This window comes from Oncorhynchus keta, chromosome 6 (assembly GCF_023373465.1).
Source record: "Oncorhynchus keta strain PuntledgeMale-10-30-2019 chromosome 6, Oket_V2, whole genome shotgun sequence".
Taxonomy (NCBI): Eukaryota; Metazoa; Chordata; class Actinopteri; order Salmoniformes; family Salmonidae; genus Oncorhynchus; species Oncorhynchus keta.
Genome location: NC_068426.1, coordinates 21,557,895 through 21,700,436, shown reverse-complemented (window position 1 = coordinate 21,700,436; position 142,542 = coordinate 21,557,895). Strand labels below are relative to the sequence as shown.

The 142,542-nt window shown below is 43.2% G+C and overlaps 4 protein-coding genes across 7 annotated transcripts; 1 reads left to right on the top strand and 3 right to left on the bottom strand.

The window, feature by feature from the left end:
- The first annotated feature begins 34,783 nt into the window (after window positions 1–34,783).
- LOC118384849 (alpha-1A adrenergic receptor-like) lies at window positions 34,784–38,611 on the top strand. The gene is made up of 2 exons (XM_035771549.2): window positions 34,784–35,844; window positions 37,607–38,611. The coding sequence occupies exons 1-2, from the start codon at window positions 34,911–34,913 to the stop codon at window positions 38,137–38,139; spliced, it is 1,467 nt and encodes a 488-aa protein (XP_035627442.1). The 5' UTR covers window positions 34,784–34,910; the 3' UTR covers window positions 38,140–38,611.
- An 11,764-nt stretch (window positions 38,612–50,375) lies between these two features.
- On the bottom strand, window positions 50,376–74,102 carry LOC118385233 (dihydropyrimidinase-related protein 2). Of its 3 annotated transcripts, none has more exons than XM_052521106.1 (15): window positions 73,940–74,102; window positions 73,149–73,553; window positions 62,200–62,288; window positions 61,112–61,296; window positions 60,126–60,290; window positions 59,661–59,722; window positions 58,783–58,863; window positions 58,610–58,678; window positions 58,372–58,492; window positions 58,051–58,207; window positions 57,544–57,685; window positions 57,172–57,342; window positions 55,795–55,974; window positions 55,392–55,566; window positions 50,376–54,982 (listed from the first exon to the last, which is right to left on the bottom strand). In XM_052521106.1, exons 2-15 carry the CDS (start codon window positions 73,404–73,406, stop codon window positions 54,891–54,893), a joined length of 1,947 nt encoding a protein of 648 aa, XP_052377066.1. In that variant the 5' UTR covers window positions 73,407–73,553; window positions 73,940–74,102; the 3' UTR covers window positions 50,376–54,890. The 3 variants fall into 3 exon arrangements, with proteins under 3 accessions (XP_052377066.1, XP_052377065.1, XP_052377067.1); XM_052521105.1 differs by having other exon boundaries at window positions 73,149–73,558; window positions 73,940–74,095; XM_052521107.1 differs by lacking the exons at window positions 73,149–73,553; window positions 73,940–74,102 and adding an exon at window positions 70,936–71,084.
- Window positions 74,103–83,019: 8,917 nt separating this feature from the next.
- On the bottom strand, window positions 83,020–96,943 carry LOC118385232 (BCL2/adenovirus E1B 19 kDa protein-interacting protein 3-like). Of its 2 annotated transcripts, XR_004825981.2 has the most exons (7): window positions 96,691–96,943; window positions 88,281–88,527; window positions 86,613–86,700; window positions 86,053–86,156; window positions 85,670–85,819; window positions 84,374–84,962; window positions 83,020–84,239 (listed from the first exon to the last, which is right to left on the bottom strand). XR_004825981.2 is itself a non-coding variant. In XM_035772196.2 (6 exons), the coding sequence occupies exons 1-6, from the start codon at window positions 96,758–96,760 to the stop codon at window positions 84,914–84,916; spliced, it is 708 nt and encodes a 235-aa protein (XP_035628089.1). In that variant the 5' UTR covers window positions 96,761–96,943; the 3' UTR covers window positions 83,020–84,913. The 2 variants fall into 2 exon arrangements, 1 of the variants encoding a protein (XP_035628089.1); XM_035772196.2 differs by having other exon boundaries at window positions 83,020–84,962.
- A 383-nt stretch (window positions 96,944–97,326) lies between these two features.
- On the bottom strand, window positions 97,327–116,027 carry LOC118385230 (serine/threonine-protein phosphatase 2A 55 kDa regulatory subunit B alpha isoform-like). Its single transcript, XM_035772195.2, has 10 exons — window positions 115,758–116,027; window positions 104,133–104,210; window positions 101,737–101,834; window positions 101,405–101,570; window positions 101,182–101,294; window positions 100,877–101,054; window positions 100,591–100,755; window positions 100,213–100,382; window positions 99,014–99,105; window positions 97,327–98,913 (listed from the first exon to the last, which is right to left on the bottom strand). The coding sequence occupies exons 1-10, from the start codon at window positions 115,762–115,764 to the stop codon at window positions 98,634–98,636; spliced, it is 1,347 nt and encodes a 448-aa protein (XP_035628088.2). The 5' UTR covers window positions 115,765–116,027; the 3' UTR covers window positions 97,327–98,633.
- Between the last annotated feature and the right edge of the window lie 26,515 nt (window positions 116,028–142,542).

Genomic DNA, 142,542 nt, shown 5'->3' with positions numbered 1-142,542 from the left:
CATAAATGACCAGCAGGGTCAAATACTAATAATCACAGTGATTGTAGAGGGTGCAACAGGTCAGCACCTCAGGAGCAAATGTCAGTTGGCTTTTCATAGCCGATCATTCAGAGTATCTCTACCGCTCCTGCTGTCTCTAGAAAGTCGAAAACAGCAGGTCTGGGACAAGGTAGCACGTCCGGTGAACAGGTCACAGTTCCATAGCCGCGGGCAGAACAGTTGAAACTGGAGCAGCAGCACAACCAGGTGGACTGGGGCTCAGGTCCTCTGAGAGAGAGAGAAAGAGAGAGAAGGAAAAAAAGAGAGAGAATTAGAGAGAGCACACTTAAATTCACACAGGACACCGGATAACACAGGAGAAATACTCCAGATATAACAGACTGACCCTAGCCCCCCGACACATAAACTACTGCAGCATAAATACTGGAGGTTGAGACAGGAGGGTTCGGGAGACACTGTGGTCCCATCCGACGATACCCCTGGACAGGGCCAAACCCCACCCACTTTGCCAAGGCACAGTACCCACACCACACCACAAGAGGGATATCTTCAACCACCAATTTACTATCCTGAGACATGGCCGAGTATAGCCCATGGCGATCACGAAGATCTCCCCCACGGCACGAACCCAAGGGGGGGCGACAACCCGAACAGGAAGATCACGTCAGTGACTCACTCAAGTGACGCACCCCTCCTAGGGACGGCCCATGTAGTAGGGTTTGAGGCAGAGAATCACAGTGGAGAGAGGGGATCCGGCCAGGCAGAGACAGCAAGGGCGATTCGTTGCTCCAGTGCTTTTCCGTTCACCTTCACACTCCTGACCCAGACTACACTCAATCATAGGGTTTACTGAAGAGATGAGCTTTTTCAAAATAATTTGAGAGGAATGGGAGATTTGATACAGGCTGATAGTTTTTTATATTTTCTGGGTCAAGGTTTGGCTTGTTCAAGAGAGGCAATATTACTGCCATTTGTAGTGAGTTTAGTACACCTACAGTGGATAGAGAGCCGTTTATTATGTTCAAAATAGAAGGGCCAAGCACAGGAAGCAGCTCTTTCAGTAGTTTAGTTGGAATAGGGTCCAGTATGCAGCTTGGTTTAGAGGTCATGATTATTTTCGTAAATTTGTCAAGAGATATAGTAATAAAAAACATGAGTGTCTCCCTTGATCCTATGTCTTGGCAGTGTTGTGCAGACTCAGGACAACTGAGCTTTGGAGGAATATTCAGATTTAAAGAGGAGTCCGTCATTTGCTTTGTAATGATCATGATCTTTTCATCAAAGAAGTTCATGAATTTCTCACTGCTGAAGTGAAAGCCATCCCCTCTTGGGGAATGCTGCTTTTTGGTTAACTTTGCAACAGTATAAAAAATACATTTTGGTTTGTTCTTATTTTCCTCAATTAAGTTGGAAAAATAGGATGATCGAGCAGCAGTGAGGGCTATTCGATACTGCACGGTACAGTCTTCCCAAGCTAGTCGAAAGACTTCCAGTTTGGTGTAGCGCCATTTCCATTCCAATTTTCTGGAAGTTTGCTTCAGAGCTCGGGTATTTTCTGTATACCAGGGAGCTAGTTTCTCATGACAAATGTTTTTAGGGGTGCGACTCCATCTATGGTATTACACAAGGTTAAATTGAGTTCCTCAGTTAGGTGGTTAACTGATTTTTCTACTCTGACGTCCTTGGTAGGTGGAGGGAGTCTGGAAGGGCATCTGGGAATCTTTGGGTTGTCTGGGAATTTATAGCACAGCTTTTGATGTTCCTTGGTTGGGGTCTGAGCAGATTATTTGTTACGATTGCAAACGTAATAAAATGGTGGTCCGAGAGGACAAACCTAGGTCCAGAGTATGACTGTGGCAGTGAGTAGGTCCGGAGACATGTTGGACAAAACCTACTGAGTCGATGATTGCTCCGAAAGCCTGTGGACTTTTCCATGTGAATATTAAAGTCACCAAAAAATGTTATCATACACATATAAAGACATTTCAAATGTCATATTATGTCTATATACGGTGTTGTAATGATGTGCAAATAGTTCAATTACAAAAGGGGAAATAAATAAACATAAATATAGGTTGTATTTACAATGGTGTTTGTTCTTCACTGGTTGCCCAGTTTTCTTGTGGCAACAGGTCACAAATCTTGCTGCTGTGATTGTACACTGCAGTATTTCACCCAATAGATATCGGAGTTAATCAAAGTTGGATTTGTTTTCAAATTCTTTGTGGATCTGATTCCAAGAACACAGGATGAGATGTTACTATCCTTTGTGCAAGCACTTCCAAGAGTTAATGAACAGTGAGCGTGGTGAAATTTGGGGAGCGCATCGTCAGTAGTGTACCTTTGGTTCCTAGGGTGTTTCGGCCTTTCACACTATACACCCTCCCCAAAGGCGGCCAGCGACAGGGTGATCAATCCTACGCTTGCGTCCCATTCCCAATTAGTCATAGGAGTTGCCTTGTTGTTGATAGCCAACATCCCATGGGACTATGCATGGCAGGGGCGTCCTCCTCCCTGAGTCAAGCATTGTTGACAGCATACCTCCTGGCCCTCTCACTTCGGGGCCCAGCTGGGGTCTTTCCTCTTCATCCAGAGCCACTGACTGCTGCCTTCTGCCGCCTCTGATACAGCTTTGATTGCCGAACGCTGGCTCTGGCCCTTAATTCACAGGTCTCTAAGCAGTCTGGTTGTAGATGTTGCCACAAAACCTCTGCAGCCCACCTCCACTGGTCGGACTTCTGTGTTCCAGCCATGATGCCGTGCTTCGGCAGCTAGATCAGCATAGCGCAGATGTTTTCACTCATAAGCCTCATCTACTGAGTTTTCCCAGGGTACTGTGAGCTCAATGATGAAGACCTTATTGAGTGAACGGGACCAGAGCACCATGTCAGGTCTTAGGGTGGTGGTTGCGATCTCCGGAGGAAACACAAGTTGCCGGCCAATGTCAGCTAGCATTTTCCAGTCGCTGGCCAAGCGCAGCTGGTCTCGCTCTAATGGTGTAGAGCCGCTCTTCGGTGGTTTAGCCCCTTCGCGGACAAAGTTTGTCCGTAAGGAGGGTGATGCTGCTGTGGGTGGTAGGGAGTTGGTGGCAGCTCGCTTGTCCTCCAGGGCGGACGCAAGGTTTTTAAGGACTTGGTTGTGACGCCAAGTGTAGCGTCCTTGGGTGAGGCTTGTTTTACAGCCTGTGAGAATGTGCCTGAGGTTGGCTGGCATGGAACAGAGGGCACAGTCCGGATCTTCACCATACCATTGGTGAAGATTAACTGGTGTTGGAAGGACGTCATATGTAGCTCTGATGGAAAAGCTCAACCGCCTCGCTTCCATGGCCCACAGATCCTTCCAGCTGTGTAACCTGAGGGAAATATGTGTCTCTAATCTGGTCATACATTTGGCAGGAGGTTAGGACGTGCAGCTCTGTTTCCACCTCATTTTGTGGGCAGTGAGCACATAGCCTGTCTTCTCTTGAGAGCCAGGTCTGCCTTCGGGCGGCCTTTCTCAATAGCAAGGCTTTTCTGTACATAGTCAAATATGTCACAGTGGACAGGTATTCTGCCAGTGTGTACACTCTGTTTAGGGCCAAATAGCATTGTAGTTTGCTCCGTTTTTTTTGTAAATTCTTTCCAATGTCTCTCTCTTCCACACACATGAAGTGCACACACATACACACACATTCACACACACGTAGCCTACGCACATACAATTTTTAGAAATAAGTTTATACCAATTTTTCTCTTTCTGGCACGTTTAGAGTGTGGTTTAAAAGTGTCATTTGTAGGTCTACTTTGTATTGAATGTTGCTTTCCTGCATGGGCCTAAACGCAACCTATCAAATAAACAAACAATGAAAGATATGTGAAATTAGATTAAAAGAAAACGTGTAATGAACTACATTACTCTAATTATTTATTTATATCCACAGAAAATGTATGCTAAGATTTTCTGAAAATTATATTTCAATTGGAAAATCAACTGCAGGCTTTCTTTTTGCCTGACAGTAAATGAAGCATGGTGCAAATCTATGACAGCATATTCCCAATTATTGTTGATTGATATTTCCCATACTATTACAAATATTTAGCAAAAAATATATATTTAAATGTGATTAAGGTCAGTATTTGTTTGTGCTCTATTTATTCCAGAGCCTAGGCCGTTCATCAAAAATATAATGCGTCAATTGAATCCACAAGAGGGCGCACTTTGACAAATAATAATCTCAGTGAAACACCTGTTATAACACCTGTTATAAAAACAGTTATAGCAAGGTTATAGCAAATATGCTAACGAACCAATTGCAGTTTAAAACCTTGAAGACAAAGGACATTATACAAGACTAACAGTGGTGCAATCTAGCAAGACAAGTACAGAGTACAAGTACAGAGAAGTACCAAGCACACATGATGATCAAGAAATACCACACATAAAGGAAAGTGTATCATTTTAATCTCAAATTAAAGATACAAAAAAGCACATAATACCAATAATACTGTAGGCCACATAAAGCCATTGGATAGTTTTTTGTATAAATATGTAACGTAAACTGGATAGTCTCTCTTCCAGTTGAACACATCCATGGAGAGCATTACAAACAGATAGTCATGACAGAAATATATAACAGGCCCTGCATATTTTAAATAATCTTTCATAATTTATACAGTGATAGGATACTCTTATATTTCAAGCCACAGTTGCATTACGCAAGTGTGTCATGCGATAAAACAAAGACAGAATAAAGTTAAACCACTTGGTGATGCTGTTTCTCAGTCTGGGAGAAATTGAGGTAAACAAAACCTTCTCATGCAGCTTTAGTAAGGTTGGTGTCTTGGCGTTTATTGCTATAGTCATTAATTGTACCGCACAGATGGAAAGGAAATCCCAGAAGATTGAATTGGTGACAGCAGCACCAGAGATGTCTGTGTGTCTGTGTGAGATTGTAGTGCAGAAGAACTACACCAGGATGATGGCCTGGTGTAGGATCTGTTAGGGCCCAAGGAGTGGGAAGGGGTGGTGGGGTGTGTTGGGGATAGTGGTATATACACTGAGTGTACAAAACATTAAGAACACCTTCCTAATATTGAGTTGCACCCTCTTTTGCCCTCGGGGCATGGCTTCTACAACGTGTGAAGCGTTCCACAGGGATGCTGGCCCATGTTGACTCCAATGCTTCCCACAGTTGTGCCATGTTGGCTGGATGTCCTTTGGGTGGTGGACCATTCTTGATTCACACGGGAAACTGTTGAGTGTGAAAACCCCAGCAGCATTGCAGTTCTTGACACACTCAAACCGGTGCGCCTGGCACCTACTAACATACCTCGTTCAATGGCACTTAAATATTTTGTCTTGCCCAATCACCCTCTGAATGTCACATACTCACAATCCATATCTCAATTGGCTCAACGCTTTAAAATCCTTCTTTAACCTGTCTACTGCCCTTTATCTAAACTGATTGAAGTGGATTTACCGAATTACATCAATAAGGGATCATAGGTTCACCTGGTCAGTCTGTGTCTTGGAAAGAGCAGTGTTTGTACACTCGGTGTATACAGGGTTAGATGGTGGTGCAATTTCCTTTCCCCCCCATTTCCATTTTCCCTTTTTTGTAAACAAATGCGCAGTGCTTCTGAAAGGCATCAATACGCAAAAAAAGCATATAGTCTGCAGGAAAACAACTCAAAGAAGAACACGGGTGGAAAAAGTAACCAATAGTCATACTTGAGTAAAAGTAAAGATACCCTAATTGAAAATGAAGTCAAATTCTACTTGAGTAAAAGTCAACAAGTATTTGTTTCTAAATATACTTAAGTATCAAAAGTAAATGTAATTGCTGAAACATATTAAAGTATATAAAGTAAAATTATAAACAAATTCAAATTCCTTATATTAAAGCAAACAAGACGGCACCATTTTCTTGTTTTTAAATTGACGGAGAGCCAAGAGCTCCAACACTGACATCATTTACAAACGAAGCATGTGTTTAGTGAGTCCGCCAGATCAAAGGCAGTAGGGATGACCAGGGACTTTCTCTTGATAAGTGTGTGAATTAGACCATTTTCCTGTCCCGCTAATAAGCATTCAAAATGTAACAAGTACTTTTGGGTATCAGGGAAAATGTATGGAGTAAAAAGTACATCATTGTCTTTAGGAATGTAGTGAAGTAAATGTAAAAGTTGTAAAAAAAAATATGAATAGTAAAGTACAAATACCACAAAAAATGACTTAAGTAGTACATTCAAGTATTTTTAGTTTAATATTTTACACCACTGAAGAAGAAGAATATTTGGGGTAGTGTCTGAAAACTGGATTTAATAGTTTATTTTTGCACTGCTCGGTCATGTAAAGGTAAGCCTTTTGAAGTAGAACTGTCTACGACTGGATAGACTGGATTTATCTTCCAAAGTAGAACATGTGCTGCTAAACAGGTCCAGTAATTTGAGCGTGAGTTCATCTGAATGTATTCACAATGAATACGATCAGACCTCATCTTATTAATTCATTCAATTATAAGAGGTCTAAATGTGTGATAGGCACAGCACAACCGTCATGTTGTTGTTGACATTCATGCTTACATTCAACAGTTGACTTATAAATCAGACTGTGATACCAATTCTTCGTATACAGTCTGAAACAAAGCACTGCAAAAACAAAATGTATGCCAAAAGAAAAAACATTGACTACAAGCCAGAATGTTGAATAAAACTACATTTGAACTTACTCTACCGGTTGTCTGTGAGGTTGACCTTTCAGTGGGTCAGAATTTGAGACAAAATATCAACAGGTATTATTTACCTGACTTTTTATAGCGTCTGTACTGTCGTTGAAATTTCTATCAAGTGGCTCAAAACCATGTAAACACCTGGAACGTTGCGATTGCCTTGCAGCATTGCGTTGTAGAGGCAGTTGCAGTTAGTTCTGTGTGGTGCATACGTTGGATTCCCCCCCCCCCCAAAATGGGATTACATAAACAGTTTGACTGTAGAATTTATTTAAAAAGTAAGTAGCATAGCCTATTATTTATTCGATGACATCTAAGAATTAATTGTGAGAGCCTACAATATCATTTTCCTCCAAAATACATAGTTTTGGAGCGAAATGCAATAGTCAAGATAGTAGAGAGTAGGCTCTTTCAACAATGAGATCAATGTTGAGGAAGGTGTAACGCTCGTCTTCTTCCTCTGAGGAGGAGTAGGAAAGATCGGACCAATGCGCAGCGTGGTAAGTGTCCATAAAGTTACTTTATTACATGAACACCAGAAAACAAAATAGCGAGAGAATGAAACGAAACAGTCCTGTACGGTGACAAACACTAAACAGAAACTCAAAGGAGAAATCAGGCTATATAAGTATGGTTCTCACTCAGGGACAACGAATGACAGCTGCCTCTGATTGAGAACCATACCAGGCTAAACACAGAAATCCCAAATTATAGAAAAAATAACATAGACTGCCCACCCCAACTCACGCCCTGACCAAACTAAAACAAAGACAAAACAAAGGAACTAAGGTCAGAACGTGACAGAAGGTGGGCCCAGCCCTTCTGAAAGCACAGGTCTGTGTGGGTCCAGATATGGTTGAAGTCCCGAAAGCAAGCCGGGAAGTCTCATACAAGAGCGTCGACTGTTTGGAGAGGAATTCTGAGGTTACTTTCGTCTGGACTGAAGCTAGTTCGATCACCTGCTCCAGATGGTTGGAGCCAGGATCTCCCGGATGGATACCAACTACCGGGAGTCCATCAGCCCAGTTGAACGCCTGTCGATTTGTCTCCGGTAAGCTAAAGTACATTTTGAAAGTGTTTAATACCATAACTGATTGATATTAGATATATTTTAGAGGGCCCTAGGTGACATCAGATGTACTTTTACAGAATGTTCATTAGGACTTTAACTTTTCCCAAAGTTGGTTTAAAATATTTTTAATTTAATGATGCAATGTTACCAAATGAAAAGAAAGTTGAGGTGCCTTCTGCCCTGATGAAGGTAGGCTAGTCTTCTCCAGACCCCTTGTTGTTCAAGACAGTTACAGTCATTCATTACATTCTTGTTGGAATCATGTACACTCTTAGAAAATATGGGTTCCATAAGTGTCGTTCTGCTTTCCCCGTAGGATAAGCCTTTTTGGTTCCAGGTATAGGTTATACATGGAACCCAATAGGGTTCTACTTGGAACCAAAAGGGTTCCACCAGGAACCAAAAAGGGTTCTTCAAAGGGAGAATGTAACGGCTGTTGGAAGGAGAGGACCAAGATGCAGCGTGGTGCGTGTCCATGTTAGATTTATTCGATAAGCTGAACACTGAAACACAAAGTAAACAAAAGAACAACCGAAACAGTCATGTCTGGTAGAGACACAGAGACAGAAAACAACTACCTACAACTCAAGTGGGAAAAACAGGCTGCCTAAGTATGGTTCTCAATCAGAGACAACGATTGCCAGCTAGCTGCCTCTGATTGGGAACCATACCAGGCCAAACACATAGAAATGGAAAACATAGAACACAAAACATAGAATGCCCACCCCAACTCACGCCCTGACCAAACTAAAACAGAGACATGAAAAAGGGACTAAGGTCAGGAAGTGACAGAGAACCCTTTTATGTTCTAGATAGTACCTTTCTTTCTAAGAGTAGAGTTGGCCTGGGCTCCATTTTATTGATTAGTCATAGACTGACTTGTACTGTTTCAAGGCATTGTTAATGATGGTTGATGAGTATTACAATATAATTAGTAGGGCATAATAAACAGTAATGAGGTAGCTATATGAGTAGATATAACATGTGGGTGGAATTCAAGATACATATATTATTGATAATTATTTTTGAATTATATTTCAGGCTCTTGGTGACAGGGGACTCCTACAGGACCATCGGATTCAGCTTCGGAGCTGGACGGTCCACGGTGGCAGGCTTTGTCCCCTCTGTGGCACAAACCATTTGCAACTGTCTGGTTGGTGAAAAACATACCTGTCCCCAAGGAGGAAGACTAGAGGGCCATAGCTGCCGAGTTCCTGGAGAGGTGGAATTTCCCCAAATGTCTTGGCTCCACTTTTTATTTGATTTATTTCACCTTTATTTAACCAGGTGGGCCAGTTCTCATTTACAACTGCGACCTGGCCAAGATAAAGCAAAGCAGTGCAACAAAAACAACCACACAGAGTTGCACATGGGATTAACAAACATACAGTCAATAATAATAGAAAAATCTATTTACAGTGTGTACAAATGGAGTAAGGAGGTAAGGCAATAAATAGGCCATAGAAGCGAAGTAATTACAATTTAGCAAATTTACACTGGAGTGATAGATGAGCAGATGATGATGTGCAAGTATAAATACTGGGGTGCAAAAGAGCAAAAAAATAACAATATGGAGATGAGGCAGTTGGGTGGGCTATTTACAGATGGGCTGTGTACAGTTGCAGTGATTGGTAAGCTGCTCAAAGTTAGTGAGGGAGATTTAAGTGTCCATCTTCAGTGATTTTTGCAATTCGTTCCAGTGATTGGCAGCAGAGAACTGGAAGGAAAGGCGGCCAAAGGAGGTGTTGGCTTTGGGGAGAACTAGTGAAATATACCTGCTGGAGCGCATGCTACTGGTGGGTGTTGCTATGGTGACCAGTGAGCTGAGATAAGGTGGGGTTTTACCTAGCAGAGACTTATAGATGACCTGGAGCCAGTGGGTCTGGCAAAAAAAATGTAGCGAGGGCCAGCCAACGAGAGCATAAAGGATGCAGTGGAAGGTTTTATATGGAGCTTTGGTGACATAATGGACGGCACTGTGATAGACTACATCCAGTTTGCTGAGTAGAGTGTTGGAGGCTATTTTGTAAATGACATCACCAAAGTCAAGGATCGGTAGGATAGTCAGTTTTACGAGGGTATGTTTGGCAGCATGAGTGAAGGAGGCTTTGTTGCCGATTCAAGATTTAAATTTAAACCAGACTAGGTATTTGTAGTTGTCAACATATTCTAAGTCAGAACCGTCCAGAGTAGCGATGCTAGTCGGGTGGGCAGTTGCAGGCAGCAATCGGATGAAGAGCATGCATTTAGTTTTACTAGCACTTAAGAGCAGTTGGAGGCCACGGAAATAGTGTTGTATGGCATTGAAACACGTTTGGAGGTTTGTTAACACGGTGTCCAAAGAAGGGCCAGATGTATACAGAATGCTGTCATCTAGAGGTGGATCAGAGAAACACCAGCAGCAAGAACGACATCATTGATATATACAGAGAAAATAGTCGGACCGAGAATTGAACCCTGTGGCACCCCCATAGGGACTGCCAGAGGTCCGGACAACAAGTTGCTGCGGGGGTGTTACGTCCTGGCCATAGAGAGGCTTTTTATTCTCTATTTTGGTTAGGCCAGGGTGTATGTCTATGTCCTTTTTCTATGTTTTGTATTTCTATGCCTTGGCCTGGTATGGTTCTCAATCAGGGACAGCTGTCTATCATTGTCTCTGATTGAGAACCATACTGAGGTCCCCTTTCCCCCCACCTGTTTTGTGGGAAGTTAACTTTGTAGTTGTTCAGGGCACATAGCCCAAAGCTTCACGGTTGGTTTTTTGTTCTGCGTTTTGTCGGTGTCATTTTTAAATAAAGTTAAAATGTACGCTTACCATGCTGCACCTTGGAGCTGTTGGCTGGAGTAGTCATAGCCAGGTGGAAAGCATTTTATTTTTATTTTATTTTATTTCACCTTTATTTAACCAGGTAGGCAAGGTTTACAATTAAGACCTGTTCAAGATAAAGCAAAGCAGTTCGACACATACAACGACACAGAGTTACACATGGAGTAAAACAAACATACAGTAGAAACAAGTCTATATACGATGTGAGCAAATGAGGTGAGATAAGGGTTGGAAAGGTGGAACGCATGGCCCGCTATAGAAAAATGCTTATTGAAATTTTCCATTATCATAGATTAATCGGTGGTGACAGTGTTTCCTAGCCTCAGTACAGTGGGCAGCTAGGAGGAGGTGCTCTTATTCTCCATGGATAATTTGTGTGAGATTGAGGGCATCTAGCTTAGATTGTAGGATGGCTGAGGTATTAAGCATATCCCAGTTTAGGTCACATAACAGTACGAACTCTGAAGATAGATGGGGGGAAATCAATTCACATATGGTGTCCAGGGCACAGCTGGGAGCTGAGGGGGTCTATAACAAGTGGAAACGGTGAGAGACTTATTTCTGGAAAGGTGGATTCTTAAAGGTAGAAGTTCGAACTGTTTGGGCACAGACCTGGATAGCATGACAGAACTCTGCAGAATCTCTGTAGTAGATTGCAACTCTGCCCCCTTTGGCAGTTCTATCTTGATGGAAAATGTTGTAGTTGGTGCCCGGTGGAGAATGTATCAAAGAGTGCTTGGTCGTGTTCTCCACAACTTCCCGCGGAGGTCATTCCAGGAGCCGCTCCGGATGGAGACGGGCACGCCAAGTGGTCACCTACCTGATGTCAGGGCAGGTGCCAACAACGCCCCCAGACAGGCACTCCAGGTGAGGGAGAAGCTGACCACCTACTTCTCATTGCCAGCAGGTGAAGTCCCATGCCAGTATGCCGTGGAGTGAAACAGCTCTTTTAAGAGCCCCCTAACCCCAAGGTTATTTTAAGAACCATCCACCGTTGTCCATAAAATAGCATTTTTCCCCAGATTATTGTATGTCTCATTGTCTCTCTTCATTTGGAAGTTATATTTAATTGAAATTTGGGAGTAAAGACCACACCTTAACCCCTTCCCTCTCCCATTAACGTCAGTATTATACACACCTGGCATGGTACACCAGGTGAGCAGGAGCACTAATTAAGGTTATACGACATACAGTTAGTATGATAACAAAGGGAAAGGGTAACCTAGGTAACCTAGGGTCCATACAAATAGTACAGTTTACCACCATGTTCACTGGCCTGACAAAATACAGGTGGAAAAAAAAATAATTAGGAAGAGAATGTTTTTACTTTCATCTTGTCTTAGATCTGCAAAGGTGTAGGGAAGAAATCATCAGATTAACTCTAAATTAGTAAATACAGAAATTAAATAACTGACTATGAAAACATTAGCATTTTATAAGTATTCAAGTACAGGAGAGAACATGACAGGTATGTGTGTTGTAAAACAATTACACCAAATAAAACATATTTTGAAAGAGGTGTGTGTGTGTATGCACATGTAAAAATACAAAAATGAATGTGTAGCCTGTAATCTGTAAGAGAAAAACAAGAGCATGTATTTTTGGCACAACTGCGGACAGATACAGGCTACTCATAACGCCTAGACATAGTAGGAGAACTTCAGACATGGCCATAAAGAGGGAGAGGGCAGGGCACTGGAGATATGGAGACCTGGGGTACAGAGAGCAGTGGAGTGTGTGTGTGTCTCTGTCTGAAAAAAAGAAAATAATGTGTAACCATAACACAGCTGACATGATGACTCCTTGCTGTCCCCAGTCCACCTGACTGTGCTGCTGCTCCAGTTTCAACTGTTCTGCCTTATTATTATTCGACCATGCTGGTCATTTATGAACATTTGAACATCTTGGCCATGTTCTGTTATAATCTCCACCCAGCACAGCCAGAAGAGGACTGGCCACCCCACATTGCCTGGTTCCTCTCTAGGTTTCTTCCTAGGTTTTGGCCTTTCGAGGGAGTTTTTCCTAGCCACTGTGCTTCTACACCTGCATTGCTTGCTGTTTGGGGTTTTAGGCTGGGTTTCTGTACAGCACTTTGAGATATCAGCTGATGTACGAAGGGCTATATAAATACATTTGATTTGATTTAATTTGATTTAAACAAACAAATGGCCCCTGGATGTCACGGACCAGTCGATGGAACATAACACAAAAAGTTTCAACACCCTGGCTTTCAAGTGGTTTTAAATGAAAAAAATATATTCACCTTTAGTCTTGTAAGAGACCAACAAGAGCATCTGTGAATTCTCCAGTGTATGAGTTTCAAATCTGTCAATTCAAAAATCTATGTTACACTAATAATGAATGCTATCCTAAGACTTTAGAAACAAATGACTGTATAAATTGACTGAATTTAAACAGAACTGACGTGTATACACCAAGTCACTTGGCTCTGTCATAACCTCACATGGCCTCTCCTATCATTGCTATGCAGACGACACACAATTAATCTTCTCCTTTCCCCCTTCTGATGACCAGGTGGCGAATCGCATCTCTGCATGTCTGGCAGACATATCAGTGTGGATGACGGATCACCACCTCAAGCTGAACCTCGGCAAGACGGAGCTGCTCTTCCTCCCGGGGAAGGACTGCCCGTTCCATGATCTCGCCATCACGGTTGACAACTCCATTGTGTCCTCCTCCCAGAGCGCTAAGAACCTTGGCGTGATCCTGGACAACACCCTGTCGTTCTCAACTAACATCAAGGCGGTGGCCCGTTCCTGTAGGTTCATGCTCTACAACATCCGCAGAGTACGACCCTGTCTCACACAGGAAGCGGCGCAGGTCCTAATCCAGGCACTTGTCATCTCCCGTCTGGATTACTGCAACTCGCTGTTGGCTGGGCTCCCTGCCTGTGCCATTAAACCCCTACAACTCATCCAGAACGCCGCAGCCCGTCTGGTGTTCAACCTTCCCAAGTTCTCTCACGTCACCCCGCTCCTCCGCTCTCTCCACTGGCTTCCAGTTGAAGCTCGCATCCGCAACAAGACCATGGTGCTTGCCTACGGAGCTGTGAGGGGAACGGCACCTCAGTACCTCCAGGCTCTGATCAGGCCCTACACCCAAACAAGGGCACTGCGTTCATCCACCTCTGGCCTGCTCGCCTCCCTACCACTGAGGAAGTACAGTTCCCGCTCAGCCCAGTCAAAACTGTTCGCTACTCTGGCCCCCAATGGTGGAACAAACTCCTCACGACGCCCCCAATGGTGGACAGCGGGAGTCAATCACCACCTTCCGGAGACACCTGAAACCCCACCTCTTTAAAGAATACCTAGGATAGGATAAGTAATCCTTCTCACCCCCCTAAAAGATTTAGATGCACTATTGTAAAGTGGCTGTTCCACTGGATGTCATAAGGTGAATGCACCAATTTGTAAGTCGCTCTGGATAAGAGCGTCTGCTAAATGACTTAAATGTAAATGTAAATGTAAATGTGTGAAAGGAAAGCTACAATGAAGGAGGTCAAAACAACAACCAGACTCTCCTCTTCCTGTCCTTCCTGTCCTTCCTGTGAGCTGGTCGGCCCCGGCAACTCCTCTCCTCTTCCTGTCCTTCCTGTGAGCTGGTCGGCCCCGGCAACTCCTCTCCTCTTCCTGTCCTTCCTGTGAGCTGGTCGGCCCCGGCAACTCCTCTCCTCTTCCTGTCCTTCCTGTGAGCTGGTCGGCCCCGGCAACTCCTCTCCTCTTCCTGTCCTTCCTGTGAGCTGGTCGGCCCCGGCAACTCCTCTCCTCTTCCTGTCCTTCCTGTGAGCTGGTCGGCCCCGGCAACTCCTCTCCTCTTCCTGTCCTTCCTGTGAGCTGGTCGGCCAAATTGACTCCATCTCTGGAAGGGAGGAGTAAAACAACACAAAACAACGCATTCCATAATATAACACCATAGAAGGTGAGATTTATGATAACTAAATACTGCTTGTATAGTGTAGTTAGTGGCATAAATATTGCGTGGTAAAAGTAGTAATTCTTGCTGTTTACTCATGGAATTTGTATTTCAGATCAAAATATGAATATACACTGCTCCAAAAAATAAAGGGAACACTTAAACAACACAATGTAACTCCAAGTCAATCACACTTCTGTGAAATCAAACTGTCCACTTAGGAAGCAACACTGATTGACAATACATTTCACATGCTGTTGTGCAAATGGAATAGACAACAGGTGGAAATTATAGGCAATTAGCAAGACACCCCCAATAAAGGGGTGGTTCTGCAGATGGTGACCACAGACCACTTCTCAGTTCCTATGCTTTCTGGCTGATGTTTTGGTCACTTTTGAATGCTGGCGGTGCTTTCACTCTAGTGGTAGCATGAGACGGAGTCTACAACCCACACAAGTGGCTCAGGTAGTGCAGCTCATCCAGGATGGAACATCAATGCGAGCTGTGGCAAGAAGGTTCGCTGTGTCTGTCAGCGTAGTGTCCAGAGCATGGAGGCGCTACCAGGAGACAGGCCAGTACATCAGGAGACGTGGAGGAGGCCGTAGGAGGGCAACAACCCAGCAGCAGGACCGCTACCTCCGCTTTTGTGCAAGGAGGAGCACTGACAGAGCCCTGCAAAATGACCTCCAGCAGGCCACAAATGTGCATATGTCTGCTCAAATGGTCAGAAACAGACTCCATTGAGGGTGGAATGAGGCCCCGACGTCCACAGGTGGGGGTTGTGCTTACAGCCCAACACCGTGCAGGACGTTTGGCATTTGCCAGAGAACACCAAGATTGGCAAATTCGCCACTGGCGCCCTGTGCTCTTCACAGATGAAAGTAGGTTCACACTGAGCACATGTGACAGTCTGGAGACGCCGTGGAGAATGTTCTGCTGCCTGCAACATCCTCCAGCATGACCGGTTTGGCGGTGGGTCAGTCATGGTGTGGGGTGGCACTTCTTTGGGGGCCGCACAGCCCTCCATGTGCTCGCCAGAGGTAGCCTGACTGCCATTAGGTACCGAGATGAGATTCTCAGACCCCTTGTGAGACCATATGCTGGTGATGCGGTTGGCCCTGGGTTCCTCCTAATGCAAGACAATGCTAGACCTCATGTGGCTGGAGTGTGTCAGCAGTTCCTGCAAGAGGAAGGCATTGATGCTATGGACTGGCCCGCCCGTTCCCCAGACCTGAATCCAATTGAGCACATCAAAATCAAATCAAATCAAATCAAATTTATTTATATAGCCCTTCGTACATCAGCTGATATCTCAAAGTGCTGTACAGAAACCCAGCCTAAAACCCCAAACAGCAAACAATGCAGGTGTAAAAGCACGGTGGCTAGGAAAAACTCCCTAGAAAGGCCAAAACCTAGGAAGAAACCTAGAGAGGAACCGGGCTATGTGGGGTGGCCAGTCCTCTTCTGGCTGTGCCGGGTAGAGATTATAACAGAACATGACCAAGATGTTCAAATGTTCATAAATGACCAGCATGGTCGAATAATAATAAGGCAGAACAGTTGAAACTGGAGCAGCAGCACAGTCAGGTGGACTGGGGACAGCAAGGAGCCATCATGTCAGGTAGTCCTGGGGCACGGTCCTAGGGCTCAGGTCCTCTGAGAGAGAGAAAGAAAGAGAGAATTAGAGAGAGCATATGTGGGGTGGCCAGTCCTCTTCTGGCTGTGCCGGGTGGAGATTATAACAGAACGTGGCCAAGATGTTCAAATGTTCATAAATGACCAGCATGGTTGAATAATAGTAAGGCAGAACAGTTGAAACTGGAGCAGGAGCATGGCCAGGTGGACTGGGGACAGCAAGGAGTCCTCATGTCAGGTAGTCCTGGGACATGGTCCTAGGGCCCAGGCCAGTTGAAACTGGAGCAGCAGCATGGCCAGGTGGACTGGGGACAGCAAGGAGTCATCATGTCAGGTAGTCCTGGGGCATGGTCCTAGGGCTCAGGTCCTCCGAGAGAGAGAAAGAAAGAGAGAAGGAGAGAATTAGAGAACGCACACTTAGATTCACACAGGACACCGAATAGGACAGGAGAAGTACTCCAGATATAACAAACTGACCCTAGCCCCCGACACATAAACTACTGCAGCATAAATACTGGAGGCTGAGACAGGAGGGGTCAGGAGACACTGTGGCCCCATCCGAGGACACCCCGGACAGGGCCAAACAGGAAGGATATAACCCCACCCACTTTGCCAAAGCACAGCCCCCACACCACTAGAGGGATATCTTCAACCACCAACTTACCATCCTGAGACAAGGCCGAGTATAGCCCACAAAGATCTCCGCCACGGTACAACCCAAGGGGGGGGCAACCAGACAGGCCGACCACAACAGTGAATCAACCCACCCAGGTGACGCACCCCCCAGGGACGGCACGAGAGAGCCCCAGCAAGCCAGTGACTCAGCCCCCAGACAGTCCAGGAGTTGGTGGATGCTTTAGTCCAGGTCTGTGAGGAGATCCCTCAGGAGACCATCCGCCACCTCATCAGGAGCATGCCCAGGCGTTGTAGGAAGGTCATACAGGCACGTGGAGGCCACACACACTACTGAGCCTCATTTTGACCTGTGTTAAGGACATTACATCAAAGTTGGATCAGCCTGTAGTGTGGTTTTCCACTTTAATTTTGAGTGTGACTCCAAATCCAGACCTCCATGGTTTAATAAATAAGATTTCCATTGATCATTTTTGTGTGATTTTGTTGTAAGCACATTCAACTATGTAAAGAAATATGTATTTAATAAGAATATTTCATTCATTCAGATCTCGGATGTGTTATTTTAGTGTTCCCTTTTTTTGAGCAGTGTATTTAGACAGCAAACTGTTGTTTTAGGATATTTTCTAATCCAGAAACAACAGCTATATATTTGCCCCATATTAATCCTTTGATCTGAAATACCAATTAGCCTACATGAGTATACTGTAAAAAATGACCTACTTTACTTCTGTCGCAATAATATGACACTACCTGTATTGTGGAGAAGAAAAAACGTACAATTGAACTCAGCTTCAAAAGCAGCTGATACATTTTAACCTTGACTGCTGCTTTTCTTTGCTGAGGCAGCCTCTTCAGTGTTGGCACCAGGCTCATGGAACAGAGGGTCTCTTCATCCTCCTTCCTGTGAGCATCAGGTTGGGCTGCATCCCTCTCGACGGCTTGGAGGAGCCTCTGCTGAAATGACTTGAGGGAATCTGGGGGCTGGTAACTCAGATGACGCCTGGTGTGACGTTGTTCCTCTTCGTTTCTCTCCATGTTTTCCTTGTTTGTCTCCTCGTTTGTCTCCACGGCCACATCCTGTTCAACAAGGTCCTCAGTGGTCACTTCCGTGAGGTTCATAATCATCTCAGGTGGTCCTAGATCCAGAGGTGCTTTCTCCATTTCATCATCTTCCATGGCTGCACCGGTGGTGGTCATACTTGTGGATGATGTAGAGGGTCTTTATGTACCGGTGGTGGTCATACTTGTGGATGATGTAGAGGGTCTTTATTCACCGGTGGTGGTCATACTTGTGGATGATGTAGAGGGTCTTTATGCACCGGTGGTGGTCATACTTGTGGATGATGTAGAGGGTCTTTATGCACCGGTGGTGGTCATACTTGTGGATGACGTAATAAACTACGTAGCAGAGGGTCTGGCTGTAAATTTGCTACTCGTTGCCCCAGGCTCAATACATGGATCCAGAAAAGAAAGAATGTGGCAGAAGAGGCTGCTGGCCTGAAGCTGTTGACCCAGACCTCTTCTTCTCTTTCTCTGCCCTTCTCTCTCTCTCTGATACCTGTCCCTGAGTCCTCTCCACTTCCTCCTACAGTCTTCTTCTACATAGACATGAACATGATAAGCCAAACCTTTACCTAGCATAAATACCGTTATTAGATAGCTATCATGGACATGTCACCTACTGTACAGACACACAACACACACAAGTTTGCGAACAGAATTAGAGTAAAATCTGTTTTTTTAAGAGATCACATTTTCCAAAAACAATCCCTCCCCCCAAAATTTTTTTTAAAAAAATCTACTCCGAATTAAGATTTAAAGATGTCTGCTGAAAGAATGTGGTGTCCGCTATGACATGACATCTTGAGTTTGAAAAAAGGTCTTTTTGGTTATTGAACTACAGTAGGTGAAGTGGATTTGCATCCTGTAACGGAATTACGGTAAAATAATTACGTCATAGCTCCCTAATACTGTATGTACTATACAGCAATGCATAATTATGGATATGATGTCAAGTGTCAGTTGTGCAGAGGGCGGAGTCAGGCGCAGGACACAGAAATGAGTAAAATAACGTACATTACTCTAAAAAAACAATCAGCCAATAAATCCACTCAGGGATAGCAAACGCTAACAAAAGACTGGCACAAAACCAGCAACAATCATGCACAAAACAGAAGGAGAACCAGAGGGTTAAATAGGGAAATAATACTAACGTAATGGGAACCAGGTGTGTACAACAAAGACATAACAAATGGAAAACGAAACGTGGATCGGTGGCAGCTAGAAAGCCGGTGACGACGACCGCCGAACGAGGAGAGGCACCAACTTGGGCGGAAGTCGTGACATATGAATACTAATCTCTTCATGATGATGTATCCTGAATATGTACACAAAGGTAGAACTGGTATTATTTTACACACTGGCTATTATTGTAATGAGTTCCACCCCAAGCAAGACCACATTTGTTTGGTCCTGATCAGATCAATTCTGAACTAATCATGGACGTCTGTGTTTCACAAGTTTGGACATCACAGTACAGCACAGTAGAGCACAGTACAGTGCAGCAGAGTAGAGTTTAGTTAAGTAGAGTACAGTACAGTAAAGTAGATATTTACAGTACTGTAAAAAACAGTACATTATACTGTACTCTAGTGAGCGCTACTGTACTCTACTTTTCTTTACCGTACTGTTCTCTACTGTGCTCTACTGTACTCTACTGTGCTCTACTGTACCGTACTGTGCTGTCCAAACTTGTGAAACATAGAGGTTTATGATTGGTTCGGATTTGGTCCGGCCAGGGTGGACTGACCAATTTAAGCTACTTTTCAATGTCAATGGACGTCTCCTTGTTCCAGTAAATGGAAAGACAGGTGGTTGGTGCCATGGTAGGTGCCATGGTAGGTGTCATGGTAGGAGTCAGTAAGAGCTGGGAGAGGTTACATGAACTAGAGAGAAAGGAGAGAAAAAGAAAGCGGCAGAGAGAGTGAGAGTGAGAGGGAGGGGTTGTCCAGACCGTTTTCATTCTTGCTTTTACCACCAGATGACAGAGAGAGAAAAACAACACTGTTGAGCTGAACATAACAGTACGCCATTGGAATGGAGGACAGTAGCAGGTGACCCAACCGTGGTTTGTGACTACTATGATTTCCCAATGAAGCGATTTCTTGTAACAGAATTACGAGTTTTAATCACTTAATAATTCATAAACAAAACTTGATTTCAGTAAGAACAATGTAACTAATTGGTAGGTTTACCTTTACTTGTTACTTCTGTGAACTTTCATTATCCTCCCTCCTTATGAGGGAGATAAATTAGAAAATATCTTAAAAGATGTAGGTTTTTGGTAAGGGAATTGCAAGGCACAAGTTAATGTTTCTTAAACTGACAGAAGGCAAATCAATTTTCTTAAACTAAATATAAGTTTTGATATTAGTTGGCAGGGTTCTTTACATTATTCTATTTAAATGTATGTCTAATACCTTTTAATGCTGATAGATGTTGTATAAGACCCGTTTTCCATCTATTTGATCAGAAATTGAATCCTTTGCTTATTCCAAATTTTTAGGATGGAAAATGGTTGACAAATGTTTATACGCTGTAATTTCCTCCCAAAATATAGACTATTAGATTTACTTTGACACCCAATTTGACATAAACATCACAGTGGTGCTCATGGATCCTTTTAGAATGAAATGACCATAGCCACAGTGGGACTAATTCAACCGATGCTCTGGCTAGCTAGCTAAATAAACATTACCTGCAATGTTCCAAGACGCAAAATAATAAGTGACATCAACGTAATACTCTTTCTCCTAATAAATGCTAATTTCGAGGTAGTCATTGATCAACTTTACAAATAGCTACAATATTTTGTTTATTTGTTTTCTAGCTACAGAACTTCATCAAGTCCTATGTCAGCTACTTTGTTTTTCTTTCTTGGCTGTAGTGTTTGTTGCGTGTTCCAGTGAGGGTGTGCACTTCGTTATTTATCTCCGGTAATGGTCTACGGTATTCGGTGTCTTAATTGTTATCTTTTATTTACATATTAGGGTACCTGAGGATTGAACAGGGACGTTGTTTGATATGATTGGAAGAAGTTTATTGGTAACTTCCGGGATTCATTTGTATGCATTTTGAACGAGGGAAACCGGTGGATTACTGAGTCTTGCTTTTTTGGGATATAAAGAAGGACTTTATCGAACAAAAGGACAATTTGTTATGTAGCTGGGACCCTTGTGATTGCAACCAGATGAAGATCTTCAAAGGTAAGTGATTAATTTTAACGCTATTTCTGACTTTCGTGACGCCTCTGCTAGGTTGGAAAATGTATGTAATATTTTGTGTGCGGGGCACTGCATGGTGTGCTTTCGCCGTAAAGCTGACAAAGCAGCTGGATTAACAAGAAGTGAAGCTTTTAAATGATGATTGACACTTGTATTTTCATGACTGTTTAATATTACAAAATCTGTCATTTGAATTTGTCGCTCTGCAATTTCACCGTATGTTCCGTAAGAAGTTAAGCCATTTTGCCCCAACTTTGGAAGTATGCTTGGGGTCGTTGTCCATTTGAAGACCCATTTGCGACCAAGCTGTAACTTCCTGACTGATGTCTTGAGATGTTGCTTCAATATATCCACATAAGTTTCCCTACCTCATTATGCCATCTATTTTGTGAAGTGCACCAGTCCCTCCTGCTGAAAAGCACCCCCACAACATGATGCTGCCACCCCCCTGCTTCACGATTGGGAAGGTGTTCTACGGCTTGCAATCCTCCCCCTTTTTCCTCCAAACATAACAATGGTCATTATGGTCAAACAGTTCTATTTTTGTTTCATCAGACCAGAGGACATTTCTCTAAAAAGTACAATCTTTGTCCCTATGTGCAGTTGCAATCCGTAGTCTGGCTTTTTTATGGTTGTTTTGGAGCAATGGCTTCTTCCTTGCTGAACGGCCTTTCAGGTTATGTCGATATAGGACTCAGTTTACTGTGGATATAGATACGTTGTACCTGTTTCCTCCAGCATCTTCACAAGGTCCTTTGCTGTTGTTCTGTGATTATTTGCACTTTTCGCACCAAAGTACATTCATCTCTAGGAGACAGAACAAGTCTCTTTCCTGAGCAGTGTGACGGCTGTGTGGTCCCATGGTGTTTATACTTGCGTACTATTGTTTGTACAGATGAACATGGTACATTCAGGTGTTTGGAAATTGCTCCCAAGGATGAACCAGACTTGTAGAGGTCTACAATTTGTTTCTGAGGTCTTGGCTGATTTCTTTAGATTTTCCCATAATGTCAAGCAAAGAGGCACTGAGTTTGAAGGTAGGCCCTGAAAGACATACACAGGTACACCTCCCATTGTCTCAAATTTAGTCAATTAGCCTATCAGAAGCTTCTAAAGCCATGACAACATTTTATGGACTTTTCCAAGCTGTTTAAAGGCACAGTCAATTTAGTGTATGTAAACTTCTGACCCACTGGAATTGTGATACAGGGAAATAATCTGTCTGCAAACTATTGTTGGAAAAATTACTTTTGCCATGCACAAAATAGATGTCCTAATCAATTTGCCAAAACAATTGTTTGTTAACAAGAAATTTGTGGAGTGGTTGAAAAATGAGTTTTAATGACTCCAACCTAGTGTGTGTAAACCTCCGACTAAATATCTTGGAATGACCTAGTCAAAGCCCAGACCTCAATCCATTTGAGAATCTGTGGTATGACTTAAAGATTGATGTACACCAGAGGAACCTGTCCAACTTGAAGGAGCTGGAGCAGTTTTGCCTTGAACAATGGGCAAATATCCCAGTGGCTAGATGTGCCAAGTTTATAGAGACATATCCCAAGAGACTTGCAACTGTAATTACTGCAAAGCTGGCTCTACAAAAAATAGACTTTGGGGGGTGGGGGGTGAATAGTTATGCACAGTCAATTTTCTTTTTTTGTGTCTTATTTCTTGTTTGTTTTACAAGAAAAAAATTTAAATCTTAAAAGTGGTTGGAATGTCGTTTAAATCAAATGATACAAACCCCTCCAAAAATCTATTTTGACTCCAGGTTGTAAGGCAACATAATATAAAAAATGGCAAGGGGGGTGAATACTTTCACAAGCCACTATATACAGGGCGGTACCGGTAAGGAGCCTAAGTGCGGGGGCACCAGTTAGTTGAGGTAATATGTACATGTAGGTACTTATTAAAGTGACTGTGCATAGATGATAACAACAGAGAGTAGCAGCAGTGTAAAAGAGGGGGAAGGGGATGTGGGGGGCAATGCAAATAAATGTATTAAAAAAAAGAACTTCACAGATCTTCATTTTAAAAGGGTTTGAACACTGTTTCCCATGCTTGTTCAATGAACAATGAACAATTAATGAACATGCACCTGTGGAACGGTCGTTAAGACACTAAAAGATTACAGACGGTAGGCAATTAAGGTCACAGTTATGAAAACTTAGGACACTAAAGAGACCTTTCTACTGATTGTGAAAAACCCCAAAATAAAGATACCCAGGTTCCCTGCTCATCTATGTGAATGTGCCTTAGTCATGCTACAAGGAGGCATGAGGACTGCAGATGTGGCCAGGGAAATAAATTGCAATGTCCGTACTGTGAGACGCCGAAGACAGCGCTACAGGGAGACAGTACAAACAGCTGATCGTCCTCGCAATGGCAGACCATGTGTAACAACACCTGCATAGTATCGGTACATCCAAACATCACACCTGTGTGACAGGTACAGGATGGCAACAACTGCCCGAGTTACACCAGGAACGCACAATCCCTCCATCACTGCTCGGACTGTCCGCAATAGGCTGAGAGAGGCTAGACTGAGGGCTTGTAGGCCTGATGTAAGGCAGGTCCTCACCAGACATCACCGGCAACAACGACGCCTATGGGCACAAACCCCACCGTCGCTGGACCAGACAGGACTGGCAAAAGGTTGTCTTCACTGACGAGTCACGGTTTTGTCTCACCAGGGGTGATGGTCAGATTTGCATTTATCGTAGAAAGAATGTTACAGGGAAGACATCCTCCTCCCTCATGTGGTACCCTTCTTGCAGGCTCATCCTGACATGACCCTCCAGAATGACAATGCCACCAGCCATACTGCTCGTTCTGTGAGTGATTTCCTGCAAGACAGGAATGTCAGTGTTCTACCATGGCCAGCAAAGAGCCTGGATCTCTCTCCCATTGAGCACGTCTGGGACCTGTTGGATTGGAGGGTGAGGGCTAGGACCATTCCCCCCAGAAATATCCGGGAACTTGCAGGAACCTTGGTGGAAGAGTGGGGTAACATCTCACAGCAAGACCTGGCAAATCTGGTGCAGTCCATGAGGAGGAGATGCACTGCAGCACTTAATGCAGCTGGTGGCCACACCAGATACTGACTGTTACTTTTGATTTTGACCCCCCTTTGTTCATGGACACATTACATTTATGTTAGTCACATGTCTGTAGAACTTGTTCAGTTTATGTCTCAGTTGTTGAATCTTGTTATGTTCATACAAATATTTACACATGTTAAGTTTTCTGAAAATAAACACAGTTTACAGTGAGAGGACGTTTCTTTTTTTGCTGAGTTTATTCTGAGTAGCCATGCTTAGGTGTTCAGGAGTCTTGTGGCTTGGGGTAGAAGCTATTTAGAAGCCACTTGGACCAAGACATGGCGTTCCTGTACCACTTTCCATGCGGTAGCAGAGAGAACAGTCTATGACCAGGGTGGCTGGAGTCTTTGACAATTTTTAGGGCCTTCCTCTGACACCTCCTCGTATAGAGGTCCTGGATGGCAGGAAGCTTGGCCCCAGTGATGTACTGGGCTGTTCGCACTACCCTCTGTAGTGCCTTGCGGTCGGAGGCCGAGCAGTTGCCATACCAAGCAGTGATGCAACCAGTCAGGATTCTCTCGATGGTGCAGCTGTAGAACCTTTTGAGTATCTGTGGGCCCATGACAAATCTTTTCAGTCTCCTGAGGGGGAATAGGTTTTGTCGTGCCTTCTTCACAACTATCTTGGTGTGCTTGGACCATGTTAGTTTGTTGGTGATGTGGACACCAAGGAACTTGAAGCTCTCAACAATCATCTCCCTTGTCTTGATCACATTGAGGGAGAGGTTGTTGTCCTGGTAAACAGCCAGGTCTTTGATCTCCTCCCTATAGGCTGTCTCGTTGTTGTGGGTGATCAGGCCTACCGCTGTTGTGTCATCAGCAAACTTAATGATGGTGTTGGTGTCGTGCCTGGCCGTGCAGTCATCAGTGAACATGGAGTACAGGAGGGGACTGAGCACGCACCCCTGAAGGGCTCCTGTGTTGAGGATCAGCATGGCGACTGTGTTGTTACCTACTCTTACCACCTGCAGGCGGCCCGTCTGGAAGTCCAGTTGCAGAGGGAGCTGTTTAGTCCCATGGTCCTTAGCTTATTGATGAGCTTTGATGGCACTATGGTGTTGAACACTGAGCTGTAGTCAATGAACAGCATTCTCATGTAAGCGTTCCTTTTGTCCAGGTGGGAAAGGGCAGTGTGGAGTGCAATAGAGATTTTATAATCTGTGGATCTGTTGGGACGGTATGCAAATTGGAGTGGGTCTAAGGATTCTGGGATAATGGTGTTGATGTGAGTAATGACCAGCCTTTCAAAGCACTTCATGGCTACAGACATGTGTTCTTGGACACAGGCACTCACGCCGCCAAACTTACCCTAGTAAAACTGACTATCCTACCGATCCTCGACTTCGGCGATGTCATCTACAAAATTGCTTCCAACACTCTACTCAGCAAACTGGATGCAGTTTATCACAGTGCCATCCGTTTTGTCACTAAAGCACCTTATACCACTGTGACTTGTATGCTCTAGTCGGCTGGCCCTCGCTACATATTCGTCGCCAGACCCACTGGCTCCAGGTCATCTACAAGTCCATGCTAGGTAAAGCTCCGCCTTATCTCAGTTCACTGGTCACGATGGCAACACCCATCCGTAGCACGCGCTCCAGCAGGTGTATCTCACTGATCATCCCTAAAGCCAACACCTCATTTGGCCGCCTTTCGTTCCAGTTCTCTGCTGCCTGTGACTGGAACAAATTGCAAAAATCGCTGAAGTTGGAGACTTTTATCTCCCTCACCAACTTCAAACATCTGCTATCTGAGCAGCTAACCGATCACTGCAGCTGTACATAGTCTATTGGTAAATAGCCCACCCATTTTCACCTACCTCATCCCCATACTGTTTTTATTTATTTACTTTTCTGCTCTTTTGCACACCAATATCTCTACCTGTGCATGACCATCTGATCATTTATCACTCCAGTGTTAATCTGCAAAGTTGTAATTATTCGCCTACCTCCTGAAGCCTTTTGCACACAATGTATATAGACTCCCCTTTTTTTCTACTGTGTTATTGACTTGTTAATTGTTTACTCCATGTGTAACTCTGTGTTGTCTGTTCACACTGCTATGCTTTATCTTGGCCAGGACGCAGTTGCAAATGAGAACTTGTTCTCAACTAGCCTACCTGGTTAAATAAAGGTGAAATAAAAATATTTTTTAAAATATGGTGGTCTGCTTATAAAACATGTTGATATTACAGACTCAGACAGGGAGAGGTTGAAAATGTCAGTGAAGACACTTGCCAGTTGGTCAGCACATGTTCACACACGTCCTGGTAATCCATCTGAATGTTGACCTGTTTAAAGGTCTTGCTCACATTGGCTGCGGAGAGCCGGGACAGAGTCTCCCGGAACAGCTGGTGCTCTCATTCATGTTTCAGTGTTATTTGCCTCGAAGTGAGCATAGAAGTAGAAGTAGTTTAGCTCATCTGGAGGCTCGAGTGTCACTGGGCAGCTCTCGGCTGTGCTTCCCTTTATAGTCTCCTGCCACATCCGAAGAGCATCAGAGTTTGTGTAGTACGATACGATCTTAGTCCTGTATTGACGCTTTGCCCGTTTGATGGTTCATCGGAGAGCCTAGCGGGATTTCTTATAAGCTTACTGGTTAGAGTCCTGATCCTTGAAAGCGGCAGCTCTAGCCTTTAGCTCAGCGCGGATGTTGCGTGTAATCCGTGGCTTCTGGTTGGGGTATGTACGTACAGTCATTGTGGGGATGACGTCATCGATGCACTTATTGATGAAGCCAATGACTGATATATAGGGTTCAAATATAGGGTTAAACTGAGCATGCGCATTTGTGTGTGCGCGAGAATGAGTGGTTGACATAGTGAGTACGTCGATTAGTGAGGAAGGAGATGCATGTCTGACAAGACAAGATGCTGATGGCAGAATGAATAAGGTGAATGCAAATTAAATCACAAATTGCTTCCAAGATGCTCAGGAGGATAACATAAAAAGAAGTGATGTTTTACTTTTTCTTATTATATTTTCCTTTCCTGGCATCTCACCACAGCACAACCCTCAGGCCATAATGGCTCAACATATTGCATACTTTGAGATAGATTTTTTGGGGTCTTTTGTTTATGAAAGTCATCATGTCTCTGTTTCCTATTAGATGCATTCACAGTACCTGTGGATACCCAGACTTCTTCCTGGGTTTTAGCAGTAACTGTGGAACAATATAGATGCATTCGCAGTACCTGTGCATACCCAGACTTCTTCCTGGATTTTAGCAGTAACTGTGGAACAATTAGACACACTAATCTCCCAGCACCCAGCCTTCACCCCACTATGAATAATTTAACATTTATCCACCTGGAGCTGATAAGAGGACATTGCATTTCCCTCCACTGATCGACAATAAGAGAAGAGGCTGTCTGCATTCCCCTGGCAATGGGGATTCAGTTTTACCCAATTGTAATCAGACTAAAATGTCTGAAGTTGTGCTATGTTAGGAAACCTCAGTTGTGAGAAACTGCCTCCAGTTTAGCAGTATCAATGGGTAATCAACGCCTGCTGAGATGACTCTACCACCAGAGGCTTCTCATGGGGCTTTGATTCTGATTGAATCTAGGTAGACATTTCCAAGGCCTTCTCCAGTGAGTCAAACAGTCTGTTATATAAAATAGATGGATTGGCCAACAATTATCATCCTTCAATATGTGCCTAATTGTTACTGTAAGCAACATACAGTATGTCGGCTCAGTTTGGAGTGCAAGGCTAAGGGTAACTACACTAACCTGTGGGAAAAGGAGACTGTGCTTTTAATATTCTCAGCACAGCATCTGCCTCTGCATCCATCAGACAAACAGCACAGTGGTGGGCCAAATTACACTTCTATTATTGCTTTTCATTACCCTGTTCTCTCACTCTCTCTCTCTTGCTCTCTGGCCAATTTCATTGTAAGAACTTGAAGTTTAAAATAATTGAATCTAAAAGGTTGCTGTCATTTCACAAAAAAATGTATGAATACATAAATGGAAAAAAAACCTAAATGCCAGGAAGTAAATGTTTATCAGTAGAGGCACACAAGTGGCAGAATGATTACGGACATGTGGTGATACAGAAATAACAGGGTGAACATGTTTGTATTCCTTCTGCTCAGCTAAAAACACATGAAGTAAATTCAAGCCATTAAAGCATGCATAAATGAAATACCAGTTTTGTAATGCCTCAGCATTGTATCCTTTTAACCACACACAAACATTTTAGTATAATGCTTCATGCAGAACAAGGAACACAGAGCATTCACCCCGAATAATCAAAGCTGATTTGCCTTCGCATTGCCTTCGGTGGAGATGAGGGTAGGAGGAATAGACAGCAAGCCTTGAACCTCAGCATGACCTCTATCCAGGAGAGCGAAATTAAGAGAGAGAAACTCCTTCTGTATAATGATCAGACATTCACAGAGCTTTTCTCCTGATCTATGATGACTCACAGGGGTTATGGAGACGATCGGGGTCTTGACCAGGTCTCAAACTTTGCAACATGAAACAAACTTCATCTGTAGATGACAAAGTCGTGTGTGACATCATCTTGCTCCCTTTTCTTATTTTGTTCGATCATTCCTATGGCCGGTTATGCCATATAATAGGTCCACGGTCAAACAGAGAAAGTCCAGCTAAATTCCAAAATCATAAGAACATACAAATAATTTAACGTGTACATTCCTCCAACCCAACCAATAATTCAATTGGTTCAGACAGGGTCATTTTGATTCCTTGGGGGAGAGAGAAAATCAGTCCCACTTTTGTTTATCAATTTCTCTCCAGGGCAATAATGCCAATAGTTTACTTTATCCATCGTATACGGGGTTATACACACAAACACAATCATTCAATTCGGAGGCTTGCACCTCATAGTGATTTGCCATCAAGGACACAGTGGTACAGTAGGAGAATGCCATTTTGCCCATCCTGCTTCGAGAAATGAAATAAGATATGAAAGGAGAAATTATAAATTGTTCTTATAACATTTTATTTATCTCAATGTTCATGAGTCAGTGCCATTTGTCAGATCATGCCTCAAGTGTTCACATGTATTCTCCCTGCCACATTGCAAACTTAAACACACACATTTTCTGAAGGAGGTTTGTCTCGGGGTCTGTCTGCAGATGAAGTAATTTATTATGCCTTGGGTGAAAGTGTACAACAGGATCAGAATAGCTACCCAGACCCATTCTGTCTACCATTTATGTTTACCTAGACCCTCAACCGTTTAACCAAAACGTATACATGTGCAGTGCATCTCACTGGGCAAAATATCAGACTATAGCCGACATATGCCACTGACTGTAGATGATGAAATGTAAAAGGAAGATGTAGGAGTGAGAAAGAAAGAAAGAAGGGGTGGTGGTGTCTCAGTGTTGAATATTAGGTGATGCGCGTCTCCAGCGCCTGCATTTCTCTGACTGAGGACCGCAGCAGACCGATTCCTCAGTGCGCTACAGGGGGTGTGCGCGTCTGGGTATAAGTCATAAATACCGTCTGAATAGTTATACCAGTCCATACGAAAAAGATCTATACTTTCAGTATACTTTATTTATACTTTGAGCAAACTTGTACTGTCGAATAACGCTACGTTTGGAAGACATTGGGGATAACAAGGTAAGCCATTCCCGTATTTCCATGATTTGATGAAATATTGTTCTTGAATTTATTATTCCAAACGAACTGGTGGGAATGTTTGTCAACTCTGTTAGGCCGAATCTGTAAATACAATGTCTGGCCTATACATTATTGAAATAAGTCATACTTTTAGTTTTTGTTTTATTTAAACAGTTTGAGAGAAAATGTATGAGAACTGTCGACTGTAATTCGAATGCATAGTCTGCCCTCGGTCATTTGCATCACATTTTCTGCACCATTTCACTACCAATCAGAAACCTTTCAAAATGATATAAGATGGGCATTTTGTGCCGACATAAATTGCATTGGTAGGCTATAAGCAATCAGAACCTTGCATTGAGCACATCACGTAGGCTGCATTTAGACATGCAGCCTTATTCTAATATCAATCAGATCAGCTCTGAAAAATATCTGATGTGAAAAGACCAATTGGTGGAAAAAATATCGGAATTGGGCTTCCTATCTAAACTCCTCCTATATGTCTATTTTTTGTGACATTGAAATTGTTGCTCCTCAAAACATAAAATGAATGAATCAATCGACCAAACAATAAATTAAAATTTAGCACCACAATAACAACCTAATTATTCTACAAAACAACCAGTCAACTATGAGGACATTAGGCTACTAGAAAGCTTTGGTGGTATGAGAAAAAAAAAGGAAAATAAATTTCCCTGTAAACACAAAACACAATAGTCCAGGTAGACTGCTATGTTCACGGATAGGCTTGTCCTGGGAGTATGTTAAGTTTTCAAACCCTTTGAGAGCACAATAACAAATGAAGAGTTTAATTCCAAAAGGCTATATCCCACAATTTTTCACATTTATGTTTTTTTTCACCAGAAATGATTGCTTATTGGCATGTTCATGTGTGTGTAAAGTATGACTGTTTTCAGGTTTTTCATTCATAGATTTTAGCCGTGTATTAAAATGAGTATTTTTGCAAAACGCTATACACTAAGTGTACAAAACATTAGGAACACCTGCTCTTTCCATGACATAGACTGACCAGGTGAAAGCTATGATTGATGTTCCTTGTAAATTCACTTCAATCATTGTAGATGAAGGGGAGGAGACAGCTTAAATAAGAAGAGAATATATTTAAGTGCCTTTTGAACAGGGTATGGTAGAAGACGCCAGGCGCAACAGTTTGAGTGTGTCAAGAACTGTAATGCTGCTGGGTTCTTTACGTCAGCAGTTTCCCATGTGTATCAAGAATGGTCCACCACCACCACCCAAATGACATCCAGTCAACTTGATACAACTGTGGGAAGCATTGGAGTCAACATGGGCCAGCATCCCTGTGAAACACTTTCGACTCCTTGTCGAGTCCATGCCCCAATGAATTGAGGCTGTTCTGAGGGCAAAAGGGGGTGCAACTCAATATTAGGAAGTTGTTCCTAATGTTTTGTACACTCAGTGGATATCCATTGTTTAGCTTGAATGGAATATTTGTATACTGTATATTTGACTGTGATATTTGGTTGCCTCACCTAGCTATCTTAAAATGAATGCACTAATTAAGTCGCACTGGATAAGAGCATCTGCCAAATGACAAAAATGTCACATTTAAATGTTACATACAGATCTCATATATATATATTATTTATGTAGTTCTTTATATAAAAAAATGTTATTTGTTACATTTGACTGTGTGAAACCTAGCAGTACTACTTATTTCTCTGAGACTATCTAGTTTTCTATCCAATTAGCAGCAGGTGTTCATGCAAATATAAAAACATTTGCATGAAAACAATATGCGCGTTTTCCGTCCTTAGATGTGTTTCCATTAGATTGACTTGATAAAAGGCTGTGTGTGATGACGTAATGCACATAAAAAGGACTTTTTTTGCGGTTAAATTTCCATGCACCGAATAGAAAATACCCTTAAATGTGCGTGTATCTTGTCTCGTATCAAACTCTCTGGGCATCTAAACAAAAGTCAATCAGCTCAAAGATAAATTCCACTACTTATTCCACATGACTGAATTCAGCATAATAACCCTTATCTGTTATTGTCTTTAATCCTGCTGGACCAAGTGACCAGTACAGAGATTCTGCTGCGTTGAGATCGCTCTATCACTAGCCCTTGTCCTGCTCCACCAACATTTATTTCATCCAATGACATGCAAAATCACCAACATGTACACCCATATTGATGTTGAGTGAAATTATCACCCCAGTTCAATCCCATGCCTGTCATCTGACTGCTGAGTTAATGCCTGTGTCAAGATGTATTGCAGAAGGAAATGGAAACATGGCATTATAATAGGAAAGATGAGTTAATTGTGGGCATTGGAGGGAGATCACAATGAATGCTGGATTGGCCACTATGCGTGAAAATCCAGCACTTGCAAAACGAGGAAATTAGGAATATACACAGTGCACAAAACATTAGGAACACCTTCCTAATATTGAGTTGCTCCACCTTTTGCCCTCAGAGCAGCCTCAATTCGTTGGGTACTACAAAGTGTTGAAAGCATTCGATAGGGATGCTGCTCTTGACACACTCAAACCGGTGCGCCTGGCACTTTCTACCATATCCGGTTCAAAGGCACTTCAATATTTACAGAGGGTGAATGCATACACAATCCATGTCTCAATTGTCTCAAGGCTTAAAAGACCTTCTTTAACCCGTCGCCTCCCCTTCATCTACACTGATTGAAGTGGATTTAAGAGGTGACTTCAATAAGCGATCATAACTTTCACCTGGATTCACCTGGTCAGTCTGCGTCTACACTCAATGTATGTATAATTATGCACTGTACAAGTCAGTGAAAATATAGCTGTAAGTAGCAGTAGAGTTATTGTTGTCTGTTTGTTTACTCCAATCAACATAGGGATGGTAAAAAATGTAAAAAAGGATAAATAAAAAATAATGAGTATTAGGAATTATGCAAACAATTAAATTGATAGAACCCACAATATATCTACAATATTATAACGTACTCACACACTGCCCATTACAGAGTTAGCACATGTTGCTGCCTGATTTATGACCCAGGTGAAAATTAGCTTTTGTTTTATGTAAAAAAAACAATTACCTCTATGGTTTGATGGTTTCCCTCATAACTTACGTTATGACTACCAATGATTCTGTGTCAGTGGAGCTGGTGTTTGAAGTAGATGGTGTTATGCATCAGGAGTCAAATCGACAGACAGATTCAGTAATGTTATTTTGATGAAAAGGAAATCGAAAACGGTGTGTTTATTGAAGCGGGACCTCTGGTGGTATTTAATGATGTGTGAAGTGAAGAAATCTTTACAGAGCACCTCTCTCTCGGGGAAGAAGATATTTGGCACGTTAAAGCATTTTTACAGCACACCCATCATGTTATTGTTGTTTTTTGCTGTCTTGTGGTTTTATTTAGGATTACTATAAATCATTTTTATATCCTTTTATGTGATGGATGCCTGGCATATGGTTGTAAAACTAGATGAATGCTTACTCAGTCTCAGTCTTATTCAGTCTTATTTGCAGCAGTGACTATTCACTGGGCATGAACTGGTTGACTATTCACTGGGCATGAACTGGTTGACTATTCACTGGGCATGAACTGGTTGACTATTCACTGGGCATGAACTGGTTGACTATTCACTGGGCATGAACTGGTTGACTATTCACTGGGCATGAACTGGTTGACTATTCACTGGGCATGAACTGGTTGACTATTCACTGGGCATGAACTGGTTGACTATTCACAGGGCATGAACTGGTTGACTATTCACAGGGCATGAACTGGTTGACTATTCACTGGGCATGAACTGGTTGACTATTCACTGGGCATGAACTGGTTGACTATTCACTGGGCATGAACTGGTTGACTTGACTATTCACAGGGCATGAACTGGTTGTCTATTCACTGGGCATGAACTGGTTGACTATTCACTGGGCATGAACTGGTTGACTATTCACTGGGCATGAACTGGTTGACTATTCACTGGGCATGAACTGGTTGACTATTCACTGGGCGTGAACTGGTTGACTATTCACTGGGCATGAACTGGTTGACTATTCACTGGGCATGAACTGGTTGACTATTCACTGGGCATGAACTGGTTGACTATTCACTGGGCATGAACTGGTTGACTATTCACTGGGCATGAACTGGTTGACTATTCACTGGGCATGAACTGGTTGACTATTCACTGGGCATGAACTGGTTGACTATTCACTGGGCATGAACTGGTTGACTATTCACTGGGCATGAACTGGTTGACTATTCACTGGGCATGAACTGGTTGACTATTCACTGGGCATGAACTGGTTGACTATTCACTGGGCATGAACTGGTTGAATCATGGAACCTTGTTCCAATGTAATTTGTCAACGTATTGTGACGTATTTTCCACGTAGATTCCACATCACAATGCGGTGAAAAATGACATTGAAACAACTTGGACTCAACCAGTTTGTGTCCCGTGGGTACATTGAGGCCTCGATTCAGTCCAGACCAAGGAAGTTCTGCAATATACTGCGCTTGACATTTAAATGTAATTTCCGATTGAGCTGACATTTGCAGTGTTTACCGTGAATGCAGTCTGATGCCGATTCTGATTGAATCCCACCTTAGTTTCTGCCATTCCGTGAAAAACGGATGGAGCCTGGGAGGATGTCTTTTTTTTATTAACTGCTCTCTTTTTCCTGTGTTTTTAGTGGGACTTTTGCTTAATAAAATCATCTCTCCAGCAAGTTTCTACCATCTCAGTCCCATGGAGGAAGAGACAGCATAAACATATTGGATCTTGTTATCACCCAGAAAGCCCTGCAGCCAAACTCCACAGACAAATGGCACAACAATCAGTGGCAGTGCTGAAGATTTACTATCCTGACCTGTCAGTATTTTTTTATGTCTCTGCCAAGGACATGTGATTTGTGCACGCATTGGCAAGGGCTCCTGCCTCCTGGCATCAAAGATCTGTGATTGATGAGGTAGCAACTTTTGCAGTCTTGAGTCACACAAAGGGGAGATACAAATAGTGGACTCCCAACTCCTGAGCTGAAGTTTGCAAAGCTGGCTTCTGATTTAACAGAACATTTGCAGTCAATCCCAAAAAACATTCAACTAATGAATTAACCATAAACAAAGCCAAAATGTTTCCCTCGGGTGAGAACACAACTTTCCCCGTGTCAGAGAACTGTCCCAACTGCAGCTCCTCTTCCTATGCTGATATGGATAACACTAAGGCTGTGACCCTGGGTCTGGTGCTGGGAGTGTTTGTCATCTTCGGGGTTCTAGGTAACATCCTGGTCATTCTGTCTGTGGTGTGCCACCGCCACCTGCGCTCTGTCACACACTACTTCATCGCCAACCTGGCAGCAGCCGACCTGCTCCTGAGCTCCACCGTGCTGCCCTTCTCTGCCACTTCGGAGGTCCTGGGGCGCTGGGTGTTTGGCCGGCCATTCTGCAGTGCTTGGGCTGCCTTGGATGTTCTCTGCTGCACTGCCTCTATCCTCAGTCTGTGTGTCATCTCTGTGGACCGCTACTTTGCTGTCAGCTACCCGCTGCGCTACCCGGCCATGGCCACTGGGCGGCGCGGCCTGGTCGCAGTGACAGCTCTCTGGGGCCTCTCAGCAGCCATATCCGTGGGTCCGCTCTTCGGCTGGAAGGAGCCCGACCCAGAGGACGAGACTGAGTGCCGGATCACAGAGGAACCGGGTTATGCTATTTTCTCTGCCCTGGGGTCGTTCTATGTGCCACTGGCTGTCATTCTGGCCATGTACTGCAGGGTGTATGTGGTGGCCAAGCAGAAGTCCCGGGACCTGAGGGAGGGCAGGAAGAGTGAGGGGGGGATGGTCACGAAGGAAGAGGGAGTGACACTGAGGATCCATCGTGGAAATGCCCCTGCTGTGACAGAGGGCCAGGAGGAGGAGGGAGAAAAGGGCACCATTCGGCGGAGACGCACCACCTTCGCCCTTATGCGCCTGCTGAAGTTTTCCCGGGAGAAGAAGGCAGCCAAGACACTGGGCATTGTGGTTGGCTGCTTCGTTCTCTGCTGGCTGCCCTTCTTCCTGGTTATGCCCATCGGTGGGTATCCCACAATGCCTTTCCTTGCTCTCTATGATATGTATGTGCTGCTGCATGCCTTTCGTTTGGAATGGTTTGGAAATGAAAAAAAGTTGTTAATATGACTAGATGTCTGTCTAATCAACCGTCAAATAACAATATCAGAGCGAACAGCATCACTGAATGAATTAGCATTTTTCTCACAAAAATAATCCTTCTGATTTCCCATAGCAGCATATAAACCCACATTACTGGATAGAGAGTGATTGCCCCACACTGTGTCGTTTTCTAGTCAGGGAAAGCTTCCCTTCCAAAAAAATAAATAAATAAACCCCTCCACTCAACTCAATTGAACTTTCAAATGTAAATCTCCCCCTCCCAATGGAAAAGCGCTGTGACAAAATTGAATGGAAATGAATGTATTGATAGAGACTGGAAGACAGGGAATAAGCCACAGGGCCTATTTTCTGCTTTTCCGTTGGTTTAGTTCTGCCACAGCGCACCAAAAACAGTGTTAAAGAGTCGTAAGCAAAAGCAACCCTCTATTATACAAATTCAGCGACAAAATCGCTCTTGTTAGCATGGCCATGGGATGAGTCACTTATAACAATAGTTCAGTAATTTGAAAGATATGACAGGGCACAAATGTTGCATTCTATAATATCTTGACCGATGGCAAAAAATATGAATGATAGGAAGATTAAGAGGGGCTATATATGACCATATGACGATACATGTCGCCTACAGTCAAAACCAACATCGCCTCAAAGCTGTCATCCACGTCGTTAATAACCCCACATAATGTGATTAATGAGATGCAGTATACAGTACAATCCCTAATATTCTTGATTAGCGATTAGAGAGACCTGTTATTCAAGATGAAATGGAGATTGGTGTTGAACTCACCTACTGTAGGTTAGCAGATTAGTAGAAGGCCTGCTGAGGGCCTAAAACACTCATTCTTCTGAATCCTCCTCCTTTGGTCCGGGGAGGTGTATCTGAATGCATCCATACTGTGCATTTCTTATCCTACTTTAGAATGCATTTATACACCAGTCCAATATTAGAATAGTGTATTGATTTATTTGTGTTTTATTGTATACATAACAATGGAGTCTACGACCTTGGTTACCCCTGTCGAATGCTCGCTATACATGTCTGTTTTCTTTTAAAGTACATCAGGAATGAAATTACTGCCATGGAGAAGCAGAGCAAATGAAATGCCAGCGTTGGGTTATACTTCAGGGAAGAAATGAAATGAACAAAAACACTATTCATTATTTGATTCCTAAACCATTATGGACAACAAACATAAAGGGCATGATTTTGTGCTCAGTAAGCAGGCGCCCACAATTACCCTTCCTCTTTCCAAGGCAGCAAAGCATTACTGGAGTTTAGCATTTCACTATGAACAGCACAATATTTCATGCCGACTCTGAGCTGATGCCCCTGAGCTTCTCAGACAGGAATGAAAGAGTTGAATGTTTCAGACATTTAGAGACAAATCCAGGTATGTTGGCTTTACCAAAGTCTAACCTAGAAAGATAACTTACAAAGTGTTAAGTACACAGTGAACGTCAGTATGTCTGCAATTGGAACTATAGTGAAATGGTGTGCGTTAATGTGTGAGCTATCTCTGCTCATCTTATTGTTGGTGTTAATACATACAGAGAATAGCCGATAGAACATGCCAATGATCAATGATTCATATAGACATCGTGAACTTCTGTATGTGTTTAAGTGACAGATCTGTGTGTGTGCTTTCTGTCTGTTCTCTCCACAGGCTCCATATTCCCATCGTACAGGCCACCTGACACCGTCTTTAAGATCACCTTCTGGCTGGGCTACCTCAACAGCTGTATCAACCCCATTATCTATCCCTGCTTCAGCCAGGAGTTCAAGAGGGCATTCCTCAACGTTCTGCATGGACGCTGTCTCAGACAGGGGGGCAGGAGCTCCAAATCTTTGGGGTTTGCTTCTTCCTATGGTACCAGTCCTGGTCCATCGTCTCTTATCAGATCCAAGCCTCCCCCTTCCTCCTCCAGCTTCTCCACCAAGCTCCGCCAAGGCCCCTCCCCAGCCTCTCCCTCCTTGGGCTGCTGTAGGACCTTCTCTGGCTCCTCTTCCTCAGTGGGGGTGCCAGGCCACACCCACATTGCTCGGGTCCAGAGTAAAAGCCTGCTGAAGGCGTGGTGCTTTGCAGCGGGGGAAAGACCGCCACCATTGGGTGCTCCTTGCCAAAGCCCTTCAGCCCTTGCTACATGTCAAGCCAAAGTCCATCGCCTCACCATGGGAGTGAAAGGGGAGGCAGTGTGACTGGGAGCACTAAAGGTTGCTGGATAGTAAAAAAACTAAAATTCTAGGAAAATATGTGATTGTAATTGGCGTGAAGTTAAGTCATATCTATAGACTTGCTGGAGTCAGTCTAGCTATTAACATTAGACTGATGTCTGATGTGTCTTCAGGTTGCAGGGATTGGGAGATAGAACACTGCTCTCAAGGAGACAGTAACACACCTGGAGGTAGAGATGTACTGTACTGTATGTGCTGTGATGCAGTGTATAGATAGGAATCCAAATGAGGATACACAGTGTCGGTGTCAGAACAGAAATTGAATACAGAGTACTGAGTTAGTACAGAGATTGAATGAAAACATGTGCTTTCTGATCACTGAAGAGCAGTGGTGGAAAAATGACCCAATTGTCATACTTGAATAAAAGTAAAGATAACTTTACTTGAGTCATTTTCTATTAAGGTAACAGTCACCTGAGTAAAATTCTACTTGAGTAAAAGTCTAAAAGTATTTGGTTTAAAATATACTTAAGGATCAAGAGTAAATGTAATTGTTAAAATATACTTAAGTATCAAAAGTAAAAATATAAATAATTTCAAATTCCTTATATTAAGCCAACCAGACGGAACCATTTTCTTATTATTTATTCATTTATAGTTAGCCAGGGGCACACTCCAACACTCAGACATCATTTTCAAACAAAGCATGTGTGTTTAGTGAGTCCGCCAGATCAGGGCAGTAGGGATGACCAGGGATGTTCTGTTGATATGTGTGTGAATGAGGCCATTTTCCTGTCCTGCTCAGCATTCACAATGAAAGTACTTTCGGGTGTCAAGGAAAATGTATGGAGTAAAAAGTACAATATTTTCTTAAGGAATGTGGTGAAGTAAAAGTTGTCAAAAATATAAACAGTCAAGTAAAGTACAGAAACCCCCCAAAAACGACTTAAGTAGTACTTTAAAGTATTTATACTTAAGTACTTTACACCACTGTTGAAGAGGAGTCCTTCAGGAAAATGTAAATATGTTCAACATTGTCTAATGTCAATATTTATGACATGCTTAACATCTGACGTGCAGTTTTCACGGTGCTTTGTACCGAACAATTTAAAATGTGCTCAGTTCTTGTAAAGTGCAGTGCTGCTGGCATGTACAGTGGCTTGCGAAAGTATTCACCCCCCTTGGCATTTTTCCTATTTTGTTGCCTTACAACCTGGAATTAAAATGGATTTTTGGGGGGGTTTGTATCATTTGATTTACACAACATGCCTAGCGCTTTGAAGATGCAAAATATTTTTTCTTGTGAAACAAACAAGAAATAAGACAAAAAAACGGAGAACTTGAGCGTGCATAACTATTCACCCCCCCCCCAAAGTCAATACTTGAAGAGCCACCTTTTGCAGCAATTACAGCTGCAAGTCTCTTGGGGTATGTCTCTATAAGCTTGGCACATCTAGCCCCTGGGACTTTTGACCATTCTTCAAGGCAAAACTGCTCCAGCTCCTTCAAGTTGGATGGGTTCCACTGGTGTACAGCAATATTTAATGTCATAACACAAATTCTCAATTGGATTGAGGTCTGGGCTTTGACTAGGCCATTCCAAGACATTTAAATGTTTCCCCTTAAACCACTCGAGTGTTGCTTTAGCAGTATGCTTAGGGTCATTGTCCTGCTGCAAGGTTAACCTCCATCCCAGCCTCAAATATCTGGAAGACTGAAACAGGTTTCCCTCAAGAATTTCCCTGTATTCAGCGCCATCCATCATTCCTTCAATTCTGACCAGTTTCCCAGTCCCTGCCGATGAAAAACATCCCCTCAGCATGATGCTGCCACCACCATGCTTCACTGTGGAGAAGGTGTTCTCGGGGTGATGAGAGGTGTTGGGTTTGCGCCAGACATAGCGTTTTCCTTGATGGCCAAAAAGCTCTGACCAGAGTACCTTCTTCCATATGTTTGTCTCCCACATGCCTTTTTAGCGAACACCAAATGTGTTTGCTTCTTTATTTCTTTAAGCAATGGCTTTTTTTATGACCACTCTTCCATAAGGTCCAGCTCTGTGCAGTGTACAGCTTAAAGTGGTCCTATGGACAGATACTCCAATGTCCACTCTGGAGCTTTGCAGCTGCATCGGGGTTATCTTTGGTCGCTTTGTTGACTCTCTGATTAATGCCCTCCATGCCTGGTCCGTGAGTTTTGGTTGGCGAACCTCTCTTGGCAGGTTTGTTCTGATGCAATATTCTTTCAATTTTTTTAGAATGGATTTAATGGTGCTCCATGGGATGTTCAAAGTTTAGATTTTTTTTTAACCAACCCTGATCAGTACTTATCCATAACTTTGTCCCTGAACCTGTTTGGAGAGCCCCTTGGTCTTCATGGTGCCGCTTGCTTGGTGGTGCCTCTTGTTTAGTGGTGTTGCAGACTCTGGGGCCTTTCAGAACAGGTGTATATATACTGAGATCATGTGACAGATCACACTTAGATTTCACACAGGTGGACTTTATTTGACTAATTATGTGACTTCTGAAGGTAGTTGGTTGCACCAGATCTTATTTAGGGGCTTCATTGCAAATGGGGTGAATACATATCCAGGCAGCACTTTTCCGTACAATTTCTTGAAAAAAAATGTTTCATTTCACTTCAGCAATTTGAACTATTTTGTGTATGTCCATTACATGAAATCCAAATGAAAATCCATTTAAATTACAGCTTGTAATGCAACAAAATAGGAAAAATGCAAAGGGGGATGAATACTTTTGCAAGGCACTGTATAAGCATCTGTGTGACCTATTGAAATCTCATCCCCATGAAATGCAATGGAAATGAAGTAAAATACAGAAAATATTTTCATGCTAAATATATTATCACGCCTCTCTCCAATCACAGTTGAATATTTCACTGTATCTGCACCAATTCTCTATGAAAATGAAACATGTCACCTGTTGTTTTGCATGTGTGATTAATATACTGAACAAAAGTATGAACACAACATGCAAACAATTTCTACGATTTTACAGAGTTACAGTTCATATGAAATGAGTCAATTGAAATTATCCCCTAATCTAAGGATTTCACATGACTGGGAATAAAAAATATGCATCTCTTGGTTACAGATACCTTAAAAATAAATGGGTCTCACAATGGGCCTCGGGATCTTGTCACTGTATTTTTGTGCATTCAAATTTCCATCAATAAAATGTAATTGTGTTCGTGGTCCATAGCTTATGCATGCCCATACCATAACCCCACCGCCACCATGTTCACAACGCTGGCATCAGCAAATCGCTCGCCCATACGACCCCATACAAGTGGTCTGCGGTTGTGAGACTGGCTGGACGTGCTGCCAAATTCTCTAAAACGACATTGGAGGTGGCTTATGGTAGATAAATGAACATTCACAGCCCTGGCGGACATTCCTGCAGTCAGCATGCCAATTACACGCTCCTTCAAAACTTGAGACATCTGTGGCATTGTGTTGTGTGACAAAACTGCACATTTTAGAGTGGCCTTTTTTTTGTCCCCAGCTCAAGGTACATCTGTGTAATGATCATTCTGTTTAATCAGCTTCTTGATATGCCACACCTGTCAGGTGGATGGATTATCTTGGCAAAAAAGAAATGCTCACTAACAGGTATGTAAACAAATTTGTGAACAACATTTTGAGCGAAAAAAGCTTTTTGTGCATATGGAACATTTCTGGGATCGTTTATTTTAGCTCAGGAAATATGGGACCAACACTTTATGTGTTGAGTTTATATTTTTGTTCAGTTGAATTATAACCAGGTATGCACGGCATTTTCAGCTATTAGGCAGCCCGCAATATATTAAATATGTTAAGACTTCAAAGAAACATTGACATAGCCACTTCTGTTAGACATCAAAATACAGGTAGGTGCCAACACTTTTCCCCCCCATTCATCCATTTGGTCCAATAATAAACAACTTGGGAGATGTCTTGATTTCAATGACCCTAGCATTAGTTCATTGTCTCATGACGTCCGTCTGCACTGATCTGTCTGAAAACTCTCAAACACTCAAAAGAAGTTTGGCTACTGCTGTCCTAACATTTGAAAATGTTACCAAGGTGACATCATCCTCTGAATCCACTTTCATCCTCAAAAGAGTCAAAGTTCATCTTTCCAAAACCTTTAAACCTGTAGCAAATATTGCAATTTTGTTTAAGTAGCAGGTCTTCACTACCTAATTCTACATCTAACTAAGGTGTTTTGTGGTGATATAAAATTTGCTAGCTAGTGTCTGCTTGCTGGCTAACCCAAGCAGTCTCAAATCAATCCATATGAAACGAAATGCAGGGATGCATGCAGGGATGCATGCCGGTTGACACACTCAATGCTGAAAACTCCCGCTCGCTAGCTAGTGAAGTTCTAGCCAGGGGCGTAACTTTGGTTTTAGAAGTGGGGGGTGATATAATGTGGTGGGTGTCTGGGGATATTCATATTTTTTGGGGGGGGGCATCTAAAACTCTTTTCCTGCATTTATACATCATCTAATAGCCGTCAAATATTTAAAACAACTAAAAATAAGCAAAAATGCCCACAGTCATCAAGATAGGTAAGAGATCATTATTAAATATGTTTAAAGGATTGCTAAGACTGATAATGATTGAATGATAATTCAGTAATCAGTATTGTGTTGTACCTTTAACCAATAGCCTAACAAATGAACAACTCCTACAAATGAAGTACAAAGTCTTTACTAAGACATCCTCTATAGCAAATTTCCGCCAGACCGCCAGCCAGACTGCCAGCCAGACCGCCAGCCAGACCGAGCTGCCTGCACGCCCAATCCCCACCAGTCTAGTCAATAACTCAACTTTCTCCCCAACACAACCTACTTCCCATACATATTTTTTTTATGTCTCAAGTAAAACTAAAGTTTCGTAAAAACACACATATCAACACACCTACACATTAACACACAGAAACAGTATACCCTCCATATAATTCATATCACAGGCATAATAGTACTGTCGAGCTCTTTTTACTTGCACACAATATGGCTGGATCGCCCCGTCCTGCCCCTAGGGGTCCATGGCCCTGCAGCGCCACAACCCAACACACCCCACTCAGCTTTAGGATCTTAGTGAAACATTCATTACTGGTTTCAGGTGTGTTAAGCCAAGGCCAGAGTGACAATCAGCAGTACGGCAGACCCCCAGTGCCATGACTGAGCGGCCCAGCAGATAGGGATTGCCTAAATAGGTATCTCCCCTGACATGGGCATGTTTTCAATACAGACTCCTTTTGTCGTACAGTGTTCCATAGAAGGCATCCAGACCTTATGAAAGTTGCACAGTATACCCTTAATCTTGTAATAAATCAAATCTAGTGATACATAACTTAACATTTCCAAATGAAGAGTGAGTCAGATAGATTCTGATTTCTGAGAACAGTCGCATAAATTTGGTGCTGTAAAACTTAACCCCCTAGAGTTGATGCCCATGCCCCCGCGGAACATCTGATCAACGTAATAAAAATACATATCTGTCTGTTAAACTAGAGATATATCTTTTTTTAATAGGCTGCGTCTCAATCCACCGCATTCCGCCAGGTGTTGGCCTTCCACATCTGCGGTGGAAGGTGACAGAGCTACAGCAGTGTTTGTCAGACCAGGAGACATCCCAAAGCCGAAGTCTGGGGGACAGGGGAAGCAGGTAGCTGACAAGTGGTGGCTATTGAGCAGCCTGATTGTCTGGGGGTAAAAGCTTTTGGCCAGTCTGTCAGTTTTTGCCATGATGCTCCAATCACTGCCGAGTGATGGAAGCAGGGAGAGCAGGCCGTGGCTCGGGAGGCTGAGGGCCCTGATGATCTTCTTGGCCTTCCTGTAGGTGTCCTGGAGGAAAGGCAGTGTGCACCCATTGATGCGTTCGGCTGAGAGTACCACCCTTTGTAGATCTTTGCGGTCAGCGGCAGTGGAATTGCCGTATCAGGCTGTGATGCAGCCCTTCAATATGCCCTTGATAGTTCTCCTGTAGAACAATGAGGGCTTTGTGGAGATGGCCAAATTTCACTTCCGTGTCTTCTTCACCCCGGTGTCTGTGTGGTTTGACCATTTCAGCTCCTCTGAGATGTGTAAGCTGAGGAACTAAGCTACTGTATATAGAATAGTTTTAGCCCATACAAACACATGGAATAACAGATTCACTACACGGAACAACAGATCGTCCCCAAGAAACACTTATTATTTGTCTTTTTACATATTTATAAACCCTTATTACAGTCTTCATATATACTTCCATGAATTGTGGCTTCTCGAGTGGCTCAGCGGTCTAAAGCGTCACTACAGACCCTGGTTCGTTCCCAGGCTGTGTCACAACTGGCCATGATCGGGAGTCCCATAGATGGGCCAGGTTGTACATGTACAACCTGGCCCATCTACTGTTGCTAGTCCCAATTCTGACTTGCTCTGAAATCTGCTTCACTAATTTCTCCTCTTGTAAATCCCTGGGCTTTTTGCATGTTAACACTAGAAGCTTATTACTTCAAATGGATCAATTGAAAGTGTGGGTTCACAGCTCCAATCCAGATGTGTTGGTCATTACTGAGACGTGGTTAAGGAAGAGTGTTTTGAATACTGACGTTAACCTTTTTGGTTATAACCTTTTTCGGCAAGACAGATCTTCCAAACGTGGGGGAGTGGCAATCTTTACCAAGGATCCTCTTCAGTGTTCGGATGTCTCCACCAAGTCTGTCCTCAAACAATTTGATTTGCTGGTTTTAAGCATTAAACTTTCAAAAAGCTGTTTGTTGATTGTTGCTGGGTGCTATCGTCCTCCATCAGCACCGGCCTGTACCCTACCTGCCCTGAGCTCTCTCCTGGCACCTTACACTAAGTCTGAATTTGTCCTGCTAGTTGACCTAAACTGGGACATGCTTAAACCACCTGACCAAGTCCTAAAGCAATGGGACTCCAATTGGGCTACTCTCCTCAATGTTAACCTCACAAATAATCCTTGCTAACTACCTATCTCAAAGAGTGCAGCGTATAAAGTCAGAAAATCTGCTGTCTCAGTCACTGCCTGTCACCAAGGGAGTACCCCAAGGCTCAATCCTAGGCCCGATGCTCTTCTCAATTTACATCAACAACATTGCTCAGGCAGTAGGAAGTTCTCTCATCCATTTACAGTGGTTTGCAAAAGTATTCACCCCCCTTGGCATTTTTCCTATTTTGTTGCCTTACAACCTGGAATTAACATGGATTTTTGGGGGGTTTGAATCATTTGATTTACACAACATGCCTACCACTTTGAAGATACAAAATTATTTTGGGGGTGAAACAAACAAGAAATAAGACATAAAAACAGAACACTTGAGTGAGGTCAACACTTTGTTGAGCCACCTTTTGCAGCAATTACAGCTGCAATTCTCAATTCTCTTCCAGGTGTAACTGCTCCAGCTCCTTCAAGTTGGATGTGTTACGCTGGTGTACAGCAATCTTCAAAAAATTCCACAGATTCTCAATTGGATTGAGGGCTTTGACTAGGCCATTCCTAGACATTTAAATGTTTCCCCTTAAATCACTCAAGTGTTGCTTTAACAGTATGCTTAGGGTCATTGTCCTGCTGGAAGGTGAACCTCCATCCCAGTCTCAAATCTCAAGAAGACTGAAACAGGTTTCCCTCAAGAATTTCCCTGTATTTAGCACCATCCATCATTCCTTCAATTCTGACCAGTGTCCCAGTCCCTGTCGATGAAAACATCCCCTCAGCATGATGCTGCCACCACCATGCTTCACTGTGGATATGGAGGGTCAAATAATTAATTTTTGGACCGGAATTTTCAGATTTTTGCAGTGTTACGTAGATGGAAAAAATCTGTCCTTGAAACAGTCTAGATATGTTCGTCAAAAGAGAGATCAGTGTCCAGAGTCACGCTGAGGTCCTTCACAATTTTACTTGAGACGACTATACAACCATCATAATTAATTGTCAGATTCAACAGAAGATCTCTCTGTTTCTTGGGACCTAGAACTAGCATCTCTGTTTTGTCCGAGTTTAAAAGTAGAATCTTTGCCGCCATCCACTTCCTTATGTCTGAAACACAGGCTTCCAGGGAGGGCAATTTTGGGGATTCAAAACACCCTGTTTCATCGAAATGTACAGCTGTGTGTCATCCGCATAGCTGTGAAAGTTAACATTATGTTTCCGAATGACATCACCAAGAGGTCAAATAAATAGTGAAAACGGAGCCTTGAGCAACACTGAAATTTGCAGTTGATTTGTCGGATGACAAACCATCTACAGAGACAAACTGATATCTTTCCGACAGATAAGATCTAAACCAGGCCAGAACTTGTCCGTGTAGACCAATTTGGGTTTCTAATCTCTCCAAAATGATATCAAAAGCAGCACTAAGGTCTAGGATCACAAGGACAGATGCAGAGCCTTGGTCTGATGCCATTGAAAGCTAATTTACCATCTTCACAAGTGCAGTCTCAGTGCTATTATTGGGTCTAAAGCCAGACTGAAGCGTTTCATACACGTTGTTTCTCTTCAGGAAGGCAATGAGTTGCTACGCAACAGCTTTTTCTAACATTTTTGAGAGGAATGGGAGATTCAATATAGGCTAATAGTTTTTTTTTTATTTTCCGGGTCAAGGTTTGGTTTTTCAAGAGAGGCTTTATTACTGCCACTTTTAGTGGTATTGGTACATATCCGGTGGATAGAGAGACGTTTATTATGTTCAACAGTATGTTCAACAATAGGGTCCAGTATGCTGCAGCCCTCGTCCTTCACATACAACACCGGTTTTGCCAGTCACATTCTGTTAAACGTCCCCAAAGCACACACATCCTTGTGGGTCACTCCTCTTTTCAGTTCGCAGCAGGTATAGACTGGAACGAGCTGCAACAAACACTCAAACTGGACAGTTTTATCTCAATCTCCTGATTCAAAGACTCAACCATGCACACTCTTACTGACAGTTGTGTGTCTGCTTTGTGTGATGTATTGTTGTCTCTACCTTCTTTCCCTTTGTGCTGTTGTCTGTGCCCAGTAATGTTAGTACCATGTTTGTGCTGCTACCATGTTGTATTGCTACCATGTGTTGCTATGCTGTGTTGTTATGTGTTGCTGCCTTGCTTTGTTGTTGTCGTTGGTTTCTCTTTATGTGGTGTTGTGTTGTCTCTCTTGTTGTGATGTGTGTTTTTATCTTCTATTGATATTGTATTTATTGTCAAAAAAAATTAACCCAGGTCCCGGTCCCCGCAGGAGGCCTTTTGGCTTTTGCTAGGCCGTCATTGTAAAGAAGAATTTGTTCTTAACTGATTTGCCTAGTTAACCCTCCTGCTATGTTCATTTCATTTGAATTCATTCTGTGTTCCCGGTCCAAAATGACCGCCCCATTATAGCTGATTATAAATCCATAATAATACATATATTATCACCTAATGTTGTGTTAGATCTTCTTGTCAACTTTATCAAAAGGCGCTCCAACCACTTGTACAAAACCTCTCTGATCGCTGCCAGCTTGTCTTGTTGACGACGGCCTGGTCTTGTATCACGGTTGTCGAAGCGAATCACCCGTGACAACATGTGAAATGTCTGGAGTGACATAGTGGCACAAAAAATTGCCCGACCAGACTCTGCATCCCATAAACTGGTGGTAGATTTGTTTCTGGATCTGTACACACGGGCCAAAAACAAGAGACCCACATCTGCTTGGACGTCTGTCCAGCCTACCCCCTTCCAGTTGTCTTTGTAAACGCGTCTCCCCTCCAAGCTGGTCATGTTCATCACTATAGTTTCGATTGACTCTGTCAGGAACAGTTTGAAGCAGGATGTTATGTCATCAACCCGGGATATGGCATATCTCGTTGGCCCTGGGGTCATCCTGATAACATTTTCAGCCGACAGCCGACCTCTCCTCTCAGGTGGGGATGAAGACCAGGACATATTCCCATTCTTTGACCCGGAATGTAACAACAACCTCGGCAGGGCCCTAATCCTCATCACTGGATTGTTCCACATCGGTTGTCTCTTGGTCTGGATCAGTTGTCTTCAACTGGAAGACATTGGTTGTCTCTTGGTTGAAGTTGTCTTCAACTTCTGTCACTTCCTACTCTAGTGCACCTTCACTGTCAGTTTCCTGGCCTCTCTCCTCCTCACCAGTGTCATGATCAAGAGCCTCACATACAGTATATTGTTTGGTCATTGTGCTGCCACAGAATGAATTGTGAGCAAGGCCTCAAAAAAGCTTTATATACCAGAGCTGCGAGAAAAGCTCTATATATTATTGAAACAAAGTCATTTGTGAGAATGCCAACAGGTGTGGTTCCCATGGGGGTTAACATGGAAGACAAGAAGGGGAGTGAGGTGTGTGTGTGTGTGTGTGTGTGTGTGTGTGTGTGTGTGTGTGTGTGTGTGTGTGTGTGTGTGTGTGTGTGTGTGTGTGTGTGTGTGTGTGTGTGTGTGTGCGTGCGTGCGTGCGTGCGTGCGTGCGTGCGTGCGTGCGTGCGTGCGTGCGTGCGTGCGTGCGTGCGTGCGTGCCGCGCGTGTGTGTCGAATTGGACCGAAACACAACAGGAGGGTTAAATAAAGGTTACATAAAAATTAAATAAAACTGACTTGCCTAGCTAAAAAAATGTTTAATGTTTCAAAAAATTATTATAACTGTTACCGGGTTACCAGATGAGGTCTAGAGCAAAACAAACAACATGTGCATGTTCGTGAGGGTCTCATCTTTTCACAGAGGGGCCATATTAGTGTGTTGCCCAAACTGTCTGGCCTCTCTAGACAGAAGTTGGCAGATCCGCTCAAGAGGCTTGGGGTTGTAGAGAAGAACGGAGATCAGCATCGTTTTCCTGAGTCTCATTTTTCCATAGGTGGTTCATAATATTTTTTAGGCCAAACCGTTCAGACGCTACAGATGACCTATTTCCGAGATGTCTTGTGGTCAGACAAACGTCGCTCTATCTCTGTCACCTTTCACCGCAGATGCGGAAGTGTTACATAGGCAGATGTGGTGGATTGAGACGCATCCAATACAAAAACAACCTGAAATCTCAAGCTTAAACTGACAGATATTTATGTGGGATTTAGTTATTATGCTAATTAGATGTCTGCATTGGCACAGACATTGACCTCCCCTTGATGAACTGTAAAACTTAAATCCAATTTTAAACCTAACCACGCTGCGAAACTTATGCCTATTCCAAACCTTAAATTAAGACCAGAAAGCACATTTTTGTTCATGAATTTTCACAATACATAGCCAATTTTGACTTTGTGGCTGTGGTAACTAGTGGAAACAAGACAGGTCGGTTGAGGGATGAGCCTCGCGTACTAGGAATGATGCTATTTGAAGTGAGACAATGAGCATTAGTTAATACTCACACAGTCCCGTGGTTTGGAAACCCTATGGAAAGGGTAAACTCCTAAATTATCCAACAAAAATGCTAAATTAAATGATACGCTAAGACACAAAACAACACGATAGATAGACACAGTTGAAAACTGTAGGCCTATCTCTACTTGGCATCTATCACAGACAGTTTATCTATTAATTGCTGACTGGCGCAAAGGTACCATTAAAACCTTTAATGCTAATCTCTGCTGGTGCAATACAGACAACCACAGGTCTCACAATAAACACATCAAAAAGGGTTTCTGTAAACATAAACATCATTTCAACACATTTCCTTTCCTTCAAAAATGGCTCCACAACGTAATACTTTACCCTAGGTACACTTATTCTTGCCTCTCTAACTCTTTATTTCACTGCTGTCCAGAGATTTATGTTGCTGTCTCCGTTTACTCCTGTAAACAGACTAGGGGACATACTGCCATCTTGTGTCATGAGAGTGTACTTGCGCTCACAGGACTGAGCTGCCCGTTGTTCCTGTGAAGATTTCAAGAGTTGTACAGTAGCCTACAGTACATGAGCGGAATAAGTAGAGGCACCATTGAAGAGTATTGATAATTCAGTCATTTTTCTGTATGTAATTTAGAGTGGAATTGTTTGACTGATGTGTATGTCTAGCCTTAATATTCATATGTATCTATATTTCCTACTCAAAAAAACATTGATATTCTCAGTAACCTTAACACACAGAGCACTAGGGCTAAACTTAAACACTGCCAAATCAAATGTTCCTATGAAACATGATCAGTGGCCATGTGATGTGACCATTAAACAAACTGATATTACCACAGGTGAGGAGAGGATATGGAGGGGACCCATTCTGCCTCCTAAGGTCAAAAGACAACATTCACTATCACACACACAAAATGCCAGAGTCTGAGCTTAGTTTTGTTTTATCCTTTAATTCTTTGAAATCATTGTTTTTACATCACCATCCATGGGATTTGACACTTTCCATAGAGAGCAAGCATCCTCAAAACCCCACAGCCATCAAGACAAACACCATCACACAGTTACTTTCACAATGGGAAGGGGTTAGGTGGAGGGGGGAGGACAGGGGTGCGGGTGGGATTTTAACAGCATTAGCAACCTCAAACCTAAAGCTCTTCTCTCAATCTGCGATTCGCTTACATCACATATTAGCGTAGCATAGAAAAATATCCAAGCTGACAGAGCAAGAAGGAGGATTGTGTGTGTCTATGTGTATATGCTTTCATGTGTGTGTGTGTGTATATGGAGGGGACACGATGGCGAGGCCGGCGTTGGCAGCTGGTTTATAATATCTGAGTCAATGCTTTAGGCATTGTGCTCCACCACAGCTGCAGACAGCGCTGGGTGCATGGTACCCACTGGGCACAGACATCTATTCCACGTTGGTTCAGGATCATTTTATTGAAATTACATAGAAACAACGTGGATTCAACCAGTGTGGGCCTAGAGGGTAGATATATGTGGCCTTGTAGAGGAGTTCTGGGTAATTGCTATCATGTGAAGCTTGTGGCGCCCTCTCAATGACACAATTCAGGGTCCATGAATCATGGGTCAGAAGAAGCATGTCGATCCCACCCAACTAGCCATAAGCTTATATACAAATGGTGACACACTGAAACTGGGTGAAGTCTGCAGCAACAGTTCATTTTAGAAAAGAAGGGTAGAGAAGAAAACAAGTGTGAGGGTGTGTGTATGTGTGTGTGTGAGAGAGAGAGGAGGGAGTTCTATAGTCTGCATGGCTTCCATACAGCTAGTCTGCCACGGGCACTATGTTATTCTAATAGCACCAGGTCTGGACGGGTTGCTATGGGTAACTTACGATCTGACAAGCGTTGCCATGACAAACAAAAAGTGAGGCCTGGAGGGCCTCATGGTCAAGGCAATGTGGCAACAATGGAAGAGCCAGAGAGAGAGGAAGAGCGGGGTGGAAACAAGCGAAGACATACTTTTAGTCTCAGGAGGACTCATGTACGTCTGGCTGCCAAAATGTATTTGTGCTTCGGCAGCCCCCTCTTCCCCCCCCTCCCCCAAATCAGAGTGAAAAAAAGTCCAGTCTATGGGAATAGAGGGATGAATAATTTTAACCCTGCGTCAACCTCTGTTTGAGAGATATGCATTCCAACACTAAGCAAGCAACTAGGAGACTCATGCTGAAAAGATGCCAATACACCGGATAGGGTTTTTCATTGGATCGAGAACAACCTCTGGAGAATCAACGATTTTAAATATTGTTAGTGATCATAGTAAAAATAATAATGACAACAATAATCATGATAATAATAATCAAAATCATAATCATGATGACCATAATATCTCAATGAGAATGACAGAAGAAGAGAGGAGGTAAATGTAGACTAAAGAGATGGTTTTTGTTCAGCCATGTATTCTACACATGTGAGGACGAAGACTTGTCCAAGCCCTCATCTCACATGGGAGATTTGACAGTTTTGTTGGAGTATAAGCACTGGAGTGGCCTGAACGCTGCCACCTGAGTGATTGAACACGAACAAGCAGACAGCTCAACACCACCTTCCCTCTCATCCCTGTCTCATCTCATTCCCTGTAGACACTGAAGTGTCAACATTTCATTTCCCTGCTATGGATTCCATAAACACAGATACTGTTACTACCCTGAAAGAGACTACCTTTTAAGAGCTTCCTACGAGACCTTAACACGGCCATGAAAACCAAAGTTCCAATGTGCTGGAAGGACATACAGACACCACTTGTTCCGTGAGTGCAAGTGTGTGTGTCTGTGTGTGCATAACAGTGTGTGTGTCTGTGTGTGCATAACAGCGTGTGTGTCTGTGTGTGCATAACAGTGTGTGTGTCTGTGTGTGCATAACAGTGTGAGTGAGTGTTTTGCTCTGTATTAAGTCATGGAGAGGAAAAGGCGAAGACTGCAGAATGGCAACTTTTAGGCCAAGATCTCACCGACATGCAAGTGAAGGAAGAAAAACAGCTGGAGGACTGCTTTTCCTTAATGAAAACCAGACCGTGCAAAACGAGTGAGAGTGAAGGACCATTACTGTCACTCCAGGTCTGGGCCCAAAGGAGTGGTGCACTGAGACGTGCGTGTGTGCGTGTGTGTGTGTGTGTGTGTGTGTGTGTGTGTGTGTGTGTGTGTGTGTGTGTGTGTGTGTGTGTGTGTGTGTGTGTGTGCCCAGACCCTCACAACATGACACTGCATACTAGTTAGAAATACAATACTCCATGTCTACTTTCAAGCTCAAATGAATAGTGTTCAGCCTTAGGCCACTAAGTACAGAATGACACTAAATAGCAGAAACAAGTACGGTTAAAAACCCTAAAACATTTTCAACATATTAAGCATAGATTTTTTTTTTTTACAGGAGCACTACCAGTGGAATACCAAAGAACAAAATCTGGCACCTTTGTATCGGTTAACACTGGCTATTTTACATTTTTATCTTACATCCTTCTCTTACCACAATAAGAATAATAACAAATCAAACTATCAGTACAAATTCTATGGGTTCAGGCACATAAAGAGTTAAAAGGGAAATGGAGTGAATGAATAGAAAAGACTGTGAATCTTCTAAATGCACTGGTTGGTACTGGGACATTCTAGAACAGTGGGAGGATGCTATCTTACAAGCATTTCACTACACCCGCAATAACATCTGCTAAATATGTGTATGTGACCAATACATGTGATTACCTGCAACACTGTCAATTAAATGGTCTATGGATCTTAAAGATCCCATAACAGTGAGTGGTCACAATACCCTTCGAGCCAGGTATATGGGCAGTGGACACATACTGTACTACAGCGTAGCTGAGTACAAGGAGTGTGGCACCATCTTGCTAAGAGGCTGAATTGAATGAGGCGATGAGAAACTGGGCATTCCCTAGTATTCTCACTAACATCGTTCTTCCTTCCCTTCCACCCGGCTACACTCCTCCCAACATCCTAACTTTGAGTCACATCTCCTCTCATGGAAGTTCCATAATGGCCTCTCCCTGGGAGACAGCGTTCTATCCAACGGCCGCCAACTCCTTCTCCTACTATACTGGACTTTCCCCGCTTCACAAGCAGCTTTCAAATATGGGGCATGTTTTTTTCATTTCATCTATAATCTAACAAAGCTACGGGTGGGATGACATGAGGTGAGCACCAGTGACAAGTTCCTGATAGGTTTTCAACACTACAGTGGTTTGACTGATACTAATCTCATGTATCATCGCGTAGCCTGGGGATGAGGACAGCTTACTACCAGCGTGCAGTGATTTTCAAACGATAACAATGGACGGTTTTACAGTCTCATAATCATTTTCCTTATAGCAACAAGTCAATAAATGGCGTTGATCATAGCCAGTGCTGAACTGATCTGAGGGCGAAGCTGTATAAACAGTAGAGAACAAAGACAAAGCAGACACAAACAGTGAACATATCAATTGAGGAAGGCATATTAGCATCTCCATGTTCACTACACAATTTTAGCGCCACTAATCTAATGTGCCCATAGACGGGTTGGCCGACAACGTAACGAAGGTTATGCGCCCGAATCAATGTGGCCCGGAAGGCGTGCGTTGTTATGATTCTGAACGGACCAATAGCGAGCAACAATGACAGGAAGCTGCCATGTAGGGAATTGTAGGTGGCTCGTTTCAGCTCGTTGAATCTTGATATTGATACCATGTCTTGATTCAAGGTGTTTTGACTGATGTCATGTCTATGCTAATATGGCTCAAATTTGCTAGCTAGCTAACCTTACAACTGGAACAATGTATTTGAGAGACAAATGCTCATTGTGCAAACGTATTTATGTTTTCAATAAACATTTGGAGACTAAATAGAGTTTACATGTTGTCAATAGTTGAAGCCAACACTGTCTGTTTTGCCTAATAGTTGCACACACGTCGGTTTTGTTACTAAACAACCAACCCGTCTATTATCTGAAGGTAAAACACAAGTACAACATGCTGCCCTTGTGTCTCCATACTTCATTCACCATACATCCAAAATTAGAAAAGAGGGACGGAATCTATGCAAATGCAACAAGCACCGTCTTGACCTTCTGGCCGTGTTAAAACTGCTCAGTCTAGTCTCACTTCAGCCCTCTATTAGAACATGAAAATAAAAAACTAAACTGAATGATACATGGCAGGTAGAAAGTACAGTATAAAACACGAAATAATACAGTCCAAAGTGCTCATATTAGGAGTGTTGTTTTTCCATTTTTATGTGTCTCCTCTAGGGTGAGGCGTTTGGGGGTTGGGGGGGAAAGAGTCGGGGAAAGATGTAGGGAGCGTGAGAGGGGTTGAGAGATTGAGGAGGGGAGGCACTGTAGCTAGAGGGTTTGCCTCCTGGTGGAATGGCCCCCTAGTCCCTGATGCCCCTCCCCTCAAGCCCTCATTTCCCCTGGTGGCCAATAGGAGTTGTTAACCCAGGTTGGTGATGTTGGCCCTGCCACCGGGTGGCGCCACGATGCGCTGGGTGTTACGTCGAGGAAGGTTGTCATCAACTTGAGCACCTACAAATACAGAAGAGGAGGAGGATGTCAATATCACTGGATTTTCATTGTTATGAAAAAGTTTATCATCAAAGATATAATAGTGCGCAACTATTATATGACACTGCTGGTCATCTATGAACGTTTGGACATCTTGAAGAACGATCTGGCCTTAATGGCGATGTACTCTTATAATCTCCACCCGGCACAGCCAGAAGAGGACTGGCCGCCCCTCAGAGCCTGGTTCCTCTCTAGGTTTCTTTCACCATGCTTGTACATCTGCATGGCTTGCTGTTTGGGGTTTTAGGCTGGGTTTCTGTATAAGCACTTTGCTGACATCAAAAGGGCTTCACAAAGATGTTTGATTGATTGAGAAATAATGACAGATACTGTATCTCTAATGAGATTGATCCACCCAAGTGTTCCTCACCAGATAGGCTGAACCCTGACTGGTGCAGGTTGCGGACAGGCTGGGCACCAGCTGCTGCCTGCTTGGCTGGAGAGGTCTTGGCAGAAGAGGCAGGAGTCATAGTTTTGGGTGTGAGTGACACCTCACAGACAGGCCCGTCATAGAGGCCTCGGGGAACTCCCCTCAGCTCAGCCAGCTGGAAAACAGGGAAGAGGCAGAATAAAGAGTCAAGATCAAACAACCTAAACCTACCGATAGTGGAATGCAACATCCAGCTTGTCAGCAAACAACGTAACATAATACAGGGTATCAACAAAGACTGTAATCCACTCCCCTAGTTACATCAGTAACACTCAAGCTGGTAATAAAAGACAAAAATGCACAACACAGCCCAGAATGACACAGTTCCATAACAGTGCTGTACCCTGCTGCGAGCCCTTATCCTCTTGTAGACGTAGTCGGAGAAGGGCTTCCGGCCCACGAAGCGGCCGCACCCCTCAGTGGTGTGGAGGTTCCCCTCCTCCAGGACCAATTTACCCTGGCTGATCACCACCAGGGGCGCGCCACGCACCTCCACGCCCTCAAATATGTTATACTCCACATTCTGGAAGAGCGATAGGGGGAGAAAGGAGGAGAGGAAATATAGTATATCATTTTTTCAATCTGACCAATATTTCCATATATCAATCAGCCTCTTATGATTTGTGTGAGTTGATTGGTGTTCAGTACTAGTGTGGTACTAGTGTGGTACTAGTGTGCCAGTGGAGCAGTTGTTTTATAGTGGGCCAATGTTCAAATCATTAACAGATCCCTCCCTATGTGTTTTTCAATGGTTAGATAAATGGCAATTGAAAACCCTTCTGGAGAGAGCATCATTGATGTGCTGGTGAGATTTGAGTCTCTCCAGACAACAGACCATTGATTAAGCCAGGCAGCGAGGAGCAGAGTGTTACAAGGCAGTTTACAACAGGGTGTGTGCAGTGGAGAGCAGTGTGCAGTGGAGAGCAGTGTGCAGTGGAGAGCAGTGTGCAGTGGAGAGCAGTGTGCAGTGTGACCAGTGTGACCAGTGTGACCTCATAAAAGCTACTGGCTGACTAGGCAATCTGGTGGGCTTCACAGGGCTTAGAGGTCACACGGAGGCTGGACATCCCACCTCACACGGACAAACACACCACTCTCTCTGAATGACCAATTTTCCACATTTAAATGAGTCTATTTCCTGACCAAACAGAAAGAAATAAACCATAGAACATATAGAGCAATTAGATATCAAAAACACATATGCATACAGACTGGCACACGCAGACACACACACACACACACACGCAGACACACACACACACACACACACACACACACACACACACACACACACACACACACACACACACACACACACACACACACACACACACACACACACACACACACACACACAAACAGTGTGACTTGCCTGCTAACAATCAGAAATTAGATGTTTCAGTACTCTGGCAGAGTTTGAGGATGACATCACTCCCCTGAGTCAACATAAGGCCCACGCCCTAGTGCTGGGGAACCCAACCAATCATACGTGGTCAGGAGTAAGATGACCATAAAAAGACCAATACGGAGAGTCGTTTCATAGAACTATTACAATTTAACCTATTATGTTCACTTCAATGTTTAAAGATTAACTATTTATTTTTGGGGCATTTTCCCAAAGATCAATCTGTGGTAACATGTAATACCATATGGCTGGATATACAGTAGATTGTGCCTTTCTGACTGTACAGTATTTGTGCGTAGTGTGTGACTGGCTGACCGAGTTGTGGCTCTTGGCTGAGATGATCTTGATGACATCTGGGTCCCAGAGGACCAGGTCAGCGTCAGAGCCCACAGCGATGCGGCCCTTACGGGGGTAAAGGTTGAAGATCTTAGCAGCGTTGGTGCTGGTGACTGCCACAAACTGGTTCTCATCCATTTTACCTGTCACCTGGATGGGCCAGGTGAAAACAGAGACCAGGCGGTTAACTTTGTGTTGTTAGGACATGTGAGTGTGTAAGGTAAAAATGTGTACAAATACAAATACACATACTGTACACTATATCTACATGTCAGTATGTTCCACTCTAAGTACCGTATGTGAGAATATGTGAATGTATTGTATAGTATATAGTATGTATTCATCTCTCACCACACACTTGTCCCAGATGAGGGACATTCTCTCCTCAGTGCCGTTGGTACCCTCAGGGATGAGGGTGAAGTCGTCTTTGCCCACGGCGCGCTGGGCAGTGCTGAAGGTGCAGTGGGCACTGCCAGTCACCTGCAGGTCCCCACTGGAGAGGAGGGCACAGTGAAAGAGATTAGGATGGGAGAGGAGACATTGAGGAGAGCAAAACAGACTGTGACACCTGGGGTCAGATTGGGATGATTGTCCTACTTGATATTGTTACCATGATAACACTTTACATCATGAATTTGGGTATTTGTCCTCAAGGTCCAATCCAGTTTAGTTTTTATCGAACCTTTATTCAACCAGGCACGTCAACTAAGAACACATTCTTATTTACAATGACGGCCTGGCAAGAGGCAAAAGGCCTCGTCTGAGATTTTTTTAAACAATCAATGTAAGACGAAACGGACAACCCAGACAGAAGACACAGGGCTTGGTAGTGTCAAGGCATTGAGTTAGTGCTCTCACCAGGAGAGCAGGGAGCTGAGATAGTCGGGCGTGGTCGGGTCTGGGCTGAGGGGCGGGGATGTGATGAAGGCGGCGGCCTTGGCCCAGTTCTTGCTCCAATAGTGTGAGCCGTCTGTGCCCAGGCTGGCAGTGATTGGCTCCCCGTACACAACAGTGCCTCCAAGGCCAATCAGAAACATGATGTGATTACAGATTTAAATGATGTTATTGACGCAAACAATATGGTGCCTCTCCCTTCTTTTGGTTCACATGTGTGCATCTTCCCTGCATCTTTCTGTATGTTTGTATCCTAGCAAACATCCTAGTGTCTCAGTGTCTCACCCTTCTTCCTGGCCTGAGCGATGACATCAGCAGCACTCTTGCTCATCACCTTGGTGATGTAGAGGGGACAATTAGTCTGATTGGCTACTGTCACAGAGCGGTTGACAGCCTCCGCCTCCACCTGAAATAGACACCCAGGGTTCAGAGGTCAAGGTGACCTTGCAAGGACACATTTGGGAAACAAAAAGGGAAGATAAAAACAGAAAGAGGTAGGAAGTAAAATGCCGATGCATCCTACCTCTTCAGGACGGCTCAAGACGTGTCCCTCAGGTCCAGTGATGCCCTGCTCCAGAATACGACGCTGCTCCTGAACGGAAAAGAACAGGCATATTTTAAAATTGTCCGGTGTTAGGTGTAGTAAATAGGGTTTTATAGTCCAGTAAATGGTGTATTGTTAGCCCCAGGTCTTACCTCAGCCACGATGTCTCCGTTCTCAGCATGGACCTGAGCGATGGCTCCCAGATCCCGGATCACACTGAACACCTCATAGACCTGCAGAAAAGAACCATGTCAGCATCATCAGACAACCACAGATGGATCAAAGAACAGACACACAGACAAACTTGGCATCTTGTCAAGGTTTTGTAAAGTTAATTGAGCATATACTTGTAATGCCAATTTCACACACACAGTGTGTAAAACTCATACACCCACAGATGCATCAGTGGTAAAACCAGTGACTGATGTATGACTGATGTATGAGTCTAGTATGAGTCATCGTTTCCCGACAGCCAGAAATGAAATAAAGAGCTATCATCGTTTTCCTTGGGAGACGTGCACAAATTAGAGTATAATGCTCTGGCCTGGGCAGCCTCCATGCATTCCTCAGGCAGCTGCAAAGACCAACACAGGCTGTTTTCAAATGAGCCTCGCGTCCAAGATTAATCTGTTTTTTTTTTACCAGAGACAGACACATGGACTGGTGCATTGTTTTATCATCCTGTACACCCTCTGGGGACCCACACAGACATTTATTGCATCAGCCTCCCCATCCACCATCAACTCAGCCCTCAGCCAGAGCAGGCCATGGGAAGCAGCTGGATTTAAGCGCTAGACTATATGATGTCATACAGTGTAATTTATTAAGCATTCAGTTTCATTTTGCCACATACCTTTTAATAGTATGGTTAATGAGGTGCGAAATAAATGTAATTCCTTTCATACTATATCCTTAAAGGTTATTATAACCGTTAATGATCTTTGTGATGGTAGCGATCGTTGTGTGTTTCCAGTGAAGCAAACAGGGAGCCAACGTCGAAAAAGCTACCGTGTGATAAAGGAAGTCCTACCTGAGAGTCAGTAAGCTGGAAAACATCCTTATAAGCCAGATAGACAAGGAAAGAGTTGACACCTGAGGAAAGAGAGGGCGTGTCAGAGGAAGGTACAGGAAGTGGGAAAGAGTTGACACCTGAGGAAAGAGAGGGCGTGTCAGAGGAAGGTACAGGAAGTGGGAAAGAGTTGACACCTGAGGAAAGAGAGGGCGTGTCAGAGGAAGGTACAGGGAGTGGGAAAGAGTTGACACCTGAGGAAAGAGAGGGCGTGTCAGAGGAAGGTACAGGGAGTGAGAAAGAGGAACAAAGAGAGACAAAGACACCAATAACGGTTGTAGAAGAAACAGACTGAGACCCAACTAGGCTGAACAAATGTACATGTTTAAACCAATCTTTGGGAAATGTAACAACCATACACAAAGAGAAAAACACAACTAATCTTAACCTACTATAGGATGTCATATGTACTGGGTGTGGCAATACCGTGGTCCTTGACGAGGGCCTCCATCTCCTCCTGAACTCCCTTGTGCCACTCAGTGATGTCCACATGCAGGGAGTAGTCACAACAGGACTTGCTGTCCGCCCACTCACGCCACTGCTCAAAGGCAGACAGCAGGCTGGCCCCGGGTTCCGGGACCACGTGGTCAACTAGTGGACACAGACGCATACAATTAGTTAACGAACTGGTCCTAAAATATTCCTTTGTAATGTTAGGGGTGCTTTCAACTATAATTTATTTTATTTCACCTTTATTTAACTAGGCAAGTCAGTTAAGAACAAATTCTTATTTTCAATGACAGCCTAGGAACAGTGGGTTAACTGCATGTTCAGGGGCAGAACGACAGATTTGTACCTTGTCAGCTCGGGGATTTGAACTTGCAACCTTCCGGTTACTAGTCCAACGCTCTAACCACTAGGCTACCCTGCAGGCCCAAGCCTTGCCAAGTAGCTCAGATTAAACGGCTATATCTGGGTCTTGCATAATTTTTTTGTTCTCCATCAGGATGTACTGTACAGCAACTGTAGGGCTGTGAGGTGTGTGAACCATTTACATCGCTGGTTCAGTGGACTTTTCAGTTCTGTCAGCATGGGTCAGCATTCTGCATGATAGGACAAAGAAATCTAACTCTCCAGGAGTCTGTGTGACTGCTGAGGAGGGAAGGGGACCTGAACAGATGGCATGGTGCTGAGGCATCTAAACTCTAGGAATGCTTCAGGCAGGCCACGCTATTACTGAGCAATTATGAGGAGAGTGGAAAGACGACTTGCAAATGGTTTTGAATGTCTCCCTCATCTACTTTTCACCGCACTCAGCAGCACCTGGTGGCCACGCAAGCCTAACACTCTGTAACGGATGGGTCTTTATGGGTTCAGGACTTGGCGCTGCCATAGATCGAGCTGGCACTGCACCCTCCCAATGCCTCTCAAGAGAGGGAAAAGAGAGAGGGTGTAGGTGGTAGTGTACATACTGATCATGGTGGTGCCCCCTGCCAGGGCGGCGCGGGTGCCCTGGTAGAAGTCATCCACTGAGGTCATGCCCCGGTCGGGCATCTGGAAGCGTGTGTGCACATCGATACCCCCTGGCATAACCATGCGCCCGTGGGCATCGATGATCTTCACCCCACCGGGCACTATCAAGTTCTCGCCAATTTGTCTGAAATCAGAGGATAGAGAGAGAGAGAGAGAGAGAGAGAGAGAGAGAGAGAGAGAGAGAGAGAGAGAGAGAGAGAGAGAGAGAGAGAGAGAGAGAGAGAGAGAGAGACAGAGAGAGAGAGAGACAGAGAGAGAGAGAGAGAGAGAGAGAGAGAGAGAGAGAGAGAGAGAGAGAGAGACAGAGAGAGAGAGAGAGAGAGAGAGAGAGAGAGAGAGAGAGAGAGAGAGAGAGAGAGAGAGACAGAGAGAGAGAGACAGAGAGAGAGACAGAGAGAGAGAGAGACAGAGAGAGAGAGAGAGAGAGAGAGACAGAGAGAGAGAGAGAGAGAGAGAGAGAGAGAGAGAGAGAGAGAGAGAGACAGAGAGAGAGAGAGACAGAGACAGAGAGAGACAGAGAGAGAGAGAGACAGAGAGAGAGAGAGAGAGAGAGAGAGAGAGAGAGAGAGAGAGAGAGAGAGAGAGAGAGAGAGAGAGAGAGACAGAGAGAGAGAGACAGAGAGAGAGAGACAGAGAGAGAGACAGAGAGACAGAGAGAGAGAGACAGAGAGAGAGAGAGACAGAGAGAGAGAGAGAGAGAGAGAGAGACAGAGAGAGAGAGAGAGAGAGAGAGAGAGAGAGAGAGAGAGAGAGAGAGAGAGACAGAGAGAGAGAGAGAGAGAGAGAGAGAGAGAGAGAGAGAGAGACAGAGAGACAGAGAGACAGAGAGAGAGAGAGAGAGAACAGAAAGAGAGATAGATAGTTGTAATACGAGTTATCATTTTGACTGCACTTACTCTGTAAACTACTCGGTAAAACCGAACAGCGACCATTGTTAGGTGTAATGACTAATAAAGATGGTTCAGAGATAGTTAACCTCTCGGAGGAAGAGCCAGTGAACCTCAGGAGGTGTTGTTGTGAAACTCACTTGATCTGACCATCCTCCATGTAGATGTCAGCACAGAAGGACTGGTCATCGTTCACGATCTTCGCCCCTTTGATCAGGAGACGATCGCTCTAGAAGATAATCAAAATAATATAACTATTAGTTAGTAAACACATCCATTTCCTCTTCATTCTCACAGAATTGACACAGTGAAGTAAGTGTTCTTTCAGGAAAAGGCTTTAATGCCAGACACCAGAATGTAACACACACACAGAATGGCCTGAGACTTTGTGTGACCATTTAAAATGAGCTTATGAGGGAGAGTAATTGTATTTGGCACCACCGCAGTACAAGCCACTTTCTTTACAGGAAGCATCGGCTAGCACTGTGCTATTAACATATCACATCAAAATATAGGATCTTCATTTGTTTATCCTGTTGCAGGAGAACGTAGCGCATTTGAGGTTTAAAAAAAGCTTCTGAAGTTTGTGATTTCCACATTGAAACTTCAGACACGATATTCCCTTAAGAAATATGTATCACGACCCTATAAAAATGTCCATGAATTAGAATCTACATAATAATTCACATTTACTGTAACTGCAGGATAATGTTTTTCAAATGTAAGATCCTACATCTGTCACCCACACCATGGCCAAAAGATGCAGATGACTACCTCTCTGACATATTGGGCAGTATAACAACATGTGTCACTGTCACAGCATTATCTGACGTTCTGCCTTGTTTTGCTCTGTTGCGTCACACTTATATTAGGCTTTGTCCAAGTGAGTTCTGTGTTGATAAGGAACCACGTGTCCTCCCACAATGATCTAGGCTTTTGTTATAAGAGAGAGAGAGAGAGAGAGAGAGAGAGAGAGCAGAGAGCAGAGCTGTAAGAATTAATATTTTAGTTCAATGCACAGATATGAATCAGCACCAGATCTTGGGTGAAGCTCGTTCAACCATTACAGTGTGTGTGTGAAACAGAGTAAGGGACAGAAAGTATGTGTTTGAGAGAGAGAGATAGGAGAGAGGGAGCAGGAGTTAAATAGGAACAAAAGACAGATACACAGCAGGTTGTGGATCGGAGCTCAGCAGCAGCTTTTATAGAGTCTTAAAGAGAGACTGTGTGAGCAATGCTTCATGCACATCCTAATACAGGGACAAAGTGAATGCAGAAGCAGAACTACAGTGTGCTTATTACAGACAGCTGGATACAACATGTCCAGGAACAAAATCTGGAATATACATCTTCTAATGGATAATTTACTAGCTAGGCTGATACCAACATGGTTCCAAATTATTGTGAGGAGTGCACTGATGATACATTGGCAAGCAGCAAAGCCCGCCTGAGGACACGCCCCTCCGGCATCCTCACCCTGACTGGCTGACAGAATAATGGGCATAATAAGGGAGCAATCAGGATGCAGACCTGGTAATCAATCATCCACGCCTCTATCTCCAGGCCACTTGTCTCTGTGTGAGACTTAGAGAGGGGGGGGCCTGACCCCCTGGCACCCCCCCCCCCTGCGTTGCCCTAGTGGTGATGGGCTCTTCTCCAAAAGGGGAGTGGCACCATTCTGGTCATGAGCCCTTTAGCATCCTCCACAAACAAAGGCTGCTCTGTTTGAGTTTCAGCAGCTAGTGTGTTCCCCTGCTAGAAACCCTGGCCCCAATCAGAACTGCTTTCCAAAGGGAAACAATACCTCGCCCCAAAATGCATTTGGGCTAAAGAATAGAAAACCCCTCTCTGTGACATTGCCATCCTTTGGTATATTTTCCCCAATAAAGGTGGTTACTTGTTCCCTGCCAGCTAAAAAGCATTTTATAAAACACAGACACATACACAGAAACACACTCTCTTTCAAACAAACCCCCAATTATGCATATAAGCAGTTTCCATTTTTGATGACTCATGTGACAGGAGTGATGAACCCAGTCTATTCTCACATCTATGTGGAGCAGAATGCTGTGCTGCAGGGCCTGGCAAGACTCCATCCTGTTTTGGCAACTATTCACTGAACAACTGAGTCATGTGTTTGACTATCATTACATCATTTTCTGTCGTGCCATTAGATGTGTAAACTGGAAGTCTTTACTGAAATCCATTCATACACACTCTTACAAATATGTGTAAGACAGCCATCATGATATAACAACAATACATTCAGTTTTAGATACTCATACTTGACCAAAAACGGCAAGGAAAGTTACAGGAAAAATGTGGTCCCAAGATAACAACAGTCAAGTGCTTTCAAATTCAATCTGCTGTGGAGTATTTCCGTATATAAATGTGTATGTGTAACGGATGTGAAATAGCTAGCTAGTTAACGGTAGTGCGCGCTAAATAGCGTTTCAATCGATGACGTCACTTGCTCTGAGACCTTGAAGTAGTAGTTTCCCTCCCCGCGGCTTTTGTGGAGAGATGGGTAACGATGCTTCGTGGGTGACTGTTGTTGATGTGTGCAGAGGGTCCCTGGTTCGCGCCCGGGTATGGGCGAGGGGACCGTCTAAAGTTAATACTGTTTCATATGCCTATTCCATGGTTCTTCTTATTTCATCCTATTTAGCCGTTCATTGTGTTTAACCCTTGTAGGTTTAAGCCCTTAGATCGCAATATCTACGAAGCTAACATATGGAATTGTTTTAAGATGGTCATAAAATGTATTATTTAGCCATTCGATTCTGAATTGTAGGATCTCTGGAGGTATAAAAAAATATATATACAGTACCAGTCAAAAGTTTGGAAACAACTACTCATTCAAGGGTTTTTCTTTATTTTTACTATTTTTGACATTTTCGACAAATAGAGAAGACATCAAAACAATGAAATAACACGAATGGAATCATGAAGTAACCAAAAAAAGTGTAACAAAATCAAAATATAGTTTCTATTTTAGATTCTTCAAAGTAGCCACCATTTGCCTTGATGACAGATTTGCACACGTTTGATATTCTCTCAACCAGTTTCACCTGGAATGCTTTTCCAACAGTCTTGAAGGAGTTCCCACATATGCTGAGCACTTGTCGGCTGCTTTTCCTTCACTTTGCGGTCCAACTCACCCCAAATCATCTCAATTGGTTTGAGGTCGGGTGATTGTGGAGGCCAGGTCATCTGATGCAGCACCCCATCACTCTCCTTCTGGGTCAAATAGCCCTTACGCAGCCTGGAGGTGTGTTGGGTCATTGTCCTTTTTAAAAACAAATGATAGTCCCACTAAGCGCAAACCAGATGGGATGGCGTATTGCTGCAGAATGCTCTGGTAGCAATGCTGGTTAAGTGTGCCTTTAAACTCTAAATAAATCACTGACAGTGTCACCCGCAAAGCACCCCCACAGCATCACACCTCCTCCTTCATGCTTCACGGTGGGAACTACGCATGCAGAGATCTTCCGTTCACCTACTCTGCGTCTCACAAAGACATGGCGGTTGGAACCAAAAATCTCAACTATGAACTCATCAGACCAAAGGACAGATTTCCACCGGTCTAATGTCCATTGTTCATGTTTCTTGGCCCAAGCAAGTCTTCTTTTTATTGGTGTCCTTCAGTTGAGGTTTTTTGAAGAAATTCAACCATGAAGGCGATTCAGGCAGTATCCTCTGAACAGTTGATGAAGAGACGTGATCTGTTACTTGAACTCTGTGAAGCATATATTTGGGCTGCAATCTGAGGTGCAGTTAACTCTAATGAACTTATCCTCTGCAGCAGAGGTAACTCTGTGTCTTCCTTTTCTGTGGAGGTCCTCATGAGAGCCAGTTTCATCATAGCCTCTGTAGCAGTTGGTAGAGCATGGCGCTTGTAACGCCAGGGTAGTGGGTTCGATTCCCGGGACCACCCATACGTAGAATGTATGCACACATGACTGTAAGTCGCTTTGGATAAAAGCGTCTGCTAAATGGCATATATTATAGCGCTTCAAGGTTTTTGTGACTGCACTTGGAAGAACAACATCTTGACATTTTCTGGATTTACTTACCTTCATGTCTTAAAGTAATGATGGACTGTCGTTTGTCTTTGCTTACTTGAGCTGTTCTTGCCATAATATGCACTTGGTATTTTACCAAATAGGGCTATCTTCTGTATACCACCCCTACCTTGTCACAACACAACTGATTGGTTCAAACGTATTAAGGAAAGAAATTCCACAAATTAACTTTTAACAAGGCACACCTGTTAATTGAAATGCATTCCAGGTGAAAACCTCATGAAGCTGGTTGGGAGAATGCCAAGAGTGTGCAAAGCTGTCATCAAGGCAAAGGGTGGCTACTTTGAAGAATCTCAAATATAAAATATATTTTTATTAGTTTAACACTGTTGGTTACTACATGATTCCATATGTGTTATTTCACAGTTGTGATGTCTTCACTACTACCATACTATATAGAAAATAGTCCAAATAAAGAAAAACCCTGGAATGAGTAGCTGTGTCAAAATGTTTCACTGGTGCTATATATTTGAAGATGCATTTGCAGGTCAGAGAAAGTCCCCATTTACTTGGCCTGTGACGGCCATCAGCATCATGCTGTGGGAGAGCGCATCTCTTTTTGATTTTACTGGACCTGAGCCAAACATGACAGTGACCTTCCCTGGATAAGAACAAGTTCCAGCCAAACACAAAAAGGATGTGGACAGGGTTTCAACAACAAAAAAATGATCAATTCAACTTAGACAAATAATATGCCTATGGTTGTTGGTCAATGTTCATTAATCATCTCTGACCAACTAATACAGCCCATACATCTTTGTTAACAAAAATACCCTAAATAATAACTGATTCAATTGAGATTTAAGTGTAGAATCAAGTTTTCAAAATGTCCCTGTGGTCAAAATTAGATCTGAACCAATAACAAGCCCAGCAGCAGACTAGAGCCTGGATCGGTTAGACTTACTGTATATCAGAGAGATAGACTGAGTGAGGTAGCATTGATCAGTCCTCTTTCCACAGTGTGTGGAAGATCAATCCAGTGTATCATGTGATAGAGGGTTTGGATGAAAACTATACTGATGCCTAAATAAAGCTGTATCAGCAAATTTGAACATTTAAACCATTAGGCAAAGATGTTAATCTACTGGGCCTGAGCAGCCTTCCTAGATCGAAGACGAATGCTGTCAAATTAGGTAACCAGGCAACAGCATGTGTTGTTCTCTCCCAGCGGAAAACTCCCAGGAAACATGTGCTACAGCTGGGGTGGAGAAGCATCAAGCATGCCGACTCATCTAAATCACAGCCACTGATCCAATAGTTTGTTTCCAGTGGAGGGGAGACCTGAACACCGCCCTCAGACCCCGTCAGCTCTATGTCTCTTGGACCTGGAATTGCTGATGGGTGGCTGTCTGGTTTAAGACACGTAGACTATGACTGTTCCTGTACTCTTAATCTCACCGCACAGACGCTCTGATTTAGAAGTATGGATTGTGTGGAGCCAACAATCTGACTAAAGAAGTACTGTGTAGCGGCCGCCGGATCCTCTTAAAGAAAAAGGAAACATTGCTTGTCAGGAAGCAATCCCAGGTTGCACTGGGGCACCATAAGGCTGAGGTATGCGTGCATCCCAGTTGCTTTCCTTCCCCTATCTTCCTGTGCCCAGCTGGTGAAGTGGACATAAATACATGCTACCTCACACTGGAGGGTTTATGAATGGGGACATCCTGGATTATATCTTCCAGCATATATGGCAGGTGGCCGGTGGCCCTTAGAACCAAGAGTGTGCAATGTGTCATGTGTGAACATGGAATGCCCCGGGCCACAGTGCATTGTGGGATTACTGTAGGAAAATGGCGGGCTGGAGATGAGCAGTGCCAGGCTGGACTGTCTTTAGTAAGAGAGACTGATATAACAGGAAGAGACAGGGCCTTCTGGGTAAAAAGGCATCCACGGCGGCCTGCACTGACTCCTGAACTCTTGACCCCAGAGCCTGGGAACCACAAGAAGACCTCTCTCAGTAAAAGTATTCATGACATGTCAATCCTGCAATAAAGTCCATCATCTTTATACAGGAGCCCTTTCAGTCCTACTCTTGAATAAAAATACATCTAAAAATCTATTTATGTTTCCTTCTTTTTCAACTGTAACTTTGAGTGTATCTGACTGTACATTAAAATAATCTTATTCATGGAGGAATTGAATGAGTCATCTTTTGAAGGCAGTCCCAGGTGGTGATTTTAGGATGAGATTCATATTTTATGAGGCCCTGAGGTGTGCTGTTCCCCAGTCTGCAGCTGACCACTCCAGCTGATGACGACAGCCTCATACTGCAGCCTGCCTGCTGTCCTTTGTTAGGCCTTTGACTTTCCAATCTCTGTGTGTGTGTGTGTGTGTGTGTGTGTGTGTGTGTGTGTGTGTGTGTGTGTGTGTGTGTGTGTGTGTGTGTGTGTGTGTGTGTGTGTGTGTAACTTGCAATACAGAAAGTAGCATCCATCCTGTGTGTGTATCTGTGTGTTTGGTTTTAAAGTGAATTGTTTAGTACGTTAGATTTACCCTACTTTGTTCTTACTCTGTCTCTTTCCCTGGTCCAGAGTATACATTCTATATCCGTTTAGAGTTAGCTTGATCACTGTTGGGGCTACTATGGCTCCTACTCCTCTGATTTAACACTTTAACAGTTAGGCTCATCGTGGAGTCTACTCCAGAACTGGATGAAGACAGAGCCCGGAGCAAGAAGATGAGAATGAATGAAAGAGCTTCTCTTTGACTGTGCACACAGCTGATATACAAAAGCAAACACATTCATACACATGGTCATCAATCTACCTTGAAACAGTTGATATGACAGTCAATTAGACCCAGTGACACGCCCTGGCCACTGGTCCTGGGACCGATGGCTATGTTATGGGTAAATTAATGAAATAAACAAGGACAGGGACGACCTGGATAAGCAGCAGATTGTTGGATTATAAGGGGATTGTGTGGTCTCATAAGTGTGTGTGACTGAGGCTGTCTCTAAGACAGACAGACAACACACAGTGTGCTCATTGCTCCCTGCCACAGGGGTGTGGCACAGTAACACACACTGCGGCTGTGTGTGTGTGTGTGTGTGTGTGTGTGTGTGTGTGTGTGTGTGTGTGTGTGTGTGTGTGTGTGTGTGTGTGTGTGTGTGTGGACGTGTTTAACTATACGTGTAGGGCCCAGAAGTCCCCACAAGAATAGTAAACAAACAACAATGACCAACTCGGGACATGTTGCTAGTCCCCACAATATCAAATGCTATTTCTAGGGGGTTTGGGGTGAAAGTTAGAATGAATTATAATTCAATTTAGGATTAGTGTTAGTTTTATGGTTAGGTTTGGGAGCTAGGGTTAGGGTTAGGTTTTCGGGAAAAGGTTAGGGTAAGAGTACGGATTAGGAGTTAGGGACAATAGGATTTTGAATGGGACTGAATTGTGTCCCCCCACAAGGTTAGTTATACAAGACTGTGTGTGTGCATGTGTGAATAGATCATTAGTGAGTTAGGCCTGGCCTGTTCCCTTCACTGAGTAATGCAGTATCCACATAAGCAGGGTGTAGGATATGGCAGGAGTTCAGGGCAAACCTGCTCCAGTTGTGTCAGACTCAGCCAGCCTGACAGCTTGCTGGAGTAACCCACCAGGATGCCAGCCAAAGCCCCTTTCAAAGTGCTTTCTTTGTCCACACCAAAGCTCATGCACACACAATGAGAAGAGGCGCTCTCCCCCCAAAAGCTTAGACTGTTAAATATCTTTCTTTAGGTCATATTTTCGATGAAAAGGTAGGTTTTATGACATGTGGGCCTACACATCTTTTATAAGGGTGTATTTAGGTATGGGATCATTGCAGTGGGGTGGGGAACCATGAGGGTCAGTAGTTTATTGTGACCATGAGGAGTTCATAGACCAGTACAGTTTAGTAGAGACGAAAACCTATTAATGATCCAGTTCAGAGAAATCAATATGGAAAGACAGTAGTCTATAGTTTTTGCCCCTTTCCCTTCATTACTGTGAAAGCTAAGAGACGAGGAAGGAAATTGGAGCTACTGCCGCCCCTCTCCCATTCTTCTTCTCTTTCCATTATCCTATAGGCCTACCGCCATTCTCTCTTCGCCATGATTTCTCCCGGCTCCCGGGAATAACCTGGGGGAAAAGACAAGGCTGCCTCACCTAAACCACACAAAATCCGTTAACAATAACGGCCTGCATAAAACATTTAACCGAATTAACCGAGTTTGCATTGTGCAGAAAAGCGAACCCGACATTGCAGCGGATGGGCGGTTGCGAGAAAACTATTGCATTTGCTCCACTCGTTGGCTTGCGGTGATAACCGGCCAGACACCGTTCCCTAACAAAGAACATCGGCGTGGAAATGTAATAACGCGCGACCGCGAAACCTCAGCAGTGCGCTGACTGCCTTTTATGCGTGAAAATGATTCACGGACAACATGGATTTCAAGGATAGTTTTACAATAGCCATGTGATATAGCTTATTCAAACGTGGACAGTCAACCACAGGCTTACATGTTGTCAAATAAAGACAATTGAAATAATTCCTTGAAATAGATGCTCTGAAGGATCACGTGTGTTGACCCGATTTTATATATAGGCACCTTATTAAAGGTCTATAGCCAAGAGCTCGTGCAGAAATTATTTCACAGCTGATGCAAACAGGTCCTTCACCTCTGAGCTGTAGGTCTACCCGAGAGAGCATTCAACTACGGACCACATGCCTAATTTCACCAATGGTGAGTGGCGAATGTTGTAGGTTAATTAGTTACATGCACAATGTTCATTTCGTTCAATGGAATGAATACATGTTTTCCTAACTCACTGTAATGCGGGGAATGTTCTTCTTGCCCTGATAGCCTTGCCCAGACATCTTCGCTGTTCTGTTCTTGCTGCACTTAGTGGACCGCTATCAATTGAGTGGATGTTCAGAATACTGAGGCGCGCCGGGTGGATAAGGCCGGTGTGGAATCGGCAGAAAAAAATAGCAGCAAAGAGTGGGTACAATTCCAAAAGGAGTCGTGCGTCCTAAAGGGGGAGGCCACCGCTCGCAGAATCTCGGAAAAGAATCGCAGCTCCAGATCACGTCTTCTCTCCTGTTCTCCGCCGATGCACCAAACCTTGCCAGACCGAGTCAGACACAGAGGGAGGGAGGGACATATACTCTGGACGAAGCCCAACGTGCATGCGCAGAACCCCGCCCTGATCCATTGAGAAGTCAGGCACTATGCCGTTTCCAGTACAGTAGTAGGCTCCAGCTAGCTACACCACTACTGCCTGCCCTGGATATAATTTAATGTCATCGTTGAAGAATCTGGCGTAAGAACGTCATCATAACCACACAAAAAGCATAGATCAAAAAATACAAGGAGATATACTGGGGTGGCAGGTATCCTAGTGGTTAGCGCGTTGGGCCAGTAACCCGAAAGGATGCTACATCGAATCCCCGAGCTGACAAAGTAAAAATATGTTGTTCTGCCCCTAAACAAGGCAGGTAACCCACTATGCCATCGACTTGCCTGCTTAAATATTTCAAAAATACTTCTAAGGTATATAAAACATTATATAAATGTATGGAAAAGTATCAGATTGTGAGAAATTAGTACATTAGACTACTCAAGAAATGGAATATAAATCAGAGGATATTTGCAGAGAGTATTATAGTAGTAGATGATCTGTCAGAGGTGTGTGCTTACGTACATTAGCCCCCCACACCGAGCTATAGCCTACACCCATTGCAGAGGGACCCTATGGAACATCAATCTCGGCCAGCTCACAACAGGAACTACTCCCTCTGATGGCTACTCCACCCAACATTAGCACAGGAAGTTATGGCCCATCACAGAGCCTGATGGGGAATGTAGGCAAACTTCACCTGATAATGTCCCGTCTGTTGAAAGGTGATTTGAAGGATCACTGTGTGCTATCCTTGCTCTGGATTTGCCTTCCCTATAGTCAATGATCCATACCTCAATAACATTAAATAGCCTATGAAACCTTATCCTCTAGGCCTGGTAGGTAATGGCTAAATAACCAAGTCATTTTATGCAACTGGTAGTTTATACAGCGCAGCCTAGTGGTTAGAGCGTTGGACTAGCAACCGGAAGGTTGCGAGTTCAAACCCCCGAGCTGACAAGGTACAAATCTGTCGTTCTGCCCCTGAACAGGCAGTTAACCCACTATTCCCAGGTCGTCATTGAAAATAAGAATGTTCTTAACTGACTTGCCTGGTTAAATAAAGGTAAAATTAAAAAAATGTTGCAACCCAGTATCCTACAAAATACCCGGAGAGGGTGCCGATACTGAAGGTACCAGATTTACGTGTGGACCAGGCGAAACGTGGAAGCTATACCATCTGCAGGGACCAGATCTCGTTTGGAACTGGCGAAATGTATAAACTATACCAGTTGACCATGCGCGGCGCTGTTTCACCAATTTCACCCATTTTGTAGACAGGCCCATTGTTCTGTTTTTCAATTATTAGGTTAAAATAATTCCCTGATCGATTGTAATTGATGATGGTAATAATATAAATAATATAATATTTTGGTCGTTTTTAGTCTGCTGTCTGGATATTTTTATTAGTCTAGAATTGATTTTAAAATGAGCAGTAAACATGTTGAGGCTTATTCACACTGGGAGATGTATTTTTGTAAGTGTATGTTTTGTATCTGCAATTTGGTGTAATATACATGTTTTATTCACCAGTTTTGTGTCAATTTTTCCTAATTTAGAATAATGGTTGTCACGTTTCGAACGCAGTAATTCAAGAGGTCGGCATAATTAATTGCCCTGGCATTGATTGATTGAGTAAAGGCAATAGCTAAATGGTTTGGAAAGCGACTTGACTTTTTTTTTTTACCGATTGGGGAGTTTCTAGAGATCCCAGTGAACTCCTTTCTGCATGACTGTGTCGATTTATTTCTGCTTTATCTGTGGGAGCCAGACAGACAGACATATATAGAAGAAAGAAAGAAATACATGTATTTTATTTAATTTCATCCAGGGTGACAAAGCACAAAAATCTGTAGCTCTTACCCTGTCATCCAGGTTCTGCAGGGCTGATTTTCCTCTGCTCTCCCGTATCTCGACCCTTGGCTGGGAGATGTCCGTCTGCCTGTCAATGACCTGTCCGTCACTCCTTCTACTGCCCCCCGGCAGTGACTGGAAATCCAACGTCTTGCTGTCGCCAGAACCTTCAACTGGACAGAACATGCCACAGAATTTCTGCCGTGGCATGGGGCTACCCGAGCCCATGTTCTTGAAGAAGGCAGGGACTTCCCCGGTAGTCGACATGATTGCACAGCGGGGTTGATGAGTTCTGATCCTTTGTAGCGCTGCTTGCGAATTGCGAATCCTAAGCTTGGACAGCCACCGCCTTGCTGGTTGATAGCGCAGGTGGTCGTCCCTGAACGGTATCAGCGCTGGATGAAAATACTGTTTCTGTCCTCAGTGCGAAAGGGAAGAATATCATACATCATAATTTAATAGGAAAGGTGCGACATTATTTTATCTGTAAAATCGAAAATAGCTAATTATTTGCTAATACAAGTCCAAGTATTTCCTTAGCTCATCTCAAGCAATTACACAGAGATGCACCAAATGTTCACTATATCCTATCATTTTCTACACCCATACGATTTTGAGACCAAATGTAATCTCTTGCACTCACATAATTGCTTTCTCATGTAGGTAGAAAATACTGTATAACACACAGCCTAAATGCAAAACGTGAATAAATGATCCAATAACTTGCCCAGCCTAGTAACCTAATTCCCATCCCAATGCGCAATGAATGAATGAGGTTGAGATATGCTGAGAAGATTTACCTTTAAGATGCGAGCAAACTCCACAGTGTCTGGTAAATGGTGCTCAGATATAGCTGGAGGATATCAGAGCCGTCTGTCCGGAAGTAATGCCCAAAAATGAACAGTGCACTCACTAGCATAGGACAGACAATGCTTTCTTAATCAAATGTAGCTCATCTGTTGCCCCAATCGATTAAGAGTAGCCTACTACTTAGAGAGGTATGACGTCAATCAAAAGCCTCATACACTGGTCTGGTCTTAATGTGATTTGCACCGGAGAGGTAGTGAGAAAACTACGTCAATAAATGTAACTATTGGGTTAAATTGTGGCCAACTGAAAACTTCGAATCTTCAGAATGGGGTCAAAAGGCAGTCAGAGCACCTCTGACTTTTCCACGTCACACACCGCTCAACAATGAAGGGCGCTGTCCCTTCAGCACCATCCCATCCACATGTGTGACTGGGCAAGTCTTCTGCACTAGTGGCGCTGAGAGCTCTGGCAGCAGTTGTTCATGTTCTGAATTCTTCCTCGCTTGCTCACACGTGGAAAAAACATGACTCAACTATATTCTGAAAAGGAATTGCGTTTGAACTTTTATACATTTTCCTCAGTATCACAAAATCAGACTTTATTTTATTTTATCAGTGTCCACTGATATTTCTTATATAAATGAATGCAGATTGTATAGGCCTATGTTCAGTTACATGATGATCATAAGTTCTCATGGGCATTTATGCATACTTGTACATTTGATGACATTAAATTGTATTTTTTCGATTACATAACATGTTATACATGGTTTCTTGTAACAGCATTAAGACAAAAGCTAGATCAGGCAGTATCACACATGATAATAGCGTTCAGCAGAGTCAGAACACAGTTTGCCCATCTTGGAAGGACACAAGGCCATTTTGTTCTCCTGTCAAGACAGACAGAGCCAAGGCCTAGTTTCCATAACAACATAGTACAAACTGGCCTGGCTGCTCTCCAGGGGGGACATCGGGGCCCGTGTCTGGGTGAGCATTAGGGTTGTCTAGGAAAGGGCAGAATGGAAGAGAGGAGTGGATGATTGGATGTCAAAGAGGAGTTTTTATGTCCAAATGCAAACAATAAAAGTATGTCCACACAACCCCACCCAACAATCGAGAGTAGTGAGTAGTGAGAGGCCTGTCACTGTGGTGGCCTTTCATACTTACGTACAACACTCTGTAATAAAGAGGGAAGAGGGAGGGACTTGGATAATAAGAGAGAAAAGTGGGCAGTTTGACAAAAAATTGAAGGGGCCCCATATCTGACCTCTGGGTATTCCACCAGCATATGGAGGGTATGGTCCTGGCATTACGAAAACAGATGGTGTTCAAAGAGTCGTAAATCCATATTTTATACACTGTCGCTTCTGTTACACTGCCACAGATAACACATATCTAAACATCCCCCAATGGATAGAGAATGTGTTTCTGTGTCTGGATTAACAGGTAATGATCACTGTTTTCTGTGGTAACAGACAGACACACACACAAATAAACATTATGTTGCTCTCCATTCCTCCTCCTACCCCATCCCATCTCCTCCTCCTACACAATCCCCATATGGAACCTCAGAACACCTGCTTCCAGCCAATCCAGAGGCGGCAAGTTCCCCAGCTCCTCCCATTGCAGCTTGTGGTGTTACCATGGGTTACAGGGTGGTGGCCAGCTCTGTGTGTCGTTTTCTAGTGAAACACAACACTCCATATCTCAACAGGCTTTTACTGATATTATCTAAAGAAAAAAGGGAGATGGAGGAGGATGTACATATAATGAACAAAAATATAAATGCATAATGCTACAATTTCAGGATTTTACTGAGTTACAGTTCATATAAGGAAATCAGTCAATTTAAATGAATTAGGCCCTAATCAAATTAATTAGGCCCTAATCTATAGATTTCACATGACTGGGCAGGGGCGCAGCCATGGGTTGGCCTGGGAGAGCATAGGCCCACCCACTGGGAGCCAGGTCCAGCAAATCTAAAGACTAGTCATTCAACTGAGACTGCTCTTCTCTGTATCACGGAGGCGCTCCGCACTGCTAAAGCTAACTCTCTCTCCTCTGTTCTCATCCTTCTAGACCTATCGGCTGCCTTCGATACTGTGAACCATCAGATCCTCCTCTCCACCCTCTCCGAGTTGGGCATCTCCGGCGCGGCCCACGCTTGGATTGCGTCCTACCTGACAGGTCGCTCCTACCAGGTGGCGTGGCGAGAATCTGTCTCCTCACCACGCGCTCTCACCACTGGTGTCCCCCAGGGCTCTGTTCTAGGCCCTCTCCTATTCTCGCTATACACCAAGTCACTTGGCTCTGTCATAACCTCACATGGTCTCTCCTATCATTGCTATGCAGACGACACACAATGAATCTTCTCCTTTCCCCCTTCTGATGACCAGGTGGCGAATCGCATCTCTGCATGTCTGGCAGACATATAGGTGTGGATGACGGATCACCACCTCAAGCTGAACCTCGGCAAGACGGAGCTGCTCTTCCTCCCGGGGAAGGACTGCCCGTTCCATGATCTCGCCATCACGGTTGACAACTCCATTGTGTCCTCCTCCCAGAGCGCTAAGAACCTTGGCATGATCCTGGACAACACCCTGTCGTTCTCAACTAACATCAAGGCGGTGGCCCGTTCCTGTAAGTTCATGCTCTACAACATCCGCAGAGTACGACCCTGCCTCACACAGGAAGCGGCGCAGGTCCTAATCCAGGCACTTGTCATCTCCCGTCTGGATTACTGCAACTCGCTGTTGGCTGGGCTCCTGCCTGTGCCATTAAACCCCTACAACTCATCCAGAACGCCGCAGCCCGTCTGGTGTTCAACCTTCCCAAGTTCTCTCACGTCACCCCGCTCCTCCGCTCTCTCCACTGGCTTCCAGTTGAAGCTCGCATCCGCTACAAGACCATGGTGCTTGCCTACGGAGCTGTGAGGGGAACGGCACCTCAGTACCTCCAGGCTCTGATCAGGCCCTACACCCAAACAAGGGCACTGCGTTCATCCACCTCTGGCCTGCTCGCCTCCCTACCACTGAGGAAGTACAGTTCCCGCTCAGCCCAGTCAAAACTGTTCGCTGCTCTGGCTCCCCAATGGTGGAACAAACTCCCTCACGACGCCAGGACAGCGGAGTCAATCACCACCTTCCGGAGACACCTGAAACCCTACCTCTTTAAGGAATACCTAGGATAGGATAAAGTAATCCTTCTCACCCCCCCCCCCCTTAAAAGATTTAGATGCACTATTGTAAAGTGGCTGTTCCACTGGATGTCATAAGGTGAATGCACCAATTTTGTAAGTCGCTCTGGATAAGAGCGTCTGCTATAAATGACTTAAATGTAAATGTAAATGTAAATCAGAGTTTTTTCCCACAAAAGGTCTTTATTACAGACAGAAATACTCCTCAGTTTCTTCAGCTGTCCAGGTGGCTGGTCTCGAATGATCCCGTAGGTGAAAAAGCCGGATGTCTGGCGTGGTTACACGTGGTCTACGGTTTTTAGTTCGGTTGGACGTACAGCAACAGTCTCTAAAATGATATTGGAGGCAGCTTATGGTAGATAAATTAACATTCAACTCTCTGGCAACAGCTCTGGTGGAGATTCCTGCAGTCAGCATACCAATTGCACGGTCCTTCAAAACTTGAGACATCTGTGCCATTGTGTTGTGTGACAAAACTGTACATTTTAGAGTGGCCTTTTATTGTCCCCAGCACAAGGTGCACCTGTGAAATGATCATGCTGTTTAATCTGCTTCTTGATATGTCAAACCTGACAGGAGGATGGATTATATTTGCAAATGAGAAACAGGGACATAACCTCATTTGTGCACAACTGTCACGCCCTGACCTTAGAGATCCTTTTAATTCTCTATTTTGTTTAGGTCAGGGTGTGATGAGGGTGGGCAATCTAGTTTTCATATTTCTTTGTTTGGCCTGGTATGGTTCCCAATCAGAGGCAGCTGTCTATCGTTGTCTCTGATTGGGGATCATACTTTTTCAGCATTTTTCCCACCTTAGTTTGTGGGGTCTTGATGTTGTATAGTTGCTGTGTAGCTTGCAGATCTTTACGTTCGCTTTGTATTTTGTTGTTTTTCTGTGTTCAATTTAATAAAAGTAAGATGTTCGCCTACAACGCTGCACCTTGGTCTCCTCATTCTAACGAACGTAACAACAACATTTGAGAGAAATAACCTTTTTGTGAAATCGGAACATTTTGGGGATCTTTTATTTCAGCTCATGAAACATGGGACCAACACTTTACATGTTGTGATTATATTTTTGTTCAGTGTATTATGAAGGTGGAATGATGTCTAGGCATGCCATCCCACTTGTACGCATACATTATTACAAATGAAGTAGAACTGAATTCTAGGATCATTCCTATTTGTATCCCCCCCTTCATTGATTACCATTAATTACTGTTCTGCCTCATGTTCCACTTGTTAGAGAAGAATTGGAGTGAGGGTGAATTTTTCTTGGATGCTGCTCAACAGCCACTGACTCAGCTGATTCAGGAAGCCGTACTGACTGTTTATCCGAGTCAACCACTTCGCCACATGCCAGGCTGAGTATCAAAAGGTTCAGTGCAATTGTGTTAAGATCAAGTTACACTTCACTTTAGAGTCTGACTCTCACTATCTGTGTCATTTGTATTGTCAGAGTATACGAGTATTGCATAACTTCACCATATTGACACACATATCAGTAATTTCTACTGAACATGAACTTCATATAGGCTACAAACATACAGAGACACACAGGTCCCCAGCCTTCCCAAACTCACAAAGCAGAGCCTCGCCTCATACTCATTTTCACCACTAGAGGACAGTATTCTTCATTAGGCACTGAACCAGAAAATACACTGAGTACACCAAACATTAGGAATTCTTGATACCAGTCACGGTTGGTGCCATTGAAGGCATGTCCTTATTTGTATTACATCATATTGGATGACTGTCATTCATATTCCATTCAACCAAATCAATCTAACATCAATAGGTTTAGGCTACTACATGATACTTTAATTTCCCCTATACGCATCATGAGGTTGCTACAAACTAACCTGATTAATGAAAGGTTACAACGTAGATGCACAAGTCGAGAGAAATTTGAGTAATCAAGGTGACAGACATTGACACGTTCAATATTGTCTTGCACGCTCTTGCATGTGTCTAGCTGAATTAGGGTGTAATCTTTACTCCAACAGTTACAAACGAGAGTTTCTATTGGACAATATCAGGTATGTTTATTCCTGTTTCATTCCATTTGCTTCCATTTAAGAATTGTTTTTCAACAGAATCGACGGAATGAATACACCCCAGATCACATGCAAACACAGTTCACTTTCCTAGCAGCCACATAAAAAAAGCATGATCCCTTTGATCGTTGTATTCCTTCTCGCATCTACGCGCTCACCTTCACTCACCTTTTCCCTTCGCTTGTGGACAACACATCAGCTTTCTGTGACCAGTCAAAAAAAACTTTCCAAGCCAAACCTTCATATCATAACTGCTAACCGCTACACACAGCCTACATCGTTGTCGCCGTGTTAATATCATAGTGAACATAGCTACTAGAATTAGCGTGTTAGTAAACCCACTACAATCATGCAGTACCGCAAGCAGTTCAGCAGTTACACCGGCAGGCCCGATGACAATACATTTAAAAAACAAAAACTTATCTTGACTTGAAAGTGTTCCAATGTTGGATAGACATAGCCAGCTACCTAACATACAAGCCCTCTGTGTTTGACCCTGGTTTTTGAGTTGGCTAAACTAGCTAGCTGCATTCACTAGCTAAGTAAGTGAAAGTGAAAGTGAAAACAAAATATCTCTCTCTCTTGCTTCTCCTTTATTTGGGAAGAAATTCATTTGTTCAAAGCTGTTCAACTACTGCTTTTCTCTTTGGTCAACTTCTCACCATATTTTATACACTGCAGTACTAGCTAGCTGTACCTTATGCTTTCAGTGCTAGATTCATTCTCTGATCCTTTGATTGGGTGGACAACATGAGAGTTCATGCTGCAAGAGCTCTGATAGGTTGGAGGATGTCCTCTGGAAGTTGTCATAACTATTGTGTAAGTCTATGGAAGGGTGTGAGAACCATGAGCCTCCTAGGTTTAGTATTGAAGTCAATGTACGCAGACGAGGACAGAAACTAGCTGTCTTCTGGCTACACCATGGTGCTACCCTATAGAATGCTGTTGAGGATACTGTAGACCTTCATTACAAAACAATGTGTTTTTATAAATGATTTGGTGACGTGAATATGTTTAGTATAGTTGATATAAAATTGATAACTTTTATGAAATTCACTGAAGAGAATGGTCCACCCCTTCCTCCTCTGAGGAGCCTCCACTGCTTCATACACATGTGAAACTGTTGAGCATGAAAAACCCAACAGTGTTGCAGTTCTTGACACTCAAACCGCTGTGCCTGGCACCTACTACCATAGCCTGTTCAAAGGCACTTAAATCTTTTGTCTTACCCATTCACCCTCTGAATGGCACACATACACATTCCACATACAAAATCCAGCTGCAACATCGAGAGCATCCTGACTGGTTGCATCACTGCCTGGTACGGCAATTGCTAGGCCTCCGACCGCAAGGCACTACAGAGGGTAGTGCGTATGGCCCAGTACATCACTGGGGCTTAGCTGCCTGCCATTCAGGACCTTTACACCAGATGGGGTCAGAGGAAGGCCCTAAAAATGTTCAAAGAACCCAGCCACTCTCTATTACCTCATGGCAAGCGGTACCGGAGTGCCAATTCTAGGACAAAAAGGCTTCTCAACAGTTTTTACCCCCAAGCCATAAGACTCACGAACAGGTAATCAAATGGCTACCCGGACTATTGGCTTTGTGTGCCCCCCCAACCTCTCTTTTACGCTGCTGCTACTCTCTGTCCATCATATATGCATAGTCACTTTAACCATATCTACATGTACATACTACCTCAATCAACCTGACTAACCGGTGTCTGTACGTAGGCTCGCTACTTTTATAGCCTCGCTACTGTCTTTTTACTGTTGTTTTATTTCTTTACTTACCTATTGTTCACCTAATACCTTTTTTGCACTATTGGTTAGAGCCAGTAAGTAAGCATTTCACTGTAAGGTGATTTGATTTGATGTCTCAATTGTCTCAAGGCTTCAAAATCTTTCTTTAACCTGTCTCCTCCCTTTCATCTGCACTGATTGAAGGGGATTTATCAGGTTACATGAATAAGGGATCTTAGCTTTCACCTGGTCAGTCTATGGGGCGGCAGGTAGCCTAGTGGTTAGAGCGTTGGGCCAGTAACAGGAAGGTTGCTGGATCAAATCCCTGAGCTGACAAGGTAAAAAATGTTGTTCTGCCCCTGAGAAAGGCAGTTAACCCACTGTTCCCCAGGAGCTGAAGACGTGGATGTCGATTAAGGCAGCCCTCCGCACCTCTCTGATTCAGAGGGGTTGGGTTAAATGCGGAATACACAGTTCAGTTGAATACATTCAGTTGGACAACTGACTTTCTATGTCATAGAAAGAGCAGGTGTTGTTCACCAGTGGTTGGTGAGACCTCTACAGTATATCTGTGCTGTTCCTACAGAAAGCCAGAGACCACTAAAAGGGGTTTCACTGAATGATTATTTGAACCTAATCAGTTTAGTAACACTCACTGTGTGAGTGTGCGTGCGAAAGAGAGAGGTGGGTGGTTACTTTCCAGTTGAGGAGCTTAAAAAGAGATCCAAAATCATGTTAGAAGCAACAACACAGTGTTGACTCCATGCACTTACATAAAGACAGTGATATTAGAAACAACAAGAGAGGGACAATGTCCAGGAAGAGAAAGAGGTTACAGTCAGCAGAACCAGGCCTGTGGCCTCCCTAGGGACATTCAGGGAGAGACATGACGAGCTCCATTGCAGGTGCGCACTCTGCTAAACATTTGGTGTTGTGTATGCCTGACCAGTTCCAAATGAAGGCTCTGGAATATGACAACTGACTGAGTGTTATAGGCTGAGGTATGAGGACTGGCTAGCAGCCATATCACCCTGCCTCTACCTGTTGGCTTTTATCTGAAGCAAAGCAGGAATGGGCTCTGGCTGATACCTGGGTAGGAGCTGAAAGGGGTGTCTCTCCAATGCATTCAACCAAGTTTCCTTCTGACCACAATAGTTGTTTAGGAAAATACCAAAATAACAATGACAATAGTGAGATGATGCATTTAAATTTGTGTGTGTTTCTAAACTGAACAAAAAATATAAACGCTACAACTGTTGATCCAATGTTTCATGAGCTGAAATAAAAGATCCCAAACATTTTCCATATGCACACAATGCTTATTTCTCTCAAATGCTGTGCACAAATTGGTTTACATCCATGTTAGTGAACATTTCTCCTTTGCCAAGATAATCCATTCACCTGACAGGTGTAGCATATCAACAAGTTGATTAAACAGCATGATCATTACACAGGTTCACCTTGTGCTGGGGACAATAAAAGACCACTCAAAAAGGTGCAGTTTTGTCACACAACACCACAATGCCAAAGATGTCTCAAGTTTTGAGGGAGCATGCAATTGGCATGCTGACTGCAGGAATTGCAGGAAATGAACCACAGATCATTGAGTGGTTCATTTCTCTACCATAAGCCGCCTCCTACATAATTGTAGAGAATTTGGCAGTATGTCCAACCGGCCTCACAACCGCAGACCACGTGTAACCACGCCAGCCTAGGACCTCCACATCCAGCTGTTTCACCTGCAGGATTGTATGAGACCAGCCACCTGATGAAACTGAGGAGTATTTCTGTCTGAAATAAAGCCCTTTTGTGGGAAAAAAAACTAATTCTGATTGGTTGGGCCTGGCCTGGCTCCCAAGTTGGTGGGCCTATGCCCTTCCAGACTCACCCATGGCCACACCCCTGCAGCTTCATGTGAAATCCATTGATTAGGGCCCATTGAATTTATTTCAATTGACAGATTTTCTTATATGAACTGTAACTCTGTAAAATCGTTGAAATTGTCGCATGTTGCGTTTATATTTTTTGATCAGTGTAGTTGATCAATCACAAAAGAATCCGTAGCAACAATTCAGCTTGATTCAGGGAATTTTATTGACAAATTATTTTTTACATTTTCCAATGAGGGGAAAAAAGATTAAATGAAATCAAAAGGATGTGTGTGATAATAACCGTAGCAGTCTGAGGGGAACCATTTCTACACATTCCTTTTCCTTTTCACTTTGGGCCTTGCAAGGTGTCTTTCTAACATAATCTTCATTAAATCCCTGGAGTTCCATCTCATCATAGCTACACCTCATGCTCTGTCTGTTCAGACTCCAATGTCACAACAATACAGACAATAAAACTCATTGAGAAAAGGAAAAAAAACACTCTAAAAACATGCCATGGACTAGCCTCTCAATGTCACGGGCAGACAGTGAGACCAAAAGAACCACAATGGAGGCTTGGGAACAGAGGTGAGGCACGTGGTTACTCAGAACAGTTGAGTTTCAAGGTGGACCTCAGTTCCTTTTGGCAGTTGTGTAGAGGGAGATAGAAATACGATACCGTATACAAGAGGTTGATCTCAGCAAGGCCCAATGGTGGAGTTAGTACAAACAGCACATTGTGTCAACTTTGACATACTGCTGTCCATCTTGGAGCACTGTGACATAGGTCGCCGTGACAGTCAGAGTCATGGGGTTGTGCCTCTCAAACAATTCTGCATCTGGACTCCATTCCAGCTCCTGCTATCAGTGTGGTGAAACATCAGGGTTTATCTCTCTCCAGCTGGACTAACAACCCACATGAGCTTGTTCTTAAGTGTATGCATGTATGTTGTACAGGTGTGTAAAGGTGGGAAGTTGACCTGTCACAGTTGTGCAGGCATATCAGAGGTCTACCCAGTGAACCAGACCTAAATAACTAGGCCCATGATATGTTGTAGAGAACTCAAAACAGACAAACAAGAGAATGACACACGCAACAGAACAAACACACCACCCCGGTGTGGCTACCCAACTTCCACCCACAAAACAACTGTGTCAGTTTACATTTAATAGGAGGAATATATCCAGCATTTTCCAGTCATTCATGTCAGTTTTGAAAATGGTTTAAAATGCATTTGAAATGACAGACATTTTTATAATGATTAACAACTGGATACATGTGTAATATGACATTTTCCATCAAGGTGTAGATATATTCCTGATACCATAGGTCTTGTAGACATCTCATCTGGCAGGCCAAGCAGATTCCCTCCAGTGCACAGCGTCGGGTGGTTGTGGGTTTGAGATGGCCACTATGGTAACACCCTTCATAATCAAAACCCAGGCTTCATTATCAATACACCACTGGTGGTAAAATACATTTATAGGAAATTACCATAACTATAGTCAAATGTGTTTCTACTTCTGAACAAAATGATTACTTTCAAAGGCATGCTCACATCTTCAGGTTAGCTTCTTTCTTTCTGAATTTGGTTGGACCTGTTCAGGGTTTGAGAGTTTCACCCAACCACCGTTGTAGGTGGCACGATCTTGGGCTACTTCTATCTTCAAAATCTGTAGGGCAGACAGCTCTCTCTCGTACAACCAGGCAATTACAGAGTGCTGGAGCTAGTGTGTAGAAGAGTTAGGTTTGGTTTCACGCTTTGCCGCTTCACAAAATACCCACCCAAACAGGAGCAAAGGGGAATATGGCCTTACTCTGGAAGCAGTCAGAAAATGACTGATAGAAAGGGTGGCAGGGGGTAAAATAAGAGAAAGGGCAACGCATCTGTCCTGAGAACAGAACATCTCAGGTCTGCGCAGGATACAGGAAGAGGAAATGCTTTGACAGGTGGGAAAAAGCACAGAGAGAGAGAGAAAGAGGGGTAAAGGGAGAGAAGGAAAGTTTGAGGAGAGACGGGCATTCTTTGCAAAACAGCAACACTTCCCCCCCCCAAAAAAATTACAGCCATTCCTCAGGCACTTCTTCAGTTTCCCGCTCAGAAAGAGCTTGTAGGGGGCGTGGTCAACCTCTTCCCAATGTACACCCTGAAGGGGGAGAGAGGGAGAGGGCAGTTACACCCTGAGTCATTAACTAGTAGGTTGATAAGTGACAGGTGGAGTGTGTCCCTGTCATGTAATGTATAATGTATGCTGTCATAAAGTGTGTGGTGCAGGTGTATATCCATGTCAGCAGCAGCTGTTTTACCAGCCAGACATAAACAGGGTTGGAGCATTGCAGCTATGCTGTCGCCACACACCCTCTGCTGGTCTATACAGAAAACTGCATGGAAGTGTGTGTGTGTGTGTGTGTGTGTGTGTGTGTGTGTGTGTGTGAGCAGGTATGAGTCAGAGTTCATAATATATTGTTTCAGAATTTTCTGTACATGCAGTTCTGTTCTATGGGTATCTGATTTCCAGTAAACAAAACAGTCAATTTTCCTAACCACATTTTACATTTTATGTTAACTGTAACAAAAGAAAATGAAAAGCTGTTCATGAGATTAAATTTGGGAATTGCTGTGTTTGTCTACATTCATCTATGAATAGAGTGTTTACTTGGCCAGTTAAACGGCTACATAATGTAAAATGTTATTCTGCAGGCAGACCCATTGATTGGGTTGAAACAAACATTCCATAAAATGTCATCACTCGGCTTTTTCACTACCATAAAAAAAGAGTGGCATCACATTTATTACAGAAATGATTGCCTAGCTGAGGTTGGTGGCCAAATAGTGTCCTATGTTTTCTCTTACCCCAGCCCCAGAACCAGGATGTGTGACAGTAACAGCGAGGGGATGAACACTTTGAGGAACTCTGAAGAGAAGACGCCTCCTTTCTTCATCGCCCTTGTATTTCTCATGCTGAGTGTATCTGAATGCCGGGGGTGGCGGAAATGGAACTCCCTACAGGCAACAACACATTATAGTTACCATATAGTAACGTCAACATCATCATCAAGTTTACCATTCACTCTTCAACGAAAAACCAAAGTTGTCCATAACAGTATAATTCATCTTCATCATGTCAAAATGTTCAGTCTAAGTAGTATAATGCAAACACACTAGGATTTACCAAGGAGACCAGATACACTAAGACTTGTATGTTTTAGGAGCAATGGGCTGTGTACATCACTCACTTAGGGGGAATGTTCTCGGGCCGACTGGACCAGTCTGCTACCCATTCGGAGTCCTTCATGAGGATATCCATGTCCCTCTCCTTCTCCAGGGCATCCTCCTCTGACTGCACAGGAACACACGCAGAGCATTAGGACACTGATTTAAGTCAAATCAACAAGCCCATCCAACTCATCCTAGGTTGAGCCACTAAGACTATATGGCTGATCACCCATACAATACAGACCTTACAATAAACCCTGTGTGTGAGGCTGCCATGGTTACAGGCACATAGAGTCAAGTCTCCATTCATCAACAGACAAGGCTTTTCCATGTCATCCACTGACAGTGTGTGTGTGTGTGTGTGTGTGTGTAACTGCAATGGAACCTGAAGCTGTGGCTACTGCCATGCCCATGGAGTCAAACCCACCGGGTCGGGGTTTCATGCCGCCATCACCATAGTAACAAATGCTATGGTTGTCATTCACATGGATACAGAGAGTGAGGGAAGCAGCAGGTTATATTGCCATGGAAACAGACAAGTGACGTAGGCAGCTCAGGCAGACTGAGCAATAACTCTTACTTGGCTGTCTCTCCTGCTGCTCACGTCCACATCAAATATGATCTGTCCATCATGATCATCCTCCTGGGGACTATGAGGCCGGGGAGGACTGTAGGGAGGATCAAACAACAAAATAACAAACTGTTACAGCCAATAACTGCACTCCAAGTCTTTTTTCCCTTGGTGAAAGAGAATGTAGGCAGTAATCAGGTTGAAGTTTTGTTTTGGGGCATGTTCAAATTCCCAATATATTACTAGAGAGATTTGATCTCTAATGGCCAAATGTGCATGCAGATCTTGCCTCTATTTAGGATCTCACTTTGCCTCTCAGCCTGCAACCTCAAAGTGGATGGATGAGTCTGGATGAGTCTGTCTATCTGTGAGCTTCTGCAGTAAGCTGTTGTAGAAACACACCTGGTAAACATTGTCAGGTGACTCATTGACAGTTGACTGACTCCGGGTGATCAGATAAGCTGTGGGTTTATGGCAGGCAGCCTCATGGGTCAGAAATGGAAAGCACACAGTGTGAGTGGATTTAAGTTTGGTGGGGAACATCACCTTGTGCACACACAGCTGATGAGGATGTTGTTTCCTATTGTAAATCGATTGTATTTACGTCGCCATCACAGCACACTTCATACTACATGAATTCAGATATTAAATCACATTCATTTTGGGCTAGTACGTGACCTCACCAGGGAAATCTAAAGATTGTTAACCCTCCTGCTGTGTTCCGGTCGAATTGGACCGATTTACAAGTTCTCTCTGAAAAATGTAGTTCATTTAATCTGATTGTCATAAGGTTCCATGACTTTGTCCCCATGGGGCATCTGAACACACAAAATACATTTTGATGACTTTCATAACATTTTGAGTGTTTTATTTAACTTTTGTACACCTGTGGTGTTCCCGGTCAAAAATGACTGGTCATTAGAAATTAATGGGGGAGACTACAATTAGTGTATAAAATTGAGTTCAGGCACATGCCCATTCATCAGATGGACACACTTCCTCTCCCAGACCCCCACATGCATGTGTGTTTGAGCACGCACACACACCCCTTCTTGGTTTCCATGGCAACCCCCAAGGGAACCTTTCCCCAATATAATCTTTCCCGCACAGGCACCACACCTGTTGGCATTCTCACAAACAATCGCAACATTGTCTCAATAATATATAGAACTTTTCTTGCAGCTCTGGAATATAAAAGCTTTCTTGAGGCCTTGCTCACAATTCATTCTGTGGCAGCACAATGACCAAACGATATACTGTATGTGAGGTTCTTGATCATATCTTTGATCATGACACTGGTGAGGAGAGTCCTTGTTCAACTTTGACACAAAGTAGTCTGTGATAAATAGCACAATATGTTTCATTTGAGTATTTGTTATTGTTAAAATAATCCATACATGCTTTTTTTTACTCAAAAACGAGTTGTATGAGCTCTGGTCAACGAGGCCTACAGGCCATAAATAGCAAATAGAAGTTCAAAACTTGTAATGTTCACAAAAACTTAAGTTGATAAAAAGATCTAACACAACATTAAGTGATAATATATGTATTAGTATGTATTTATTAATTTTGGACCGGGAACACAGAATTAATTAACATGAAAGGACCTCAACAGGGGGGGGTAATGATCTACCTAGTTTTCCAAGGCCAGGATTCTAACTGTACTCTGCCCCCTACCTGTCACAGGAAGAGTTGCTGCGGCTGGACTCATGCTGAGCGTCCAATAGAATCCTCTCCATGTCTCCATTATGGATGGAGGATGAGGAGGGCACGTGCTCCAGTCCCCCCACCATGGACTCCACCTCCTCCTCCACCTGAGGCAGGGGGAGCAGCTCCAGAGCCTGGCCTACGGCAGAGGCAGACTGGGACAACCTCGCTGCAGTTGTGACCGCAGCTCTGTTCATCTCCAACTCCACCCAGGACCCTGAGGACAAGCACACATGGTACACATGACATTGGTTCCATTCCCAAGTAAGGGGAGAATAAGCAAATGTATCCCCATTGAGCTCTAGAGAGCAACTTTGGTTTGTTTTTGTATCTCATTGTTGATGTTATTACTATGGTTTCTGTTAGAGCAGACCTTGGGACATTGTGCCTGTATGCTAAACAACAAATTAAGAAAAACATTGATGTTTTTTTCTGATAAAAAACAAACAAACATTTAAAAGACAATGTAGACAAGGGAAGATGAAGGGGATAAAGGTCAAAACAACATTTTATTTGTCACGTTTTATAAACATGTGAAAATGCTGACTTACTTAACAGTGAAATGCTTACTGTCCCTTCCCAACAAGGTAGAGAGAAAAATAGAACCATTCAAATAAAAAAAAACTATGACACAAAGAATAAATACACAATGAGTAACTATAACTTGACTATATTACACGGGGTACCAGTACTGAGTCGATGTGCAGGGGTAAGAGGCAATTGAGGTATGTACATAAAGGTAGGGGTAAAGTGACTAGGCAACAGGATACATAATAAACAGTAGCAGCAGCGTATGTGATGGGTCAAAAGAGTTAGCGCAAAAAGGATCAATGCAGTCTGGGCAGCTATATACAGTACGCTCTACCCTCTGTAGCACATTGCGGTCGGATGCCAAGCAGTTGCCATACCAAGCGGTGAGGCAGCCAATCAAGATGCTCTCAATTGTGCAGCTATAAAACTTTGAAGATCTGATGGCCCATGCCAAATATTTTCAGTCTCCTGAAGGGGAAGAGGTGTTGTCGTAACTTCTTTACTATTGTGTTGGTGTGTTTGCACCATGATAATTCCTTAGGGATGTGGACACAGAGGCACTTGAAGCACTCGACCTGCTCCACTACAGTTCTGTCGATGTGGATGGGGCTGCGCTCGGCCCTCCGTTTCCTGTAGTCCACGATCAGCTCCTTTGTCTTGCTGACATTCAGGTTGAGGTTTTTGTCTTGGCACCACACCACCTCACTGACCTCCTCCCTATTGGCTGACTCATTGTCATCGGTGATCAGCATACCACCCTCGTGTTGTCAGCAAACTTAATGATGGTGTTGGGGTCGTGCACGGCCACTCAGTTGTGGGTAAACAGGGAGTACAGGAGGAAACTACACACACACCCGAGTTGAGGGTCAGTGTGGGGGGTGTGTTGTTGCCTACTCTCACCACCTGGGGGCGGCTGTCAGGAAGTCCAGGATCCAGTTGCCAAGAGAGGTTTTTAGTCCCAAGGTTCTGAGCTTGGAGGGCACTGTGTTGAACGCTGAGCTAGACAGACAGAAAGTCTGGCAGAAACACACAACCAAGGAAGTTTAACTCTCCCTAAGCCGGTCTTGTGTCTATTAACTGCATGGTGAAAGGGCAGTAAATACCTCTGTGTGATGACAGTTTTTACAGTCCCTGCTGTGATATACAAGCCAGCTGATCATGCTCTTACATGAGCACAGGCAGGGACTGGCTACAGGGGAGAGTGCCAATAACAGCTAGGATACAAACTCTTCAGAGTAACACTGACGCAAGTTTTGATTTGACAATTTGAAATACATAAAGAAACCACATCAGGCAACCAATACATGTACCACAATTGCCGAAGATTATACACACAAGTCAAAGACTTGTTTTGATCGTGATCCTCTATTGCAGAGGTTCCCAAACTTTTGCACCCGGGCCCCCCTTCCAGCATTGGGGAACATCCCTCGCCCCCCCTGAGCGTGCGCGCGCCACATCTATTTCTATGGGCACAGACACTATTCATGACACAAACTGGTTTTGCAGGATTAAAGCTTATTTCCTGCAATTCTACACATTTTGCAGAGAAAATGTTGCAGTTTTAAAGATAATTTTCTTGCAATTCTATACATTTTGACATGTCTAATGTGTATTCATGTAATATTTGGATAACTCAAACATTATAACAAAAATCTATGGGCAAAAAAACATTACCTGACATGAGCTAGTTGATTTGGACATTTCTGACAAGTTATAAATAGCTCTCTAATGTCTGGACTGAGAGAATTCCAAGAGTGTACAAAGCTTGTAACGGCGTTCTTCGTTTGTCGAAAGAAAGTCGGACCGAAATGCAGCGTGGTGGTTACTCATGTCTTTAATGAAGGAAGAGCGATACATGAAATAACTATACAAATGCAAAACAACAAACGGAACATGAAACCTAATTACAGCCTATCTGGTGAAACTACACAGAGACAGGAACAATCACCCACGAAATACAAAGCGAAACCAGGCTACCTAAATCAGAGACAACGAGAATCACCTGACTGATTGAAAACCGCCTCAGGCAGCCAAACCCATACAACACCTCTACTCAGCCGCAATCCCAATAATACAAAAACCCCAATACGAAATACAACAACATAAACCCATGTCACACCCTGGCCTGACCAAATAATTAAAGAAAACACAAAATACTAAGACCAAGGCGTGACAGAACACCCTCCCTAAGGTGCGGACTCCCGGACGCACCTCAAAACCATAGGGAGGGTCCGGGTGGGCGTCTGTCCATGGTGGCGGTTCCGGCTCGGGACGTGGACCCCACTCCATTAATGTCCTAGTTCCTCCCCTTCGCGTCCTGGGATAATCCACCCTCGCCGCAGACCATGGCCTAATAGTCCTCACCCAGAACCCCACAGAACTGAGGGACAGCTCGGGACTGAGGGGCAGCTCGAGACTGAGGGGAAGCCCAGTACTGAGAGAAAGCCCAGTACTGAGAGGAAGCCCAGTACTGAGATGAAGCTCAGGCAGGTAGTAGGCTCCGGTAGATCTTGGCTGGCTGGCGGATCTGGAAGATTCTGGTTGACTAGCAGATCTGGAAGAGACTGGTTGACTGGCAGATCTGGAAGAGACTGGTTGACTGGCAGATCTGGAAGAGACTGGTTGACTGGCAGATCTAGAAGATCATGGCTGACTGGCGGATCTAGCTGCTCTATGCAGACTGACAGCTCCTTGCAGACTGACAGCTCTGGCAGCTCCATGCAGGCTGACAGCTCCTTGCAGACTGGCAGCTCTTTGCAGACTGACAGCTCTTTGCAGACTGACGGCTCTGGCTGCTTCATGCAGACTGACAGCTCTGGCTGCTTCGAACAGACTGACAGCTTTGACTGCTCCATGCAGGCTGACAGCTCTGGCTGCTTTATGCAGACTGACAGCTCCTTGCAGACTGGCAGCTCTTTGCAGAGTGACAGCTCTGGCTGCGTCATCATGCAGACTGACAGCTCTGACTGCTCCATGCAGGCTGACAGCACCCTGCAGACTGGCAGCTCTTTGCAGACTGACAGCTCTTTGCAGACTGGCAGCTCAGGCTGCTCCGAACATGCAGGAGGCTCTGGCAGCGCTGTAGAGGAGGAAGGCTCTGATAGCGCTGAACAGGTGGGAGACTCCGGTAGCGCAGGAGAGGAGAAAGGCTCCGACAGCGCTGAACAGGCGGGAGACTCCGACAGCGCAGGAGGGAAGGAAGGCTCTGGCTGTGCTGAATAGGCAAGGCGCACAGAAGGCCTGGTGCGTGGTGCTGGAACTGGTGCTACAGGTTCGAGGACACGCACTGGAAGCCTGGTGCGGGGAGCTGCTACCGGAGGACTGGTGTGTGGAGGTGGTTCTGGATAGACCGGACCGTGCAGGCGCACTGGAGCTCTTGAGCACCGAGCCTGCCCAAGCTTACCTGGCTCGATGCCCACTCTAGCCCGGCCAATACGAAGGACTGGTATGAACCGCACCGGGCTATGCACCCGCACTGGAAACACCGTGCGCTCCATAGCATAACACGGTGTCTGCCCGGTCGCTCTAGCCCACTGGTAAGCACAGGGAGTTTGCGCAGGTCTCCTACCTGGCATAGCCATACTCCCTTTTAGCCCCCCTCCAATAATTTTTTTGGGCTGCTTTTCGGGCTTCCATCCGCGTCGCCGTGCTGCCTCCTCATACCAGCACCTCTCCGCTTTAGCCGCCTCTAGTTCTTCCTTGGGACGGCGATATTCTCCCGGTTGCGCCCAGGGTCCTTTTCCGTCTAATTCCTCCTCCCATGTCCAATTCTCCAAGTGGTGCAGCCTCTCCCAGTGCAACTGCTCTTCACGATTAACAGGGAGAGTTGGCTCAGGTCTGACTCCTGACTCAGCCACTCTCTCTCTGAGCCCTCCCCCAATAAATATTTGGGGGTTACTTTCGGTTTTCGCTCTGCGCCGCCGTGTTTTTCTTTTCGACTCCATTCGCCTATAGCCCTCTTCGCACTGCTCCAGCGAATCCCAGGCGGGCTCCTGCACTCTCTCTGGGTCGGCCGCCCACCTGTCGATTTCTTCCCACGTTGTATACTCCATGCCTCTGCTGTCCATAACGTCCTCCCTTCGCTGTTCAAGCTGTCGCTGCCTGTTAACACGCTACTCGGTCCGAGTGTGGTGGGTGATTCTGTAACGGCGTTCTTCGTTTGTCGAAAGAAAGTCGGACCGAAATGCAGCGTGGTGGTTACTCATGTCTTTAATGAAGGAAGAGCGATACATGAAATAACTATACAAATGCAAAACAAACGGAACGTGAAACCTATTTACAGCCTATCTGGTGAAACTACACAGAGAAAGGAACAATCACCCACGAAATACAAAGCGAAACCAGGCTACCTAAATACGGTTCCCAATCAGAGACAACGAGAATCACCTGACTGATTGAGAACCGCCTCAGGCAGCCAAACCCATACAACACCTCTACTCAGCCGCAATCCCAATAATACAAAAACCCCAATACAACAACATAAACCCATGTCACACCCTGGCCTGACCAAATAATTAAAGAAAACACAACATACTAAGACCAAGGCGTGACAAAGCTGTCAAATGCAAAGGGTGGCTAATTTGATTTGTTTAAGACATTGATTACTACATGATACTATATGTGTTATTTCATAGTTTTGATGTCTTTCCTTGTATTCTACAATGTAGATAATAGTACAAATAAAGAAAAACTCTGGAATGAGTAGGTGTGTTCAAACTTTGGCGGGAAACCACTGCTATATTGGTAGGCAAGTGGCTGCGGGGCAAGAGACATCCACATACTGTCACTGGAAAGACATCCAGTATCTCAATTGAATTCAAATGGCTTTATTGGCATGGGAAACATATGTGTACATTGCCAACGCAAGTGAAATAAACAATAGTGAAATAAACAATAAAAAATGAACAGTAAATATTACACACAAAAGTTTAAAAGGAATAGACATATCAAATCTCTCTCTCATTTTCCATCACACATCCTGCCAGACACGAGGAAGCTAGAGCTCACAAGCAGAGCACATGATCTCATAGCCGAGAGAGTAAACAATCTGGTCATGTGACAGTTAGCCTAGCCGATTTAGCCTCTCAGTCAGTATCACTGGGTTGTCACTAGTTACCACAGCCACAAAGTCATAAACCCCACCTATTTCTACAATTTCTCTTCTTAAAATGTTATTATAAACCTAACCTTAACCACACTGCTAACCGTACACCTAATCCTAACCTTAAAACAAAAAATGATCTCGACATATGATCTAGACATTTTTTAAAAACTTTGTGGCTATGGTAACTAGCGCAAACAGTTTTTGCTGGCCAGGCATTGGATGATAGCAGTCCCCATCCCCCTGCCCCAAGCACGACTCAGCACCCAGGTTCATCCCAAGGATGACACAGTGCCGTGAGCCGAGCCACTATCTACAGCTATTGTCTATGCTCCATCGCCTAAACAAGGTTACCATGGCGCCGGTAGTGAGCCGAACGTTCTGGCTGCTGCTCTCTCTGTCGTGTAGCCATTATCAGCTGTTGTAGGAGGTCACAGAGAAGCCCAGGAAGCCTAGTGTTACGACCTGACCACCATCCACAACCCCTTGTCAAGCTGGCTTGAACCTCACAAGAACAAAGCCCACCAAAGCCCCATGAAGCTCCTGGAGACATGGCTTACTTGGTGTGGGGGATCCATGAAGCAGCATAAAAACTTGGAAGACACCCTGAAAATATTCAAACAAATGAGGTAGAGAAATATAGATCCTGGTTCGTTCTAACCATAAAATATATAGCCTAAACAATGGCGCCAAAGACTCACAAAAGAAGAGTAAAGCCAACTGAATTTCTAGTGTGTGGATGGGAGTGAGATGGGCAATTGCACGGTAACAGAGTGATGCTGAGACTGATTTTTCACCTTAAAATGTGTCAAACAAAAACCAATGATTGCAAAGTTAAACAAACCACACAACTCTATGCACAAGGACTACTTTTAACAAACTACTCTTTACAAAAACACATTTACTTGAAGAACAGTGCAGATGCAGAGATAGGTACCAAAGTTTTTTATCCGACAATGACACTTCAGTGGACAGGAAGCTTTACTCAATTCTGAGAATTACACAGCAAAAATGAGTGTCCACTTATTTATAGGCAGAGTGAGTAAGCTGTCTCTAGCAATAATAAACCTGTTCCCCCTCTGACCCTCACAGAAGCTAGCACGTAACTGACACTGGATATACTCTCAAACTTCAGAATGAAAAGCTTCTGATCCCCAGCCTCACCACCCCCACTTTCGTACTCCACCCCTCCTGGCTCTGGTGTGTCCTGTAAAACGTTCTCCACTGTGTCCATAAATAAATCAGCGCGCCAAGTCAACGAGCCCCCCTGGTTCAGGGCTTGGTAATGCTCCACCGCATCCAAACCCAGACCCATGAAGGCAGGTTAACACACAGCTGACGGTGTGATTACTCCAGAGGCATGGTATGTGTGACACTCTGATAAACACGTCCCTCAGTCCATTCGTCTGATAACATATTCCACCAATATGTGCTAACAGGACAAATCCATATAGACACACTCATAACAACAAACACAGTTGAGTAGAAGACTCTGACAAAGGAAGATCACAATGCAATGTTCCAAGATTAAATTGCGTTACATGTATGTTTGGGGCTGATATAGTGAATACATCTGTAATAAAGCATATGGTATATGACTAGATCATTATAGACTGATCATATTGTATTATTATTTTCCATTAGGTATCAGGCTGTATACAAATTGACCAGACTCTCGAGTGCAGCAATCCCACATTGACAGGTGTGTTGAGGTAGGTGTAGCAGACACTCTTTGCTGGTCTACATAAATTCACACTCGCAGATTAACTGGTCATGGCTAGAAGGGATGCAGCTAATGTCAAATTGACGTCAAAAGTCGCATGTTTCGAGTCGCGTCGAGGAGATTTTTTATCATTTAAAACTAACCCTAACCCCTTTCCTAATTAACCTAACCTGCTACGAAAAGTCACTTCTATCTGACATTAGCTGGATCCCATCTAGTCAAAACCAGATGAAATAGCCCAGTAGGCTATGTGTATTGATTACATCGACGACAAGTAACGTTTGCTATTACACAATGCAAAATTAGCTGATTATGCAAAAAAAAGAAGTCATATTTCAAAGTAGATTTCGTTAGGTTTTCGGAATGTTTTTTTCTCAGCCCTTGGGAATATGAACAATTACACAATTTTTAAATTCCGAACATTTGGCCAAACCCAATATTTGATTTTTCATACTTCTTTCTTCTTCTTCTTCCATCGCGTCTTGTTGCATAGAGATTTATAGAAGCCTCTAGTGGCCAGAATTCTATTTTAGCATGGGCAGCGCCATTGAGGGCATCCGCCATTTGAAAGTAGTCATAGTAGTCCACCACTGGGTGGAGGTTCCTGTGGGTTGTAGCCTCAATGGCGCTGCCCATGAGGTCATAGAAACTATAACGGCGTAGATAGAGAAGAGTCCTCCATGTATCTCTATGTCTTATTGCCATGAAAATCACCCCGCCTATTCAGCACCACGTGCATCAACGATTGGTTTTACTGATGGTCAATCATACAGTTTACACCGCCTCTTAAAATCCTATTGGTCCATGATACTGTCAATACAGAAATAGCACACCGTTCACGATGTTAGCCCTCCAACAACCTTTTCCATGTCTACATAGAAAATCAACCCAAAGCTTAGATTGGTTTATCTCTCAAAACCAGATAGTAAAGTATCAACATACACAGTTTCAAATGATCTGACAAGTTTTCTAATAAACAATTAGAATGACAATGATATATAACCAAGCATTTCGAAGACACCTACCATTTAGTCCGTTGTTCTCTGATACAGCAGCAGCTTCGGACATCTTGCCTGTGTGCATGGTGGCTTGCATAAGACTGTCAATGGAACACGTGCACTTCCTCCACACATTCGGACGTGCGCGCAATCGCGTACCAAAACTGACCCGGGTCCCCTTTAATTTATTGTAGAGTAGCCACACAGTCACAGTATTTGTGTTTTGTTAGCTGATCTGGAACCAGTAGGCGGAACAGCAATATTCTTGGAACTCTGTGATGACGTCAGATAAGCCAGTTGTTGATAACGAAGGCAGTCGAGCAGGGTAGACAAACATTATGTAACTGCTGGAAATGGTTCACCACCATGTGAGAAAATAACAGGGGAAAAATTATCAAATGGGCGTTCACTACTTTCACAATTACTGGCATCTGTATACTTCTGAGAACAGAAATACCTTTTTAATTGGAGAATGTGCACATGTGCATGTACCCAAGGTGCACAAAAACAAGTCCTTGTATAAGAATGTCATGTACCTGGGGAATAGCCCATATTCATATTTCCATGTGGGGGGTTGTCAACAGAGGGATGTCATCCTCAGACTATGGCAGGAATACAGTCTATTCTGAAGCAGAATGTAATGACCAGAGCGTGACACATTAGTAAAAAAAAAAAAGGTATTTACTTTATTCTTGTCATTGTAGATTTACAACAGTTGGATTGTATTTGTAATTGTCAAACATCATGATTTCAACCTTCAAATCTCACTGGTGTAGACACAGGCTTGACGAGCAAGATCATGGTAATGGGTACTCAGATTCAGGATTTGCCTTGAACCTAGCCACTGTTACGGTGGCAGTTCTTCATGAAATGCCGGCTTAAAACGCTACACACATCTATAACGTTTCAATATGTAATTTGCGTTATACTAATAGAGTACAATGATACAGATCACGTATGATACCTATAGCACTTCTTTGACAACAGAAAACCGTCAACAGGGGGGAAAAAAACAAAAAAAAAACAAGACACAGCAAGAACTCTGGTTCCCAGACTCAGTCAATCCTCTCCCAAGCCAAGTCCACTCACAGCAATAGCAAGGAGTCCTCACTGGGCCAGACAGACTGGTTATGCATCTAGTAGTGTGTGCAGAAAGGACCAGTCACACTACATATACATACATACATACATACAACATGCTCTCAGTACATGTTTTAAAGTGTTCCTCTGAGGTGCAGCAGTCCACCAACAGCAGCAACAGCTTTGAGAGACAGCTAGGCTCTTTAATAAGTGTGAGTTTGATTCCTATTGGGTTTGTGTATGCATGAATTGTTTGTGTGAAGAAATGTGATATGATGAAGGCCGAAACATTAATCTTTTAACCTTGCTTAAATAAAACAAATCATTTAACGGTGAGCAAGCATTGAGCCTTTTCCTTTCCAATTATGAAGACAAACAAAAATAAAAACTCCAGTTCTTGCAATTGAATTAAAAACAAAAAACAAACAGCTTGGCAGTTGACTAATAAAAAAAAACATGACTATGGCACCAGACAATGAGAGGAGTTGAACAGGGGTAGGGATGGTTCTAGGTGTTTTGATTTTTCTAACCATCAGCAAAAAAACAAAACAAAAAAGTGTGCTTGTCAGACATACATATAAAATGGTGCTCTTTACCCATGTTGCCCTGGGGCTGGGCTGGGTGGGGCGATACTTGGCGGGCGGCACACAGATTGGCACAACATCACCGAAACAATAACAAGTTGAGCGACGTGTCACTGTGCCACAGAGGCTGATGGTGGGCAAGAATTAGGTTTCAGTTCTCCACACCTGGAAACATGGCATAGTCTGTTTTGTCCAATGACAGGTTTTGTTGTTGTTGACTGCGATGTTGTTGTCACTCAATCACTGTCCTGGACTAAAATTAGAGGCTGAAGGTAGTGGATGTCATGTCTGCCTTCACGGGCACATCTAGTTCACTTTGTCCTGAAATATGTAGAGGTTGTTGGTGGTTGCCACAGCGATGATGTTGTCCTGGGGGTGCCAGGCAGTGTGGAGGATTTTCTTGTTGAAGTCCAGGCTGTCTACACTGATCTCATCCTTCTTCCGCTTCCCGCCGGCACACACCTTGCGGGGCTTCAGGACCTGCCGTGGCTTACTGCTCTCCCGGGACGCCTCCAGGGTCACGTCCCGCCGCTGGCCCCGGTCAAACATCCGGAAGAAGTTGTTGTACGAGCCTGTCATCACCACACTGTAGAGGGAAATGAGGGAGAGGATTAAAAGAAGAAATTAAGAACCTAGGGCTTTTTAATTGTAATTTATGAATACAATGAGAACTTGGCAATGCTAACCTGTCGTTTCCATTCCAGCAGCACTCAAACTTGTCAAAGATGCAGTCGTTCTCATAGAGCGAGCACAGCTTACTCCTGAGGTACTCGTGAACCTGCCATGGAGGGAGACAGACAGGTCAAAGGTCTTCAACATAGAGTCACATACCCGAACCTCAGCTCAGAGTTCACAACAGGGGTCAACTCTGGGTATTTAGGAGGGTCATTTGAATTCAAATGATTGAAATGGCTTACAACACCATTAAATAAGTTCAAAGTAAAACTCATGGTTTGGGTTCTAATTTTTGTGCAATAGTGCAGCAGTCCGGCAAGAACATAATCTTAGAGAACCCTCTAGTGGACATTGTCTGAAACGGCATAAAGGAAATGAGGTGGGTCAGTCCTTGATAAAAACCTACCCTCTGATAAAAATAAATAAAATATTCTACCATATATAATAATAATATATTGGGTGTCAACCCACTCTGCCCAGAGTGGGTGAAAACACGCTTTGGTGATAAAATTTCACTTCCTTATGTTATAAAATGCATTTTTACCAAGACAAATATGATTATTCATGTTCTGAATTGTTCAGTGGGGTCTCACTCTAACATTTCATTAACAGTGTATATCCATAGTTGGATTTTGTAACCTAATACATCCGATAAAAAGCACAGAGCTCTGCTGACAGAGCGGTGCAGATTTCTCGAAGCAACTTGAGGATTTGACATGTTTCAGTGCTCCGTTGACATTTCACAGAGATAAGCTTGTTTTTGTGAGAAATCTTCACATTAATATGAAAAGTGTATACTAACATATGAAAATGCTACATGTCACGTCTCAAAATCAATATCCATATTACCTCAATATTGTTTTATGTCATGCGGATTCGAGAACAAAGATGAGTTCAATGAGAGCCTGTCTGGTAACTTAATTCTTGCACAGCATCCTGCCGACGCGATGCAGTGCAATTTTCCTTATTTTTGACTGGGTTATTATAGAGGGGTGAGGTTTGGACCATTGGTTTTCTTAGAGAATTATCTACACAATTAACATATTTTACCCACTGGTCAAAATATGCGTTTTTTATTGACACTATAATATGCCATTTAGCAGACAGATTTATTCAAAGCGACTTACAGTCATGCATGCACACAAACTACCAAGTCTGTTGACTTTCCCCAACCTCAAACCCCCACACACACTCCCTCTACCAGTCTCACCTGGAACGTCTCCACAGGCCTGGTCTCCATGTTCAGGTCCCAGATCTTGACAGACAGGTAGTCTCTGGTCATCATGTAGCGTCCGTTGTGGCTGAACTTGACATCCGAGATGGATGAAATGATCTCAGAGAAGAAGGAGCGGTTACTGGGGTCCTCTGGCTCCTCGAACACTGGAGGGGGAGATGAGGTAACGTTCATTTATAAACTGCTATTAGCGATAAGTGCATGTAGCTGTGCTAGCTAGCCTTTTCCAAGATATTCCCACATCTGTCCTTAGCAGCAATGTGAATTCATTCAAGCCATTGGTCAAATGTGTAAGCCCCTAATATAGAGGTTGATGCTGAAGCCTCTAAGTGACTGGTGATCATAGGTACTCACGTTTGGAGTGCTTGTCACATAGCGCTGATGCCCTCATGTCACAGAGGCGGATGGAGCCCTTACTGCTGCTGTAGACAAAGGTGTTGCACTGGTTAGGATGGAACTCAGCTGCTGTGATCACCTCTGTCAGCTCCTCCATGTTGACTGGCTTTATATCCACAATGTCTTGGAGGGGCTAGAGTCAAGGGGGACTAACAACTACTGAGAAGGTATTTGGGATAAACTGGTGGCGCACACACACACACACACACACACACACACACAACTAACAGCTGGTTGAGGATACTAAAGCTGCGGTCAGTGATCTCCTGGTGCCAGAGGTTGATGCGCAGGTCGTCTGCGGATAGATATGTCTCATGGTCACTGTTAATTGAGATGGAGTTGATGTGGTATGTGTGGGCGTTGGCAAACACCCTTCGAGGGCTCGCCTCCACCATAAGGTCCATAGGTCTAAACACAGGCACCTGCAAGGGCACGGAGGGAAGAGTTAGCGGGTGAGGGTCTATGAGTTTGGGCAACACCCACAGAGTGACAACAAGTGCCTCTCTATACTATAGCCCCGGGCATGTAATCAGCTAGCTAAGCAGGTACCCGAAGTGCAGTGACAGTGTTGGGATCGATGCAGCGTCCATCCTCCTCTTTCAGGTTGTAACCCTCCAGTCGCTTGTCTCGTTCACTGATCTTCCACAACTTTATAGTTTTGTCTGCCAATCAGAACAGACAAGTAGATAAATATATTTAACAGCCAAACAAAGCTCGTACAAAAGTTCACCAGAGTGAACTGGCTGTTTGTAGGTGAAGGTAACTGACTAACCATTAGTGGACAACAGGAACTGAGCTGCGTTCTTCTGGGGCAGCCAGCGGATTTTATTGATCTTCTCCTCAATCTCCAAACTTTTCAAGTAGTCAAACTCGGGCTCATGGCTCTGGAAAGTGCTGTAAACATTGTACTCACTGCGGCACTGTGGCTGACTCTTATTCTGTTAGGAGGAAAAGAGGATATGGAGTAAGGGATGGAGGAAGGCAAAGGAAAGGCTGGAAAATGTTAGCTTTTGTTTTCATCATCACCTCCTTTCATTCAAATGTAACTAGAATTAATAATACAGATTTTGAATTCAAACTAAACTTCCAGACAGGCAGCCATACCTCTATTTCCTGCTGAAAGATGACGACCCTGCCGCCCTTGTCTCCTGTGGCTAGCAGCTCTCCTGAGTGGTTGAACTCCACAGTAGATATGATGTCGGCTGAACAACATCAGGAAAACAAGAAATTAGGCCACTATCATTTTCTATCCAACACTTAAGGAATTTCAGGTCATTGTATCCATGCAAGGGCAGGTAGCATGTCAGCATTACAGGCATTGGATTAGTTAGGGAGTCTGTCTGATGTCTAGGAGCTAGAGTCTTAGGCCTGGATGAGTTGAGGCAGGCCATAGTATTCTACTGAGGATGTGAACGCATCCAAAGCAAACACACAATGATGGGTAACCTAGTTTCTACAGGCCGCAGCACACATTACACCAACAGCAGTATGGAGGCTTTTTAGACAGAGGCTGACACACACGCTTTGTTGCCTATTGGAGCAGAAAGACAATGCCGAGAAAGATTGCAGCAGGAGGCCATTGTCTGGGCTGAACACCCTGGGGCCGAGCGTATGTGGGTGAGTGTTTGTATCGCGTGTAAGGATGGAGAGGCTAAATGCCACGTTGTCAATACACTGACTGACACACACCCCCCCCCTCCCCCATTTACCACACATACATATGCCTAGTGCCAGTCTAACACACACACTAAATCCTTTTTGAGATTGACCTACGACCATGAGCAGTGCACACAGTGAATCAGTTCACCTTCTGTGCAGGTTTAGACTGATCTAGGATCCAGACCTACCACTTCAGGCCAAAGGCGGACCCCCTGGCGGCAGAGTGTGACACCCACACTGCTCAAATCACAGACAAATGCACCTTTATTAGCCCAATAATGTTGTTGGCAGAACACTGGCTCAGTAGGAATGGTAGACTATAGACTTACGGACGGACACCTGGTAATCTGCTGCTCTTCAGCAGCCAACCAGAAATATGTTTCATTCTACAAATCAGGGCTCTCTCTAGGATTGGGTGGTGGTGATGTAGCCCTGAGGTTGGGTACGGGGGAGGTCGAGCATTTAGCATTTTTCAAAAACCCATAACTGCGATTTTCTAAAACCTAGAGTCTTCTATTATATCAAACACTGTCGCCAACACCGTAGTAGAGTGTTTGATCCTAACTTAAATTAAGGTGGTCTCAATGACACATTTGTCTAGGTTAAATTTAGGGGTAGTCAAAATACAAGTAGGGCTGTGACATACCAGTACTGCAATATTTTTTTTCATGGCAAAAATGAAAAAAACATATGGCTATATCAAGAGGTCAGATCAAGAACGGATTATTATAGGCCTACTAATCTAACAGCCTGACATGACTTTCTCTGAAGTGCGATATTAGTGTAAAAGCTCTCTGCCGTGTCTGTTTTCTACCACGTAGCAACACACACTGAACTACCACAACAACACGCACTTCCTTGCTAGTCAACGCGCTTCCTCCTACTATGGTTGCGGGGATCAAAGCATGTGCCGGCAAAAAAATAGTTTACTAAATGCTGTAGCTTAACTACCTTCGTCATAATGCTGCCTTACCTAAGGTGATAAGCACATAACTACAAAATAGTGGTTGACTAACACATACAATGTTGGAAAATGTTTATTGCTAAAAGTTTGTTGTCCATTTTCGCTACCATTTTCCTCACACATCATTGGTGTCAACGGGGACGAAGTGGAGGGCTGCCATCCAGCATGGGGGAGGAAAATAATACTATGACAACGGGGGGTGGGCCCAAGGAAGGCCAGAGCAGAGTTAAGAGTTTATTTCTCCTCGCCAAAGTCCTCTGATTGGCTCAGTTCCAACTTCAGACTGTTGGCAAAAAACAAAAATGTGTCGAAGCCTATTATTTGCGTATTTTTCGTAATAGGACCTCAAATTCCAGCCATGGTACGTGAAACGTGTGCAGGTTGGCAGATCTGAGGATTTGCAGGAGATGATAGAATTGCTTGGCAACTCGGCATACAGTGCACCTTTGCTAGATGTTCAGACAAACTGTCAGCATGAGAGGCCACAGGACAAAAGCCAACAAGAGAAAGCAGCAAGCAAGCCACTGTCAGAAATCAACTTCGCAGCCACTCTTGCACATAGTATTAGACTGTTTGCAAGGATAGCAGTGTGATATTTAGGGAGATTAGGAGACATGGGTGACCACAAGGGAATGCAAGATAAGTGGATGAGCGTGTCTCATTGACTAGGATTTATCCAGCACAATAGTTTACAATAAATTACTATGATTAACAACTACTAGTAGAATGTATGCACACATGACTAAGTCGCTTTGGATAAAAGCGTCTGCTAAATGGCATATATTATTATTACTAGGACTCCATGATGATTCTGCAACAAGTACTGCTATTGGTCATAGCAACAGTGGTACTGTACAATGAGAGTAAGGGCTCTTACCTTCGGCCACGTCATCATCAATGGCACCCTTCACCTGTGAGAAGCACCACTGCACGTCATTGCTCCCACCTCCAGTTCCTGAAATGGCAGAATGACAGTTACGGATCAAGATATTGCATGACGGTTTACGTTACAAATCTGACAGGAAGAGGAGTTTAGAAGAGAGGGGAGAGCCTGTATCCTGACCATTGCAGTGAGAAAATGTGTAGACAGTCTCAGAAGGTCATTATGTGTCTCTTGGTCTGATCTCGTGCAATAAGCCAATTTGTCTTTAATAACATACGTCATGGACAGACAATACAGTAGAAATGAACAGCAATGGCCTAGGACTGTACTTCCACAGCCTATTGACAATACAACTCGCAGGCACTGAGGCACAGCTCAAGATCAACAGCAGTTAATGTCAAAAGGTCCAACAACATACACTAGGTCAAAGCAGGGGGAATACTACAGTACGATATTTCTATAATACAGCGCATTTGGAAAGTATTCAAACCCCTTGACCTTTTTCCAATTGTTACATTAGCCTTTTCCCCCCTCAATCTACACAGGATACCCCATAATGACAAAGCAAAAACTGTTTTTTTTTGGTTTAGAAATGTATGTATGTATGTATGTATGTATGTATGTATGTATGTATGTATATAAAAAAAACAGTAATACCTTATTTAAATAACTATTCAGACCCTTTGCTATGAGCTTCGAAATTGAGCTCAGGTGCATCCTGTTTCCATTGATCATCCTTGAGATGTTTCTACAACTTGATTGAAGTCCACCTGTGGTAAATTCAATTGATTGGACAGGATTTGGAAAGGCAACACATCTGCCTACGGTCCCAGTTGACAGTGCATGTCAGAGCAAAAACCAAGCCACGAGGTCGAAGGAATTGTCCGTAGAGCTCCGAGACAGGATTGTGTCGAGGCACAGATCTGGGGAAAGGTACCAAAAAACTTCTGCAGCATAGAAGGTCCCCAAGAACACAGTGGCCTCCATTATTCTTAAATGGAAGAAGTTTGGAACCACCAACTCTTCCTAGAGCTGGCTGCTCGGCCAAACTGAGCAATCGGGGGAGAAGTGGCCAGACGGAAGCCACTCCTCAGTAACAGACACATAACAGCCCGCTTGGGAGTTTGCCAATAGGCACCTAAAAAACTCAAGACCATGAGAAACCAGATTCTCTGGTCTGATAAAATCAAGATTGAACTCTTTGGGCTGCCAAGGGTCACATTGAGAGGAAACCTGGCACCATCCCTACAGTGAAGCATGGTGGTGGCAGAATAACGCTGTGGGGATGTTTTTCAGCAGCAGGGACTGGGAGACTAGTAATGATCGAGGGAAAGACGAACGGAGCAAAAGTACTGAGAGATCCTCGATGAAAACCTGCTCCATAGTGCTCAGGACTTTAGACTGGGGTGAAGGTTTACCTTACAACAGGACAACAACCCTAAGCACACAGCCAAGACAATGCCGGAGTGACTTCGGGACAAGTCTCTGAATGTCCTTGAGTGGCCCAGTCAGAGCCAGGACTTGAACCCGATTTAACATCTCCGGAGAAACCTGAAAATAGCTGTGCAGCGACCCACCCCATCCAACCTGACAGAGCTTGAGAAGATCTGCAGAGAAGAATGGGAGTAACCCAAATACAGTGCCAAGCTTGTAGCGCCATACCCAAGAAGACTCGATGCTGTAGTCGCTGCCAAAGGTGTTTCAACAAAGTACTGAGTAAAGGGTCTGAATACTTATGTAAATGTGATATTGCAGTTAGTATTTAGTTGTAATATTTTTTTCTTTCTTCGAAAAACCTGTTTGTCATTATGGGGTATTGTGTGTAGATTGAGGAGGATAAAACATTTTTTTTTTTTTTTTTTTTTTGAATACTGCTGTAACGTAACAAAATGTGGAAAAAGTCAAGGTTCTGAATACTTTGCGAATGCACTGTAGATCAGAAATATAAAACTTTCCCCAAAAAGACGTGTGCACAGCCAGCCTCAAATTTGTCAATATCAAAATCTCTCTCACATGCTGGGTTAATACAGGTACAGTATAACTAGTCCTGACAGGTACTTGATTGAAAACTGGCATTACACAATGAAACGGGTTGAGTTGTACATTTCCACACATTTATTTCATTGCACAATGAAACTGGTGAGATTTGTCCATACAAATATACGTTTGGGGTGTAGATTGGTTGGGTGTGTGATAACTGCAGGAGCGGTTATGACAATGAGGTTCTCAATGCAGAGGGGGAAGCCTAATGTCCCATCGATAAAAGGCAATGGGACTGGTTTATTTTCTGAAATGAGGTTGTCATCTGCCTCTGCAGAAAATTGTGATACAAGCACCATAGAGCCATTTGGCAACAAGTAATAACTTATTCCATCTAGGGCTGGGCGAGAAGGCCTAGAAATCATATCTAGATTATTCCAAATGTATGGGCAAAAACAAGAAAGAAAAAAAACTTTGTTGTACAATTAAAAAGGTCAAATACACTGCATTTCAAAACAGTCAGCAATAATCTAATGAATTGAGCTTGTGAAATTAGGGTAAATAAACTTTTTTGCAGTAATGACTGATCTGGCACTCATGTCTATCCATGAAAATGCCATTTTCGTTACAAATTTATCCAGAACCATGCATTATGCATTTTCACTAATAATTACTAACCTCTTGTAGCACGCATTATAGAAAATCAACACAGGTTTCAAACAACTTCAAGCACAATCCCACGTGCTAGTGAATAGCCAGATAATGTTTTTTCAAGTTGCCAACTACTTGCTATTTAAAAAAAGAACACACCCTTCTGTCCATCTGAAAAGGATGTTAGCCTTTCCACTTTGTTCCAATTTTTAAATCAAGTAGCTTACTTTATTTTGCAGAATGAGAACAAGTTGCTAATTCCTTATAAAATAGAGTTGGGTGCTCATTGCATTTATAAAAACAGACTAGACAGTATAAGTCTTTGGCTAAAATGATGCTAGCGCTACATGGTAACACAATGCAACACGCAATCAATTGAGCATTCATTTTCCAGAATCAATGTTCAATGATCCTACTAAAACAGGAGTGTCTTCTCTGAGAGCAAATTGCGTAGTTGGAACATAAAAAAGGTATCGTAGAAAGGTCAACTTCCTCTAATTCAGTAAAATAATTTCTCAGTGTGCTTTGATGTTAATATGACTGATTCTGTTGGACCAAACCTCAAAAGCAAATAGCGAGTTAGTAGAAATCTCTCAACTTCATTGGTGTGAGTGGCAGGGGCTTGGTGTCTGTGTGTGTAAACAGAGAGGAAGAGGCAAAGCGAGAGGTTTCACTATTGCCAAAATCTGTCCAAAATAAGCCCAATGCGTTAATTTTGGACCTAAGCTTGTCGCCAGCCTTCGGGACGACGACGCCGATTGTTAGGGCGTGGACATGAGTATCTCGTCATTATATTCAGATCTCCGGTGTAAATGGGAAGGTGCACACAGCACAGATGGAGCGAAGAAGATGAGACCAAAAAGACAACAAGAGGACATAAATCGCTCATAAAAACAAAAAATACAAAACCTTGATTCTTGTGATACAGGTATTTTGAATATTGCGCAAAACATGAACCCGAATGAATTCGATATAAATCGACCAGTCCTAATTCCATCAGAGAGGCATTGCAAAGGCATATTTAGCTGGCTAACTTACAATACATGCTGGAAGGCAGACAGGCCTATATTTAGAGTGCTGCCTACTTTGTCACACTGAATAGGGAAGTTGATTGAATGGGCTGCTGCACAGTCACTATGGGGAGTTCTTTCTAGAGTGCCCAGTTAAATTGTGAATAAGAGGATTGATTTACAGTGGGGCAAAAAAGTATTTAGTCAGCCACCAATTGTGCAAGTTCTCCAACTTAAAAATATGAGAGAGGCCTGTAATTTTCATCATAGGTACACTTCAACTATGACAGACAACATGAGAAAAAAAATATATCCAGAAAATCACATTGTAGGATTTTTAATGAATTTATTTGCAGATTATGGTGGAAAATAAGTATTTGGTCAATAACAAGTTTCTCAATACTTTTATATACCCTTTGTTGGCAATGACAGAGGTCAAACGTTTTCTGTAAGTCTTCACAAGGTTTTCACACACTGTTGCTGGTATTCTGGCCCATTCCTCCATGCAGATCTCCTCTAGAGCTGTGATGTTTTGGGGCTGTTGCTGGGCAACACAGACTTTCAAATTCCTCCAAAGATTTTCTATGGGGTTGAGATCTGGAGACTGGCTAGGCCACTCCAGGACCTTGAAATGCTTCTTACGAAGCCACTCCTTTGTTGCCCGGGAGGTGTGTCATGCTGAAAGACCCAGCCACGTTTCATCTTCAATGCCCTTGCAGATGGAAGGTTTTCACTCAAAATCTCACGATACATGGCCCCATTCATTCTTTCCTTTACACGGATCAGTCGTCCTGGTCCCTTTGCAGAAAAACAGCCCCAAAGCATGATGTTTCCACCCCATGCTTCACAGTAAGGATGGTGTTCTTTGGATGCAACTCAGCATTCTTTGTCCTCCATACACGACGAGTTGAGTTTTTACCAAAAAGTTATATTTTGGTTTCATCTGACCATATGACATTCTCCCAATCTTCTTCTGGATCATCCAAATGCTCTCTAGCAAACTTCAGATGGGCCTGGACATGTACTGGCTTAAGCAGGGGGACACGTCTGGCACTGCAGGATTTGAGTCCCTGGCGTCGTAGTGTGTTACCGATGGTAGGCTTTGTTACTTTGGCCCCAGCTCTCTGCAGGTCATTCAATAGGTCCCCCCCGTGTGGTTGTGGGATTTTTGCTCACCGTTCTTGTGATCAGTTTGACCCCACGGGGTACGTGGAGCCCCAGATCGAGGGAGATTATCAGTGGTCTTGCATGTCTTCCATTTCCTAATAATTGCTCCCACAGTTGATTTCTTCAAACCAAGCTGCTTACCTATTGCAGATTCAGGTCTTCCCAGCCTGGTGCAGGTCTACAATTTTGTTTCTGGTGTCCTTTGACAGCTCTTTGGTCTTGGCCATAGTAGAGTTTGGAGTGTGACTGTTTGAGGTTGTGGACAGGTCTCTTTTAGGCTGATAACAAGTTCAATCAGGTGCCATTAATACAGGTAACGAGTGGAGGATAGGGGAGCCTATTAAAGAAGTTACAGGTCTGTGAGAGCCAGACATCTTGCTTGTTTGTAGGTGACCAAATACTTATTTTCCACCATAATTTGCAAATCAATTTGCAAATAAATTCATTAAAAATCCTACAATGTGATTTTCTGGATTTTTCCCCCTAATTTTGTCTGTCATAGTTGAAGTGTACCTACGATGAAAATTACAGGCCTCTCATCTTTTTAAGTGGGAGAACTTGCACAATTGGTGGCTGACAATACATTTTTTGCCCCACTGTATTTATTTCTAAAATGGTTAAACTGGAGAGAAATATGTGACTGCAAAAATGTGTGAATTTGCTTAATTTACCATCCTAAATTAAAACTGAATTATTTTGGCATATCTAATTAATGTACGTTGCTTTCCATGATGTGGACTGTACGTATTACTACATCACACACGTGGATGCTTTGACCAAATCGAATTACACATCCTTTTTACCTCAGATTGGTGACGATGACAAGATCAGTTGCTTGAAACAGATCAACATATTTTGTTTTGTACTATTGATTTTGTCATAGGCGCTGGGCCACCAGACAATACACTGATTTGACAGTCAAACTACAACTTAAAAGCAGACAACCGTTGTCACGGTTGATATCCTAAGGCGGGTCGTGATTCGTTGAGGTTAACAGAAAAAGTGATTGGTTCCGTTTTCCGTGATGGCAGCCCCCAAAACATCTGCCATTTCATAATATAGAAATGAGCCTTCTACAAGTTCTCATCTAACCAACCATATATAGGTTATTCCAAGTTTCCATGTGGCCTAGCTCTCTTCTAGAAATTGTCCATCAACCAGTGATGTACACAGTATTCACAGATTTTTATTTTTTACCGTGTTGATTTTAACAGGATGCGCAACTTCATCTCGCACAATTTATTTCAACATGATAATTGATGAGTGATTGAAAAAAAAAGTGTTGTGGTGAGCTTTCTGTTTTGGTGAACCTGTATCATTCCAAAACGTAGCCAACTGTGTTCTGCAGGTTGTCATCAAACCAGTGAGGTAAAAATATTTTGAGTTGGTTCTTGAGTTGTGGTAGTTTCAACAGCGCATGGCTGAAACATTGTTGCATTTAAACTTTAGACCACCGGTTAGTCTGATGAACATAAAAATATACAGTTGAAGTCGGAGGTTCACAAACACCTTAGCCAAATACAACGAGGATTAAATGTCACAATTCCTGACATTTAATCCTCGTAAAAAATCAGTTTTAGGTCAGTTAGGATTACTACTTTATTTTAAGAATGTGAAATATCAGAATAATAGTGGAGAGAATGATTTATTTCAGCTTTTATACATTTCATCACATTCCAAGTGGGTAGGAAGTTTACATACACTCAATTAGTATTTGGTAGCATTGCCATTAAATTGTTTAACTTGGGTCAAACATTTCGGGTAGCCTTCCACAAATTTCCCACAATAAGTTAGGTGAATTTTGGCCCATTCCTCCTGACAGAGCTGGTGTAACTGAGTCAGATTTGTAGGGCTCCTTGCACACCCACGCCTTTTCAATTCTGCCCACAAATTTTCTGTGATTGAGGTCAGGGCTTTGTGATGGCCACTCCAATAGCTTGACATTGTTGTCCTTAACTACTTGACGCACCTACCCCATTAGCGGGATCATTTTCATCAACATCCACTGAATTGCAGAGCGCCAAATTCAAATTAAATTACTAAAAATATTTAATTTTCATGAAATCACAAGTGCAATATAGCAAAACACACCTTAGCTTGTTGTTAATCCAGCTTCTCGGCAGAAAGATATCCAAGCGTTTATGTAAGCACAAACAGCTAGCAGCCAAGTAGATTGGTCATGAATTTCAGAAAAGCAATAAATTAAATCGCTTACCTTTGATGGTTTTCGGATGTTTGCGCTCACCAGACTCCCAGTTACACAAATGTTCATTTCAATCCATAAAGATAATTTTATATCCAAAATACCTCAATTTGTTTGGCGCGTTATGTTCAGAAATCCACAGGCTCGAGCGGTCAAGACATCGCAGACAAAAATTCCAAATAGTATCCCTAAAGTGCGTAGAAAGATGTCTTTTTTTTTATATAATCAATCCTCAGGTTGTTTTTACAATATATAATCGATAATATGTCAACTGGAATGTAGCTTCTTCCATAGGAGAGAGAGAGAAAATGGCTGTTGCGCATGAAAAACTCTGCTGGCACCCAGCCATCAACTGACGCGATGGGTTCTTTCTTGCTCATTTTTCAAAATAAAAGCCTGAAACTATGTCTAAAGACTGTTCACAGCTTGAGGAAGCCATAGGAAAAGGAATCTGGTTGATATCCCTTTAAATGGAGGCAAGGCATCCAATGGAACAGAGAGCTTTCAGGAAAAACAGCACTTCCTCTTTGGATTTTCCTCAGGTTTTCGCCTGCAATATCAGTTCTGTTATACTCACAGACAATATTTTGACAGTTTTGGAAACTTGAGTGTTTTCTATACTAATCTGACAATTATATGCATATTGTAGTTTCTGGGCCTGGGAAATAGGCAGTTTCAAATGGGTACGGTTTTTAGCCAAAAACAAAAATACTACCCCCTACATTCAAGAAGTTAAGCCATTTTGCCACAACTTTGGAAGTATGCTTGGGGTCATTGTCTATTTGGAAGACCCATTTGCAACCAAGCTTTAACTTCCTGACTAATGTCTTGAGATGCTTCAATATATCCACACAATATCCCCCTCCCTCATGATACCATCTATTTAGTGAAGTGCACCAGTCCCTCCTGCAGCAAAGCATCCCCACAACATGATGCTGCCACCCCCGTGCTTCACGGTTGGGATGGTGTACTTCGGCTTGCAAGCATCCCCCTTTTTCCTCCAAACAGAACGATTGTCATTATAGCCAAACAGTTCTATTTTTGTTTCATTAGACCAGAGGACATTTCTCCAAAAAGTATGATCTTAGTCCCTATGTTTAGTTGCAAACCGTAGTCTGCCTTTTTTTAATGGCGGTTTTGGAGCAGTGGCTTCTTCCTTGCGCAGCGGCCTTTCAGGTTATATCGATATAGGACTTGTTTTACTGTATAGACACGTTTGTACCTGTTTCCTCCAGCATCTTCACAAGGTCCGTTGCTGTTGTTCTGGGATTGATTTGCACCAAAGTACATTCATCTCAAGGACACAGATCGCGTCACCTTCCTGAGCGGTTTGACGGCTACGTGGTCCCATGGGCTGTTGTTCTGGGATTGATTTGCACCAAAGTACATTCATCTCAAGGACACAGATCGCGTCACCTTCCTGAGCGGTTTGACGGCTACGTGGTCCCATGGTGTTTATACTTGTGTACTATTGTTTGTAAAGATGAACATGGTACTTTCAGGCGTTTGGAAATTGCTCCAAGGATGAACCGGACTTATGGAGTTCTACAAAAAAAATTCTGAGGCCTTGGCTGATTTCTTTAGATTTTCCCATGATTTCAAGCAAAAAGGCACAGTTTGAAGGTAGGCCTGAAGTGCATCCACAGGTACACCTCCAATTGACTCAAATCAAGTTAATTAGCCCAAAGCCATGAAATCATTTTCTGGAATTTTCCAAGCTGTTTTAAGTCACAGTCAACTAGGTGTCTGACCCACTGGAATTGTGATACAGTGAATCATAAGTGAAATAATCTGTCTGTAAACAATTGTTGGAAAAATGACTTGTCATGCACAAAGTAGATGTCCTAACAGACTTGCCAAAACTATAGTTTGTTAATTAACTCTTAATCCTACCCCCTACTTTTTCGAACATTCTGTTAAAAAAAAAAAAAAAAAAAAAAAAAAAAATCGCACAACATTTCAGCGTCCTGCTACTCATGCCAGGAATATAGTATATGCATATGATTAGTATGTGTGGATAGAAAACACTGACGTTTCTAAAACTGGTTAAATCACGGCTGTGACTATAATAGAGCCTGCGTTTCATCGAAAAGCGGAAGAAAATCCACTTCCACAAGCCACTTGCATGTATTGTTGAATGGAAACCAAATTACATGGGGCTTAGATTGCAATTCCTACAGCTTCCACACGATGTCACCAGTCTTGTCAATTGCATGGGCTTTGTTTCTTGGTCAAACGAGTAAGAGAGAGCCCATTTCTTCCGGTCTCCGACAGGATGTTTTGGATGAGAAACATTCGGACATGAATTGAAGACGTGGAGCTATTGAATACACATCGCCCCGTGATCAATTTGATATATTATTAACGTTTACTAATACCTAAAGTTGGATTACAAAAGTATTTCGAAGTGTTTTGTGAAAGTTTATCGTCAACTTTTTTAATTTTAAAAAATGACGTTGCGTTATAAAACGGTCTTTTTTCCTGGATCACACAATCTTCATAGATCGATAGTTAGGGTATATATGGACCGATTTAATCGAAAAAAAATACCCAATAGTGATGTTTATGGGACACCTAGGAGTGCCAACAAAGAAGATCGTCAAAGGTAATGAATGTTTTATATTTTATTTCTGCGTTTTGTGTAGCACCGGCTATGCTAATTATTTTGTTTACATCCCCTTCTGGTATTTTGGGGTGTTGCATGCTATCAGATAATAGCTTCTCATGCTTTTGCCGAAAAGCATTTTAAGAATCTGACTTGTTGACTAGATTCACAACGAGTGTAGCTTTAATTCAGTACCCTGCATGTGTGTTTTAATGAACGTTTGAGTTTTAACGAGTGCTATTAGCATTTAGCGTAGCGCTTTTGCATTTCCAGATGTCTGGATGGGACGCATGCGTCCCGGGTCGACTTAAGAGGTTTAACAAGAAATTTGTGGAGTGGTTCAAAAACTATTTTTAATGACTCTGGACATGAAGTAGTTGTGCTTTTGTATTGTTATTACTTCATGGGGCCTACTAGAGTGAATGGGCTGCTTATTCTTTAACATTATATGATGCTGTGTGTGACTTCTGCAGCCTGTCTATCAGTAGTGTCTATGTGTTTGACCAAAATTAGCTCTCCTTCAGTGCCAGAGTGCACAGGTATTAAGGTCACTGTTCTTTCAGCACCCTTAGTCTGTCACCTTTGATGTAACATAGTTGTCCTTTTTGGTGATGGTGTTATAGTGGTGTTGGCTATCATGAGTTGTGTAAACAGTGCATTATTTTATGCTGTGTGTCACGTTGTGTCTATGCCGGTTCGGTCTTTGTGTGTGCGGCAGCCCGAAGCACGGCCAGGCCTTTTAGATTCATTCAAAAATTATTGCTCCTCCTTCAATAGAACTAGAATGGTCCAACTACAGTAGATATGTAGGGCACATTAAGTGAAGCTATTTTTTTGTCCCTCTGAAGGCCTAGGTCCTATAGTCACGGTTCACCACTGCAGAAATCACCAAAATGGGTTTGCCCAGCCTACACTGAATCTCATGCATAATTTAAGTCATAGCTAGATGCATTCTGCATTAGATTGACTTCAGCCAGGTCTTTATCATCACACCTAGCAATCCACCTGAGGGAAATGGCAGTTATATTGTGTTGATAATCTTCATTTTCACGCACACGTAAATATTAAATCAAAATCCCACATCCAGTTGAATTACATCCAGCTGTAAACCTCAACTGTGACTCATGGCTTAATCCCATGATGGTGGTGGGGCATTAAAGGTGGACATCGTACGGGTATGTGCAAGGTGCTGTTCAGAAGAAGCCAGTCCTCATCCACTAATCTTTCACATCATGACTCCCGCTCAACTCGCCAGTCAGTCTGCGGCGACTGGCGAACCTGCTAAATGTGTTAAGATAGCCTTCCATTGCAAGACATCATATAGAAATGGTGGTTCGAGAACGTGAACTAACCTTGCTATCCCACAATGCAGGACAGAGGAAACTCACAAATGCCACCGGTGTCTCTCAAAGTTTAGGTTAGCTTGCTGCGCACAGGCCTAGCAAGCTACCAGTAGCTAGTTAGCTAACGTGATAGTACTATCACATTATGGATAATTTAGCTAGCTAGCTTGACTAACAATTGGTCGCATGGCTAACTCACCTCATCTTAGACAGTTAACTATATACCATAGCCAAAATATTAACGGAAAGTATAGTCTTTGGTATAACTGTGGCTCGCAACAGTATAATACTAACAGTTAGCTTGAAATGACAGCGATGCATATTAGCTAGTTATTATGTGTGAGAGGAACGTGGAGCCCAGTGATGATGATTGGTTCAGGGCCAGTGATATCATGAGTTACCTTACTTAGTTAACGTTAGTTAGCTTGAGCAGTTAGTTAAGTTAGCTAGACTTGCAGTTACGTCTAAACACAGTATTATTTATATATAACGTCATTGCCGCCAGTATATTTCCTAGCTAACGTTAGCAGCTAGCTAGAGATATATATACATATTTATATTGCAATGCTATATTTAGACTTCTCTAGCTAGCTACAGTTCCGTTATTACCACCGGTAGCTAGCTAGGTGTCTTATCAGTTAGCTAGCTAGCTACCATTACCTGCCATGGCGAGTGGGATTCTAGCCGCGCGCTCGATTCCCGGGCTTGTATGTCCGGGTATGGACTCGTGCAAGCGGTATTTCTCAAATGATGGCGCTATATAGTGGGACAGACGTTGCGGGCCACCCTCCTGCTTGACTTTCTTTCCTCCCTCTCCCGGCTTGTTCAATCACTCGCGCACCCTCCCGGACAAGTCCTTCCAACACCAGCCATTCGCAAACAGTTCAAAATGGCGCTACCGCGTCTGGTCTTTTTCCACTATGGTCCATGCTATCTGGGATCCTTGGGACGTCCCAACTCTGACGTTACTCTTCTTCTTCTTTGTACGGGGCTTTCGGGTAGACAAGACGCTATGTTTCGTATTGCTGCCGTTCACAGTTTGGAAAGTGCATAGCACATTTGTTCACGAGAAAAGGAAATTGCACCGCCATCTAACCCGATACACCACTATCCTCACCACCCCCTCCCACTACTTTGGCCCAAACATAACCTACTCCAGGCCATAGGGCTGGGAGGCTGCAACCCCTTCTCTCAACCCCCCTGTAGTTATTCTGCACTAAAATCTCTGATAACCAAAAACTTCTCTGCGGCTGCTACTACCTGGAAACTTCAACCTGTCTCACTAGCACAGGACATTTCTGATCCCCAGCAACATGACCACCCACAAAATTGAAACACTCCTCTTTCTCAACTGAAACTACACATTATTTTGTTCCATGACCTCCTCCACACTTCTCACACCTCAGAATCTACCTCCTACATACTGCTGCAACATAATAATACTGTATTATTATTTATTATTTATTTCTATAGCGCTTTTCATGGAATCTCAAACTGCTTGAAGAGCAAAAAAAACAAACAAGCAATATATCATGAAAGGTCAGCCCAGTAGAGGCCAATAATTTGAAAGCTGCATCCTCTGCAGATGGAGAGGATCAGCTCATGGCTTGAACAGAGAGAGCTGGTCAGCGGATGGTAGACAATGGTGATGATCTTGTTGAGGGCAAGACTGGGAACCAGACTAAGTCTTATAGCCACTGGACTTCTCCTCTTCCTCTCTGTATAACACCCACTTGGGTGATGCCTCAGCAGCTCTGGGCGCCAGAAGACTCCCGACACCAGTCATCATCATTATGAACCCTCTGCCTCAGCACTGCTGTATTTCTGTATCTCCCATTCCTATCACGCTTCAGACGACTCCTCAAATTATGTTCTCAAAAGATCTTGAATTGGCAGCCAGGTGAAACAAAGACGATGGTACTGTGTCCAGATGCATTGTTCAAACAAAAGCTAGCTAGCCAAGCCAAAAAGTGTTAACCTGTCAGTCAATCTGAAAATCTGTGGCTCAAAAAACGCCAGATATATGCAATAAAAACTTGATGTTATCAAATACAAAAGAGCTGATTTAAAAAACAACAATTAAAAAGTAAAAAAACAAAACATGTACACATTTACAGGAGCTCTGTGCTAAGGCTGCTACTAGGGCGCCATGGTGACTATAACGTGACCATAAACATGTTATCAGGCTACTGCTTTCGTCCTGAGTCTTGAAACGAGCAGCTGAGCAGCAGACACACAAAACATCTAAACAAGTCCATCTAACGTAACACTATTGAAGTTGTAAATGTTCTAGGGTCTTCTTCTTGTGAATTTCCCGGCGGATTAGACGCTTTTCGTGTATTGCTGCCTTTCTCAGTTGGGGATGTGCATTCCACATTGTAACAAAACAAAACATTTAAGGGAAAGGGGAAATGGGAAAAACTTAAGTTGCACCACCATCTAAACCTGCACCTAAACACTATCCCCCAAAACCCACCACCCCATCCCATTACTTGACCCTAAACGATCCTACACCAGGCCATAGGCTGGTGGATAGAACCCTTTTTCTCAAAACTTCCTGTAGATCTTCTGCACTAAAATCTCTCACACTCAAATCTTTCCCTCCCGATGCAACTACCACATCTATCGTCTGTGATTTCCGCTCCATCGGTGCACTATGTTGATCACCGTGGCTATAAAGGCAAGAAATCCAACCGTACTAAAACAGCCTCTCTGGGTCTCACTCTTCAGGCCGACTCAATGAGGGGCTCCCAGTCAACTCACTCACCCTTTGGCTATCTTTTATACTCTTCACCGCCTCACCACTCTGGCAATCTCAACCTGTCTCTCTCTCACAGGGCACTTCGGATCCCAGCTACATGGTCCACAGTTGACACATAGTGCTTTCTTTATTCCACCTGTACGCTCTCTCTGACTATGCCCTCCTGCAAATTGCTCACATCGTGGGATCTCCCTTTCACATACTGCTGCAACATGTCCGAATCCTTGGCACCTAAAGCACCGAAGCAGGTTCGGAACATAGGCCCTCACAGAATAGCAAATATAACCTAACCTGACCATATCAGAAGAAACTCTGTGTCAAAGCTCAAGACAGACAGAGCATTTGTCAACCACTCAACACAGAATAGCCGAATGTGCGCACTTCATTTGAAATCATTTGGAGATGATCCTTTCTATTTTATTAAAGCTATGTTCAACTGTATTCTTCATACTATAAAATAAGAAACAATAATGCCACAGAATTCTAAGCACATCTTGTCTGCTAAATTAACTAATATAGCCCACAGCCATATGCCATAGCCATATCAGGGCCTAACATAAGGACAAGTCAGAGTATGCTATTCGGTTATTCTGAAAAAGACTGTCTAAAATAAATCATGGATTTATTTTGATGGTGTAGGCTATATTAATTGACTTATTATACTTTTTAAAAATGTAGATGTTCCAAAGGTCTGCATCAGTGTGGAAGCCAGGAGATGCTAAACGTGTTTATGTTAATTAACTGTCAATTACCATGAGACCGGCAGTTATTTGCTTGACAAAATGTCATAACCGCCACAGCCCTACTCCTACTGGTCCAAAATCATCTCTGTTAGAAATCTCAGGGCATACATTGGAAGTCTCCCCTACACCCGCCACTGCAGGTAGGCCCACTTCAACCTGGACTGTCTCAACCTCAGAGCGCTCACCACTGCTGTCGGACTTCCTTTCTCAAGGGAACACAAAGACCTATTAGCCATGTGACTTGGTTTGTAATCCTTGTTAAGTATCTTGCTAGCTGGATCGAATTCTCCGTTAGCTAGCCAGAGAAATGTTGAGCAACATTAGCCAACTTAACTGATCAAATAACTGAGTTTATGGAGTGAAAATTAGCTGGCTAATAAAGTCAGACAGCTAACGTTACACCATCAGATGAGCTAACGCTAGTAACCTAACCAATTCTCTATAGTATTAACTGGTATATGACTCCTTGATGTTACCTCAAAGTTATAACGTGTTAGTTGCTTACTGGACCCTGGCAATCTGTGTGAAATGTTAACTATAATAATAATAATATATGCCATTTAGCAGACGCTTTTATCCAAAGCGACTTACAGTCAGTCATGTGTGCATACATTCTACGTATGGGTGGTCCCGGGAATCGAACCCACTACCCTGGCATTACAAGCGCCATGCTCTACCAACTGTGCTACAGAAGGACCAGCTAACAAACTATCTGTGAACTAATGTTTTCCCTCTACAGTATGTGGTTATTTTCTGAATGAGAGAATTAGGTGAAAATGCTACATTGCTTGTTAAACAAGTGTATTCAGGGATCAAGTGTAGCTGGAGCTGGTCCCGGCTTTAACTGGATGCCACTATATCGGTGAAAGGAACACCACACACTTTCCCTCTTTTTCACTACAGTGGATAAAAAGGGTGTACTCTCTGCCTGAAAAATATCAATTATGCCAACAAAGGGTATCATGCTCTGCTGGTACATCGTAGAACAGATGTCCACAGGCAGAAAGTGTACAATGTAATCATGTGCAGTGTAGCCCGAAGATATTGCCTTTGTTTTATTGAACTTGACAGTCACACCTGTGTGTGAGTGAGGGGGGATTATTACATTGTTTACTCAGTGAATGTTATTTTTGCACAGATGTAGCCTTGTTCACTTGATCAATGTCTACTATAGTGGCCTCTATAATAGATCAAAAAATAGAATGCCTGTTTGTTTCATTCCATTCTACTTTAAGAAGTTTTTTCCCATGTGCAATATTTAGGTGTGTGTGGTCACAAGCGTTCTATTATAAATGTTGTCGTGGCTAACTGCAATATTAGTGTATTGTTTTTTCTCAAGACTTGAGTGTCATTTGCAGTAAAGTCTAGGCAACAAATAGCATTGGATTGCTTTCTTTACATTTATTTAGCTGTGAGTTGGGTTTACATTAACCACTTTATTTTACACACAGAGACTGATCACGTAGATCATATTCTTTGTTGTTTAATTAGTAAAAACCTGCATTTCCCCCTAGCAGGGATTTTTTTTAAATGTTCACCTTTTTGGGCCCTCACCAGTTTGCATCCGTGCATATTCATCATCTCCAGCACCACCACAACATCAACATGTGAAAATGGCACCTTTCTATGTTTGAGGAAAAAAACAAGAGGAAGATAAGTGTTTCCTGTGACATCGGTGTGCATCGTGTGATTTCAACCAATTATGAGTAGGCATTGACTACTAATTGGTTGATTATGTCATTGGAAATGCTTCTATCTTTTTTTACTACAAAACATAGAAACACTCCATTTTACATATGTTGATGTTGGGTGGTGCTGGAGATGATGAATATGAAGTTGAGCAATTTAGAAATGTCCCTTTAAAGGGTTATGGTTAGGTAAGCGTTATGCTTAAAGTTAGAGTTTAGGGTAGTGATGTCCCAAGGTTTTCTGATAGCACTAATGTAATGTCGGGAGAGTGATGGGTGTGGAGTCAGGTGCAGAGAGCAGAAGTTTCACGGGAAAAAGCGCTTTAATGTCCTCAGTAAACAGGAACAGGTACAACAATGGGTGAAGCCAAAACACACCGCCGAGCGCCACCCGAACAGGAAGGGGAGCCACCTTCGGTGATATTCGTGAAAACTAACCCTTCCACCATAGCCACAAAGTCAGATTCTACAGTACCAAAATCATATTCCAAAACCAGAAAGTCAAAATTGGCTACACAAAATGAAAGTATGGATAACTGCAGACATGGAGTGTCAAATCACATTTGATTTTATTTGACCTGTTTGAGTGTGTCTGAAAGTGGGCGTTGCAAAAGAAGTGGGTGGATCAACGGCGATGGGTATAACATCAGCGCTTCAATATTGGTTAGACCGGCCACAGCCAGGTGCACCACGAGTCAGCTTAATGTTTACATAGCAGGTTAAGAGAACTAATGTTAGATTAGACTAGATTAGAGTTTAGTGGTCACATGTACAGGGCTGGAGATGTAATTACAGGGTACAATGAAATTCTCGAGCACAACAACACAATGCCACAGATGTCTCGAGTTTTGAGGGTGCAATTGGCATGGTGACTTCAGGAATGTCCACCAAAACTGTTGCCAGAGAATTGAATGTTAATTTCTCTACCATAAGCAACCTCCTACGTTGTTTTAGAGAATTTGGCAGTACGTCCAACAGGGCACACAACTGCAGACCATGTTTATAGTGTCGTGTGGGCAAGCGGTTTGCTGAAGTTAACGATATCAACAGAGTGCCCCATGGTGTCGGTGGTGTTATGGTTTGGGCAGGAATATACTACGGACAACGAACACAATTGCATTTTATCGAATGGCAATTTGAATGCACAAAAATACAGTGACAAGATCCAGAGGCCCATTGGGAGGCCCATTTCTTTTAAGGTATCTGTGACAGATGCATATCTGTATTCCCAGTCATGTGAAATCAATAAATTAGAGCCTAATCAATTTACTTCAAATTACTGATTTCCTCATATGAACTGTATCTCAATACAATCTTAGAAATTGTTGCATGTTGTGTTTTTTTGTTTTGTTCAGTATATAATAAAAATAGATAATAACAATACAAATAATAATACATACATACTGTACACTACTGTGGACACCTGCTCATCGAACATCTCATTCCAAAATCATGGGCATTAATATGGAGTTGGTACCCCCTTTACTGCTATAACAGCCTCCACCCTTCTGAGAAGGCTTTCCACTAGATGTTGGGTTATTGCTGCTGTGAATTGCTTCCATTCTCCCACAAGAGCCTTAGTGAGGTCTTGCACTTCCACAACAATCTCGACAAACCGTTCTGTATGGACCTCGCTTTATCCACAGGGGCATTGTCATGTTGAAACAGGAAAGTGCCTTCCCCAAACAGTTGTCACAAAGTTGGAAGCACAGAATCGTCTAGAATGTCATTGTATGCTGTAGCGTTAAGATTCCCCTTTAATGGAGCTAATGGGATTTGCCCTAATCATTGAAAAACAGCCCCAGATAATGTTTCCTCCTCCACCAAACTTTACAGTTGGCACTATGTATTGGGGCAGGTAGCGTTCTCCTGGCATTTGTCAAACCCATATTCCTCTGTCGGACTGCCAGATGGTGAAGCGTGATTCATCACTCCAGGGAACACGTTTCTACTGCTTCAGAGTCCAATGACAGCGAGCTTTACACCACTCCAGCCAACGCTTGGGATTGCGCATTGTGTTCTTAGGCTTGTGTGTGGCTGCTCGGCCATGGAAACACATTTCATGAAGCTCCCGACGAACAGTTCTTGTGCTGATGTTGCTTCGAGAGGCAGCCGTCACGCACCACGCCGTCAGAGTGCCTACCTCCTCCGGGTAGGCGAACTTGATGATGGACTTGGAACTGTGAGAGGCCACGCAGTCATGGGGAAGACAAGGAGTACAGGAGGGAACTGAGGATGCACCTGTGTTGAGAATCAGTGTCGATGAGGTAATGTTTCCTACCTTCACCACCTGGGGGCGGCCCAGGGAGGAGGAGGAGTCCCAGGGCTGTGAGCTTTGTGCTGAGCTTAGAGGGCACTAAGGTATTAATGGCTAAGATGTTGTTGATGAACAGTATCTTCACATATGCATTCCTTTTGTCCAGGTGGGTGAGGGCAGTGTGCAGTGCAATGGCGATTGCTTCGTCTGTGAATCTGTCAGGGCTGTAGGCGAATTGTATAGGGTTTAGTGTATCGGGAGGGAGGAGGTGATGTGGGCTTTGACCAGGGCTGGGTAGGTTACTTTCTAAATGTAATCCATTACAGTTAATCGTTACCTGTCCAAAATTGTAATCAGTAACGTAACTTTTGGATTACTCAAACTCAGTAACGTAATCTGATTACATTCTGTTAATCTTAGATTACTTTCCCCTTAAAAGAAGACAAAAATGCATGTTACCAATATAACGACATCTATTGCAGGATAAATCAATGTAGAAGTTTACATAGCTGGCCATATATGGATGTTACAGTTTACTTTATGGGTTGGTTATGTAGGCTTCTTCTAACCTATTGGTTTATACTACATATAATAATACAATAATAATACAACTTTTTCTAACCTAATGATTTATACTACATATAATCATACAATTAAATTATATCTGTCAGAATTCCAGTCATTCCAATTAATCTTAGGCTCCTTTATCTTCAAGAATAAGACTTGGAAATATGGAAGTATAGATTAGCCAAATTGTTTTACCTGAGCATGACCCCAAAACTAAGGATTTATTAGCCATGATGTTTATGATTTTGTTGTCTTAGAGGACTGATTGGGCTCATTGATTCGAGTTGAAAAATAAATGCTGCGATTATGAAAACCGGAATGCCATATTCTGCATTTGCTATAGCCCTATTGTTGACCTTTTTGTTGGTGACACTTTGATATCTTCATAATATGCAGCTGTTTAAAGGGCGAATCCACAGATGAAACAATAACAAAACAGACACCCCACATCTGATTTGGTAAAAGCTGAGGGAAGGGCCTGGAGAAATGTAACCACTCTCAGATTAATAGACAGAGCTATGGATGCAAGGACTGACCATCCATTATATAACAGTTATTGTTTTAACCATGTTACATTTACAATGTTTACAAACATTGGAGTAAAACAAGCTTATATTTTGGGTTCTCGTGGAGTATGACAGTTGAACTAAACTCATGGCATTTATTTATTTGTAAGATATATTCTTCAAGAATCAATGTATATACATGTATATACATAATTTCTAAGACCAAAAATGGATGTAGCAACTACAGATTGCCCCTTTAAGTCTATCAAAAGTTTGAGCATGTATCCATTAGGCCTATGGATTTTTTTTATCAGCATGAATTATATTGAGCAATAAAAGTCCCACTTTTATTCCGTAGGTTGGGATCCGCACTGTAAAGCTGTTGCAAGAGTGTATTTTCCACTGGCTGTCCACCGATTTCCAAAACAATGATTGATAGGCAGCTTAAACTTCTTGAATTCAACCATTATTGGGTTCAAATACACATTTAGATTTGAAAACAGCCACCCACAACAACCACAATCTGTAAGGCGCAAGTAGCTAAATGAGAGAACAGCAGTGTGATTCACATCAATGCGCTATGTAGATAGCACTGCTGTCATCCTTACCTCCAAGCGTTTATTCAAGTTGAATGATCTTTGGATGCCGACAGCAGTCACACCATTGGAAGAAATAGATTGGACTGTAGCCTAGAAAAGCCTATTCCTGCTCTTTTCTCGCGATCAATCAAACACATTTGGTGTGTCATCATAGTGGTCTTTGATTTGTGGTCAGACTCGCTCAGGTGGAACAAATTTAAACTTGCACCTTTTTTCAATGTTGATTTGAATGTCATTGAGAAAACAGAGAAGTGTTAAATATTATTTTTCCTTTCCGAATTTAAAAGTAATCCTTGAAGTAATCATCTACTTTTTCAAAAGTATCTGTAATTCAATTACAATATTTTTGAGGGTAACGTAACGGATTACAGTTAACACTTTTTTGTAATCCCTTTAATGTTAAGGATTACATGTAATCCGTTACGCCTCAACCCTGTCTTTGACTAGTCTCTCGAAGTACTTCATGATGATGGAAGTGAGTGCTACAGGTCGGTAGTCATTCAGATCAGTCACTTTCCCTTCTGGGGCACCTGGATGATAGGTGGACATCTTGAAGCAGGACGGGGGTCGCGGCCTGACCTAGAGAGCAATTGAAAATGTCACAAAACACAACAGCCTGCTGGTCTGCAAATGCTCTGAGGGAGCGGCTAGGGATGCCATCTGGGCCTGTAGCCTTGCGAGGGTGAACATTTTTGAATGATTTACAGATGTTTTCAGTGGAGACCGTAAGTACGTAACCCTCATCCTTATGGGTTCTCCGCATCTGCTCAGAGTCATTATTGTGCTCGAAGCATGAGAATAACGTTTTTTAGGTCATCTGGTAGGGCGGCGTTCGTGTCCTACCAGATTACCTGGCTTTCTTTTTGTAATCCGTGATCGTTAGGAGCTCCTGCCACGCCTCGTGTCTGACCCACTGAACTGCTCCTCCACATTGTCTCTAAACATGTTTTGCCATCTTGATGAATCTGCATAGGTCGTATTTGTTTGTTTAACCATACTATTGTCCCCGGTCACCTTGCCATGTCTATAAGCAGCATCTCTCTACTTCTACAAGGCTGTCATCCATCCACGGTTTTTAATTCGGGAAAGTTTTGATAGACACTAATCGGTATCACATCATCTATGCATTTTTTTATGAATCTGTTGACTGAGTCGGTGTATTCGTTGATGTTATCCCCAGAGGCGACCCGGAATGTAGCAGGTGAAGAGAATGAACTTAGCAGGTCAGGATAATTAACGTGGCAGGTTAGGAGAATGAGGCTAAGGTTAGGAAAAGGGTTAGGTTTCGGCTTAGCTAAAATGGGTAGCAGGTTAGGATAATTAACATGGCAAGTTAGGATAAGAAGTTTAAGGTTAGGAAAAGGGTTAGCTGAAATGCTACAGTTGTCAAAAATCGAGTCGTATTGCAGCCCAATCAGCCACGCAAAACAGTCTTGTGTGGCAACAAATCTTCAGATTCCCAATTATCTGATTCTCTTTCCATACACCCACTTCCCTTGTACCTCCCGCTTCTGTTGACACGCCCACTTTCAGACACACTCCATGTATGTATTTACACATGACCCCCCCAAAAAAAAAAAAAAAAAACGTTGGTCTCAATCTAAGGTTAGGTTTACGCATAAAGTTAACAATGTGTTTAGGGTTAAGGCTAGGTTTAAAATACAATTTTAAGAAGAGAAATTGTGGAAATGGGCGGGATTTATGACGCTATTGCTATAGAAGCTAGTGACTACAGGGTGGAAGTGGTGAGGCGAGAGGTTTTACCCTGCCCAAAATCTGTCCATGAAAATAATCCCACGAAGTGAGGAATTTTTGTATGGAGGTCAATGAGAGAGCGTGCATTTGTGTCAACAAAATTGCTAATTTGCTAGATCGAATAGAAGTGTCATAGTGGTTAGGTTGTTACGAATGCACTGATATAAGTGGATGCATGTGGCATTTCGGCAACTTCGAAAAAGAGTTGCCATGGACGTTGCCATTGAGGGCTTTTTAAAGCAGTCAATTGGTTGGGGATTCCAATGAGTTGGGAGCAATCAGCCAATGAAGAACAAGAAAATGGACCACTTTAAAAGGGAGATAGCCTCAATGGCACTGCCCATGCTGTCACAGATGCTATAATAGCACTGATATACAAAGATGGGTCCTATATCTATCTCTATGCCCTCTCAGTGGCTGGAATGGTCCCACCTTATCTTGCCTCCTCCAGCGTGCCTTCCATCTTTCAGGACATGTATTTTCATTGTTAGAGTGGTCACTTGACCGTCTTGTCACTATAATTGATCATCTTTAGTGACGACCAGTCTGGTCCCATATGACTTCTTCTTCTTCAGTGGGGTTTTTCTGCGGTTGGCATCCAATGTCATTGCTGCATTGGATGCAGTGGGCCACAGTGAGGAACTACCGTAAAACTTCAATTAATAGGCCAGGCAATTATTTGCTTCAATCACTGAACACAGTAGCCAGGCGTCTTATTTCCTTAATGCACACAGTTTATGCTACAAATGTTGAAAAGACTACCACACTATTTATTGTGACCAGTATAAACATTATAATAACAAATCCATCGCAGATCAGACTTGCAAAGACTAGGCTGCCTATCATACACCCTTGATTTCGCACTTCAGAGCTGTATCCATCTGACAGGAAACAGTCCACCTTTATCAATGGTTCATTTTCTTCCCCTAATGTGTTAAACTGTGGAATACCGCAGGGCAGCTGCCTTGGGCCACTTCTTTATTTAATATATACCAACGACCTTCCATATGCCTTGGTTGAAACTCAATCTACTATATTTGCAGATGATACTATAATTTATGCAGCAAGACAATCGGTTCAACAGGTACAGCAGGTTTTACAAGGAGATTTGTAGAATATCAGGAAGTGGGTTTGACAAAACAACCTTGTTTTAAACACCAAGAAAACCACAGTTATGTTGGTCTATTCAACTAGGAAAAGGCCAAAACAGCATGGGATACAATTAAGTATGGGAGGAGAACAAATTGAAGAAGTGGCAGAAACCAAACTATTGGAAGTGCAGCTAGATAACTGCTTATCATGGTCGTCTCAAATAATAATCTATGTAAAAAAAAATACATATATTAAAACAGCATGCATAATCAGAAGGATAGCTAAATATTTACCAGGAAAAATTATTCAGCAAATAACACAAGCATTAATTGAGAGTCAGGTGAACTACTGTTCGGTGGTCTGGGGAAATGCATCATCAAGTAAAGTTAGGAGGCTGCAGAATGCACACAATAAAGCAGCAATGATTGTTTTAAGGTGGAGATATGGTTCTTCTGTTGCAGTCATGGGTTGTTTTAAGGTGGAGATATGGTTCTTCTGTTGCAGTCATGCGCAGTGTTCTTGGTTGGTCATCAATCGACAAGGTCATTGAAAAAAATATGCTTATTCTATTTTATAATATACATAATTTAAAATGGCCAAGTTGGTAAATACTAGGAATAGATTGTCCACCATCTATGCGTTATCCAGACAGAAAAGAGAAATAGGCAAAAGAACATTTCGATTTAGAGCAATACAGAAATTGAATAAATGAACTGAGCAAACTAGAAACCTTTCAATGTATACATTTAAACATCATTTTAAAACAATGTAAATATAGTATATAGAAATGTTGTGGGACTATAGAAGATGAAGAATCAATATTTTTTAGATTGAGTATTTATTGGGTCATTATGTTAGTAGTATATTATGTATGTTTGTAATAGTGTGTTATATGTGAAAGTCTGTTTGTATTATAAATTGTATTTTAGCGTTTAAGGACTCTTGGAAGATTAGTCCAAATTAGGGATGAAAAGAGATCCAAATAAAATAAAATAAAATCCATGGTAACCTTGTAAATAATTAATTTAGACCCAGCATTTCATTTGAAACAGACCGTTGAGGTATAATAAGAACTGGAGTGTCCAAGATATCCGCCCGTTGTTTGCAAAGTAATCTACTGATTTTCACATATGCCAATTCATGGACTGTCTATATCCGGTTTGAATCTGGTTTATGTTGACCGCTAGCACTTACTGCACACAGGGAGCACCAAAAACATGGCAGACATCGGTTGAATATAAAATGTTAATATCTTTGGCTGTGTGTGATGATTTTAATTAGATTTTTTTTAAATAATTCAATGCATGTTTTGTGCACAAAGGTGATGACTAAAGTGTCTTATTAGGAATTTTCAAATCAGACTTATTTGTATGGCATTGTAAGGAAATTGTCTTTCTGTGCCGGGTGTCAGTTCAACTGCAGTACGGAAGAAAAACTGTAGGAGCAGTCGAAACTGTGCTTCTGCCCTACGTGTCTCTATTCCACTGCTCCTTGACTTTTGCCTCTGCCTTGTTCATTGACACTTCAACATCCACCATAGACACGGGAAGCAGGGGTGCTGCAGCAAACCCTGATAAATACCAATGAATTTTTTTTTCAAATAAAATATTTTTTCTTCTTCACCAAATTAGTGCACTAGTCCTTTATTCCTGTATGAGTGGAGAAAAATACGTGTCAGCAGAGCTGGGAGAAAAGTGTACTGATGGTGTTCTGAGTGATGGTTTACGACACTTGTGGTGTATGTGCAGCAATGGCGGATTAACATTAAAACTCGTTATCTATGATTGATGGTGCTGGTTGTCCTTGCTCACTGTAACTAACAAAGTAATACATGGTACCAGGAGTGGAAGTTGTGCTTTTTCTGTGAATGTTGGAGTTTATGGAAGTGCAATGGATGTAATCAAACCACCAGAGGCTTTGAGCCTGGATGGGAATGTGGATGCGAATTGGAAAACATTTCAGCAGCGGTTGTTGCTGTATATGTCTGCCATTGGAGTTACAAAGGAGTCGGGTGAATGTAAAGTTGCTCTCTTACTCTAGCGGGAACACAGGCAATCGATATATTCAACACCTTCACGTTTGCAAATGAGGATAAAGACCAGTTTGCGGAGTTACTGGATCAGTTTGATGCATATTGTTCACCTAAGAAGAACGAGACATATGAACGTTATGTGTGAACGTCTTTCTTACTGATTTGAGATTAAATTATACTTCTGTGCTTTTTGTAGACCTAACCTCATCTCTGCTTCGAGATCAGATTGTGTTTGGTATAAATTATTCCAGAGTTAGATTGCCACAGGAAAGTGAGTTACAGTGAGCTGGCACAATTGCCTGTTAAAACCTTAAGCTCCACACCGGCAAACACTGCTATGGAGGAGGAAAGTGCATCAATGGATTTTGTAGATTAGGACACAAGGGGGCGCTATGAGCCAAGGAGCCAGAAACAATATGATTGTGACAGGTGGGGCACCGCACCAGGCACCAGACCAGGAAGTGTCCTGCCTTTGGGAAATGTTACTACAAGTGCAAGTGAGAAAATCATTTTTGAAAAATGTGTTTTACAAAGGACAAGTATGGGAGACAAAATGTTCACACCATTGAAATGGAGGATGAACGAAGTGATTTGTTTGTGGGCACTGTGGAATGCGTGGAGGATGGTGCAAGAACCATCACAGGTCCTTACTGTAGTTAGTGACCATTGGGTTGTACAATGGTACAATTTTGACCTTAAAGCTGGATTCAGGAGCTAAAGCCAACCTAATCAATATGAGGAATTGTCATTAAAGCAGTTAAAGCACAAACCAGTCGTCATGCAAAAGGCTGTGGCTCTCAAAGTGTACAATGCCCAAGCAATTGAGACTAAAGGTTTGTGTCGGTTAACTGTAAAGGGGAAAACAAGAAGCCACACACTTATGTTTGTGATTGTACCAGAGGGGCATGATTCTCTTTTGGGGGATACAGCATGTGAGTCGTTGGGACTGGTTAAGCGAGTGTACACCATTAATGACTGACTGGCTGCACAGTGTTCAACGGGTTACAAGTAATCAAAATGGTGAGGAGCTCAAAGATATTTGGATGTGTTCACAGGATTTGGAGCATTACCTCTCCTTCACTTGATTACCCTCACAGAGAATGCCAAGCCAGTGATTCATGCACCGTGCAGCTTTCCGGTGCCACTACGGAAGGATCTAAAGGAGGAGTTGGGAGGAATGGTGAAACTCCATGTGCTCGTGAAAACAGAGGAGACATCAGACTGGGTCAATTCCATAGTGTGTGTCCGGAAAAGGAATGGAGATCTTAAAGTCTGTATGGACCCCAAGGACCTTAATAAATGTATCAAAAGGGAGCAGTTTCAGATTCCTAAGAGGGAGGAGATAGTGTGCAAAATGGCTGGCGCACATTATTTCTCCAAGTTGGATGCTTCAAATGGATTGTGGCAGGTGAGGTCGGATGCAGCCAGCACCAAGCTGTGTACTGTCAATACCCTCTTTGGAAGATATTCCTTTAAGAGGTTACCTTTTGGCATAAGCTGCCCCACGAGCTCTTTCACAAGGCCATGGAAAGTGTCATTGAGGGGTTAGAGAGGGAGTTTCTGTGTATGTGAATGATTTTGTGTTCTGAATGTCCATTATTCAGGAACACAATGAGCGGATGGAAAAGACTACAGAGGGTTCAGAAGCATGGTTTGAAGCTAAATCATATAGGAAATGCATTCAGTGGGTTTTGGGTATGGTCAATTATAAGTTTGTACCAAATCTGTCAGCTAGAACAGTGAAATTAAGGACACTCCTTCAGGACAAGACTGAGTTCTCGTGGAACAGAGAACATGAAAGAGAGTAGAACAATATAAAGAACATTTTGGCTGAAGCCAGTGCTACATTTTTTCAAACCTGAGAGGCCTACTAAGGTGTCCACGGACTCCTCCAAAGATGGCATTAGAGCAGTGCTGCTTCAGGAGCATCAAGGTGTGTGGAAGCCTGTGGCTTATGCAGCCCCTTCTTTGACCGATGCTGAGAAGCGTTATGCTCAAATAGAAAAGGAGTGCCCAGGGTTGGTCGTTGGTTGCGACAAGTTTCACTGTTACATTTGTCACTGAAGGTGATTCTAGAAACAGACCATAAACCCCTTATTCCAATCTCTCTAAATCTGAATGACATGCCTCTTCATCTTCAAAGGATGATGATGAAGTTGCAGCGCTATGATTTTGTTCTAAACTATGGGCCTGTGTCAACTTTAGTGGTAGCAGATGCCCTCTCAAGGGATCCACCAGCAGTGGCCCAAATCAGCCTCAGTCAGGAGTCTATGGAGGAGGAGGAGGTTGCCCTGCATGTGGATATGGTCATGGAGTCACTTCCTGTTTCTGAGCAGCAACGAAGAAAAATAGCTGAAGAGACCACAACGGATCCCATTCTTTGCAAGGTGATTCATAATCTGGAAAATGGCTGGCAAAAAGGCTCTTGTAAGCAGTACTTCCCACTAAGCGCAGAGCTGTCAATGGTGTGCTGTTGAAGAACAATAGAATGGTGATACCGACTTCAATGCAACAGGAGATGTTACAGAGAGTACATGAAGGACATCTGGGGGCTGAGAAATGTAAGAGAAGGGCTAGAGAGTCCCTTTAATGGTCAAATATAAATGCTGACATTGAGCAAATGGTGGGAAATTCTGGGGAGTCTGTGGTCCCCAGAATGGTGGGGAGTCTGTGGTCCTTCTGTAGCTCAGTTGGTCGAGCATGTCGCTTGTAACGCCAGGGTAGTGGGTTCGATCCCCGGGACCACCCATACGTAGAATGTATGCACACATGACTGTAAGTCGCTTTGGATAAAAGCGTCTGCTAAATGGCATATATTATTATTATTATTATTATAAATTGTGACACATGTCTCAAATGTCATTATAGACAGCCCAAGGAGCCCATGGTTATGGGAGAGGTACCCGCCTCATCCTGGGAGAAGGTTTGAGTCGACTTGTTTCACTGCAATGGTAAGGACTATTTGTTGACTATCGACTACTTGTCAAATTTCCCTGAAATTGCACTCTTGTCCAGCACAACAGCAAAGACGGTCATTTTGCACTTGAAATGTTTTGCCAGGCATGGGATTCCCCTAGTGGTGGCTTCTGATAATGCATGTCAGTTTGAGATGTTTGCAGAGCATTATGAGTTCAGACATATAACCTATAATCCGCTATATCCTAAAAGTAACGGAAAGGCTGAAAAGGTGTGCAAATCTTGAAGAGACTTATAAAAGGCAGCACACAGTGGGACTGATCCATACTTGGCTTTCATGTCTTACAGAGCAGCTCCCTTGGAATGTGGCCAGTCACCTGCAGAACTCTTAATGGCCGCAATAGAGAAAACCTTTTGAGAACGCAGGAGACGTTTGAGGACGCTCAGGACACCAGCATACTGCCACTGGAAATACAGAAAAAAAGAAACGAGAACAAGTGGGGATGTGACTAGGAGTAGGACAGAATCTTCGGACACAGTGCCTCAGACCCTGCGCAGGTCTGAGAGGGCCAGCAGGCCTCCAGAAAGATCGAATATTCAGTGGTGATGTTTAATGAGAAAAGACTGACTCATTGAGTTATTGTGGTTTGTTCTGATATGTTCACGATTGACTATTTGGAAACAGAGATGAATTGATATTTGTGAATTGACATTGCTTGTTGATGAAATGTGTACGTTTTGTATAAAAATATATATATATACACTACCGTTCAAAAGTTTGAGGTCTCTTAGAATTGTCCTTGTTTTTGAAAGAAAATACAAATTGATCAGAAATACAGTGTAGACATTGTTAATGTTGTAAATTACTATTGTACCTGGCCATTTTGAGCCTGTAATCGAACCCACAAATTCTGATGCTCCAGATACTCAAATAGTCTAAAGAAGGCCACTTTGATTGCTTCTTTAATCAGAACAACAGTTTTCAGCTGTGCTAAGATACTTGCAAAAGGGTTTTCTAATGATCAATTAGTCTTTTTGAAATGATAAACTTGGATTAGCTAACACAACGTGCCGTTGGAACACAGGAGTGATGCTTGTTTAATGGGCCTTTGTACGCCTATGTAGATATTCCATACAAAATCAGCCAATTCCACATACAATGGTCATTTACAACATTAACAATGTCTACACTGTATTTCTGATCAATTTGATGCTATTTTAATGGACAAAAAATGTGCTTTTCTTTCAAAAACAAGGAAAATTCTAAGTGACCCCAAACGTTTGAACAGTAGTGTGTATGTATATATGTTAAAAAAAGATTAAAAAAAGAAAGGAAGATAATTGATGGGGTTCTGAGTGATGGTTTTACAACACTCTTTTACGACACCTGTGGTGTATGTGTAGCAATGGTGGAATAACATTAAAACTCGTTAACTATGATTGATGGAGCTGGTTGTCCTCACTGTAACTAACAAAGTAATACACTAGGCCTTTATTCCTGTATGAGCGGAGAAAAATACTTGTCAGCAGAGCTGGGAGGAAAGTACCCGAAAACATCTTCCCACCTCCCCACTGCTAAGGGCCTGTTTGGCCAGTACATCAACTGCCTTGATCCCCTCCAGTCCCACATGAACTGGGATCCAAGTAAATCTTATCTGTATACCCATCTGTCTCACCCTGCCATGGGTTTGTAGTACTTCATACAGCAGGTCTTGTCTACTACGTGAGCTAGAGGACTGCAGACTCATCAATACACTCCCACATGATATTATCATAACCTGCCAGGTACTGGAAGAAAGCAAAGGGGCTGCAGCTACTCCAGATGTGGAGGTATGCCTCACTTCTCACCAATTCTGAAATTAAATATTTCTTTGCAGGTCAGAAGTGTCCGCATAGCCTTTTCCCTCTTAGAATCACTGTGGTGGAGGTAGCTTGACGTTCGATAGGCCTAGGTTTGACTTCCGCATCTAGCTACTGTTCATAACTATGAATGATGCCAGCATGCAGAAATGTCAGATTCAATGATGTGTATAAACCTGGTATAAACCCTGGAAACCATGTGTTTGATGCCATACCATTCGCTCACTTGCAGCCATTATTATGAGCCGTCCTCCCCTCCTCCACTGATGTCAACATTAGTTCTTGCCAATATATACTCGATTACAGACACCTTAATGCATAGTCAACATAAAATGCATAAAATGCTGGGGCGCATTCATTTTGTTATAGGCTGCTGTACATAAACAAGTGCACCGGGTTAGTAGAGCTGCGTTTGTTTTGTAACCGGGCGGCCTCCCAGGCGTGAGTCCATACACACACGCACAAATCATTTTGTTTTGGCCACATTCTTCGCGAGCCGTAATGTGCCTCTGACTGGAGGTAGGACTACTTAATTCCATTTTGTAGAGTGTGCTGACACATTATGTAGTGCTCCCAGCACTGACCTCCCACTAGCCTGCAATCAAAAGGTAGGTATAGTTCCCCCACCTGCTGGCTGTGGTATGTAGGCTAGGCATTCTGACAACCTTTCATCTCATTGTCAGAAGTCACAACCCGTATGTGCCTGTGTTTATGTGTTTTCCCCCTCACAGTCCCCGCCGTTCCATGAGTTGCTGTTTAAGTTAATCCATTTTCTAAAGGTCATTTTGCTGTTTGCTTGAGTAACTGGAGATGGAAGGGAGTCCCATGCGATCATGGCTCTGTATAATACTGTGCGTTGCTGTCAATTCGATTTGGACTTGTGGACCCCTGGTGACATGTCTTGTGGGGTATGTAATGGGTCTCTGAGCTGAATGTTATTTGATTATGCAGACAATTTTCATCACAGTAATATTTCTCATAACTAGAAGAGAAGCAGTTAATCTCTCATCAACCCTCAACCAGGAAGTACTGGCATGCATGTTGTTGATGTTAGTTCTGTGTGTGTAGTTAAGGGAAACCACATGCTACTCTGTTTTGAGCCAGATGCAGCTTTGCCACTGTAGGGCTTTCTTTGCTGCACTTGACTATATTACCAGACAGTAATCAAGATGGGACAAGACCAGAGCCTGAACAACTCATACAGTTGATTTGTGTCAAAAACGCAGAATAGATTTGAATAACAAATCCCTCCCCATCTTCTCTGTGTGTGTGTGTGTGCTTGCTTGTGTGTGTGTGAGAGAGAGATTACGTGAAAAGGCATTGAATAAGAGTGTGTACGTGGGAGGAATGAGTAAAAATAGGAGAGATTTGGTGAGAAGGAGACAGACAAAGCGAAGGTGCTGATGGAGCCACTGTGTGGGAGCATGGAGGGTGACCTCTGCTCTGACTCCTGCCTTCAGGTTAGAGGGAGAAAGAGTATTGCAGCTACAGTAATACAAAGAAAAAGTTGAACAATTGAACCGTTTAAGGCTAATTGCAGATTTATTAAGTAGGTGGCTTGTAATTGTATGAGGAAAAACAGCAATGTACAGCAAATATTCCATAAAATATGTGAATTACATCCCTGTTTAGTTTGTTGCAACAATATGTTTCTGTTGCACAATATGTCTACAGGCATTGAAATTTGATTCATGATGACAGCTATCGAACACAAGCAGAGACATTAAATAGGGTTATTATTTGAAATGATTGCCAACTTTTTAAGTCATATTTTGGTGCAGCAGGTGGCACTGTTGTCCCACTGTACTGATGCCACATCTCAGAGAGAATAGCTCAGAAACAAACAGAGAATACTGAAGATAGTAGATGGCAGTCCTCCTCCACGACACCCTTCGCCCCCACCAAACTAAAGACACCTCAGGGACTGCAGCACGGAAGGGGGATGGACTGACACTGACAGGAGAGAGGAAAGAAGGAAACTAATGTTATGCTAGAGAGGGCAGTCTTGCCCAACCATACCGGATAGGGAAAAAGAATGAGAGAAATAATAATGAATGAAGCTGGGCTGGAGGGGTGAAGGGGATGAGGAGAGATGGGGAAGTTGGGTTTTGGGGTGTGTCAGAGAGGACATGAGGCACTGGGGCCAAGCGTGGGAACAACAGAGATTGAGGGGGTTGGAAGAGGAGAGCAATTGGGGAAGAGAGCTGGAGAGAAGAGAAGGAGAGGATGCAACATAGTGAGGCTAGTTGCGGGAGGGAATGTTGGTCTGGCGCCCATGTGATCTCTTGGACAGCTTCCCTAGTCGACAGGCGTTCGATGACAGCCTTTCAATTACATTATGAGAGCCACTCGGTGGTGTGGTAGCTAATGGTGTTGTTATCCCTGCCGCTTGACTCTAACAACAGTTTAGCCAAGTATCCAACTTTGTTATTTATCAAAAGCAGCTCAGTCGATGTGAAGATACATTGCATAAGTCCCTTACTACTTTCCCTTCCACACCCATTGTACAGGAATAAGATCTATTAGAAAGCTTTAGTGTTATACCAATGGACATTTTGTCATGTACATTAGTTTTACCCATTTTTTAGGCTCTAGTATACTTCCATACATTTTTTAAAAGGCTTCCGGGCTACCTTCAGATGAGTCTTGTGAGGCTTGTGGGCATCATGTATGTGTTCGTGAGAGTCTCATCTTTCCACAGAGGGGTCATATTAGTGTGTAGCCCAAACTGTCTGGCCTCTACAGACAGAAGTTGGTAGATCTGCGGTACCAATTTAAGACTAGTCCCGTGACGCTTGTGGGGGTCGTAGAGCAAAACAGAGAGTCGTGAGAGTAAAGATTTTCCATAATAGTTTGTAGACCAAACCGTTTGGACGGTAAAGACGTTTTCGGGAGAAGACCGATTTTCGGGATGTCTCATGGCCTGACAACACCGCTGTAGATATGACACTCTTCACTGCAGATATGGAAGGCCGACATCGGTACATACGGATGATTGAGACGCAGCCCATGCCTTAGATTTTTATGGGGGATTTTTTTATTATGCTCATTTGATTTCCGTGGGGGCATGGACATTGACTCTAGAGGTCATAATACAGAAATGAAGACGAAGAGGAGCCAGAAAACAAAGGGATAAAAGCAATCAGAATTTGTTGTGCTTTTGCTTACTTATTTTTCTCATATGTATTACCGTTCCCCTGGCACCCATTCAATCCAAGAATGAGATTTATTGGCAGTATTGTTGCTAAATTAAGTCACAATTAACCAAATGACCCCCTTACCATGCCATTTTTCAGTCTATTTATGTATGAAGGCAATAATCAAATTTGATCATAGCACTCACTCTGGCGGATCGTCCAATACAAAATATAATAATGGAAAGCCAATGAAGTGTAGGAGATGCCCTTATTGTCTCTACAGCAGTCATATTAAAGAGAGCCCTTCTTCAGCATACTGTGGTACATTTGAAAATGGGCCCAGGACATTCACATACAGTATATGGTTTAATGGTTTATTTAAAGGAAAACTAAAAAAGGATAGCAAGAACAGTATGCCTATAGTAGCTGCTTTTTCATTCCCCTGTGTTTCCATAGTAATCTCATCATTCTATTTGTTGTTGGCCCAATTCCGTTGAATGTCAAAAAGGGATTACTTAAACATGAAAACAAGATGAAAGAACGCTACTAAACACATACAGTAGTGATGGAGAGAGTCTCTTCCTTCCTAGTGTGTAGTCTTTCAGCCCTCATTTCTTTTCACTAAGTGCTGTGAGTAAGGACCATTACCCAGGCTAGAGGATAATCACCTCCCCAGAGTGGTGACCCGTTTATGGCATTGGACGGGGTTAATGAAAACAGCTCACCCAGATGTACAGAACAGCATGCACAACACAATAGGCATTCTGGAAACAACCCACTTTAGATGTACTGACCATAGAAATAAATGGTACAGACACAACACACACAACACACATTCTAGAACAGGCAGCTAACCTTGTAGTCTCAAGAGCATATGAAGAGTTCAAACAGTTCACCGACATGTAGTAGATCACACAACGCATAAATCAAATCAAATCCAATCCAATCAAATTTTATTTGTCACATACACATGGTTAGCAGATGTTAATGCGAGTGTAGCGAAATGCTTGTGCTTCTAGTTCCGACAATGCAGTGATAACCAACAAGTAATCTAACTAACAATTCCAAAACTACTGTCTTATACACAGTGTAAGGGGATAAAGAATATGTACATAAGGATATATGAATGAGTGATGGTACAGAGCAGCATACAGTAGATGGTATCGAGTACAGTATATACATATGAGATGAGTATGTAGACAAAGTAAACAAAGTGGCATAGTTAAAGTGGTTAGTGATACATGTATTACATAAGGATGCAGTCGATGATGTAGAGTACAGTATATACGTATGCATATGAGATGAATAATGTAGGGTAAGTAACATTATATAAGGTAGCATTGTTTAAAGTGGCTAGTGATATATTTACATCATTTCCCATCAATCCCATTATTAAAGTGGCTGGAGTTGGTTCAGTGTCAATGACAGTGTGTTGGCAGCAGCCACTCAATGTTAGTGGTGGCTGTTTAACAGTCTGATGGCCTTGAGATAGAAGCTGTTTTTCAGTCTCTCTGTCCCAGCTTTGATGCACCTGTACTGACCTCACCTTCTGGATGATAGCGGGGTGAACAGGCAGTGGTTTGGGTGGTTGATGTCCTTGATGATCTTTATGGCCTTCCTGTAACATCGGGTGGTGTAGGTGTCCTGGAGGGCAGGTAGTTTGCCCCCGGTGATGCGTTGTGCAGACCTCACTACCCTCTGGAGAGCCTTACGGTTGAGGGCGGAGCAGTTGCCGTACCAGGCGGTGATACAGCCCGCCAGGATGCTCTCGATTGTGCATCTGTAGAAGTTTGTGAGTGCTTTTGGTGACAAGCCAAATTTCTTCAGCCTCCTGAGGTTGAAGAGGCGCTGCTGCGCCTTCTTCACGACGCTGTCAGTGTGAGTGGACCAATTCAGTTTGTCTGTGATGTGTATGCCAAGGAACTTAAAACTTGCTACCCTCTCCACTACTGTTCCATCGATGTGGATAGGGGGGTGTTCCCTCTGCTGTTTCCTGAAGTCCACAATCATCTCCTTAGTTTTGTTGACGTTGAGTGTGAGGTTATTTTCCTGACACCACACTCCGAGGGCCCTCACCTCCTCCCTTTAGGCCGTCTCGTCGTTGTTGGTAATCAAGCCTACCACTGTTGTGTCGTCCGCAAACTTGATGATTGAGTTGGAGGCGTGCGTGGCCACGCAGTCGTGGGTGAACAGGGAGTACAGGAGAGGGCTCAGAACGCACCCTTGTGGGGCCCCCGTGTTGAGGATCAGCGGGGAGGAGATGTTGTTGCCTACCCTCACCACCTGGGGGCGGCCCGTCAGGAAGTCCAGTACCCAGTTGCACAGGGCGGGGTCGAGACCCAGGGTCTCGAGCTTGATGACGAGCTTGGAGGGTACTATGGTGTTGAATGCCGAGCTGTTGTCGATGAACAGCATTCTCACATAGGTATTCCTCTTGTCCAGGTGGGTTAGGGCAGTGTACAGTGTGGTTGAGATTGCATCGTCTGTGGACCTATTTGGGCGGTAAGCAAATTGGAGTGGGTCTAGGGTGTCAGGTAGGGTGGAGGTGATATGGTCCTTGACTAGTCTCTCAAAGCACTTCATGATGACGGAAGTGAGTGCTACGGGGCGGGGCGGTAGTCGTTTAGCTCAGTTACCTTAGCTTTCTTGGGAACAGGAACAATGGTGGCCCTCTTGAAGCATGTGGGAACAGCAGACTGGTATAGGGATTGATTGAATATGTCCGTAAACACACCGGCCGTGGTCAGCTTTTCCGAAAGGAGGGCGGGGCAGGGCCTTATATGCGTCGCGGAAGTTAGAGTAACAATGATCCAAGGTTTTACCACCCCTGGTTGCGCAATCGATATGCTGATAAAACTTAGGGAGTCTTGTTTTCAGATTAGCTTTGTTAAAATCCCCAGCTACAATGAATGCAGCCTCCGGATAAATGGTTTCCAGTTTGCAAAGAGTTAAATAAAGTTCGTTCAGACCCATCGATGTGTCTGCTTGGGGGGGTATATATACGGCTGTGATTATAATCGAAGAGAATTCTCTTGGAAGATAATGCGGTCTACATTTGATTGTGAGGAATTCTAAATCAGGTGAACAGAAGGATTTGAGTTCCTGTATGTTTCCTTCATCACACCATGTCTCGTTAGTCATGAGGCATACACCCCCGCCACTCTTCTTACCAGAAAGATGTTTGTTTCTGTCGGCGCGATGCGTGGAGAAACCCGTTGGCTGCACCGCATCGGATAGCGTCTCTCCAGTGAGCCATGTTTCCGTGAAGCAGAGAACGTTGCAGTCTCTGATGTCCCTCATAATCAGCAGTTTACTGTTAACACAGAAGCACTCTTTGTGTTCTCTCTTTTGTCTCTCTTCTTGCCTATGTACACATACTGTAAGAAGGTAAGATGAAGACAAGACTGAAAAAACATATTTTTTCGAAAGGGTCTATATGCAGTATACCCAAATGGGCATCTCGGTCACATAAACATGGGCATGATCACATAAACATGCAGGAAATGCTAATAGAGCTTTTCCTTTGAGGATCTTTTCCCATAGTAAATCGTGATTAGAGTAATAGGCTAGTTGACTGTCAGGATCTAGGGGGTTACAGAGAATATTCTGTGGAGCGGATTTGTGGGATTAGGATCATGTATTTTTGGCTCTATAAAGTCTACGGGATTAGGCACTGTCTATGACATGCATCTCCAGTCCTTTCTGAGGCTTAGACATACCTCATCATTCAATGCTGTGAATCAGCTACAGTATATAGCTTATTTCTTCATCATCTATTCTACATTTATTTCAGTGTCCAAACCTATGAGTGAGGGAGTAGCTGTCTATTGGTGTGACACAAATGAAGAGTCATATATGAATGTTTCAGTCATCTCCGAGCCCACTCTGTACCTGTCATTTGTTGAATTTTGGCCTAAGGACACCAGACAGAGAAAGAACAAGCCTTGATGGTTTCGTCCTCTGAGGGTCTTTCTGCAAATAACATCCTACCCCAGCTGCTTGTTTCTCAGGCAGCGATGTGAGAGTGTATGGAGGAGGCCCATTACATAGTAACCCCCTGCTCTGTATGCCGTTATAGGCTTTCCTGTAGAGATCCCATAAAGTCACTGATCCAATGTTGAAGAGCTCACTGTGGCATCATAAGCACTGTGCTTATTCATTTGATCTCATTGACTGCAACATACCCAGAGTGTTACCCTAAAGAACGCTGGTACAGATCATTCAAGTTGGACATTATGGTTTTAATGGTGTTTCACTTAAAACAAGATAAGGCAAATCACGTAAAAGAGGATAGCCAGTTTAGCCACATGCTACAAAATAATGTGCAACACTGGTAGAGATTCAGCACACTATTTGACTAGACTATTCCTAATAGCTTCAAATGAATCTACAGTAGTTGTATATTTTATGCATTGTTGTTTTTTTGCAGTTAATGTTGTTCAGTAGATATTGCAGATGTAATGCTTGTTTTCCCCACTCAAAACTGCATTTATTATAAACTGCATAATTTGTGTAAATTGAACATTGTGCTGCACATTTGTTAAATTATGCAGTCGCAAGGGGCTCTTGAATTACAGATGCAGAAACTAGACTGATTACTGAAGATTTGTGTCTTTGCCTTCTGGACATACATTTGAAGGCGCACAAAGTGTGTGTGTGTGTTACGTGTGGTGAACAAACATACACAATGCAGTGACCGTGGCTTCCTTATACTGTAGATATCAGAAATCAAGGCTTCTTCACAAAAGCTAATAGAAAAACCCGCAGGATGAGAAAAGGCTCAGAGCAGAAAAGGTCAGGTCCTGTGAGGGAAAATGGTGGCATTTCCCAATCTCAATTTGAGTAGAGAGAGCGATAGCAGACTTATCACTGAGAGAGGAAGTCTACCTCTGCTTCCAGGTCAAGAGGATGGCTAAGACCTGAACACTGGGTCTGAAATCCACCTCAGAATGAGTGTTACACACACACACACACAATTATGGTGCAGTTCATATAAGATTGTCAGGGACATCATCATATTGAGAGGGGGTGCCAACCAATTCAGTGGGTGAGATTGGGATGGAGAATAGAATGGAAACCCTTTGTAGACTATGAGATACTGTCAGTGTGGTAAAAAAAAAACTAAAATCCATCACGAAGACACATTTGGCAGGTTGCCCCACCTAACCTCATTAACACTATAGAGCCAATCGGGTGGCACACATGCCAGCACATAAATAGCACTTGCAAAGATACTCAGCTTTTCTAACCGACAGAGAAAATCACAATTACAACCAGATCTTCACAAGCCACAGAACTGTCTTTTCTCACAGTTTGATTTGAACACTGTGATCTTCGCCGTATTGTAATCTCTGTGCTTCCTTATTGTAGTCTCTGTGCTCCCTTATTGTAATCTCTGTGCTCCCTTATTGTAGTCTCTGTGCTCCCTTATTGTAGTCTCTGTGCTCCCTTATTGTAGTCTCTGTGCTCCCTTATTGTAGTCTCTGTGCTCCCTTATTGTAGTCTCTGTGCTCCCTTATTGTAGTCTCTGTG

Excerpts from the sequence above, each read along its gene's own strand:
- LOC118384849 (XM_035771549.2), top strand. The coding sequence starts at position 34,911 with ATGTTTCCCTCGGGTGAGAACACAACTTTCCCCGTGTCAGAGAACTGT. Across the intron at positions 35,845-37,606 it reads CTTCCTGGTTATGCCCATCG|GCTCCATATTCCCATCGTAC; the intron begins GTGGGTATCCCA and ends TTCTCTCCACAG.
- LOC118385233 (XM_052521106.1), bottom strand. The coding sequence starts at position 73,406 with ATGTCGACTACCGGGGAAGTCCCTGCCTTCTTCAAGAACATGGGCTCG. Across the intron at positions 58,864-59,660 it reads TCCAGCTTACTGACTCTCAG|GTCTATGAGGTGTTCAGTGT; the intron begins GTAGGACTTCCT and ends TCTTTTCTGCAG. Across the intron at positions 58,493-58,609 it reads TCTTGAGCCGTCCTGAAGAG|GTGGAGGCGGAGGCTGTCAA; the intron begins GTAGGATGCATC and ends TGTCTATTTCAG.
- LOC118385232 (XM_035772196.2), bottom strand. The coding sequence starts at position 96,760 with ATGCAAGCCACCATGCACACAGGCAAGATGTCCGAAGCTGCTGCTGTA. Across the intron at positions 86,701-88,280 it reads AGCAACTCTTCCTGTGACAG|TCCTCCCCGGCCTCATAGTC; the intron begins GTAGGGGGCAGA and ends TCCTCCCTACAG. Across the intron at positions 86,157-86,612 it reads GCAGCAGGAGAGACAGCCAA|TCAGAGGAGGATGCCCTGGA; the intron begins GTAAGAGTTATT and ends GTTCCTGTGCAG.
- LOC118385230 (XM_035772195.2), bottom strand. Across the intron at positions 101,295-101,404 it reads GTTCCTGTTGTCCACTAATG|ACAAAACTATAAAGTTGTGG; the intron begins GTTAGTCAGTTA and ends TCTGATTGGCAG. Across the intron at positions 99,106-100,212 it reads GGCCTGTGGAGACGTTCCAG|GTTCACGAGTACCTCAGGAG; the intron begins GTGAGACTGGTA and ends CCTCCATGGCAG.